This window comes from Miniopterus schreibersii, assembly GCF_964146895.1.
Source record: "Miniopterus schreibersii genome assembly, chromosome: 12".
NCBI classification, from domain to species: Eukaryota; Metazoa; Chordata; class Mammalia; order Chiroptera; family Miniopteridae; genus Miniopterus; species Miniopterus schreibersii.
In genome coordinates, this window is record NC_138112.1 from 69,515,316 (window position 1) to 69,635,520 (window position 120,205).

Below are 120,205 nucleotides of genomic sequence, written 5' to 3' on the forward strand. Positions count from 1 at the left end.
TGGCCTCATTCCATACACTGTGTAACTTTCTTTCCACAAGTAGAGACATTTGATTTGCTTCCCAGGCCTGACCCATGAAAAAACTGCCTCTTGTTTCCAGGGTCATCCCTGAAGACTGCAACACAGTACTCACTAAGCACTTACTGTGTACCAGCCCTTCAGGGTCTCGCACAACCAAAGTGCTCAATAAATATTTATTGAGTGAATGCACTAAATTCACCTCACTCCTAGACAGACTGTGTTAGTCAGTGTTGTTTCTCCAGGATTTATTCAAAAGCTAAGCACATAGTAGGTGCTCACTTAATGTCAGCTGAATGAAACAGCCTGGGGTAAGAGTGGAAGGTTGACAGGCAGGCATGGGCTGCCTGAAGGCAGAGCCCTGGGAAAGGAAAGGTAAGGGTGAGGTGAATATTACCCCCCTTGCAGAGCCCACATCTCCCTCACAGGAACCCTAGGAGGTAGGTGATAGCATTCTCAGGTGGCAGACAAAGAAACAGGATGGAAAGGAAAGCCCCTCGGCTAAACTTAGAGATTCAAGGAAGGAGTGAAGAGGAGGTTTGTTTGCTCCCCCCCCAGTCTCCCCACCAAACTCCACAGAAGTCCTGTGGGGGGATATAAGGGGCCCCTGGAGGCTGCCCCTTTCAAAACTATCCTCTTCAATTAGATGTCTGAAAGTCCATCACTTGTGACTTTTGAACTGCGTGCATTTATTTTTCAGACTCACTTCCTCCTAATTCGTTCCAGCAAGCACTTAATGTGTGAGCAAGGTGTGTGTGTGGAAGGGACTCTGAGGTGTTTATTTTGTATGGGGCAGGGAGAGCGCTGAAAAAACGAACGGATCCCATCCCTGCCCTGACCATGTCAGATGGTAGGAGAAGCTCAGCTGAGGCCAAACTGTCACAGTGACAAGCCTCATGAAGGCCACCAGCACTCCACGGGTTCTGAGGACTGGGCAGAGCAGAGGAATGGTTGGGGAAGGTCTCGGGCAGAAACTCAGCCAAGGGTGGGCTATGGGGGAAAGTCGACATGGGCCTCCTGTCCTGGCTGGGGCCAGGCTGGGCTTGACTTCGTAAGGAATCCGCGGCTCCCCGGCCTTGCAGCATCTGAAATCCGTCCATTTGGGACAAAGATGAGGGGTTTTGCGCATGTGTAAGCCCCAGTGACTAAGGTCATGGCGTCTTTCGGATTCTTGGTGGGCTCAGAGCGGTTTAAACGGCCCCTTCCTCCACAAAGCCTTCCACACTTTCCCCAGACTGTGCTCAATGTGTTCAGCACTCTCCGCTTTCTATTGCGGCCCCGAGTTGTAACCAAGCCGTCCATCCGGCCACCGGCCCGCGCGCTCCAGCGGCCCCGCGCGCCCTCCCGCACGGAGCCCGCTCCCAGCAAATACCTCGGGGCTGAACCGCGAATTGCTCAGCCGGGCCTTTGGGATCCTGATCTACCTGGGCCCAGGCCGGGTTCAACAAGTGTGGGCCGGGCCGCCCGGTCCCGCCCGACGGTTTCGCGCCTCCCCAGGCGCCCAGGGCGCGCCGGACCCAGTTGGGCAAGTTTCATTTCATCACCCGCAGAGCGTGCGAGCGCCGGTGCAAATAACGTTGCCTCCTCCCCTGCCCTGCTCCCTCCGAAACTCCCGTTGGCGAACGCGGCGCCCCGGCGGGGAGGTCTCGGCGGGCGGGCTGCAGCCGGGCAGGTTGGGCGGCCCCGCGCTGGGTGCCCTGCGCCCGCCCCCGCCCGGCCACCCCGCCCAGGCCTCGAGGCCACCTCACCAGCAGCGGAATGAAAACCGGTTCGACAGGTAACAAATAGGTGGGTTGTCACCGTTATTTCCCAACGCATGCGCTGTCGCTCCCCGGGCCACTCCAAGCTAATTAGCTCAGATCACCCCCGCTCCCCGCCCCAGCCACCAACACACACCGCCGCGAGCCAATAAAGCGTGAACCCGTCCGTCCGGCTCGCACTTTAGGACTTCCCGAGCGGCCGCGGGGGACGCCAGTCGAGGCCGGAGACGCTTACCTGCCGCTTCCCCTCGGCCGCTGCACCTGGCTGCAGGGGACCCCGTTCCGAGGGGCTGGAAGCGGCGCGCGGCGTCCCGGGCACGGTCTCTCGGCGGGACGCGAGGGCGCTTTGGCGACTCCTTCCCCGACCTGCCTCCTTCCCGACCCGGCAAAGGTGGGACGGCGCCGGCTCTGGTTACGGAAGCGGACGGTGCCGCGCGAGCAGGGTTCGAAAATGCCCCGCGCGTTCCTAGTGAAGAAGCCGTGCGTCTCCACGTGCAAGAGAAACTGGAGTGAGCTCCCGGACGAGGAGCGCGGCGAGATCTACGTGCCAGGTGAGGCGTCGGCCCGCGGGCCCCGCGTCCCCCCGGCCTGGGGCCCCGTCGAGGCGGCGGTCGCGCGGGGCGCAGCGGCGCGAGCCCGGCGGCCGGCGTAGTTGGGGCGCTCGACTTAATGTTTAAGCGGCCGAAGCCCCGTTAGCCCGCGGCGGGGGGGGAGGGGAGCGCTGGAGCGGCGGAAGGAGATGCCGCGCGGGGGCGGGGGCGGGGGCGGGGGCCGCCGGGTGGGGGCGACCGCGGTTCCCAGGCCCCTCGGCCCGGCCGCGAGCGCGCACGTCGGAGGCGCTCGGGTACGAGCGGTGCCTCCCTCCCTCCACCCGCCCGAGCCGCGGCGCGGGGGAGGCAGCGGGGTGTGTCACCGCTCAGGCGACCCTCCACTCTGGAGTCGTAAATCCAGAAAGTCGGGACTTTTATGAAGCGGGAAGAGGGCACTGGAGCGATGCCACCTTGGGGGGCAGGGAGTTTCGGCTGAGATTTGTGCAAAGTGTAAGATCGGCCCCAGAGTGTAAGCCGCCTTCATTGATCTCGCCCTCTCCCCAGCAACACTGGTGGCCAGAGGGATGCCGCGGTGAGGGTGAGGGTGAGGGTGAGGCTGAGGCTGAGGCTGCCCGGTGCTCGGAGGCCGTGGGGAAGGCGCTGGGCTGCGCCCCACTTTCCTGGAGACAAAGGTGGGATCAAGTCTCAACCTCTGCTAGAAACGCGCCTCCTCCAACCTTGCAGAGAACACAACTGAGCTGAAAGTGGTGTTAAGGCGGCCACCCCACGGCGAGGGGACCAGGCCGCGGGGAAGCTGATGCACCCAGTTTATTTTTGGAAGACGCCTTGACCGCGGCGTCGGAGTCCACTTTGAATGAGTAACCTGAGTTGTTCCTTCCTCCGGCGGCATCTCCTCTGCTGGCCCTGAGAGCGCACCCCCACCCCACCCCCACCCCCACCCCCACCCCCACCTCACCCCCACCCCCACCCCCACCCCCACCAGAACCTCGCGTCTGGAAAAAGCCGGCTTCCTTCGGAACGCCCCCTCCCCAGGCCCCGGGGGTGGAGCGGGGCTGTGCCGAGCGCCGGGTCCAGCGCCTCCAAGGGGGGAGAGGTTGTAGTTAACCAACCGACTTTGACCCTTGATCCTCTGGCTCCCTGGCACCGCCCCAGGCCTTGCAGGAAAGTGGAGAAATGAGGGCGGTGGGGGCCCTGTGAGGGCTCTTGCCTCAGTTTCTCTCCTGAGTACATTTTTGGAATTGGTGTAACGGTGAGATCTCTGTGGCCTGATCGGCCAGGACCCAGAGGCCGGAGGCGCTGGCCGGGTGTTGCATAGCTCAGCCTGTCTGGGGCCTGAGACCCCTTTTCCATGGCCTCCTTAAAACAAGGGACTGCGCCACAAGTCTCTGATGACTCCGGTGGGGAAACCAGGACAAAAAGGAAAGGGAGCTGCCTCCTCTCTTGAGGTGGACTGGAGCATGGGCCCAGGCTTGTTTATAGTGTCGCTTGCCCAAGTTCCCTGGCAAGCTGGCTGCTGCTCCAGGTCCAGAAGGGCTGGTGACGGCCGAGAACCGCTTCCTCCCTCCTGCCTCCTCCCTCACCTGTGTTTGACTTGCTGCTTAGCTGCTCCTGGGGATCAGATAAACTGAACTTGGACTGTGGTAAAGGTGAGCGGAGAGCCTTGCGGGAGACTCGGTGTGCTGTTATTTTTAGTTTTATTTCACATCCCAATCAGGAACAGATCATGTGTTGACTTTTACAAAGGACAAACAAATTCCGTTCGTTGAAATCGTTGACTTCCTTTCGCCTGGTGATTTTCCCCACCACAGTTCTGGTGGCTGGAGGGGGAGTAGGTGAGGAGACCTGCATCCCAGGGGTTGTCCCACCGGGTGCAGAGGAGGGCTTCTGGGTGTGTGTGTCACCTGCTGCTGCTATCCAGGCGAAGGAGACCTGCGGGCTCCTCATGCTGCAGGATGGTCCCAGGACGCTGGGTGAGGGTCTAACGGGAGGGTGCTCGTGAGAATCTGTCCTCATTGCTCTGGCGAGGGAGGATCCTGTGGGGTCAGGTAAAGGGTAGAAGTTAAAGAACTTAATTTTGCCTCAAAAGCCGTGTGGCCCACAGGAGAGTTTTCCCACAGTTTTTGGAAATGAGAAATGGAATGTTCCCGGGCCACGCTCGGGTGCCTCAGGTGGCTGGAGAGAGTGTACGGGGCAGGGGGTGGGGGGGCCCTGTCCCCTGGCTGGGCCATCTATCACCAGTCGACTGTGACCCCAGGAGCCAGCTGGGCACGTTTCCTTCACCCCACCCCACAGACTGGGCACGTTGTGACCAGCTGAGCACTGACCCCCATCCACTTCCCTGGGAGAGGCGCTGCAAGCGTGAGGAGCAGAGTGTTTGAGGTCCGGCCTTCCCGCCAGGGCCTCCGAGACCCTTAAAGCCCCCTCAGAGAGCACCTGGAAGTTGTTTTTACTGACTGAAGGCCCAGGCCCCAGCCTGGCTGCTTGAACTCCAGGGCCCCGTCTGACCACTCCAGCCTCTTTCCCTGAGGCACAGTTCAAGAGGTCCCCGACCATCACCCCCCCAGGGCAGAACCTTTCCCCTGGGCTTCACTTTTCTCCCAAAGGAGGGAAAAGCCCAGGAGTGGCTGGAGGGCCACAGGGGGTAGGAGATGGCCCCGCTGCGTGAGCAGTGAAAGGGTTTGCAGTTAAGGTTAAGATGGTACCTGCTAGTGCCGTCGCTCCTCTCTCCCCATGGTCTGCCCTGGCGTTTCTCCTTTGTTATGTCAGTATTGACTGTGGAGTGCTGGGAGTAATGCTGGTTTCTTGGGGATGAACCAAGAAACTGGTACTCGGCGGCTGAATTCCGTTTCATAGACTGAAGGGGAAGCTTCAAGCAGCTCCTCCAAGCCCGCTGAGTGCAATCTCACAAGGCCAGAAAGGCTCTTGAAAGTAGACGGAGCCTGGAAGCTGGAATAACATGAGCATCCCAGGGCCTCTTCCAGGCCCCCAGCCCCCTCCTCTGCCTCGAGCCTCTGTCTGCTCTGCCAGTTCAGCAGCACATGCCCACCCCAGGGAGGCAGCCAGGTTACCTTGTAGGAGACTGGTGTTTCTTCAGCCTGGCCCTGACTGGGCAGTGTGGGAACCTTAGAAAGGCTGAGAAAGTCAGCTTTGGGTCCCAGAATGCATGTGTGGGGGTGGGGAGAGATCAGGCTTCTGGTGGTGGTGATGATGATGATGATTTTTTTAATGTATTGATTTTAGAGAGAGAGAAGGAGGGAGAGAGAGAGAAAAAACCACATCAATTTGTTATTCCACTTATTTATGCATTCATTGGTTGTTTCTTGTATGTGCCCTGACCTGGGACTGAACCCGAAACCTTGGCGTATCGGGACGACACTCAACCAACTGAGCCACCCAGCCAGGGCTGGTGAGGATTATTCTTGTAATTCCTGGGAAGTGTTGGCCGTGAAGGACATGTTGGCCATGCTCTCCAGGGAGCAAGGCTAGGAGAGTGGACAGCCAGACTGGCTGGGGACAGAAAAGCAACTTGGGCCTGGTCAGTGGGTTAGATGGGACACCTACGTGTCCCATGGGGTGCCGTCACCCAAGCTGCCAAGCTGTTTGTCCCTAGCTTGGGTGACCCAGGGCAGAATCCTGCCAGACCATTTGTCCCAGAAAGAGAGCTGGTGGAGGCAGGCCCTCCCAGGAGCAAAGTGTGGGCTTTGTTGATATCGGGGTTCTTTTTAATGCTGATCACTTCCAACAAGTCTGGTGTGGAGTCCCACAGGATGCCCAGCCCTGCGCTGGACTGGAGGGTGGGAAGCGCTACGAGGCTAGTGTGAGGCTGAGTGCACAGTTTCAACTTCACTATGGACACGGTATGAAAAGTGGTTGGGGAACAGGGAAAAGATACTGCCTGAGAGAAAGACTTGGCGTCCACAGAATGGAAACACCAGGCCAAGAGACAGACCCATTGTTTCCAGGGCTTTGGCCTCTGCCAGTTGGCTGGCACCGGCTTCCTTTCAGGCATTGCTAGCTGACCTGGAGGTTGGGGCTGGAGGAGACGGGCACAGGACCCCCTGCCCTTGCTGATAAGGGTGTCATGCTGCCTAACATCAACCTGGGCTGTATTGACACACCGGGCTCCCCCCACCCCATTCAGAGCCGAGTGAGCCCCTGGCCTGAGGCCTTAGAGCAGGACCTGGCACTCTGTCCAATAATTGGCCCTGTAGCTTTAAAAACAAATTTTTTTATCCCCACTTGAGGATATGCCTGTTGATTTTATTATTTTTTTAATTTTTATTGATTTCAGAGAGAGGAAGGGAGAGGGAGAGAGAGAGAGAAACATCAATGATGAGAGAGTCATTGATTGGCTGCCTCCTGCACACCCTCACTGGGGATCGAGCCCGCAACCCTGGCATGTGCTGACCGGGAATTGAATCATGATCTGGTTCAGTTTGATGCTCAACCACTGAGCCACGCCCGGCCGGGCTGCTTATTGATTTTAGAGAGAGGGCATGGGGTACCGAGAGAGAGAAAAAGAAAGAGAAACATTAACGTGAGAGAGAACATCCATTGGTTGCCTTTCACATGTTCCCCAACTGGGGATCAAACCCGCGACCTAGTAGTTTTTAATGCAAGAGAGACAGGAGTTGCTAAAGGTGAGGGAGGGGAAGGCCCTTGGGTGGGAGGCTGTTCTAGGCCTGTGCCCTCAATGTCATGCAGGTGGAGACAAGTTGGGCCAACAGAAGGGGAACCCGCAAACCCCCTGCGGGAGTGAGGAGAGGGCCAGGCTGGTTTGGCCTTGCCACACTCCACAGCTGTGGGCGGGCAATGAATAGCCACAGTGGCCACCGCCTTGCCGGAAACATCTAATTAGGGGACAGAGGTGCACAAGCAGGGCCCAACCAGTTCTGCTTCCTGTCTCCTGCCACTCAGTGACACCCAGTGACAGGAGCGGCACACCGATCAGCACTCCCTGTGCGTGCGGCAGCATCAGGGACACGCTTGTGGGGGTGGTGGGAAGACAGGTTTGGTGGGGTGGTTGGCATGAGGCAAACATCCCCACCCTGGCAGCCAGGAGGCTGCCCCTCACTGGGGGTAGAGGAGGCACAAGGGCCAGGCCAGGGAGGCTCCCACTGTCCCCAGTTCCTTAGCACCATCATTTCAAGGTTTCTGGAACGGGAGAGGCAGGCACAGGGTCTCCGCCCAAACTGACCTGGATCCTTAGAACCGTAACCATAAACCCCTCACCTGCTGGAGCAGGGCAACCAGGAGTCACGGCCAGTTAACCCTCACCTGCTGTCCCTCCTCCCTCTGCCGCTCCACGCGCAGGTGTGGCCTGGCTGGCTCCCACTCGGGAGCCTCATCACGCTCTCATACCGAAAGACAGGAGAGGGTAGAGGTTCCTGTTTGTCTCTACCTGGATTGAGAAATGGAAATTGTCATTCAGCTTTGAGTTCTTGGCCAAGTTCTCCAATAGCTGCTAAGCTGCCAACACCCGGGCACGCCCGTGCTCCCCCCATTCCACGCACACAGACAACTGCCACTGCAGCAAGACAGGGACCCCAAGAGCTCCGGCCTGCTGTCCGGCCTGCCAGGGCTTGGGGAGGCGCCACGCCATCTCAGAGGCCAGGTCAGGGCCAGGCGCTGGTGAATCAACTCGCAGAATGAGGTGGCTTATTAAAGTCCCCCGGACAGACGGACGCCAGTGCCAGCAGAACGGGTTTTGGGCGGCGGGCCGGCGCATTCTTCCCCTGTCAGACCTTTGTTGTGTTTTGAGGGGGCGAGAGCTGGGGCCTCTCCCGAAACTTCGGTGCTATCATATTCGCCCTCCATTAGTGCGTTCTTCTGCCTTCCCCCATGTCCATCTGTCCCCCGGGCCTCTTCGCACTGTCCTGGCAGAGGAGGTGCGGGCGGCTGCCCTCCCGCCCCGGGGCCTGGTCCACTGTGTCTCACCAGCTGTGGGCCACAGGGCACAGAGGGCCTTGCCGTGGGTCTGACACCCCAACTCAGCCCTCTCCCTGAAGCTCACTCTTCCTTTCATTCTTGGCCCCTTTTGATTTTCCTTCTGAGGCTCGGAAAATGTTCCTGGCTTATGGGCTTTAAATACAGAGCTTTGCCTTTTTGGAAGAAGATTCTTGACTAAGCTGAAACATTAGGTGGTTTGCCCCCGTCAGCTCTGAGGCTTGTTCCCTCCGGGCCACACTCCGGGCTCTTCCTCCTTGGCCAAGCCTCCCTGGCCCCGTTTAGTGTGAGGTGTCTGCCGTGGGGAGCGGTCACGTCGAGGCTGCCAGGTATCGGTGCCGAGGAGGGCGGGGGCCCAGCCCTCACTGTGCCCCAGCGAGCGGTCCCTGCTGTGGGGGAGGGTTGCGTAACAGCTGGGCAGGCGGCCCAGGAGACTGTTACGCAGCATCCACCTGCTGCCTGCTGACCTCCTCCCTGCCCCACCCCACCTGCCTGTTTGCCTGCCAAGCGGGGCCAGCGGGAGTGGGGAGCCTGGAGCCCAATGGGCTGCGACAGCAGGGACTGGCCAGTCTGGAGGAGGAAGGGGCTAGGAGCGCCCAGTCCCCCAAGGCCAGCAGCTAAATCCGCCTGGAGGAGAGGCCCCGAGTGGCCCGGGCCACCAGGTACCCTTCTCGCGCAGGGATGAGTCCTTCGGCGCAGGGCCTCCAGTGGTGCCCTTTGTCCCTGCGGGAGCATGGATGAGGCCTGGAATCCAGAGGGACTGGCCCAGGTGGGGCAGGCAGACAACTCTGGAGGGATAATTGGCAAGGCAGGTTTGGCCCTCCCAGTTCCGCTAAGACACAGATTACTCAGCGGGCAGGCCTGTGGGTCGAGGCGCTTGGCTGGCGTCACCTGTAATTACCTTAATGGGGCAGGAGGGAGGTGCAGTGTGTAGTGGGCTGGGGTAGCCCTGCTCTGCCACATGCCTGCAAGGGGCGGGCTGGAGGCTCCAGGTTCCAACCAGCTCATTGCCAGGGAACCTTCCTGAAATCCCACTGAATCCTCTTTTCCCCACCAAGCCCCTCACCTGGCCGTTCTTCTCTCTGCAGTGAGCCTGGGCTTCTGTCCACCACAGCCCTGCCTGGAGCCGGAGCCATCAGTGGCTGAACCCCCTTCTTGCCCCCTGGCTTTGGACATGAGCCTTCGGGACTCCAGCTACAGTGTGGCCTCTGGACCTTGTGTGGTGGCCCAGCTGCCCTCTGAAGACATGGGCCATTTGGCAGACCCCCAGAGCAGAGACCATGGCTTCTTGCGCACCAAGATGAAGGTACTGACCCTCACACTGCCTCCGAGGAACAGCCCAATGTGGCACCAATGAGACCTAAGTAGAGACTGGCCTGGGATCTGGGTCCAGGTTTCTGCAGAGGTGAACCTCACTGGGGCATAGACAGGGCTGGAAAAGAAGAAAAGTGGGTCTAAAGTGAGAATGTCATGCATTGGGAAGCAGTGGGGTGCAAAAGACATTTAACTCTGGAGTCCATTCTGGGGGTTTAGTTTCATTTCTGGCCTTAGGGGGAGCCACCTCTTTACACTAAAGTCCTAGGAAAATCAGGGAGACATGAGGCTCGCTCAGCACCTTCTCCTAGGCCCCCCGTCTGGGCAAGTGAGATCTGGAGCCTGCTCGGTGGTTGACTGTCCGCTGAGGCATGTGCCCAAGTGTGCCACTTCTGGCAGCACTCAGAGCCTTGCACCTAGGGCAGGCCTGGTGGGCGTCTCGCTGTGCTCAGCAGTGGAAGCAGTAAGTTGTGCACCAGGCAACGGAAATGCCCCTGCTTTCGAGGAGCATGCCACCAGCAGGGCTGTCCCTGGTTGGGCCTGCCTTCCTAAAGGCTCCAGGACTGGGAGGCACCTGCCAGCGCTGATCTAGTGGAAGGGTTCTAGAAGCGCTATCCTATGTGCCAAGAGACTGGAGAAAACTGGCAGTGGAATACTGTTCCTTCCTCTGTTTCCTGCAGAGGCCAAGTGTGTGTTGTAATGAAAGGGGAACCACCAAGACGTGTGCTGGGCTGGCCAGAGAGCCGGCACAGTCAGTGCCCCTGGTCCCCCGCACACCTGTCCTCCCTGCCTTGGGCCCTGTGGGTAGGGAGCACGTGCAGAGAGAGCAGAGGGCACAGGAGGGCGGGTGTGCTGGACTGAGTCCTGGTCTTGACTAGCTAGCAACGGGGCATTTACCCGGTGCCAGAGCGGTGCAGGAGGAGGAGGTGCCTGGGGAGCTCAGGAGTTGCCAGTGACGACCACCCACAAAGTACAAGCAACCTCAGAGCACTGAGACCACTTCAGAATATATTTGAGAGTTTTCATAATTTAAGAAAACCACAGAACCACGAAAAATATTTATAAGCAAGAGAGTCATCAGGGTAGCAAGGGATTCAAACCATATCATGTCAGGCCTGGCTCAAGTAAAACCAGGGGGTGGGCTGGCCTGGAGGGGACCCCAGGCTCACAGTGGTGGCTTCAGCCTGGAGAGGCTGCTCGGAAGACAATGTCGTGGACATTTTCCCCATTCTAAGGCAGAGAATGAGAACAAGAGCAGAAACAAGGAAAGATTTGGGCTCAATGAAGGGGAGACCTTTCTAGCAGGTAGAGTTGCTGAGGATGAATTGGGCTGTTTATCTGGGAGTTGGCTGCTATCTCCAGAAAAGAAGGGGCTGGGTGGCAACCTTTACAGGGCACTTGGGACGCCCACAGAAGGCTGACAGTTGACCCAAAGGTTCCTTCCAGCCAGTTACCGCTGACCTCTGTGAACCGATAGCACAGAGGTGTGGCCTCTGGGGTGGGCAGCGCTTTCCTCAGGGGGTCTGGGGACTGGCATTTGTGTCCTGCCAGTCTGCTAACCTGCAGTCTCAACTCCTGGGTATCTGTCACATAGTCTGTCCTTGCCCACAGGTGACCCTTGGGGACAGTCCCAGTGGAGACCTCTTCACCTGCCACATCTGCCAGAAGGCCTTCACCTACCAGCGCATGCTGAACCGCCACATGAAGTGCCACAACGACGTCAAGAGGCACCTCTGCACCTACTGTGGGAAGGGTTTCAATGACACCTTCGACCTCAAGAGACACGTCCGCACCCACACTGGTGAGAGGAGCCCTGTGGCTGGGCGCCTGCCTGAGGCCGCGTGGGACGCCGAGGCGAGGCCTGCTGCCTGGGGGCGGGGGGCTGGGAGGGGCGTCACGTCACTCAGGGCAGCAGTCGTCCTCAGCTCATCAGTTAGGTCACTCAGGGAGTTGGAAACGGACAGGCTTCACCCCTTCCTCTTCCCCAGAGTCAGGTGGCCTGGCCTTTCTGTGTCTGGGAAGCTGCCGTCAGGTCCCTGACACCCAGCCCTGTCCTCCTCGCAGGCGTGAGGCCCTACAAATGCAGCCTGTGTGACAAGGCCTTCACGCAGCGCTGCTCTCTGGAGTCTCATCTCAAGAAGATCCATGGCGTGCAGCAGAAGTACGCGTACAAGGAGCGGCGCGCCAAGCTGTACGTGTGCGAGGAGTGTGGCTGCACGTCCGAGAGCCAGGAGGGCCACGTCCTGCACCTGAAGGAGCACCACCCCGACAGCCCACTGCTGCGCAAGACCTCCAAGAAGGTGGCCGTGGCCCTGCAGAACACCGTCACCTCCCTGCTGCAGAACAACCACCACCTCTGAGCTGCCCGGCCCGCGCCCCCTCCTGCAGCCTCTTGCTGGAACACTGATCGGGACCGGAGCCCCAGACCCCTGTGCCCACTCGGGCCCGCACTGCCCTCTGCCCATGTTTGCGTTTCTGTATTATGGGCGGGGGCCAATCCAAGCCCGCATTATGGGCAGACGCGTGCAGGTCTGGGGCAGGGGCAGCCAGGACTGCCTTCGATTGGAAGCAACCCGCTGCAGAGACAGGACTTCCTTCCCAGAGGAGGTGTGTGAGGATGACCCTGTGGCCGCCTCTCTGCCCCTGGAGCGCAGGGGCGGGGGCTGCTGGTCCCCCGTGGATGGCAGAGTCAGGAGCACTGGCAAAAAGCATGCTGGGAACAATGGAGGCAGCAGAGCTGCTAATGCTCAGGGCTGCCGGGGGCTCTGCCCTCCGACGGGGTGGGTGAGTGTGCACAACAGTTGATGTGTATGCCTGCATATCACCTCATTTTTTAAAATCAATGACAAGGTACCAAGGAGGTTTTATTTCCTTTTTTTTTAAAAGATGACAAATGTATAGATATTAATATATTTTTGGTGCTGATGGCGACTATTTTTAAGAGAGGACCGAGCTAGAGCTTATGTCCCTCCCCATGCAGTTCTATTTATCCTGGACATTTCACGCATCCTCTGTGCCATGGCTCTGGGGTGGCTGCCCCGACCCACCCGTGCTTCCTGCTGCCTGAGATATTTAACCTGAGTGCTTCCTCGCGCCTGCCTGGAGGATGCACTGCCCTTTCTGTTCAGCCTCTGCTACCAGGACAGCACATCACATCTGCTCTTCCCTCCCGAGGCTCTGCGTCCCTCCCACATCCTTTCTAGGCAAGCCTGGGGTGACCGAGGGCCTTCTTATCTCCTGATACCAGACCTTGCAACAGCTCACGTTGTGGAGGTGAGGCTTGTCACGCTGGGGCTTTAGGGGCACGCCTGGTGGGGTGAATCTTTGAGAGGCCCAGAGCCTGTGGCCTGAAGCACTGAGAAGAGTCCAGGGCCAGGCTGCAAGATCTGCTCTTTTCCTGGTTGAGTCAAAAACCCTAGGACAGCAGCAAAAAATTGGGACAGAATAATAACCAGACATATCAGAAACCTGTAGAGGGAGGACAGTATTAGATGGTTAATAAGTTATATTTGTAGCTTTTTTTTCTGACTGTTTTTCAAATAGTACAGCTGGGTCTTGAGCCCCTGAGGAGAGAGCCGCCACCTCTTAGGGACTCCCTTAGCTTGGCAGGTTTCCTGCTGATAACAGGGAAGGGGTGTGGGGCAAGGGGAGAGCTGGGCCGGGGCTGGGGCCAGCCTGCGGAAGACTGAGAAGGCACTTGAACGAGGTCCCCAGGACACCGCTGGCTGGGCCTCCCGTTAAGCCGAACCCCAACCAGAGCGTGCTCAGGAAGAGCAGCGTTGGGCGGCCCAGCCCCTGGCTGAGGCAAGGAGCCTCGCTGGGTCCCTCCAAATGAAGACTCTTGTTTTCTTTAGAGTGTGTGGGAGCTGCTGTATTCTGGAAGTTCTATAGGACAAAATAACACTATCTGGAAGCTCTGTTTGTTTACATTTCTGTATCCCTGTGTTCGTTGCCATTCTGAGGGAGTCACAGGCTCTGTGTTGTCGATTTTATTTTATAACTTTCTCCCCAACTATTAAAATCAAAGAAACACTTTTTTGTTTCTACTTTTTTGTCTTATAGGCCTCTTTTCCCACTTGCACAAAAATTAATCAAAACAATTGACACATTCTATTCAAAGCTTTACCCTTTTACCGCGACCAGTGGGCTTAGACAAATTCAGTGGCCAGGCTGCGGTCTCCGCAGTCAATCCTGTAGATCCCGGGCCGTGGCGGGGCCTCCCCTGGGGCTCTCTTCGCCTGCCTGATGCTCCCATCCTGACACACGGCTCTCCACTGGGCGGGTGCAGTCACTTGGGTCCAGTCTGGCTTCTCCTCCCAGCAACCTGCCAGGACCACAGGAGGAAGAGCTGCACTCCCAAATAACAGGGCACAAAGTTCATGTCACTTCGGGTCAGACACCTCCCTGTAGGGAGGGCCACATTTGCTCTGTGCCAGGTACACAGGTGTTTTCTGCACATTAGCTCACTCGCTCTCCCAGCCACCCTCTGAGGTAGGGGTTATCACTACCCGGCAGGGGAAGCTAGGTGGCTGGTCCAAAGTCTCCCGACTAGCAGTGGAGCTGGACACACACCAGACGGGCTCAGGGTCTATGCTTGGAAGCACTGCACGCACTGCGATGTAGAGACCAGGAGACCTCGGGGCACCTCGAGGAAATTCAACATAGAAGGAGATATGGGGATGACTGGGTCTTTCCCATCACCTACCCAGGATCGCTCATGGAGGCCTACTGTCCTGGGGACCCTGGCCCCCCAGTTCCAGCTCAGTATTTCTTCCTCACGCTCTGCCAGATGGACGAGGGCGGGGGGGTAGGGAGGCTGCCAGGCCTGGGCCTTGGCGGGATGCTCCAGGAGGCGTGAGAAGGGTCTGTTCTGGTGCTGTGAGGAGAAAGGAAACTGATCTAACCTCGAAGGCTGCCTGTGAGAAGCCCAGGATTGGAAAGGACCGTGGACCCTCCCTGTGTCTCTCTAAATAGCTAGACACAAAGGATTTCTCTTTATCTCTACAGCTCCAATATGAAAGACCAACCAGATCTCTTTTCTACGTGTCCCAAGAGGAGCAGAGCTCATTGCTGGGAGCCCAGATGATTAGCTGCTATGTAAACTTTAGGAGGAGGGTGGCCAGGCTTCCAGGAAGCTGGGCTTGGGGTTGGGGGTGGAGCCCTGGGCTCCCTCTGAGCTCTTTCCCCCACTCCTCAGAGAAGCCCAAGGGCCGGACAGCACTCTGGTGAGCCCTTCCCTGGCAGACTCGGGCCAGTCATACTTTAAGGGCTAATCATGAGCTCCAGGCTGTAGGATGGGTGCCATGAGGGAAACAAGAACAGTATGGGGATGGGGATCTCCACTGACTGGGAACTGGGCCCTGGCCAGGAGAGAGAGATTAGTGCAAGTCAATATATAACTGAGGACAAATGGTATGGCCAGGCTACAGGCGCCATGGGGCCCAAAAAAGAGTCTTTTGTATCTGAAAGAATAAAGACTTCTTGGGCCCGGCCAGGCGTGGCTCAGCAGTTGAGCATTGACCTAGGATCCAGGAGATCGAGGTGCAGTTCCCTGTCAGGGCACAAGCCTGGGTTTTGGGCTGGATCCCCAGCAAGGGGTGTGCAGGAGGCAGTGGATCAATGACTCTTTCTCATCATTGATGTTTCTATCTCTCTCTCCCTCTCCCTTCCTCTCTGAAATCAATAAAGATATATTTTTTAAAAAATGACTTCTTGGAAGAGGTGGGATCCAGCTGGGCTGGAGAAATGGGATCTGAACAGAGCGAAAGAAAAGGGAAGGGGTTTCTCAGGGAGGACAAGAGGGGATTGGTGGGCAGTGGGTAGGCAGAGGCTCTCACCATAGACGTGCCTCAGAGAAATGGTGGGCTCGGCGCCAGACCACCTCAATAAATATCACAATAAAGTAAGTCGTAATCTTTTTGCTGGTGGAGGGCCTTGCTTTCAATTTGTAAAAAACAAAAAACACAACATCTATGAAGTGCAATAGAGCAGGGTGCAATGAAACGAGGTATGCCTGTATTTCCATCAATAATCTGGAGCCCTGGCCATTTGGTCAGCCACACCGCAGGTAACTGTTGAGCCCTGCCCAGGTGCCAGGAAGAGGAACTGGTAACAAAACAAGATTCGGAGACAGAAGAGCCGGCTGGGACGGAGCAAGGGGGTCTTATTCAGGATAAGGGTAAGGGTGCAGCCCTATTTTTATACCGAAAAGCAAGGGAACCAAGTGCAGGGTGGGAAAACTTTACAACAGGAAGTGCTGTAAAGGTTTGCACTTTATATTGTTACGTATTTTCTAATTTTTTTTACAATGAGTATATATTATTTTTACAATCAGAAGGAAATAAAGTTATAAAACAATTTAGGGGTTTTAGTTGACCTGAAATTCAATGCGTCAACAGGGAGATGGGGCTGCCCCCGAGAAAAGCTAATGTGATCTTGGACAGTAACAGAAGTGTAGCAACCAAGACCACCTCCCTCGGCCTTGGGCTAGTTACCAGTCAGTGGGTGGCAGAGGAAGATCAGAGACGGGCTGAGGCCCAGCCCTGCCTCATGCTGTCTGTGTGGCCTTGGGCGAGTGACCTAACCTCTCAGTTTCCTCATCTATAAAATAAGGTGGGTTCCTAAGTTCAAAAGTCCGTTTCTGTTATAAAGACTTTATGTCTCCAGGCCCCCACCTCCATAAAACCCTTGAAGAAACTGACACACTGCAGCGGAGGTGCGGAGGCTCTGAAGCCTGAGAAGCTGCTCTGAGTGGAAAGCACAGGGCTGAGGAGTCTCTACAGGGACTCCTTCACAGGGCTGACGGCTGGACAAGTAATCTTCCAGGCTCTTTCCACCCACAAAATCCTAAAAGGTCCAGCCCTGGCCGGCATGGTTCAGTGGTTAGAGCACCGGCCCCACACTCTCACATTGATGTCTCTCCCCCCCTCGCCCCCCCCCCCCGCTTCCTCCCTTTCTTCCCTCCCTCTCTCTGAAAAGCAATGGAAAAATCCTTGGGTGAGAATTTTTTTAAAAATCCGAAAGGCCGGGCCATAGTGCAGTGGTCATGACCGCCAGGCCTAATCACCATTCCCAAGATCACAGCCGGTATGAAAATGCTGGTGAGCAGAGTGAAATGGAAAGGGAGGCACCAGAAAGAGCCGCACTGGGGTGATGAAGGGGCGGACTCGCGGTGGCCAGGGGCTCCCCTCTCCCTGCCGCTGGCTCTGGCTCGTCCTCTGGGGCCACTCAACACCAGTCCACACTCTCAGGCGATGGCAGCCACCTGACCCAGGATGTCCCAGACTGACCCTCCTCCTTTCCTCATGCCAGCCCCCCCCCCAAGTTTCTAGAGTCTGTTTTGAAACTCCAGCCCCAACCCCCAAGCCAGCGTCTCCCAGCTCTTCTAGTTCCTTCCTGTAACCAATCAGCCCACTCCTCTCAATCCCCTGGGATCGCCCTCCCTGCCTGGCAGCTCTCCCGGGCAGCAGGCCTGCTGACACCTGGGGGCTCAGGTCCCTCGCCACTGCGGGGCCTGTCCTGGGCAGGGGTGGTGCACTGAATCAGGTCCGCCAGGCCTGTTTCCTGAATGTAAGAGCTGGGTACGGCGTGAATGATTTCCTCTCTTCCTCACCCGTTCTCTCTACATAAAATGGGTAGGAGAACTATTTCTCCCCTGACCAACCTTTCAAAGCAGAATGAAACACAAATCAGGCATCTAAAAATGTGCTCAGAGATGCACGGGGTGGGGAGCCAGGGCCACATCCTGCCCAAGTTTCAAACAGGAACGCCCACCTGTCTTCAGACCCCACCACTGCCTTCAGACCTGAGGGGCAGCTAACGCCCCCACCACCACCACCAAGAGGAAACCTGGGCGGAGCTGCCCGAGGCTGAGAGCCAGAGGGTGCCACAGGCTCAGCTGCTCTGTGTCCAAGTTCCTGGGCCACCCTCCCCATGAGCGCCACAGCGGCACATCTCAATCCCCAGAGCAGAGGGACTACAGCACGGCGGGGAGGAGGCCACATCAAGAGAGGCTCCTGGGTCGCTGAGAGATGCCAGGGACATGCGCTGCTAACCCCAGAGTTCTTGAGTCAAGCATTTGGCTTTAGACATGTTGATAAACAGTCCTGTAACAGCAGCTAATCACCCCTTCCATTTATTAAGCTCCTACTATGCGCTGCATGCTGGGCTTCTCTCTGACATCATCGCTAATTTCCACAACAACCCTGGGAGGTAGTTATTACTGTTCCTATTTTTAGACAAAGAAGTTGAGGCTGGGGAGATTCAATGTCTTGCTCAAGGTCACGGGGATAGTAGGCGATGACACCAGGCTCTAGCCTGAGGGCTATTGGACTTGAGCTGGGGCTCTTGACTTTATTATTATTTTTTTTTGTTAATCCTCACCTGAGGATATTTTTTCCATTGATTTTTTTAGAGAGACTGGGAGAGACAGGGAAACATCGATGTGAGAGAGACACAATGATTAGTTGCCTCCTGCATGTGCCCCAGCTGGGGCCGGGGATCGAGCCTGCAACCTAGGTACATGCCCTTGGCTGGAATTGAACCCGCGACCCTTCGGTCTGCGGGCCGAGACTCTAACCACTGAGCAAAACCAGCTAAGGTTTAACTTTCTTTAAAAATATACTTTCATTGATTTTTTTTTAGAGATAAAAAGGAAGAGAGAGGGAGAGGGAGGAACATTGATGAGAGACAATCACCAATCGGCTGCCTCCTGCATGCCCTCTACTGGGGATCTCGCCTGCAACCGGGCCATGTGCTCTCACCGGGACTCTAACCATGACCTCTTGGTGCACGGGACAGAGCTCAACCACTGAGCCACACCAAGCAGGGCTGGACTTTCAAATTAGCAATGACTGTGGAATGGGCGACCCTTTCCTTTCAGTTCTTCACTTACTGACACTGAGCACCTACTGTGTGCCAGGTGCTGTGCTGAGGATCCAGATACAAAGATGAATGAGGCACGAGCCCTGAGCTCCGGAGCTCACCTTCCAGTGGGAAACGGGCCCGCTGGGTGGAAGGGACAGGAGCAGCAGAGGGTGAGAACTGAGGACAGCAGGAACGGGGCCAGGCTGTCCCTGGCTCTGCCCTTGAGCAGAGATCTCTGAAGCCCCCAAATGCCACCCATGTTAACACAGTTGAGGGAGGGGAAAGAAGGGAGAAACCCTGACAGTTGAGTCCTGCGCCCCATCTGCTGGCCTGAGTGCACAGCCCCTATTACTTCTCTCTGGACAGGAAAGTGAAGCCTAAAGAGATCAACAACCCGCCAAAGTCGCCAAGGCCGCCGGGCAGCTGGGACTGGCTCTCTCCAGGGCATCACACTGTCTTCACAAAAAACACAAGAAAAGAGAGTTCTGGAAACACCTAAGCCCAACTGCAGCAAAAAAGCTGAAGTCCTCGGAGGGAAAGTAAAGGGCCCAGGGGCGTCGGGGGTCTAGCTCCTGCCACAGAAATGCCAGGTGTCCTTGTTCCTGTTAAAGCCGCAGCCACCAGGTCTTAAATATTCCTGTTAAACCTGGAGAAAGGGCCAGAGGGGACCAGGAGTGGGTTAGGATGTCCCAAACCCACAGCTCTGACATGAACTCCCAATATCCGCCCCCATGTGTACCCTGACCTCCTCCCTAGTCCCAGTTTTCCAAGGTAGTGATCTTGCTAAGAAACTCATCCTGTCCTCGCCACCTAGGCTCATCCAGTCCAGCCAGCTCCTGCCCAGACCCCTCCCCGCCTCCCCCGCCTCCCCCGCCTCTGGGGGGGACTCCAGGTAACAGGCCCAGGCGCCTCCCTCTCCCCACACGCAGCGGGTGAGTTGCTGAAGGAACCCAGGAGAACTGGTAGAACTTGTGTCCCTTTTGCCAGAGGCACAAACGAACCTGCCAGCGGTAATAACAGGGCAAAGGAGCGGACCCACCTGGGAAGAGGAGGGCAGGCTGGCCGCCAACAGCCATGCCAGAGGCCCTGCCACTAGGGCCTTGCTTAGAAGCAAGAGGGGTCCTTGGAGAGTGGGGTTTTCTACATTGCTGCCGTACAGTCCTGACTGGCCTCTCCCCCCCCAACAAGACAATCCCCTCTAACACTAACACCCCCATACCATCTCTTCCACCATCTCCCAGGAGTCCTGAGACATTCATGTCCACAGCATTAAGCCGGAAACTCTAGGGGTCCACCACGCCCCCCAGGCAACAGCTGGTGTGAGGGGAGGAGATGAGGCTCTGGGCGCCAGGGCAGAAGGGAAGGGAGTCGTCCTTACAGGCTTGGTGCCCAGGTGGGGGGCCGTGGGGGACCCTGGCTTCCCTAAGGAGGCCGCGAGCTCTGCAGGTGAGCGCTGGGGAAGAGCCCTCTACAGAGTCTGCTTTGTTTGGGGGGAATTTGTTAAAGAGAAAGCAGAGGGAAAAGAGCAAAACATCTGTGGTCTGGGTGGGAGAGTCAGGGAAAATCAAAATGCATCCAAATTCAACATGGTGCATTAAAATGTGATGTCAAAGTGAGCTTTTGGCAGGTAAAATTTTAGCCTTAATATAAAGAGTTCTTACATCTCAACAAGAAAAAGTGTACCATTAAAAACTGGCAAATAGTGTGGAGAAGCTATTCATGAAAGAGCTTCAAATGATCAAAATCATATGAAAAAATCAACTTCATTCTTAATCAAAGAAATGAAAATGAAAATTGGATATAGAAGTTATCATAAAACATTCTAATAATGGAAAATAGGAACAATTTAAGTGTCTAACTCTAGAAAACCATTAAAATGATAAGGAAATATGTATTCATTAAATATGTTGTTATAAAAATATTTACTAACAGGAAGATGTTTACAATACATCAAGTTTAAAAGCAGGTCCCAAGCAGTGCTATGGGTAGGCACATTTTCCATGTTTGTAAACACAAGTGAGTCCATGTGTACATCATAAAAGTCAAAGGAGACTGAATACCACATGTTCACAATACTGAGTTATTACTCAGTGGCGGAATCATGATTTTTAATTTCATCAGTTTGTCTATATTTCTATATTTTGTACTTTTTCTACACTAATTCCATATTGCTTTTGTACTGAAAAGAAACCCTGGTGACTTTGAAAGAGTCCTTGGCTGAGTCAGTGGGAGAATCGCTTGCGTGATGGGCACACTCCTCACCAAGAAGGGGCGAGTCTTGTCTCTTAATCATAGAAGTGGGGGTGGGGGTGGGGGTGGGGGGGAGGAAGGTTGAGGTCCTAGGTCACCTGGGGCGCAGAGATGAGGTAAGGAAAGAGATCCAGGAACCCCAACTCTGAAGATACTCCAAAATCTACAGCGGCCCATGACCTTGCATAGAAGGCGCAGAGGACGGAGTCAGAGGACCTGAGTAAATCCTAGGTCTACCAGTTGACACTGAGGAAGGAAGATGCTTTATTTTTCTAAAACTCAGTGTCCATAAAGGGAAGTAACAGTAACGCAGAATTATTGTGAGGATTTTATACGACATTTATTTGCTTTGCACGGTATTAAGCCCCAAACAAATGTTAGATGTTGTAGTTAATAACAGTCATCTCTGATTCAACCTTAGCAAGAAAGGCGGCCAGTGGCTGCGGCCAAGTTTGCGCTGGCCCATGAGAAAGCTGGATATGCTGGAGGGAGGGACAATTTTCCCATGTGGTTCAGGCAAAGTCTTGGATTTCCTGGTTCATAGTAATAGAATATAAAAATAAAAATAAAGTACACTTACTCTGAGCTCAGAGGAAGGTGCTTGGGGACCTGACTACTCTTTGAGGAAACAATATATAGCTCGTGACGAGAAATCCCTGGTGAGTCGCATGCTGGGCTCTGGGAAGGAGAAAATGAAAAAAAGCGCAGAAGTCTCTGATCCCCTTCGCTTATACTTGTTTACTGATGTTCTGGAAAAATGTTTGGAGGCTGAGCTGGGTGGACCAAGGATGCCAGAGCTTGTCATCTAAGGAGACGGGGAGAGGCTGGCTGGTGGTTCCGGTCGGATGGGTCCCCACCCGCACGCGACGGGGGGAGGCATGGCTTCTGGGCGGAGGCGGCACTCGCATGAATCACGAGCCCCTCTTGCTCATAACTGGTTAGCTGCTCTTCCAGTGCCACTCAGCTTTCACGCAGGTGGCCCCAACTGTCCTCCAAGACTACTGCGTGCTGTCTTCAGCCCACCAGATGGGGGGCATTCATTGACAGGTGACACGTTGTCTACGTATTGACCATGGTGGAGACTCATCTCATTCTAGGCTTCCCCTCCACCTTTCCTTCCCTTTCCCGCCTCTTCCTCCATCGTTTTAATCGCTCTTCCTCTCCTTCTCGCGCCCCTCTCTGGTTCTAGACCCAGCCAGACCTTCCTCGGTGCTCTTCACGCCACCACACGGAGCCAGCCGACGCCAGGGTGCCCTGAGCTGTGTGACGAGGGGCGCGGAGGGGGCGCCGCCCCTTCCCGGCTGGCCGCCGGGGCTTCGGCTTCCCGCGCTTTAGGCCTCGTTTCCTCACGAGTCCCTTCCTCAGTTATCCAGCAAGTCTTTTAAAACCTTTCCGTAACTGATACCCCTGCCAACCCCACTCCCCGGCCCCCAGGCCGCTCCCTCCCGGCAGAGCCCTCTGATTCGGCTACATCTTGCTGGTGCTGACATGCCCCAGACCGAGCCCGCTCCGCTCCGGGTGTGGTTTCGCCTGGTGACAGAGACACAGCAGCCGCCTTGTCCCCTGTGACAGTGGGGAGAGGAGCTTGTGCTCACTCCGGGCTTCCCTCCCATTCTCGGCTCCCCCAGGCTCTTCGTTTATCCCCGCTATCCAGCCAAGTGCCAGGATGGGAGCTTTTTCTGTCTCCTTCATTCGTCAGAACCTCACCCCAGTATGTTTTTTCTAATCTGAATCTCATTTCGAAATCTCCTGCCCGAGGGGTTTCCCAACGCCTCTCAGCTTCGAATCAACCTGCTGTTTACAGCACACCCAGATCAGGGATACAGACGTCAGGGGGGACCAGTTCTGACACTCCGCCCTGAAGACACCCCTGACACCTGGGCAAACATTCCTTCCTTATCTCCCTGAAGGGAGAAACCAAGCAGGTTCCAAGCTGAGAACAGGAGCTGGCCGGAAGGCAGACGCCGGCTTGGCCATATCCTTCCCCTGGGGAGACGGTCGGGGGCTTGCCGTACATGGAGGTCCAGCCTGCACCAGGGGCGATCCTCTCCAAGCAGCCCACGGAATTCAACTGCCCCCCAAAGTGCCAATCCCCCTCAGGGGGCCATTCCCCAGAAATGTGAATTTAAGTTCCCTGCCCACGGCTTAACGGGGTGGATTTCTGGCCAGAGGGACCTTGGGCCAGGAGCAGCCTCTAGAACAAACATAGAGAAGTGGGTCAGTGTGTTTTTGAACAAAGGAAAACAGGTTGTTCTCTACATACAAAGGTGACCCACTCACTACCTGCCTCAGCAACAGGAAAGCTCTCCAGCAAGGAGGGTCGGGGCGGTCCCAGCGTGGGGACGGCCCCTCACCCAGAGGAAGCTGCAGGACCAGTGTGGGGAGAAGCGGCAACCTGGGTCTCTCCAGCATGCTCTAGCCAAGACGACAATTCACCTTGAGTTTTATTTTATACATCTACTGAAAGCCCAGTTCTGCATCTAAGTTCCTGAGAGCCAATCCCTTTGTGCAAATGAGCAGAGTGGAACCTGGATGTCAAGTGGCCTCTGAGGCTCTGGTCTCTCATCAAGGTGAATGCTGTGGGCGGTGGGCTGTGGGCTGGAACAAAGCCTTTCTCGCTGCTCCTCTAATCTGAGGCGAGAAAACACCCGATGCCCCAGCAAACTCCTGCTCTTGGCACTTGGTGTCACTCTTGCTTCACCTTGACTCAGCTCAAAGCCTTCAGACCAGTGACCATCATCACAGAGGAGACAACTCTCTCCTCCCTCCTAGCCCCACTGCATGTGCAAGAAACACACACACACACACACACACACACACACACACACACGTGTGCTCGTGCCAGGGCGGGGAGCCCAGCTCTCCTGGAGGAAGGGGAAGTGTCCGGGTAGAGGGTGACAGGAGTGTCACACAGTGAATGAATGGCAGGAGGAAGGGCGTCATCCTCCGGAAGCGAGGCCTGGGTGGAAGCTGGGCTCCTGAATGGTTGGCTGTTGACTTCGCCACCATTTTCTTAAAACTAAGAATTGCCCCCAAGGCAGTCTCAAAGCACAAACACACACGCACAGTCACCTGACATCAAATTGGCAAATTTTGGTGGTGGAAACACAGAAACTCTCCATTTATAGCTGCAAGGTTTGCTGTCTCCCTCCTTTTCAACATGTTGGTTACCAGCCGTTGTCAATCCCCAGTGCAGGAGGTCGCAAATTCTTCCTGTTGAGAACACCTTTGGCAACCAAATGAATGTTACATTCCCTTGTAGCTAGTCTAATAATGAGCATAGTTAAGCTTCTCCTGTCATGCTCCTTGGCCATTGCTCCATCCTCACAATCCCTCCCGGCCTCTGCTGTTTCCCTTTCCTCCCTCAAACAACCACCAGGCTCCTCTCAACAAGATTTAATGAGCTCCCACCAGACTCTGGGCTCACCCCAGAGTTTCCTTCTTCAGCACCCCGCACGCACACACATTGTCTCTAGAAGGTGCCTCTGTCCTAGAGGCTCTCCTGTGGGCAAATAATCCTCACGGGCACAGAAACCTAATATCCTTCCCATAAAAAATCCAGCTCCTTTACCACCCACAGGGACAGGGTGGGGAAGCTTGATGGGCCCCAAGCAGCACAGGCTTAGTGAGGAGCCATCACCCAGAAAGGGCTGGTGTGGAAAGGGCCGCCTGCCCAAGCTGCCTTCAAGCAGCTGCTGCCTGGGGCAGATCACACCATCACCAGCCTACACAGCACAGCAATATCTAGCTTACAGGGCTCCTGGATGTCCCCTGCTCCCTGGCTGTGTAACTGGCTGTCCTGAGCAAGAGGTCTCAGGGAAGCTGGAGCTTGCCTCTGCCCTCAGGTCAGAATTCTGACGCTTCCACCGACGCACAAGGGAGCAGGGTTCACCGCTTCCCTGCCAACTCATCTTTGAAAACATCTTGTAAACATCCATCAGAGGAAGAAATCTTTTCCTTCTACCTCTTATTAGTTCCTGGACCACGCTGGAACTATGCAGCCCGACAAGTCACGCTGGAGATGACAGAGGGCTCGCATGAGGAGGAGACACAGAGGCCGAACCACCGCTTATCCCACTTCTGAGATGAGAGCGTGGATACCAAGGTTGGGGGGGGAGCAGCTCCCGCCAACAGTGCCATGAGGTGCTGCCCAGAGCATCTCCTTCCCTTAGGCAGCCTCCCCAGGGTAGCGGATGGAAGCGCTGGCCTGGGGCTTTGTGAGCTGCCCCAATGGAATGGCTAGTCAGGTTGCCCTCTTCTCGAAGGCACTCAAAGTATTGCAGGACCATGATCTGGATCTTCCCAACATCCAAGGAAGGAAAGAAAGGAAAAGAAAAGGGCAGAAGCCTGCAGACTTAACAAAACGAGAACCGGGAGGAGGGGCCTGTAGGTGAACTAGCCACTCTTCACCAGAAAGTCAACAAAGGAGCCCAAACGCAAAAACCCTGACCCTGGCTCGGTGGCCACAGCAAGTCAGACAGAGAGCTGATTGTGTGAGTGCGAGTGTGAGAGAGTGTGTGTGTGAGCACACGCGCGTGTGTTCAGACTGAGTTCAAAAGCTAGGCTGACTCTGACCCCTCAAATCCCTCAAATCCCCCTGCCCTGCCTTACCCAAACTTTGTAAATAACAGAGACGCTCATTAGAGTAATTAGAAGAAAAAACAGTGAGCCAAGTGGTTTGAGAAGGCGTAGCTAGAAGCATTCTGTGTTTTCCCTAAAGCCAGATGTGTAGACAGTCCAAAATATGAGTTTAATGGGCTTATAAATTTGGAGTGACTATTCACATCTTACAGTGAGGTCTGGGGTTCAACTATTCCACCTTTGAAATCAAAGAGGCTGCTACTGGGCATTCGTCCCTGAACCCTTCCTCCAGAGGCTGCCCCGTGCATTTCCTCCTCACCAGTTACCCTTCTGCCCGGCCGCTGACCCAAGCGATGCAGCCCCCAGAGTTTCGCAGAGGGAGAGGATGACTTCTGGTACTCAGGGATGTCTTCTGACATTTTACCCCTTTCCTTTCCTCCTCGGTCTGCTCCCTGAAATCCCCCTTACACAGTGCGGACACCCTTTAGGAACCTACATGCTTCTTCTAAGAGATGGGTACCTGTCCCGGTTAATTCCTACAAATTCACAAGGTTCTCTCACGCTCAAGTTCAAAGCACTCTAATCTCAGTAATCATTGTTTGCTGTAGTGCTGTTCTAGCCCTTTCTATTACAGTATTTCTAAACATTAATTCCATTGAACTTAAAAGATATTGCACATTTAGCGCAATTTGGCAAACAAATGATGTAAACAGTGTCTTGCTGACAGGGTAGGTACAATACAGGAAGCCATGCTGTCAGCAGTATTGTCCCGCATGTGACTACAAATCCAAAACAGCCGCAGGGGCTCCTACGAGGCACACGTGGGTGACATCATTCATCTGGGGCTGGGCCACCCTGGCTGGATCTAAAGGCGCTCTCCCCTTCCACTCTGTTTGTCTTTTAGAACTAATATTTGGGATGCCACTTCAATATTTCACTCTCTTTCTGATCCAGGCCAGCATGCATCTGAACACTTTGTCACCACTTTTCCAGGGCCCCAGGCTAGCCTTGCTTACATTCAGGGCTATGCGTGACCTTGCTGTCCCACACCATGGAACTATCTATTAATTAAACAGACAGACAGACAACCTTCTAACTAGGGCACCTACATATACTCCAACTTAAGCCCTTGGCTCCATTCCTTTCTCTCCAAGAGGAGAGTATTTAGAGGGAATTTCTTACTGACAATAACACAGCAGTGTTCTCCTCACATCCCAAGGTGGGCTCCTTCATCCGCAGCCACCCCCAGATATCCCAATAGCCTGAGCCTCCTATTGGGCTTGAGCCTTCTATGTGAGTTTGATTTTCAGATCTGTCATTTTCATGGGGTTTTCTGTGCTTCTGATGATACAACCAGGACAAAAGAGAAATCCTAATCCTGTGTATGCTGGTTGATGGGTAAAAACTGTAAGATAAGGAAATCTTGGGAAAGCCATTATAACATCCAAAGAATTTGTGATGCAAAAGTTCCCAGTGCCACTCCCCCACTCCCAAACCAGCTGCAGACACAGACCCGCCCTCCCCAGGCCGACGGAGCTGGAGCAGATAGGCATCAACAACCTGCGCTCCCTCCCTCCCGGCTGGATCAGCGCCCACCGGTCACCTCCCAGGGCTCCTCAGAGACACCGCCAAGCAGAAGTCCTTCCTAGGGGGTGACAGTGCCCTTCAGGAAGCCCAGCATCACCCAGAGAGTGCCTCCCCAATCTCTCCGCCTTTGGCAGGAAACAGGGGTGTCCCGGGATGTAGCAGCCCAGGTCTGGGTGAGGAACAGTGCCCGGTGGCAGGAGAAGGCCTGAGAAAGGAAGGAGCCGCCTGCCTCGCTGCGGCACAGGCCTGAGCTGGAAGGCTGAGCAAGAAACTAAGTGATGAAACAGAAACATTCTTAGTGGCGATCAAACTCCCAGATTAGGTTGGCTTGCTTTCTTTTTAAAAAAACTCATCTCTGCAGCATCTGTTTTCCTCTGGGCATGTGAAACTTTTGATTTCTCTGCCTTTGCGGTCCTGTTCCAGAGGCAAGAGAAGGGAGAGAAGAAGCGGGTTCTGATGCGATGCCAGGTTAGGTGGCGAGTGGACGCACTGCTCTCCTTACGCACATCAAACCTAAGGGATAAACACGGGGGTCTGCCATTCAGTGAGCGTGCGGGACAGGCAGCCACGGCAGTGAGGAGCCATGAAAGGCACCGTCTCTGCCTTTAGGGGCTGTTGTGGGGACTGATCAGGCAGCGCGACTACACCTGCCCTTCTGCACCTGCCCTTGGAAGAGTCTGCACACGGTCAGATTTCCCTACACGGCAGCCTCAGCCCTTACTGACTCACCGGGTAATCAGACCCTTTATTTTCATTTAAGACTCATCTCACCCTGCTACCAGCTTTTGATAGCTTCCGGTTTTTCTGTCCTTCCTGCTATGTAACTGCTCCAGAGAGCTGCATATTTAAATAAGCCCAAGGATGAATCTCCAGCAAAGCAAAGACTATTTCTGTAAAACGAGGAAATCTTCCCAAATTTGTCTGCCTCAGCTAGAGCCTGCCTACATCTTTTTTTCCTAGAATTGGTTTCCATTGCCACCTAAACTGAAAAAAGGTAAAAACCCATTTCTATCTGGCTGCATCAAAAATTCTTTAAGGTAAAAAAAAAAAAAATCTCTAAGGACCTACAAATACAAGTAATTATTACAGAAGTGCTTGCATTATAAGAAGAGGAAATGGGAAATGTTGACCAGCACAGGGAGCTTCGGGGATCCCCACGCTGCTTCCCTGTCTGGTAAGGACAGTCCTAAGGAGATGGTGCCTGTCATTGCTGACAGGCCTCTCAGGTGACCACATCTTCAGAACTGAGAACTGGTGCCAGATGTGGCCTAGTGAAGGCCAGCGTGTCTTCCGTCTCAGGAATTGAGATTGTCCCAGAAACTAATGCCACACGGCTGCCTCAGGGGACTCAGTCATTTCGTCCATCAATTCTCTCCCCAGCCCACTCTCCTCAGATGCCTGGGGTGTATTACAGTAACTAAAGCAGATCTACAAACAGTCCTCCAAATGGACTGACCCACAATTTTCATTTTCAGTTTTCCCACTAAATAGATCTCCCCTTTTAAAAAGAATATTTCAGCGGTAAATGGACATAACTTCGCTTACTGATTCAGGCAGGAGGTGTTATTGCTCTGATCAAACTGGCTCTTTGCAGATTAAAAAGGAATTATTCCAAAAGAATTTCTGGTTAAAATTAAACCACAGTCCAAAGCTATTAGAACCTGGACTTCGGACAAATGCCAAAGAGGCCAGTTGTGGGCATCTTCCCGAGAGGAAAGGAAAGAGACCTAGAAGGAAGAAATTTTCAACAACCGATCACATAAAAAAAAAAAAAAATGAAGTAAAATGCTGGAACCTGTTCAACCACCCTACTTCTGTTAGAAGGCACTTTTTAACAACATTAGGAAAGCGAAACTAGCTGTGGGTGGGGTGGAAATGCTGCCAGGTCATCCTGCCGAGAGAGAAACCCGACAGTCGCCTACATGACCTACGTGCCGCAGTCACAGCCGCACCGAGTGGCCGCGAGGGGCACGCCAGCAGCTTTCGCGGCTCCCGCCCGGGGCTGCACCGCCTTTGGGTCAGCAGCTCGTCCCCTGGGCCCACTTGGGTACCGGCCCTGAGGAGTTTGTTGTTCCGCAGCGCGGTTAAGAAACAAGCGCCCAGCGAAGCAGAGATGCGCATCAGTGTGCAGGAAGGCCCGAGGGCGGAGGCCCGCTGGGAGGGAGGGAGGAGGCAGGGGCAGGCCCGCAGGTCCCACCAGGTGACTGAGTGCCCTCTCCTGGAAAGCTGGGCGCTCGCTCGCCGCGTGGGCTGGGTGGCTGCAGACCAACCCCACAGGTGCCCGTGCACGGCTCCTTCCAACCAGGTGCGCCACTGCCCCCTATCGGACACAGTGCTTAACCGGCTGAAGTGAAATGCTAGACCTACGTCCCGCCAGGTGGCCTCCAGCAAGGCGCGACCTTCTAAGTCTCAGTTTCCACATCCATAACATGGGAGCGATGGTAACATCTGTCCTTGCACACTTCAAAGGGCTGTTATCAGGAGGAAATGAGTGAAGGACCGTTTTAACCTTTGCCTGCCTTCCTGTCTTCTGCCCTAACACAATCCAGGTCACTTTCCTGAGGCGACCTTTCTCTCTACTGTCTCTGAACTAAGAACAAATTATAAAAAATATATAATCATGTTATGCTGAGCTTTAAAAGCTAGTGGCTTCTTACTTCTAGTAGCTTTAATAACTTCACAAATGTTTTAAACACAATTTCCAAAGTCTTTTTTCTTATAAGCATTTATCACCATTTAAATCAATTTTCCGGTAATGATATGTTCAGTTTCTAAATCCCTCACTAGGTTATGTGGGGACCTGTGTGTCCTCTGTCAGCATTTCATCCTAGTACCTACCTAGCCTGGTGCCTACTGCACAGTAAACGCTTGATAATTATCTGTTGAATAAACATGTGGATGAATCACAGGAACTGAGGAAGGCCAGCCAGAAACAGAAAGAGCAAAGTCAGAAATGGGGGGGGGGGATCCTTTTTCAAGAGCAGTGACACAAACTAATATTAAAAATAAAGGGAGGATGATGAAAAGATTGGTAACGAGAGAGGCAGTGGTTGCCCAACAGTGTGGATGCACCAAATGCCACTGGATTGTACACTTTACAGGGTTAATTATATGTTTTGTGAATTTCACCTCGATCATAAAAAAAATGAAAGGACAGGATTGTAATAAAATCATTATGATCGGTGATGATTTAGACACTCTCCAAACACCTGATGGAGTAAACAGAAAGAGGATAACTTTTTACCATGCTTGATGGTTCACATAAATATTTCCACGTAAGTGATTCATTAGCTCCTCCCAACACGGACGTGCAGACGACGAGAGTGAGGAGCGCAGACATTCAGCCGGTGGGCCGGGCACGCTCACGCTCACGCTCACCACCCAGAGGCCCTGTCCCTGCTGCCCCCTTGCCTGGAAAGGACTTCCTCCAAACAGCTGCTGCTCTCACTTCCCTGTGCGCCCTGCTTTGAGAGCCACCTCATCAAAAAGGCCTTCCCAACCTCCCCTACCTTAAAGGGCAGGCACACACCTGTCATACTCTCTTCCTCACCCTGCTTGGCTTTCCTTTAAAATTCTTAGCTCAGGCCCAGAATTTGGAGACTGTCTCCTCTGGGACCGCGTTAATAGAGGTATCCTTTCGCCTCCAAAAAAATAAATAAATAAATTCTTAGCTCACATTACATATCTACATCACTTTTCTGTCTCCTTCCACAATAGCATAAACTCCAAGAAATCAGGGAAATTTCTGTTTGTTCTCTGTTATAATCCCAGCCTCTGAAACAGTGCCTGGCAAATAACAGGTGCTTACCAAATAGTTGTTAAATGAATAAGTAGACTTTTACCACGAACTTGGCTGAATCTTCTGAGGGAAACTAGGCTATTTAGGCCACACCACAAAAATGAAATTATAATGTGACTGAGATAAAATACCAGTTGTTGATATACTGTAACAAAGTGCTGCCTTGTTCACAAATCAGTCCCTGCCTGCTCCTCTAGTCCCCAGCACAGGGCACCTGCCTGTTGTATCCCTGGCTCTCAGCATGGTGCTAACCACGTAGTATTAGGCATTTGTCTATATGTCAGTAAGAAAGAGTGGATTCTGAGCAATACAGACACAAACAGAACCGGCCACAACACACATCCAGGTTCCACCCTAGGCATGTACATCGGGGGTGGGGAGTCTAAGGAGGAGAGGAAGGAGGAAGGAGAATGTGCTGGGCAAGGGTCAGAGTCCAAGGAGCAGCAGAGTGTGGCCTCGCAAGCCCTGTATTCTATGTAGAAATGGCTCCAGGACCAAACCGATCTGCAATGCAAACCTCATACAATTATTTCTAACTCCCAGGGGAAAGCTGGCAGGGCTGGCCTCTTGAGAGTTGGGTCAGCGTGATCAGACAGGATGAACACCCTTGCAAGATGAACAACGAACCTCTGAGACCCAGTGGCCATTCCGTAACAGTGCCCAGTGGCCTGTAAGACATTTGTGCCCAGCAGCAGCAGCCACCTTCCTCTAGTTCCTAATTCAGGGGGGCAGGCATGAGGGAAAACTGGTGTCACACAAGAACCCAGGTCTGGAGTCAGCTCTGTTTCTTACACTTGTTTGAATCTGTGTCTCTAAGTGTGATTTACAAATTGCAGACAAAGTCACACAAGCATAATTTCCATCATTTGTCCAGCTTGACACTGCCACTCATGAGGGACTGCTACATGCTAAATATAGCAAAATATTTAATATGGACAAATACCTGTTTGCCATTCTGTGCCTCACATTTTAACTTAATGGCACAGAAACAGGTTTTCAACACTTAATAAATCATAAAACTTTTAAAAATGTTCTGAAAACTGAATTTCTGCAGAAAATTTCAAGCTATATAAGCTATGGTACACACAAACACACACACATACATATTTTCCCCAAAAGCTTCCTTATAATTTGCCCAAAGTATACAGCTCAAAATTCAAGCAAATTGCTTATTACAAAACAAATTAAACAGAAAAAAAATCACAGCATGGTTTGCATAGCTGACACTACTTTTGCCATTTTCCGTGGAAGGATTGATAATTCATATTAATGGGTTGGTGCTGGTTTCAGGAACTATGACCATTCACCTTTGTCCTGCACTACAGTACACATAAGCCTCCTCCCTGTGAGCACTCAAGCATGGGTAGGTATTTAGTTTTTCTCAATTCCCACAGCATTTAGAAACAAACAAACAAAACAAAACTTGTTTTTATCTTATACTGCATTCCCTAAAGTTCACAAAGAGAGTATTTAGCTGTCAGTGGAGACCTGGGCTTGACACAAGATTAAATGCACAAGCACAGCCTGGCATCAAACTGGACCAGCTTGTCATTAAGAGATGCAAACTCAGGCCCCTGTGGAGGTGGGCAGGGACCCCTGGGCAGGCTGTCAGGCTCTGGCCAACTGGGAGCACAGGTCTCTGCTGAAGGGAATGCAGACAGGCAGCAAGGGTTGCATATGGGCCTGGTTTGGCCAGATCTTCTCACTTTTCTAGAAAGCCAGAAACCCAGGTTTTCATGTGAATATATTTTTTTAAAAAAACTTTTTTAATTTTATCTTTATTGTTGAAAGTATTACAGATATCCCCCCCTTTCCCCATTGATCCCCTCCACCCTGTATCCATCCCCTCACTCCAGGCCTTCAGCACACTATTGTCTGTGTCCAGGGGTTATGCTATATGCATATAAGTTCTCTGATTAACCTCTCCCTATCCTTCCCCCACCCCCGCCTTCCCTCTGAGATCCCTCAGTCTGTTCCATGCTTCTGTTTCTCTGGATCTATTTTGTTCCTCAGTCTATTTTGTTTATTAGATTCCACATATGAGTGAGATCATGTAAAACTGAATCAGGAAGAATCAGAAAACCTGAATAGGCTAATAACAACTGATGAAATCGAAGCAGCAATAAAAAAAACTCCCAGCAAACAAAAGCCCTGGTCTGGACAGCTTCACAGAGGAGCTTTCTAATTCTTTAAGTTCTAGGGTTAGATAGTTAACTAAAAATTTTTCTTGCTTTTTGAGGTAGGCCTGCAGTGCTATGAACTTCCCTCTTAGGACTGCTTTCACTGTGTCCCATAGATTTGGGGTTGTTGTGTGTTCATTTTCATTTGTTTCCAGGAAGTTTTTTATTTATTTCTTGATCTTATTGGTAACCCATTCATTGTTTAATAACATGCTATTTAGCCTCCATGTGTTTGAATGTTTTTGAGTGTTTTTACTGTAGTTGATTTCTAATTTCATGCTCTTGTGATCTGAGATGCTTGATATGATTTCAATCTTCTTGAACTTGTAGAGATTTGTTTTGTGTCCTAATACGCGGTCTGTCTTTGAGCATAACCCATGTGCCCTTGAGAGGAATGTATATTTTGCAGCTTTGGGGTGAAATGTTCTGTAAATATCAATTAAATCTATCTGATCTAGTGTGCCATTTAGAGTCACTGTTTCTGTGTTGACTTTTTGTCTGGAAGATCTATCCAGTGAAGTCAGTGGGGTGTTAAAGTCCATGACTATGACTGTATTGCTGTTGATCTCTCCTTTAAAGTCCTTAAGGTTGTTATTGATAGGTCCTTATTTATTGCCATTTTAATTCTTTATGCCTATGTTTCTCTATTTCTTCTTATTATTACAGCAGTCCCTTTAATATTTCTTTGCAATGCTCGTTTGGTGGTGATAAACTCCTTTAGCCTTTTTTTTTTTTTTGTCTGGGAAGCTCTTTATTTCACCATTTTGAATGATAGCCTTGCTGGATAGAGTAGTCTTGGTTTCAGATCCTTGTTTGGCATTACCCTGAATACTTCATGCCATTCCCTTCTGGCCTATAGAGTTTCTGATGCAAAGTCAGGTGACAGCCTTATGGGAGCTCCTTTGTAGGTAACAGATTGTTTTTCTCTTGCTGCCTTTAATATTCTCTCTTTGTCTTGAATTTTTGGCATTTTAATTATGATGTGTCTGGGCATGTGCCTCTTTGGATTCTTCTTGCTTGGGATTCTCTGTGCCTCCTGAACTTGTGTGACTTTTTCCTTGACCAGGTTAGGGAAGTTTCCTGCCATTATTTCTTCAAACAAGTTTTCTAACCCTTACTTACTTTTGACCTCTTCTGGCATTCCTATGATGTAAATATTGTTATATTTCATGTTGTCCTACAGCTTCCTTAGACTGTCCTGTTTTTTTAATTGTTTTTTCTTTTTGGATCTCTGATTGATTTTTTTCTACCCTGTCTTCTAATTCGCTGATCTGATCCTCAGCTTTCTCTAATCTGCTGTTGATTCTTTCCAATGTATTTTTATTTCTGCTATATCATTCTTCATTTCTGACCGGTCATTTTTCATAATTTCCATATCTTTTTTCATGCTGTTGAGCATCCTTACAATCAGTATTCTGAACTCTATATCTAATAGATTGCTTATCTACATTTCATTTAGCTCTTTTTCTGGAGACTTCTCTTGTTCTTTCATTTGGAGTGTGTTCTTTTGTTTCCCCATTTTGGCTGCCTGTTTGGGTTTGTTTCTATGTATTAGGCAGGCCTGCTAAGACTCTCAGTCTTTTTGGACAGTCTCTGGTGCAGGCCAATGTTAGACACTGATTGTGACTGCCCTTGAGTACCCTGTTTGGAGCTATCAACAACCCACGGCTTGTGGTCCTCTCTGTTGGGGCTGGATATGTTTGGACAGGACCAAGATGCACACCAAAGTCTGTTTTTCCAAGGCCCAGATCCAGAAGCAGATCAGGCAAAGACTCAAAGCACTCTGAGGTCTGCTTCTGCCTGCAGGCTAATTAATCTGATTCTCTTAATGAGCCTCAGGCTATGGAAACTCCATGGGGTAGGACAAGAGGTTTTCCGGCAGGGTCAGGCAATTGCTTCCCCCTCAGGCAAAAGCAGCTTGGAAGGTAAATGTCTGCCTGTGAAAGATGTCCTCTGCAGTTTGGGGGAATGACTCAGCACAGCAATCCAGAGGGGTGACCTCTGAGCTCTGAGCTCTATCTCCAGAGCCCACAAACCTAGATTCTTCTCACACAGTTACAGTCCATTCTGCCCTCCCTCTGCTGGAGCCCAAGGTGAGTGACTGCACATAAAACTTTGCGAGTTGGCTCTTTAAGAGGGTGCCTGCATTTCCAGCCATTTCTCCCTGGCAGATAGAAACTGTCTGCTTTTCACAGCCAGATGCTATGTGGGCACCTTTCTCAGTTCTAATGCTCTTGGCTGGGAAGCCCAGCCTGGGGTTTAGGTCCCAAAGTCCTCAGCAGGAGCCCCCCACAGCTGAGATATCCCTCTGGACCTTTAGTTGCTGCCTGTGGGAGCTCAGCCAGCCCTCTCGAGCCTCCGTACTTCCTACCCATCTCTATGTGGTCTCCACTTTTCCTCCTTGGTTATGAGGGTGCTCTCCAGCTCATCTTCAGTAGCAGTTGATTATTCAGGATGGTTTTTCTATATTTTAGTTGTAATTCCAGTTTGGTCCCAGAAGAGTGTCAGTGTAGCTCCCACTTAGTCCTCCGCCATCTTTAATCTTCCTCTAGATTTTTTAATGTTAGCAATTAGTTCTAAAAACTGTTTAAAATATTCTATGGGCCATGTACACCTAAAACTAATATAAAATAAAATTAAATGTCAACTTTGATTTAAAAAGGAAAAAAAGCCCTAGCTGGTGTGGCTCAGTTAGTTGAGTGTCATCGCAGGCACCAAAAGGTTACTGGATGTGTCCCAGTCAGGACACATGCGCAGGTTGTGGGCTCGATCCCCAATAAGGGGGTGTGTAGGAGGCAGCCGATCGATGTTTCTCTCTTACATCGATGTTTCTGTGGCACCTGGGCAGCCTGTGTATGAGCTCTGGAAAGCAGTAGGTGCTTCCAGTGGGTTCCAGGCCTGAATTTACCATTCATTAACTGCTTCTTAGGGTGGTCACTTCACCTCCCAGTCACCTGGCACTGAAATCCAGGCAGCTGTTGAAGCTAAGTAGTAGCTAAGGGTGCTGAATCCCTTGTATTCATATCCGGACTAGTACCACAATATACCTGCCTTATCACTTTGATTGACTACTCTGGGCTCCAACTTACTCACCTATAAAATTCAGATAATAATACAACCCCTCTCACAGGGCTATTATGGAATTAAATGAGATATAGCATACAAAGCACCTAAATACAGAGTAAGGTTGATGATACAGATTAACTACTGTTATCTGTAAGCTTGGTGCCTCCCTTCTCACCATCTAGTCACAATCAGGAGATCCTGCTAAACAGGATATCTAAAACCCTCTCCAATCTATCCTCTTATTTTCATCCCCATTTCATAACCTTAGTATTTCTTAGCCTCATCTTCTCTACCCTGAACTATTCATTATGATATAATAATTGTACCTCCTGCTTTACTGAGCACCTACTCTGTGCTGGAAAGAGCACCACTCAGTGCCCCACTCTGACCCACTCCCACGCTGCGCCCAGTTGATTCAGATGTCTCAGCAAATTATATAAAGCAAAGATCTGATGGGCTCATTCTCCCTGTCACCTACAGAACAAAGGCTAACTTCCTCAATCCTGTATTCAAGGCTGTCCCTATACTCTGCCCAAGTTTACATCCTACCAGTCTCTATAATAGTCTCTTTGCTCCAGCCACACCAAACTTAGTTCTTGCCTTTTCCTGAATGAGCCATACAGTTCCTGGTCACTGCACCTTGACAGAACTATTCTTTCTCCTTAGAATGTTTATTTATCTTCTTCTCACCCAATGTTGACACCTTCTCACCCTTTTAAGTCAGTCCCAAAATGGTCATCTCCACCATGAAGCCTTCCCTGATCACCTCCCTAACCAGCCCCCCTGTCGTCTGGCCCTCCCTTCCCTGTGGATCCCATCACACTTAGCTCCCTGCTAATCCATCTCATAATGCATGGTCATCTTCTGGTTGAGACGTCTGTCTCAACATGAGAAAGGAGGCCTAGGGCAAGGATCTGGCCCTACACCTTGGTTGCATCCCAACCGGCACATAGTATGCACATTCAGTGTTTGCTGAATGAATGAATGAATGAATGAATGAATGGGACAGACTAAGAGGGTATTTGAACAAAAGCCGAACAATAATGCCCCTTCAAACACATCCTATTGCAAGAAATAGGAATTTTAGGGAATATGCAAAGAAAAAAGAGCATAACAAAAATACATAAAATCGCTCAGGAGCCCCTCAATTCCCTGAAATGTGTGCATTTTGGTTAATTTTAGTAAAAAAGAGATTATGAGGTTCTAGCTACCTAGGTGGTTGAAAATATCTGTACTTACACAGTGGCTGCCTCTTTTCACAGCATCTTGATCTTCACTTTTCTTTCTGTGGCTTCAGTGGAATGCGTCTGATATCCCAAGAGAAAATGTAATCCAGCCAAAGAAAAAGTCTGATTACTTGGTTCCTAATTTTTATACTGTGCAGTGCAATCTGAGAGACCCACACAACCGAAAACTGTCCGTCTTGACCTCATGTCTGTGCAGGCCTCTTCTGAGAGAGGCAACAACTTCTCAGTGCTCAGAGGACCACCAGAGGAGGCTCAGAGTAGATGATCTCAGGAAGGCGGAGATCTGGGAAAGAAAATAAACATCACTGTTTTTTTGGCATTTATAGTCTTAACTTGCCGCTGAAGCACTCATTCAATAAGCATTCACTGGGTGAATGGAAGGGTTGTTGCACAGCTGCATTCCCCGCCCCCCGGACAGGACCAGAGCCCTGGCTTTGGCAGGCTAGAAAACTGAGGCAGCCATCTCGCATAGTGCTTTCCACGTGGCTCTAGTCAGGCTGCTTGGGCTCAGGGCTTGGCCCTTGCAGTTTCTAGTTGGTAGAGTTGATAGACTAACAGTTCCTACTTCAGAGTTGTTGGAAAGCTTAAATGATAGAGAACATGTAAAGTGCTTAGCATGGTGCCTATGAAATTATTCTGGTTATTATAAGAATTCAATAAATGTTAGTTATCATTTGTCAAAAATATCCTACTACAGTACTAGACTTGAGGTTTCTGTAGCTTATCTTTCCATCTCTGCCCACACCCAATATCTCTATTTTATTGTCCAAGTAGGAGATCAGAGTTCCTTGAGAATGGAAGAAAGAACAAGTTATAAACTTCTAATAAATAAGAAGAAATATGGAGACAAGTAGGAGAAAACAGGCCACATACACAGGACGCCTGGTCATGTGCAATGGCTCAAGCATACAAATAGATCTGGACTCTCAATGGCCATGCTTGAAGGGACAAAACAAAGGCACGCCTTCAAACTGCTGAGGGAAATTTCCATACCTAGACAAATCCCAAGTATGGAATAAAGACTCTGTAGGCATTTGAGGCTTCAAAAAATGTGAGCTATTCTAAAGAACAGGGTAAATTATTACAGCAATTCCTCAACAGATGTTTAATAGTATTGAGCTAGGTAAAGTCACTGAATGTGATTGACTGTTTCAGACCACAAATACATGCTGAGTGCCTACTATGTGTTGGTTTGACAGCGACTAGACCAGGTAATCCAACAGACAAACATTGATTCCTTCATGGAACTTACATTCTAGAGGAGGAGAGATAGATAATAAACAGCTACAGGAGGAAAACTCTGAGTCAGAGGGTGATGAGTGCTACAGGGAAAGAGAAAGCAGGGCACATGTCCCAACTTCCAGGACACAGGAACTACAACAGATAAATGATGTCCAAATGACATCGTCTGGACACAATCAGATAAACCCAGAATGTTGGACACACGTAAGAACACAGGTGTGAAATTTTTAAAAAGTCAAAGTTGTTAAAACAAAATAAGAGGGCGACTAATGTAGACTAAAAGAGTTAACACTCATACTCAAGAAATGAGCCCTGAGTGGATCTTGGGCCAAGGAAAAAAGTTATAAAAGATGCTTTGAGAGCGAGGAACATTTGAATATAGACTGAGTATTAGATTATATAAGGGAATTATTCATAATTATAATTTATTAAATTAAAATTTAAGAAACATAAAATTTTAAAAATTTAAATTTACTTAGGTATTAGGGATATGTAAGAGAATATCTATATTAGGAGATATGTGCTTAAGTAAACAGATAAAGCAAAGAGAGCAAACTATCATCAACTGTTGAATCTAGGTAGAGAATATTTAGTTGCTCATTGCTCTAATCTTCCAACTTTTCTGTATATATTAAAACGTCCAGTGTTGCCTGGCCCACGTGGCTCAGCGGTTGAGCATCGACCTAAGATTCAGGAGATCTCGGTGAAGGCACATGTGGGGGTTTCAGGCTCTATCCCCAGCAGGGGGCATGCAGGAGGCAGCCAATCAGTGACCCTCTCTCATCATTGATGTTTCCCTCTCCCTTCCTCTCTCCGAAAGCAATAAAAACATAAAAAATAAAATAGTCAATGTAAAAGTTAGATAAAAAGGAATAGAGAATAATACTTAGAAAAAGTAAGCATGACAACTATTTGGAGGAATTCTGCTCTAAAGGGAGGATCTTAGTTTCCTAGAGCTGCTTAACAAGTTACCACCAACTGGGTGGCTTAAAAGAACAGAAGTGTATTTTCTCACAGTTCTGGTGGCCAGAAATCCAAAATTAAGGTATTGGCAGAGGTCACACTCTCACAGAGGCTCTGTGGAAGGACCCATTCTTTACCCTTCCAACTTCTGGTGGCTATCAACATTCCTAGACTTGTGGCTATATCACCCCTATTTCTGCTTCTGGGATCACAATGCCTCCTCTTCTGTGTGTGTCTCTGCCTCTGGGGTCACAGTGCCTCCTACTCTTTTGTGTATGTCTGATCTCCTTCTGTCTCCCTCATATAAGAACACTTGTGGTGACATTTAGGACTCTAAAAATTGCCAGTGGGAAAACAGAATTGATACATTATCTGTTAGATTTGACTATATGAACAAAAATATTGGACAGTGTTTACAGATCTTTTGGAGACTTTCGGGGAAATTAGTAAAGGGTACGTAGAAAACTTAACAATTAAAAAAACATGAGGCTGTTATAAATTTGTGTTATGATATTTGTGCTATGTTATGATATGAAGTATCTACTCCTTAGATATTTTATGGACTTTTAAAAGTACATGGAGGGGAAAGGGTAAAGTATTCCTTTCATCCTAACTATCCATGACTGCTTTTTTGTCATCTCTTACATCCCTATCAAGAGACAACAGGATATAAGAGCCTAAATCTTGACATTGATGTCTTGACAGTGGGCACTCGGGGATTCTTTTCTCTTCCCTGGAATAAGAGTAGACAGTGGGTCGCATGTAGAAGACATTTTTTAAAAATCCCAAAGGACACAGACACAGGGGAAAAGTACATGTGATTATGTGAATAATTAAAAATCAAAGATGAGCCCGGCTGGGCATGGCTCAGCAGTTGAGCGTCGACCTAGGATCCAGGTGATCGGGGTTCGATTCCCAGTCAGGGCACATGCCCGGCTTGCGGGCTAGGCAGCCGATCAATAACTCTCTCATCATTGATGTTTCTATCTCTCTCTCCCTCTCCTTTCCTCTCTCTGAAATCAATAAAGATATATTAGAAAAAAAAAAAAAATCAAAGATGAAAACAACAATAATACAAATAACTGAGACAATTTCAAATCAAGTGAATTCAAATTTGATGTGGAGGTGAGGGAAACCTGTGGAAATGGTGGTCATGGTGACGTGATTAAAATAGTGGAGCCCAGCAATTATTCTGGAAGTAATTATAGGTGAGATCAATGAGGATGGACTTGGTCTACACATACAGGCCCTGTGAGCAGCCTGTCCCTTTATAAAATTGGCCACATGGGAGAGGAAGGCCACAGTGGAGGAAATGACTTTAAAAAACCTAACACACATAATCACTATTATGTGATTTGGCTTCTTACGTTTTTTCTTCACTTCTTCATTTTCTTATCTCTTCTCTTGCTCTTGTCACTTTAGAGCCCCTCGTTCATCTTTAGGATCCTCTTTCAGAAATTTTCTTTGCTTTTCCTGGCCTGCATCTTCTTCCACAACCTTCCTTATTCACCCTTTATCATGCTGTGATTTTCCATTTCTCTCACTATGCATTCTTACTATGCCAACCAGATCCTTCTAGCCCGTCCTAAATCCATTTCTCAAACATTTCCCTACAAGCTCCTTGATTACAGCTCTTCTCCAAGAAACTAATATCCAATTTTCCTTTATCTATCGACACATCAAATCTTTTCTTTTTCCTCAAAATGTTTCCATCTCTCTCCTTATCACTCCGCTTTGCTTCCTTTGGCCTTGGTCTCTGCCTTCACTCCCAGTAGCTCTTCATTCCCACTGTCTTCTCTTAGGCTTAGCTGCTCTCCTTCCTCTCTCATATTTACCCTTTCAGGGTTAACAGTGTTCTACTTGGCTCTAGTTTCTCTTTATTGACTTGAACACTTCCTCTGCTTCTCCTTCCTCCCTTAGCTTCAATCTTTCGTCTGCCTCATTCACCAGGGCCTTCATCTATAACCTCGTGCTTTTCCACAGAAACAGATTCATCAGGATCACTCACTCCACCCAACATCTCAACTTCCACGCCTTCCTCAGTGTCCTCTACTTCTTGATCATTCCTTTCCAGCCTTTCAAAAGGACTTTCCATCCCAGCGTAAGTAACTTCTATTACTCTCTCATCACTAGCAGCTTTTACCACTCTTTCAATTTTCTCTTCATTTATGCTCCCTGTTCTTGAACCCTTCAGCTTCTCTCCACTAGTTCCCAGCTCCTCCCTACTGAGTCCCAGCTTCTCTGCACTTGACTGCAGCTTATCTCCAGTGGATCTCAAATCCTCTCTAGTCCCCAGCTTCTCTCCACTCCCCAACCTCCCCTCACTCAACCTCAGCTTCTCTCCACTTGACCTCAGCGTCTCTCCACTTGACCTTAGCTTCTCTCCACTTGACCTCAGCATCTCTCTGCTTGACCTTAGCTTCTCTCCACTCAGCTTCTCTCCACTTGACCTCAGTGTCTCTCTGCTTGACCTCAGCGTCTCTCCGCTTGACCTCAGCCTCTCTTCGCTTGGCCTTAGCTTCTCTCCACTTGACCTCAGCCTCTCTCCGCTTGATCTCAGCTTCTTTCCGCTTGACCTCAGCTTCTCTCCTCTGAACATCAGCTTCTCTCCACTCCTCAGCCTCCCTTCATTCAACCTCAACCTCTCTCCACTTGACCTCAGCCTCTCTCCACTTGACCTCAGCTTCTCTCCACTTGACCTCAGCTTCTCTCCACTTGACCTCAGCTTCTCTCCACTTGACCTCAGCTTCTCTCCGCTTGACCTCAGCCTCTCTCCGCTTGACCTCAGCTTCTCTCCACTAGTCCCCAGCTTCTCTCTTATCAGCTTCTCTCCACTCCTCAGCTTCTCTCCACTTGACCTTAGCCTCTGTCCGTTTGACCTCAGCTTCTCTCCACTAGTCCCCAGCTTCTCTCTTATCAGCTTCTCTCCGCTGGACCTCAGCCTCTCTCCACTAGTCCCCAGCTTCTCTCTTCTGATCAGCCTCTCTCTGCTCCCCCTCAGCTTCTCTCCACTTGACCTCAGCCTCTCTCCACTTGACTTTAGCTTTTCTCCACTCAGCTTCTCTTCACCTTCTCTCCAATTGACTTGTTTTTCTCCACTTGCGCTCAGCTCCTGCTCATTCTGCCCTAGTTCATTTCCTCTGGATCTCATGTCTTCTCCACTGGTCTCCACCTCAGTAAACCCCAACTTTTCTTTAAACCCAGACTCCCTCCTAGGCCCTCTCCTAGACCCTGCTGTAGTCCCCGTACTCCCAGATTCAAGCCCTGTTCCGCCGCTGACTTCTGGCTTTCCCCACCCTTCCTCCGGGCTCGCCCGCCCCAGGCCGGCGGAAGCCCGCGATGCACCAGCTGCACCGGGCGGTGGTAACCGCACACTCCTCCGTTCCGGACTCAGGCCCGACTCCCCTTTCGAGACCGTCTTCTCCACATCTTCCAGAGTCCAGTACTCAGGCTCAGGCTTCGGATTCCACAGCCTAGGCTTCTGCGTGTTTCTCCTCAGGAGCTCCTTTCTCTTCCCAATCACGATGAGCCCGTTCCAGGGCACCCACACTTTCTGCCGCAGCATCTGTGACACTCTGCTTTCGGGCTCCAGTTGGAGCCACCCGCGGACCCCGGCCCGGTAGCGGACGCCCGGGCCGCAGGCGTTGCCGGGCGCCCTCGTCCCCCTGTGCGCCTCTCTCCTCCGCTCCCTCGGGTCCCAGAGAGGAAACCCAAACGGAAACCCTTTTTCCGCAGACATTAGAGTCCTGAGCGAGTCCGTCACTCCCTCCCCAGCACCCCATTACCACCCCCCACCCCCCACCCCCTCGCCCACTCAGCCCCACTGGCCCGCCGGCCCACCCACCGCCTGGCGGGGCGGGGGCGGGGGCGAGACTGGGCTAGTGCGCACGCGCGGGCCGCGCGGGCCTGTGGGAGGGCGCAGGTCCGGCGGCGCGCGGGGCGGCGGCCTGGGGCGGGGCTGCCGCGGCGGGGACCGGGGCGGCCCAGAGCCCCGACCCCCGCGCCCAGGCGGGGGCTAGTTCCCCGCCCTCTCAGTTCGGCGAGTCCCCTGAAGAGCCGGGGCCAGGACGCAGGAAACGACGGGCGTTGCAGCCAATGGCGTCGCCCACAATAAACCTGGTACCCAATCCGAAGACAAGGCTGCGAGCAGGGGGTGGGAACCACGCCCGACTGCAGGTGACGCCCAGGCGGCGAGGGAATAGTGTCCCGTCCCCGTCAGCTGGCGGGATCCCCGCTTAGCCCGTTCCTCGTGGCGAGTAACCGGGGACCAAGCCGCGGTGGCCGGCCGCGGAACCCTGGTGTGCAGCAGCCGAGGAGCGTGGTGGACCATGCAGAGGCTGGGGCGGAGAACAAGGTAAAGAGAGGTTGCCACCCCCTCCCAACCTCCGCCTCATCGGGGCCGCTCAGTGACGCCAGATGGGGGGGGGGGAGAGGAGAGAGAGAGGGTGGGGCGCCTCTGTGGCACCTGCGAGGGGACTGGGGAGGATGCCTAAGGAAGTAGAGTTTACCTTTGTCCTTATGGATGGAAAGGGACCCGTCACTGTCACTGTCACTGTCACTCCTCTCCTCCCCGGGACAGACTCACGTTGGCTCGATGGAGAGGAGGAGGGAGGTGTGTTAGGGACTGAGGGAGGCTGGAGTAGCGCTCTTCTTTCTCAAGGTGGGAGAGTCCTGTTAGGCACTGATAGCTTCACTTGGGTATCTGTGTTCATATAATCATAAGACCACTCGATCTTTATTCTTTCCTCCCGACTTCATTGAACAGATAGTTATTGAGCATCTTTCTGCCAAGGAGGCACACTGGGGGCTTGGGGGCCTGTGCTAGCGAGCTGTGGCCGCGGGGGGAGGATGGAGCCGCTGGGGTCCATCCTTGACGTTCCATCTTCCTCAGGCAGCTACCAAGCCATGCGGGTCAAAGCAGAGAGATTAAGGCAGCAGGAAGGAGACAGGAGGCAGGGGACTCGGGGGCCTACTGCACCAATGGGCCAGACCGTGTGTGCTGGGGGTAGGGTAATTAGACAGAGGAAGAGCCTTCCCTTGGGATGTCAGAGAAGCCAAGTGAGGAGTTTGGACAAGCGAGAGGGGCTGAGAGACATAAAGCATGGAACAGGAAGTATCTGTTTCAGTGTTTATCTATGGTCATACTTGCGGTTAAATTAGTTAATATATATAAAATGCTTAGAGTAGTGCCTGGTATATAGAAAGAGCAAATATAAGTGTTAGCTATTATATTATTGTTGTTTCTATTTATTATTACTGTTATCAGATGAGATGCTATATGCTCAGAACATGTGCTGGGCTATCATACTGATAGGTGTACCCCCAACCTTTCTAGGTGCCAGACTCTGAAAGTCCACTATTAGATCTTACCTTCTAGAGTAAGCATTGGCTTCTCTAAGATTCTCCTTTAAATGCAGAGAAATGAAAATAATAAATATAAGAAAAAAATGAAATAATATAAAATACTAATCTAACAGAAGGTAAGAAAGAAAGAATAAAGGAACATAAAACAGATGAGACAGCCCTGGCCAGTGTGGTTCAGTTGGTTGAGCATCACCTCGTACACTGAAAGGTCACCAGTTCAAATCCCTGTCAGGTATGGGAAGCAACCCATCAATGTATCTCTCTCTCTCTCTCTCTCTCTCTCTTCCCCCCCTTCCTCTCTCTAAAATCAATGTTGTTGTTTTTTTAAAAAGAAAATTATTTGCAAATGGATCATAGCCCTAGCCAGTTTTGCTCAGTGATTAGAGTGTCGGCCTGCGGACTGAAGGGTCTCGGGTTAGATTCCAGTCAAGGGCACATACCTTGGTTGCAGGCTCAATCCCCAGCCCTGGTCAGGGCATGTTCGAGAGGCAACCAATGGATGTGTCTCTCTCACATGGATGTTTCTCTCTCTCTGTCTCTCCCCCTCCCTTCCTCTCTCCCTTAAAAAAACCAATGGAAAAATATCCTTGGGTGAGGATTAAAAAACAAACAAACAAAAAACAAAAAAACTATTAATTTCTAGAAGAAAAAATACAATATCTTCATGACCTTGGGGTAGGCTAGTTTCTTCAAGAGTACACAAAAATCCTTAATCATAAAATAAAAAACTGATATATTGTGCCTGTAAAATTATAAGCCATTAAAAGGGTGAAAAGGCACCCCACAGAGTAGAAAATATTGGCAACACATATAACTGACAGAGAGCTTGTCTCCAGTGTATATAAAGAGTTCCTACAAATCAGTAAGAATAACATTTTATTTTTTATTTAAAAAATATTTTTATTGACTTCAGAGAGGGGAAGAGAGGGAGAGAGAGACAGAAACATCAGTGATAAGAGATTCATTGATCAGCTGCCTCCTGCACGCCCCCCTGCTGGGGATCGAGCCCACAACCCGGGGCACTTCCTGGCTGGAATCAAACCTCAGTCTCCTGGGTTATAGGTCGATGCTCAACCACCGAGCCATGCCAGCTGGGCAAGAATAATATTTTTAAAAGGAGGGTAGGGAAGGAACAAAAGATTTGAATAGGCACTTTACAAAAGAAGATATCCAAGTGGCCAATGGATACATAAAATGGAGTTCAATGTCATTCCTACCCAGAGAATACAAGTTAAAGCCACGTTGTGCTATTACCATACCAGCACCAGTATGGCTAAAATAAAAGACTAACAGTTCTAAGTACTGGCAAGGATGTGATGCAACTGGAACTTTCCTACAATGCTGGCAGGAGTACTAATTAGTACAGTCGCGTTGGAAAACTCTTTGGCATTATCTATGAAAGCATTTTTTTTTAAATCCTCACCCAAGGATATTTTAAGAGAGTGGACTGGAGAGAGAGAGAGAAACATCAATGTGAGAGAGAAACATCAACTGGTTGCCTCCTGCATGCACCCTCACCGGGGCCTGGGGATCAAGCCTGCAACCAAGGTATGTGCCCTCGACCAGAATCAAACCCGGGATCCTTCGGTCCCCAGGCCGACGCTCTAACCACTGAGCAAAACCTGCTAGGGCTTTGAAAGCATTTTAAACACATGCTTACCTTATGGCCAAGCAATTCTGATACCCAACAGAAATGAGTATTTGGGTCCCTCAAAACACATACAAGAATGTTCATGGAAGCTTTATTCATAATAGCCCCAAACTGAGCAAATGTAGAATGGATGCATAAACTATGAAATATTCATATAATGGAATACTACACCGGAATGAAAAATAACTGCTGCACTCAACAACATAGATGGATCCCACTAAAGAACACGGACACAAAAATATACACGGTACAATTGCATGTTTATGAAGTTCAAGACCTACAGTGATAGAAGTCAGAATAGCGGTCCCCAGTGTGCCAAAGCCTGTGAGGAAAGAGTGAGGCCTCTGGGTGTGAGAGGTGGGCAGTTGTTGGTTTATGTACTGATGAGCAGTGCTTGAAGGTGGAGGCTTCTAAGCCTCTTCCCTTCTCCTTAGTAGCACTTGGCACAATGATATGGACTAGTAGGTGTTCAATAAATGCTTGTTGAACAGCTCACTGGAAGAATGAACTGGTGGCTTGGTGCTTCATGAATCTTTTCACTTGCAAAAATACAATTGCTTTGCCTACAAGCCAATGCCTCTCGACACTAAAAGTGAATGGAATGGTCCCAGGAACACCTCAAAAGAGACAGGAACTTCTCATCCAACTACACCTGTGAAAGGGTCCCCGAGGTTACCAGCTCGAGTGCGGGAGTGCAAGTAGCTGAGAAAGTGCATAGGGCTTGGATTCGAGAAACCCTGCCACAGCTGTGTGATCTCAGACAAGTTATTTCACCTCTCTCGGGGTCTCAGCTTCCACATCTATGAAATGGAAAGAATTCTGCCTATTCCAGAGGGGAAGGTGGGAAAGTGTTGTGGTCATTGTAAAGTCATGAGCAGTGACTTCAGGATCCCTCTGGGGGCAGCTTGTGACCCTGGGGCACTATGGAAGTAATGCTGCTGAGGTGGGTTCAGCAGGAGGACCAGAAGCCTGCATGGAGGATGGGACCTCCCCTCCCCCACAGCCCTCGTCCTTATTAGTGGACCCGCAGGGAGACATCTCCTTACAGGTGGAGATCTCTGATGCAGTAGCAAGTGAGACAAGGTGAAATTCATTCAAACCAAGGTGAGGCTGCATAAGGAGGGGACAGTTCAGACGGCTGTCACAGGAAGCTTCAGGAGCCTGAAGAACCTGCTTCCCTCAGCCTCTGCTCCCCGTGGGGGAGGGCAGGGGGAGGTGGGCAGATGCCATCACAGCCTTTGGGCCATTCCTCAACCTGGCTCCTGCCCCAAGCCCCTCTGAGAAATAGGTGTGTTTTTTTGCGAGTATCTTGCCTAGTCTGATCACCTTTGCCTAAGGCCCCAAGTCCTAACTGTCCTCTGTCTGCTAGCCTCAAATAATGGATACCTGAGCACCAACTGGGCCTCACCTGGGATGTGGGATTGGGGAGCCCCAAAAGTGGGTGCACAGGAAGCTTGATGCAGGGTTTGGGGAGGGGAGGAGAGACACTTCAGACAGGCTCTGGGCCTCCAAAGCTGCCTTCCTCACTTTGCCCAGACCGAGTTCTCAGTGGCACCACAGCACGAGTAGTTCATCTGGCTACACGACACCCATGTGGGAAACAGGGAGTAAGCCAGCCTCATCGTGAGGAGGGGCAGGGTGAGCTGGGCTGCCAGGGGCAGGTCTGGGTGTCGGGGTGAGGATGGACGGCTGGGTCAGGCTTCTGGGTGTGGGTGATGGTCTTCTCATCAATTGAGAGGTCTCCCAGCTCTATCCCTCCTTTGAGCAGATTTCCCCCAGCTCCACCAAAGCTAGATTTTGAGGCTTCAAGGGAAAAGCTGCAGAAGTTGGGTGAGGACGACAACTCAGGAAGTTTGTCAAAATGAAGCAGGAGCTAGAAGCATGAGTGCCACTTTTCCTTGTTGATGACAAAGCCCAGCCCTCTCCTGGGAGCCCTGACTATCCCCTATGGATGTTAAGGGACCCTGACTCTGACCTCAGCGCTGCTGAGGGGGCAAGGGGCAGGATGATCAGAACTAAGCAGGGCCCTTGAGCTGCCTGCTGTTCTCTGCAGGGAGTAGTACTTGGCTAGCTTTAAGACAGTTGCGATGCATGAAGTCTTTCTGCAACGCCTGGCAGCCCACCCCACCCTGCAGCAAGGCCACAACTTTGTCTTTTTGGAATATAGCCAGGATGTCAGCTGGGCCAGAGGGCAGGGGTCACCCCTGGGGGTGGGAGACAGGGCTCTAGGTGGGCTCAAGCCTCTCGTCAGAGTGGCATGTGTCTGGGGTGGGAGGTGCAAATACCCACTCCAATATACCCTTCCCACGTGTGCCTCAGCTGAATGTCAGAGGAAAGAACAAGAAAGAGGTCCTTGGGGTTTTTCCGAGGACTATTGTGAAGTCTGCAGATAAAGCTGAGGCCGCTTTCTGGATTCAAACCAGGGCATCAAATCCACAGCAAAGATTGAGGCTCAGGGTGGCTGTGGGAGGGAAGCCACTGGTGGGGCCTGACCTAGAGGAAGATTATATACCACCCCTGGTTGTCCATGGTGCCATGCTCCTGGCAACTTGGTGTAAGCGGGTCTTATCTTACTCCCTTAGGAGGTAGATGACTTCTTTGAGCATGAGAGGACCTTCCTGCTGGAGCACCACCCCTGCATCTGGGATGCCTGCCCATGGGCAGACCTAGTCATGCACTCCCGCAAGTGTACACAGGGCCCAAGGGGCCCTGGATTCCCTGCCTCCTCTTCCTGGTGGTTCCCCAGGAGAGCAGGAAATGCCCTGTGTCTGTCCCTGGCCACAAACACCAGGGGTGGGGCCTGACATGCAGACCAATGGGCTCGGATGGAGAGCTGTACCCAACAGGCCTGGCAGACAATTATATCCCTATCTCAGTTGCGCTGAGCAGTCTGGGAACACAGGAAGTTACCCTTCCTGCCCTTTCCCTATGCCTGTTACACTGTGTGTGCCCACGAGGGGTCACTGTGGAAGCCAATATATCTGCTCTAGGTGGGAGTTGCAGAGGTGCCTCCTGGGATTTGGGATACAGGAGGGAGATTCCCCCAAGGGCAGGGTAAGGACAGGGGAGGCTTTAAGCACCCACCAAAGGCCCCTGCCCTAACTCCTCCCCACTGCCTCCTAGGAGCTTCCTCAAATTGGCAGAGCTCTTTGAAGAATAAGGGTGAGTACTGCCTTCTGTGTTGAGGCCACACAAGGATCCTCTGCAGGAAAGAATCCTGGGAAAGATCCAAGCCCAGGATAATTTTGGAACATTCATGTTCATGATTCCCTGGACTTACCCTCCAGACTAGTTTAATAAAGAGGTGGAGTAGAGACAGGGATCCAGCCACATGTGTGATGGGGGAGGAGGGTGGGAACTGGGCTTGGCGAGGTATTTACAAGGATGTGCCACGCACCTCTGGCAGGCTGCACTGTGCTGCCAACATCCTACCCCAGACCCACTCTTTCTGAACTCTTTTCCAAGAAAGTCACTGGAGTGTGCCAATCTTCCTAAAATGTGTTGGACTACATCTCTTCCCTACTCAAGACCCTTCAGTGACTCTGCCCCCTCCAGAAACTGCCCATGACACAAAGCACAAACTGGCCACTGTGGTCCAAGTACCCCCACTGAACTCCTGGTTCCGAGCAATACCAAGCTTGCACACCTGCAAAGCCTTTGGCTATTGTCTAATTCTGACTCAACCCCAAGATCCAGATCAGATCCACCTCCTCCGTAAAACCTTCCCTAGCCCTGAGCATCAGGGTTTGACCTGGAGTTGCTATCAAGTTATGCTGCATATTTAGGTGAGTAGCAACCCCCCAACCCTTAGCTGCTCAACAAGCTCCCACCCCAGCCCCCACCTTTGGGATTCAGTGGCCTCAGAGGAGGACCTGAAGCTGTCAGACACACTACATGGATACTACATGGGAGACTCACAAGCAGCCAAGGTGAGAGGTGGCCCCAGAGCAGACCTGAGCTAGAGGCCAGTGGGACTGCAGCAACCAAGGAGGGAAAGTAGGTGACCGGGGTGAGGGGAAACTGATCCTGTATCCCTGCTGGCCCCAGGACCTGCTGTACCTGTGGCAAGGCACGCACCAGGAACCAGGAGGTTTGGACTACTGAAAGCCACCAGCAACTGTGCTGCCAGCGCTTTGAACACCTCTCCCTGACTCAGGCAAGCAGGGTGAGACCATGGCCTTGGAGCCTCTGCCACTGGGCTGCCTACCCTGCTAGGGTTCCCATTCTTCTCCAGAACTCATGGGCTTCAAGTCCTCTTTAAGAACCTCATTGAGTTGGCAGTGCTGGAGTTCAAACATGCCAAGGTGATCCCTACAGCCTCACTGAGCCTTCTTTCTACTTCCTCACCTCCCACCCCACTAGGTTCTTTCCAAGTGTCTGAGAGCAGCTTTGAGCAGTCCCAGCTGAGGCTTAGGGCCACGTTTCCCCGCTTTGGGCCAGACCCTGCCCCTATCAACAGTAACTCAGCCCTCAATAAATGGCAGCTGTTACTGCTGAGGACAAAGATGAGGGGAGGGTGGGGACAGTTATTCGAGATACATGAAGAGCAGTACTGTCTCAGGGAGCATGGTGGCACAGGCCAGGGGCATCTAGGACCTTTCTCCTCTGCAGAGTATCACAATGCTTCTCTGGAACACCCTTGCCACCCTCAAAGGGGAGCCTTAAGAGCAGCCAAAGCCTGCTGTGGGACACATAATGACAAGCTTTCCAGACCTCCCACCCCAGCTAGATGCCTCCTCCTGCACCCACAGCAGCCACTAGCCATGCCCAAGTCCCCCAGGTGCCAGGCCCTGCAAGAGGATAGGGTAGCATGGGCACCCTACTTGTCCACAGGTAAACAGAGCCCGAACCTGGGGGGGCCCAGGGTCCCTGACCTCTCCCACAGGGGGCTGAAGGACAGCCTCCACCCACCTACTGGCCTGAGTTCCGCTGTCCCCAGTCTGTCCACAAATAAAGAGCCTGGTTTTGTAACAAAGACGCCTGCTTTATCCTCACTTCCACTTCAGGGCCCACCAGGCACACCCTCTACCAGGACACTATGGAGACCAGATCCTGGGGGAACACCTTACCGCATCCTTGGCCATTTTCCAGAACACCAACTTACTCTCCATGGGAAGGTGCAAGACCCAGTACTTGGAACCCAGGAGCAATCTTCAAGGCATGGATCACATACATAAGACAAATCACAAATCCTCTATACCCATTTCCTAAACAGTAAAATGGAATTACTGCTTCCTGCCTCCCAGATACTGGCAAGCTCCAATGAACCAGCTCCAACTCTTAAGCGCTTTTATATTGGGGTGGGGGGAATAAATCCCACATTATCACCCCTAGTGCCAGACTTCTAGGGTATCTTTACCTGTTGGACAGGTTAAAGCCCAAAGTACAGGCTGGAGAGGCTGCAACTATGCTGGCAAAAGGCCTGAATCTCTAGCCAACACCCCCTTGATTAAACAGGGAGGTGGAGCCCAAGACACCTGGGTCTGAAGTCCTGCGCTCCACCTGGTTAGCCCCACCCTGGACTCCAGCCACATCTACAGCAGGCCAAAGGCTCAACTTGGATTGACTCACAGCAGCCACTGGACCCAGCCCTCATAAATGAGTCAGCCATCCAGGGAAGGTAGAGAAAAGAGCAAAAATAGCTCAAGGTGGATAAAGTAGCTCAAGAGGTAATCTGTGACTCACAATCTCACAGCCCACACCTAGGAAGGACTGAGCAGGGACTCAGAAAACGGGCCCACCAGGGGCAAGGCTACAGAATGAGTAAGTTCAGGCATAAAGCCCCTTCTGCTGGAGGGCCCCCTGCAGACATGCCCTGGCCCAGGTACCTCCTAAATAGCCAGTCTTATGCCAGCTGTGGCACCACCTGTATAATGAGTGGCAACTGTCAGAAGGGAGACTTGGACAGTCCCTGAGACCAGATAAGGGTGTGGTGCTGGGTGGAGGTAGGGCACAGAGAGAAGCTGCTCATTCTCCTCACCTACTACCCCCACAGGGTCCCCTGGGCCCCAATCCTGAAGCAAACGTCCTATTAAGTGAGCATTTTTATTGTTGTTTTTTTCTTTTTCTTTTTTTTTTAACTGAAGGTCCCTTACTGGTCTTGTTTCCATGAGTGGCCATGACCAGGTGGGAAAGGGGAGGGGAATCAGGCGGTGTGAGGAGGGGTCATCTCCACAACATTCCATTTATACATAGAACTAAACAGACGAGCACAGAGTCACTATTGCGGTTAGAAGTTGGCAGCATGGGAAAGGAGAGGAATAGGTGGGAAGTTGGGGTATCGTTAAAAAAAATACAGGCCCTCCCCCAACTGGGGTGCCTGGGGTGAGGGGACTTGGTCTGTTTCAACCCAAGAGGAATCAAAAGATCAAAAGCGGTTTGGGAAGGCCAGAACCGTCAGGGGTAGAGGGAGGAGGAAGGTCCAGGGGGTGGGGGGCTGTTTGGCAACTGGGTGAAGGGACTGCCCTCCCCCTGCTGGGATCCCCCCAGCCCCTCCGGTCTGGCAGGAAGGGGGCAGCCTGCAACCCCCACAGGCAGGTCTGGGGCTGCCAGATGCTCCAGGCAGGGGGTTGGAGGGGGCTCACAAAGGCTTGCCCTCCAGGGAGATGACAGCACTGCCCCCCAGCTTTTCTGCCAGAGTGCAGCGGTCCTTGACTTCCTCGTAGCAGTTTGCTTGTAATTCATGCTTGATCCCTGTGGGGAAGAATAGGGGTATCTGTGAACAGGAAGCACTTGGGTGGTGATTTGGGGCAGGGGTGGGGTGTTACAGATGAAGGGACAAGGTTACCTTCCAAACAGGCAGGGAAGAGGGGACAGAACCTCCTCTGTCATGCCAGTTACCCCACCCTGCAGCCAAGGCCTGAGCAACACATGTGGCACCACCAATGCTGGCACTTACCTGTCAGCTTCTTCTTGATGGCATCCTTGGAGCTGGCATAAATCATTTTGCTCTTAAGGGGTGCAGACTCAGGGGCCCTGGGGGGAAATACAGAACTTGTAGCAAAGCCCCCTCCAAGTCTAGGAAGTGTCCTCAAGGTATAAATGACTTCCAGAAATAGTTGGGCTGGTTCTGGCATTCAAGTTTTTATCAAGTTCCTCACTGACAAGTTTTCTCCCTCCTCCCCAAAACACACAGCTCTGGTTAACCAGGAGCCACAGAGTTCCCATCCTGAGAAAGGGGGTTGGGGCAGAGCTAGGACAGGTGACAGGAAGAAGTGCCTGCATGAGGAGCTCACCAGAAGATAAACACCAGGTCCTCCTTCTTGCTCTCCTTGGTCTCATAGGTTGCGTCATACAGGGCGTAGCGGCAGTCTTTGTCCGGCAGCATCTTGACGAAGGTGGCATAGGGGTCGTCTACTGTCTGGCCCACATCACCTACCAGGATCTCCTTGCCCTCCTCCAGAATGATGTTCTTCTTGTCTTCACTCAGGCAGAAGAGCACCGCCTTCTTGCGCTTCTTCACCTCCTCTGGTGTAGAGGACTTGCGCACCTTCATGTCATTGAACACTTTGATGACTCCATCAGAGACAGCCACACCAGAGGCCTGGGAGAGAAGCCACACATATCTCCTAAGGAAAAGGTTTCGGGGACCCCCCTCCAAAGTCCCTGATTTGCTCTCTTAGGATATCTGTCTGGATGCCAAAATAGCATAGTCTTCAGCCTCAAAGTCATTAATCCCCTTCCCAAAGCAAGTGACCCTACTGTCCCACCCAAGCCACTGTTAAAGGAACTAGATGGGACACAACCCAAGAATGGCAGCCATGGATGAGACCTCAGATCACCTAACTCAGCATCATTCCTCCCCACCCTGACATGTTACAGGCTGTGGAAGACCCCCATGCAAGACCTGTGAGAAGCAGAGCCATGGCTGAAGTGTCAGCACAGAATTAAGACTCCACAGGCTACCGAATCGTTTCCTACTCACAGTACTCAATCTCGGCTTTTGGATAAAAGTGCTGACTCAGAACTTCAAATAGGTGAAGGGGACACAGACACCCCACAATGCTAGATGGGACACCAAAGTGCTCAACAGTTCTAGCAAGTTCATGGAACTGCTCAATACAGTTATTACACACATTATCCTTTTCTCTGCTGGGGTCTTCCTACACTAAAGCAAGAATTACAACCCCTAATTACGGCCCTACCCGACAACTCTCTGTCCTCTGGAAAAAATACAGGCCATACTCAAATGCCCACGGTCCCTCAGAGCTCTTTAGACTTCTATTATGGGTCGTGTTGGGGGACACCCGGAAAAGCAACGACTGTCCACGGTGAAATCTGAAGCGCCCCCCCCGGAACTGCAGAGGAAGTGGGCCACGTGACTCAGCCGCTTCCGGAGTAGGCGGGGAAAAGGAGATCGACTAGGCTCGTACTCCTTCGTGAGAGAAACCCCTACCCAGGGGCAGCACCTACAGGGCCTCAACCCCAGAGACTCGCCTTTACCGGCCGGCATATCAGCCCCCTCGGCTGCGGGCCGGAAACTGGGCAAGTTACACGGCCTTCGGTTCTCGCAGCCCTCGAGCCGAACACAGGGGGCGGGGTGGTTTCCGGGCGGTGCCCGCCTGGGTCACTTCCCTAAACTCGGCTCCACCCTCAGGTCCCATCCGGGAAGGCCGACAGCCCCGTTCCTCCAGGGTTTTGGGCCGAGCTGCCAGGCCTGAGCGTGTGCGCACGCGCGGACGACAGCGCCGTTCCAGCCTTTGCCGGGGGTACAGGGCGGAGAACCCAGCTTGCTCTCCGAGCTGGCTCGCTCCAAAGCAGGGCCGTGGCCTCTGCGGTGTACGCTCAGTGCAGCGCGGTGCAAGCCTCTAACCCCAGGGGCCTGCGCCCGGACCCGCCGCCCCCGCCCCTCCTGAGCCCAGGCATCTCTACCACCTGCTCTCGGGACAGACCCGCCTGCCGAGGGAGGGTAACACGCAGACAGGAACAGCCCTTGGGTGGGGCGCGCGCGCCAGACCGCTCGCGCGCTTTTCCTTCACCGCCCCCGGGTCGTTTGAGTACCGCGTGCTCCCGTCGAACGCGCGTTCCCGTGAGTCGACTCACTTTGGCCCCATTGCAGCGCGCGACACAGGCTGCTCCGCGAGGGGCGGGCACGCGCGCGCCCCGGACCCCTCCCCCACGGCCGGTGTCCGCGCGGGCGCACCAGCGGGGTGGGGGAGGGGAAAGGAGCCCAGGGGGCGCGCGAGCGACGTCGGAGCCGGCCCTCCCCAGCGCCCGCGGGCGCGCACGCGCATCCCAGCGCCGACCGCCCCTCAGCAAGAGACCCTCATCCAGCCCTGAGAGCTGGGGGAGGGGGTGCCGACGTCGCTCCTCAGTTATCTCCCGCGCGCGCAGACGACCCATTCGCAGCTGCCTCCCCTCAGGCACCGTAGCCTGGCGCTCACCATGTTTCCGGAAGCGAAAAGGAGATAGCGAGAAGAGCCTAAAAAGATGAGAGCGCTGCAGCTGCTGCCAGGATCGGACTGAACGCGGCCTCTCCCGGCCCCTTCCGTTTAGTATGAGCCGCACAATGAGGGGCGGGGCGGGCTTCCGGCGCTCCCTCTACGGGCCGACGGGTAATGAAGTTCGAGGGTCTTGCTCGGTCCTATGGCTCGCTGGGTAACTGTCTTTTTCGTCAGCCGGCCACCTTGCATATTGGGAAATGTAGTCCAAGGGAGGCGGGGCTATGGCACGGAGCGCGCTCCCATTGGCCGAATTTCCCAGGAAACGCTCTGAACTGAGAAAGGCTTCTGCGCTCCGTAACAGACCCGAAAATGAGCCCAGACTTTGCGGCTCTTCACCCCGTTGCGAAACGGTTTTTCCTAAAACCGTCTTGGCACTTTTTGGGCCCCTTGGTCTGAAAAATTTGAGTTAGTATTTTCTTTTTTTAATTGAAGCAACTATTCATTTCCTGGAATCCAGTCCTTGAGCAAGGAGAATCGCAGGTATAAGGCGCCTACAATCTAATAAACATTCATTGAACACTTCCCATGTGCGAAGCCAGTCTTGTCTCCTGAGAAGAGACCATGTACAACTTCAATAAAATAAGAGAAAGAAGTAAGGTAAAGGCTACAAGGAGAAATTTTGAAAATAGTTTTACTCTTGTTTTAAATGTTTGGCAAATTCACGAGGCAATGAAGGGAGAAGGGTAGGGGGTTGTGCATTCAAGGATTATGTGCCTTTTACTAGACAGCGAAAAGAGGAAATAGATGATAAATAAGACTTGAATCTCGTTCTCGAATTGATAACCAGGAATATGGTTAATTTAATACCTACAAAAATTGAGACAAGCTCTGTGGGAGTATAAACTTCACAAAAAGACACTGAGGTGGAGGATTCTGGAAGATTTTGTTGGCTTTAAACAATGAACATCGCCTCACATTGTGCAGGCAGAGAAAACAGGGTCGCAAACAGGGGAACTAGGACTGTTGATCCCATAAGTGGAAGCCTGGTTTTCATGATCTGGGGAGCAATGCCCGGGAGTGGGGTACCTCGCAGAGCATGCCGGGGGCTGTAGTCAGGGACTTTGCGCCGCGCCACCCACCAACCGAGCTACCGGGAGCCCCAGGTGAAGGCCACAGTTCGACCCCAGCCTCTCATAGCGACCCTGCCAGAAGCGGCTGGCTCCACCTTTTTTAAGCCTTGGAGTTTCCAAGAGCAACGGGGCGGGGGAAGGGGATACCGCTGTTACCCTGGAGACTCTCGCCCGCCCCTAGCCGCGGGATGCCCTAGATGTCCTTATTAGGACAAGAGACTAGAGGGGGCGGGACCAACCCTAACGCTAGCTGGAGGCTCCTTATAAGGCAGCGTCGGGAGGGAGGCGGGAATTCTGAGTAGACTGGGGGCGTGGGGCGGCAGCTGGGCGGAGTTTGAAGGAGCTGCCGAATTAGACCAGCGCCTCGCTAGTTCTGGTATAATTGCTGGGGGCTGCTCCAACACACCCAGACAAGACCCTTGTGCTCAACATTTCGTGAATTTGCCAAACATTTAAAACAAGAATGTACTGTCCCTCAGCATGGGACCTCTTTGCATAGATTTCATCTTAAATCTAACCGAGGGTCCAATGAATCTCTAAAACGTTAAAGTTCCCTTCCACCCATGTCCGGGCTTCTTAACCCCAGCCTTCTCCTCCAAATCTAACCACCTGCGGATCTCAGCCACCCCTCGCCCCACCTGGCAGGTTGCCCAGCACTGCTTATTTGTTCCTTTTTTACTGCCCCCCCTCCCCCCGTCCTTTGGCTTTCCCTGCACGTCCTCGACTTCTGCACCCCTCCCCCACTGCCGTGTCGTTTTCTCCACCCCAGCTCCGGATCACCATTTCCTCCGAAGGTCCTTTAGCTCTTTCTGTGTTACCTTTGTGTCCTTATGCTCTGTATACCTTTCTAGATATCTCTACTGAGAATATACCTGCACCTGTTCGTCCGCCACCCCCCACCTCTCCTGCTCTTCGCAAGCCCACTCTCTCTCCCCAGCCTCCTCCACTAGGGTGAGGCTGAAACTGACAGCCTCGGGTTACTTGGTTGAGCGCCGCCTCAGCCAGCCCTCCGGGCCACAGGGGGCGCTGTCCTCCCTTCTCTCGCCTACACTAGAATCTGCGGTGGGAGGAAGGGGCTGGTCAAGTCTCCAGAGCTGGGGTGGGGCGTGTCCAAAAGGCTGGAAGGCGCGCGGGGGGCGGAGGGGGGGGTTGCTGGAAGACCGCAGGGAGAGTATTGTCTCAAAGTCGGGACGCAGAGGGCAGCTGGAGGCTCTCTAGTTAGCGACCCTCGTCGGACCCCGTGTTTGGAGAGGCCCCGCCCTCACTGGTCTGAGCCAGGTGTTCGAATCCTCCGTTTGTCCAGAACTGGAGTTCCAGTCCCACCTGCGTGAGGCGCCAAAGGACCATTCCTGGGGCTCATGGCGGCGCCGGTCCGCCTGGGCCGGAAACGCCCACTGCCAATTTGCCCCAACCCGCTCTTTGTAAGCTGGCTGACCGAATGGCGGGACGAGGCAGCCAGCAGGGGTCGCCGCACACAATTCGTATTTCAAAAGGTGGGTCCGGGCCCCGCCTGATGGGGTAGGTGCTGGCAGAGCCCGACGACCAGGCCCGCCCTGACCCGGTACCCCCTCCAGGCGCTGCGCTCACTCCGGCGTTACCCACTTCCCCTGCGCAGCGGCAAAGAAGCTAGGATCCTACGGCATTTCGGAGACGGGCTCTGCCGGATGCTGGACCAGCGGCTGCAGCAGCACCTATCATCGGGCGGTGAGCGCTGGGGGCAGGGGTCGGTGGTCCCCTGTGACTCCCCAGGTGCAGCTTTCGTAACCACCTGGGATACCTTAACTCCCCACTGCTGCCCAAGTTGCTGCATGACCCTGGGCTAGTGGCCGGCTGTCTCAGAGCCTCACTGCTCTCAGCTACCACATGAACTGGCAGCGTCCCAGACCCTCCCACCTGCTGGATTCCGTGGGGTCTAGGGTTGACTCTCTTCTGCCCCCGCAGGTGATCATGCCCCAGGTTCATCTGGAGCAGAGAATCCAACCCGGGAAGGGCCACCTGCGGAAGTCCCGGACTCTTCCATGCCAGTGAGGAGGGGACAAGGGAAAGTGGGAGCAGTAGGAGTAAGATGTGTGGATCTCCCCACCAGTGATGCCTAGCCTTGGGCAAATGAGTTATTATTTCTGATACTTAGTTTCCTCACCTATAGATGAGTATGTTGATTGATAACAGAGTCAGTTGGAAGAGTTTCATGATCAAGCTATTAGCAAGCCAAGCCTAGTAAATTGTGAGTTGCTGTTACTGAGTTTTCTTGCGTTACCACCTCTGTCCTGCAGTGGGTGGTAGAACTGAGGCTGGACCAGGTCCATTACACCACCTTCCTGCAACTCTCCATCTCATCCCAGCTTTGCAGGGGATCATCCCATCATCTGGCCTGTTTTACAGGTGTGGAACCCAAGAGACAGCTGAGTGACTTATCCAGGGCCATTCCGCCTGCTGAGATAGAACCTGAACCTCTGCCCCACCAGGAATTTAGTTTACAATGCGTGGCTCGCGCTTTTGTGTTCAAAGTCTCTCTGTACCTTTCAGGTTCCATCCCAGCCCAACGTGGGAAGCTCTAGCAGCTACTGGCCAGCTCAACACTCAGGAGCACGAGCAGTATTGCTGCTGCTCTACAGAGAGCACCTGGTGAGTGCCTAGCTACACCCAGAGTCAGGAGAACCAATGTAGTGGGGCATGAGGCTCCTGGAGGAGACTGGCCCAGGCACTGAACCTCCCTTGGTTATATTTCTGCCTTGGTTACAGAATCATAGTGGCCAGAGCTTCCTAACCAAGGAGGAGCTGCTGCAGAGGTGTGCCCTGGAGGTTCCTGGGGTGAGCACTGAGGTGGGGAAGGATGGGGCAAAGTGGCTCTGGATCTGACTCTGAACCCACCAGAGGCTGCCCTTGGGAGCAAGCAGTGGCATGGGGCACAGAGAATTGGACATATGACAGCACCAGGGGCTCTCTAAAAGTCTCCTCTTTTGTGGACAGGTGGCCCCTGGGAGTGCTCGACCCTGGCCAGCCCTCCGTTCCCTCCTCCATAGGAACCTGGTCTTCAGGACACACCAGCCAGCCAGGTGAGGCCAACTACAGGGGGTGCAGGAGGCAGGGAGGGGGAACCATGCATGATGTTCTACTGAGTAGGGCCTGTAGTCACCCAGCAATTCCTTGGCCTCAAAATGTTGAACTTGGGGGAGGCTTTGCCCTGAGGAGCCCACACTGTGGGAGGAGTACCAGGAGGATCTGAGAGACCCAGTGGGGAGGGGGAGGTGCCACAGATTATTGGAGGAGCATAAAGGCTTTGCTGAGGACATGGCATTTGACATGTCTTAGAATTCAGAGGGTAGAGATGCAGGAAAGCATTCCAGGGAGGGAACAGTATAAACAGAGTTGGGAGAAAGGAAAGTTTGTCTGGGACATACTTACTGCAGATTTGAGAAATGGCCCTCATGAGGTCCAGAGGAAGCTGATCTGAGGGGCAAGAACACAGCCTGGGGTGTGGGGGGTGGAAGCCGCTGGACTTGTTTGTGAAGTGTCCCCAAGGGCGTGGTGAGGCCAGCCTAGCTGGGAGCAGGCAGAAGAGCCTGCCAGGTATGAGTGAAGAAGGGGGGTCTGTTTGTCTCCTCTGCCTACCAGGTACTCACTGACCCGGGAGGGTCTGGAGCTGGCCCAGAAGTTGGCTGAGTCAGAGGGCCTGAGCTCACTGAATGTGCCCATTTCACCAGAGGTGCCCTCTGGGGAGGAGCCCAAAGTGCCAGGATCAGCCTCAGCTGAGCTGTGAGGAAGGGGGCGGGGTGGGGGAGGTGGGAAGAAAAGGGAAGCAGGAGGAGTCCCAGAAATGAGGCCAACACCCCACCCCTGTCTCCATCGCCTACAGCTAAGCTGTGTCTGCACCACTTCCACTGGGTTTGGAGGGAAACTGCCTTGGCACTGAGGTTCTGCCCTCACACACCAACCCCCCCTCCCATAGTGGCGCCAGTGAAGGCAGTGTCCAGCAGTCACCACTGGAGCTGAGGTCTGGAGAATACAGGGTACTGTTGTGTGTGGATGTTGGCGAGGCCAAGGGGTGAGTGAGGTAGGGGGGGAAGTGAGGGAGAGGATGCTAGGGGGTGTCACTGGCCTGCCCTGACCTAAGCCTCCCACCTTGCAATTCCAGGGCAGGGCACAGGCTAGAGCTGCTCCGCCAGCTGCAGCGGCTGCACGTGACCCACATGGTGCGCAAACTGCATGTTGGGGACTTCGTGTGGGTGGCACAGGAGACCAGGCCCAGAGACCCAGGTAAGGGGTATGGACAGTCAGGTAGGTGTCAGAGGCAGGGCCTGGTGGGTCAGGGGACGTGAGCCAACAGGACCCTTCTTGGCCTCTCGGCAGCAAAACCTGGGGAACTAGTTCTGGACCACATCGTGGAGCGCAAGCGGCTGGATGACCTGTGTAGCAGCATCATTGATGGCCGCTTCCGGGAACAGAAGGTTCCTTTACCAGCCTCACCCAACCCACTATTTCCTGTCTGTTCTGGGGTCTCCTCCTCAGCCAGGAGGAATCCAGGGGGCACTTCTGAGTAGCCTCAAGGCAGAGTTCCCACAACTCCAGCCATACCCCATTAGAGCTGTTCCATAGCAGCCCCAAGATCAGACCCCCTTGGGCCCGTCCAGGGTATCTGGCTTGGTTGAGGAATGTATTAAAGACGCCTGGAGTGTCCAGCCCCTGTCGTCTGGCATAACAAGGCCCAAAGTTCCAGAAGTGGGACCACTGTTTCTCAGTACTGGCTCCTGGGCCGATCCCATAATTAGACTACCTATAGGCTGAGGGAGGCTTGAAGAATGGGCATCATTAAAGATGGTGGACAGGCTTTCCATGCAAAAGTAACAGCATGAACATAGGTGTGGAGGCCACTCAGACAAGTAGAAAGACTAGGGAAGACAAGAAAGTGAATTGGTAGAACCAGGGACCCATGAGGATGTTGAGTGTGACATGATGGATGGCCCAGCAGAGGGGCATCCAGGGCTGACCGACACCCCCCCACCCTCCCCCACCCCCGCCTCTCTGCCTCCCTAGTTCCGGCTGAAGCGCTGCGGCCTAGGGCGCCTAGTATACCTGGTAGAGGAGCATGGCTCAGTGCACAACCTCAGCCTTCCTGAGAGCACACTGCTGCAGGCTGTCACCAACACCCAGGTGAGCTGGGAGATCAGGGCCAGGCTGGTAGGGACGCCATGGTCTGTGGCTCAGGCCAGGAGCCACCTCCCTCTGTTGGCTCCTCTTCCCCAGGTCATTGATGGCTTCTTTGTGAAGCGCACAGCAGACATTAAGGAGTCAGCTGCCTACCTGGCCCTCTTGACACGGGGCCTGGAGAGACTCTACCAGGTGAGCAGGTGCACATGTCTGGTACTGGTCCCTTTCCCGGGCCCTGTGCTCCCTCGAGGAAGGCAAAGTGAGTGAGATCCCTGTTTCTCTGGTTGGCCCACTGGGGTCTAGGATCCAGCAAGGACTGGCTAGGGAGTTTTCTCTAGAGCTCTGGCCTAGCCTCAGTCCCCTTTCCCCTCAGGGCCATACCCTGCGCAGTCGCCCTTGGGGAACCCCAGGCGACACTGAGTCAGGGGCTGAATCCTCCCCAAATCCTCTCTGCTCACTCCTCACCTTCAACGACTTCAACGCAGGAGCCATCAAAAACAAGGTACTGCCTCTGCCCAGATCCTCCTTAATGTGGTCCAGCCTCAGATGACCCCTAATACAATCCTCCCATGACCCCAGGCGCAGTCTGTGAAGGAGGTTTTCGCCCGGCAGCTGATGCAGGTGCGAGGAGTGAGTGGGGAGAAGGCAGCAGCCCTGGTGGATCGGTACAGCACCCCCGCCAGGTAGGCCTCACAGAGCCCCTTGGGGTCCAGTGCCCCTGCCCTCCCTTCATGGACTTCAGCTTCACCAGTGCTCTGTGGAGGGTCTGGCTCTGTGAGGGCTGCACAGACTCCAAGATGGACAGACTAAGCTGAACCTTGGGGAGTTCATGGAGGTTGGGTGGTGAGGAAGACAGTGCCAGCAAGGACCAGACAGTATCTCAGGTGTTGGGGGAGCCCGCAGAGGGAGGGAAACACTCCACCTGGTGCTACAGAGAAGGCATCCTGGAGGAGGGGTTGGGCCATAAAGACTGGGCCAAGAACTTAGAGAACATTTGCAAGAGCAGGAAGGGAGGGCAATTGGGATGGAGCAGGGCCTTGAATACCAGGTTCAGGAAGTGCGGTAGTGGTTCTGACTCTAACCAGTGCTGACCCTTTCCTGGCCTGTCTTCCATGACCTTGGCCCAGCACGGGCCAGATGGACTAGCAGCCAGCCATTGTCAAGCCTTAGAAATTCAAATGCCCCACCCTATCCCCAGCCTACTGGCCGCCTATGATGCCTGTGCCACCCCCAAGGAACAGGAGATGCTGCTGAGCACTGTCAAGTGTGGACGACTACAGAGGTGAGGCAAGGGACAGAATCTGAAGGGAATGGCTGGGACCGAAGTTGCTGTGGTCCAGGACCTGACCCTCATTAACCTCTCTCTTCATGCAGGAATCTGGGGCCTGCTCTGAGTAGAACCTTGTCTCAGCTCTACTGCAGCTCTGGCCCCCTGACCTGAGCTGTACCACAAGACGGACCCCCAGCCCCCATCTTTCCAGGCTAGCCAGCTTTTTGACCAGAATCTTTTGGGCTACAATAAAAATCTAAGTGCTTACAGCTTTATGTGTTATGGAGGAGATGCCAGGCCCCAGGCCTTGTAAAATATCCAGGTGGTTTTTAAACTGAGCTCCTTGGGACCTTCCAGTTTTCTCATGGAGCACTGAGACTGGCAGGGATATGGAGTCAGTGAGGTGCTGGAATTTTGAATATAGTTTGTATCATCAAGAGGATCCCTGATCAAATACAGTTTCCTTTGATAAAAGGGTCTGTAGCTTGGAAACGGAAAGTTTAAAAAGCACTAACAGTTCAATTGCCTCATTTTACGGATTGGAAAACTGAGGCCCAGGGAGCTACTAGGGTTTGTCCAAATTGGTGGTTTGAGGCAAAGGCAGGACTGAAACCAGAGCATCCTGGCACTGTCTAGGGCAGGATTTCTCAGGCTCCCTGCAAACCAGCCAGGCCCAAAACTCTGCTGGGGCCTGGAATCTGCAGCCTCATTACCTCCTCCCTTCTCAGGGTGATTCTGATGCCCATGGTATGTAGACCAATCCCGCCTTGGGGACACAGTTCCCAACTTCCGTCAATGGGGTCCCCTCAGCCTGAGCTGACACACGCTAAAGCGAACTTGGCCCTCCTCCCACGAGCCTGCCCCCTTCCCCAGTCTAGGGTTCACTACAGTGTCACCCACCCACCTCAGCCACCAGAACTCCTTCTTTCTCCCTTTATTGCCTTTCTCTCTATCCTTCACAATAGTATCTTCCCTTTTAGCAGAACACGGTCTTCCCTGAGCCCCAGGCTCCTTGGCTACAGGGACCTCCCCCTCCGAGAGCTCTCCCCACTCCTCAGAAGGTGTAGGCCCCCACGAAGACGGTGAGTCTCAGTACAGAGCTGGCCCGGTAGCTCATGAGGGAGTTCATGGTTACCATCTCGAGGTCCAACACATATTCTCGTGGGCCCGTCACGGGCCTGGCGAGGACCAGCATGGCGCTGACATTGTTGATTTGCTGCAGGGCACAGTGGGTGGGGGGGACATGTAAATTGCATCAACCTTCATGCCACGAACCCTCCGCCAGCATCATCTCCCTGCCCCATGTTTTGTGCCCTCACCAGTTGGCTATGAAGTGAAGAAAGAGCCTTGGCCAGACTGTGGCCCCAGGCTGTCATCCAATTCTGTGACACTCTTAACATCTCATCTCCTGCACCAAGGCTCCTGCCCGCAACTTTTCCATTGGTGCTCTTCCCACCCTTCCCAGCTAGTTCTTTTGTCTAACCAGGGTCAACTGATGATTCCGGACCAGGTGTGAGACTTTGGGGAATGGTGGGGTCTTTGGTGACCTGGAGCAGGCTGACTCCCCTTCAAAGCTTTCAATTTCAGAGAGAAAACAAACTTCTCACTGAGTCACACCTGGACCTTTCCCTCCTAACAGCTCCACCAGCAGAGCTGATTCTCTGACCCCAAGCCACTGCGTCACTCTAAGGCCCAGTTCCACTTGCTTGCCCTTCATGGACTCTGGGGGTAACCTCAGGATGCCTCTCATATCAGTCACATTCTAAGGGTGGAGAAATTAGAGCCAGATACCGAAACCAGTAGGGGGACTCAAACCCCAGTGTCTGAGTGTCTCATTAGAAGCATATTTAGCAATCTGTAGTTTGTTCCAAGGGAATATAGAACTCCCTGACCTTTCTACAGAAATTCTGCCTCCCTGGGGTGGGGTTTTGAGGATAGGCGGGGCATGGTGGCATAACTGAATCTCCTATTTAAGGTTTCTGGAATTCAGTTTTGGATTATGCATGTCTTTGAGGGGTAGGGTTAGGGGCAAGCCTTACCCTAATGTAGAAGTCCCCCTGCGAGTTTCCGGCACGGATCTGAAAGGCATTGTAGGCACCGGGGTAAACAGAGGTTGCTTGGATCTGGAACACATCAGCGGGCACACTTCGCTCCGAGGTGATACTCATGTAGCGGTGCACAATGGACGAGGGCTGCTCCCGGCACAGGGGGTTGGAGGCTGGGCAGAGGCAGCGACTAGGGGCCCCGAGAAGGGGACACGAATGAGGTCCTAGCCCATTCCCCAAGTTTGGCCCACCCCCAAAATTAGGGATCCCAAAAGGATCCTCCCACTCCTATAACAGTGTGCATGTTTGTCATGAAGGACTACAACTCCCATCAAGCCTCGGGGTACTTGCCAGCCCTAATAGACACCAGCCAGCTGCAGAGCCTAATGGGAGTTGTAGTGTGTGTGTGGGGGGGGTTGGCGTCGAGTTGACTCACTTGTCAGACACCTGGACATAGGGCTCCACGCAGCGGTTGGTGTCCACACAGCGGTAGCCCCCATAGAAGTTGATACAGGTTTGGGCCTCAGAGCACTGGTGTGTGCCGGACTCACACTCGTCAATGTCTGTGCCAGGGGAGAGGGGCTGGAACCTGGACATCAGGCCACTAACCCCTGAAACCACCCTGCCCACTCCACCTGGGCAGCCTGTACCTTGGCAGAGGCGCGTAGCCAGCAGCTGGTAGCCCTGTGGGCAGTGGCAGGAGAAGCGGCCGGGCTCGTTGACACAGCGGTACTGGCAGAGGTAACTGGAGTAGCTGCACTCATCAATATCTGCGGAGATAGGGATGAGGGCCCTGGGTCAAGGGCAATCCGCTCCACTCCGTCCCATAAACGTTTACAGAGAGAGCCCAGCCCCATGTAAGGCTGAGCATGGGAAGATGGGGATGAAACAGCCACGCAAAGCACAGTAGGGGTACAGAGAATTCAAAGAAAGTTCTGCCCAGACTGCCCAGCTCACGGACAGAAAGACAAAACTAATGAAAACAGCAGAGGCCTGGTTTTAAATCCTACTGACTGAGTTTGGGAAACCTCAATTTCCCTGTCAATAAAATTAGTAAGTTAGACTAGCTGAGCCTTGAGGGCCCAGTCTGCTCTGATTTTCAATAACTTGCTCAATTACCGCAACCCACAATCAGCCCAAGCACACAGTCACCTCCTGCCAACTGTGATCTGCACACACAGGAGCCAGGTTTTCTACTTGGGTTTCCCTCATGCTGCTTAGCCCTGAGCTAGGTACCATGGGGCCTTACTAGGCAGCAAGCATAACATAAACAGGGCAGGTGGCCAGTTGACATGGCATGAGAAGTCAGGATGGACACCTGGCCCCATCTCACCCTAGTTGTGTGACCTTGGGCAAGTCACTTAACCTCTCTTTGTTGAAAGACTTTATGCTTACTAGTTTATTGTAAGCCTCTCAACAAACCTTGAAGGACAGTTTAACTTCCTTATTTTGCAGAGAAAGGCAGAAATTATACTTACTTCATAGGATTACTGGCAGGATTAAATAAGGCCAAATATGTAAGGGAAGTGCCCTGCACAGGGAAGGTTCTGGATAAATGGTATTCACTTGAAAGTGTTGCTGCTTGAGACTTGACAAAACTTGTCTGTTGTCATTTTCCCACTTAGTTCTCAAGTCAACCCATTTTACAGATGAATAAATGAGTTTAGAGAGAAGAGTGACTTGTCATAATCCAGGATTCAAATGCAAGTCAGCCTGACTGCCAAGGGAGGGGGCCACCCACATCCTTGCTCAGTCTCAGTGGGGACCTGACTGCTCCCCTCTGTGCCATCCCCACTGGGCTGGGAATTGTGGTGGGCAGGTCTGCAGGTGCCCTGCAACCAGCTGGGGTGGAGTAGGTACATGGGTGCAGAATGAATGGGACATGAAGGCATCAAATGGAAAACTGTGTGGCAGGAGACACAGCATGATGCAGGGGGACCAACAGAGGAACATCTGACAGGGTGGAGCTCTCACCACTGCAGGAGAAGCCATCCCGGTGCAGCTCATAGCCCTGATTGCAGCGACACAGGAAGGTCCCATAGGAGTTGAAGCAACGCTGCTCACATGGAGCCCCCATGTCACATTCATTCACATCTGGGGGTGCCAGAAAAAAACGAGAGGAGTGAAAGCCAAGGAGCAGCCCAGAGCCCCCATTTCGGCTGTTCACCTGGGCTGGTCAGGAAGGGAGCTCCCCACACCACACCACCCTGCCCAGAACCCAGAAGCCTGGCCCAGCCCAGCCTCACCCACACAGGAGCGGTTGTTGGGCCCCAGCTGGAAGCCTGGCTCGCACTGGCAACGGAAAGAGCCGGGCAAGTTCACGCAGCGGTGCTGGCAGTAGCGGTAGCGACACTCGTCTATATCTAGGATGCAGGTAGGGAAGGAGGGCAGAGGGCAGAAGTCACGTGGTCAGCCAGGACTCGCACACACCCATACAGTGCTGCGTCTGATGACAGAGGTGGCAGGGGCCTGGGGTAACGCCTGAAGATGGGTTAGAATGGGGATCAGGTGCTAGGGTGAGAGGCAGGCCAGGGGCACAGGATAGGAACTAGTGAGGCTGCCCCAGGACTCACCCACACATTCAGGCCCAATCTTGCGGTAGCCATCAGGGCAGGTGCACTGGTAGGAACCAGGCAGATTGTGGCACTGCTGGCTGGGACGGCAGTCGTGCAGGGCCTGGGCACACTCATCCACATCTGCAGGAGACACCACTCAGCCCCTGCCCGGGAGCCCATGCACCACCCCACATGACAGACACCACAATGTTGTAGGACACACAGGTCAGGAACCACTCACATGGGTATGTGGGTGATGTACCCCGCAAAAGAGGAACATATGGATTAGAACCTCCCAACAGCACAAATAACAGTCAAGCAGCCTGGGAGATAACAGGAAAGGCACCTCTAACCTGTGAGAGCTGATCCCAGGGCCCTCCTCCAAGGCCCACAGTGCCCAGGGGTGAGGCCAGACCAGGAAGGGGGTAAGGGAGCAGAGGCTAAGAGGCAGAGCTCTTGCAGTGTGTGTGCAGCAATGGAGGGGAGGGTCCCAAAGGCTGGCTAGGGTAGTGGAACAGGAGCTGGGGCCATGTGGTAGGCCCCACACAAAGTGAGGGTCTGGGCAAGGGTCCAGATGTTACCACAATGACTCTGAGGGGGCTTTTGAGCGAGGGAGGAACGAGAAGTCAGAGTTTTTAAAATGCAGTAATAGACACTTGGTAGGACTGGAAGCCTCTGTGCCAGGGGGACCCTTACCCACACAGCTCTCTTGCTCATCAGGCTCATAGCCTGGTGGGCAGGGGTTGGAGTGTTGAGCAGGGGGCACTGGTGGTGGTGGTCCCTCGCCATGCAGGTCGTTGATGATGGCAGCTGAGCGGGGCAGGCACAAGTAGCCCCCGTAGTGGTTGATGCACTTCATTTCCCCCTTGCAGGCCTCGGGGATGGTCAGGCACTCGTTGACATCTGCAGAGAGGGGTCTGCTGGGCACAGCCAGTTTCCTGGGCTGGCTGTGAAGGCGCTGGGAGGTGACAGCCCAGCTTGGCCTTCTCTAAGCTGTGTGACCCCAGCAGGGCCTTCCCTTTCTGCTCAACAAGCTAAGGCTGGCTGCCCAGGACCCCTCCCCAGGACCTGCCAGGGCTGATGGTGGGATGGCTGTTCCCACAGTCACCCCCATTCTCTCGTCCCTAAGAGAGTTTCTATCCCTCCCCAAAGCTCAGCCCAAGAGTGATGAGCAGGCCTCCTTACCCACCCCAGCAGACACTGCCCTCCTGGGATGTGATGGGCCACAGCTGGGTAGGAGAGTGCTTAGAGAAGGTGCTCCTCAGGGCAGCGCCCTGTTGCTCTCTTGCTTATTGAGAAATGGGGGCCGGGTGTCCTGGGTTTCTCTGAGAAGGAGGGGCCTGGACAGCTTCTCCACCCCTAGCTGAGCTGGCCCCCAGAGAAGCAGAGCTGGCCTTGGCAAAACAGAACTGGGCAGAGGACAGGCCATTGGCCTCCTGCTGCAGGTCCTGGAGCTGGGGTTGCAATCCCTTTCCCGGTTCCTGGGGGTGGGTCTGTCCCCCAAGTACACTCACCCCGGCAGTGCTGGCTGTCAGGGTCCCACTCATAGCCATCTGTGCATTCCTACAAGGGGACCAGCGGTGGCCAGTGTTCATCTGCTGTCCCCTCAAACTGACCAGGCCAAGACCAGGGCCCTGAACCTACCCACCCTCCAGGGACTGCTACAAACAATGGCCCCAGCTGCTCCACCAACCAGGGGAGGGGAGAATCTTCCCCAGCAGCAGCTACCCCAGGATCCTGGTCTCTGTGTCCCTGCCCAGCCCAGCCCAGCCCAGGCCAGTGGCCCCACGGTCCCCACGTCCCCACCGTGTAGCTGTCGGGCTCCTCTGAATCCTGGGGAGACGCTGCCCCCAAGAGCAACAGCAGCAGCGCCCAGAGCAGTAGAGACCCGGGGAGGCAGGAGGCGAACGGGAGCATCCTGGGGCTGGGAGGTGGTGGGCAGGGGTCAGAGTGCCTCTGCCACGGCACCCCCACTCCCTGCACCGGGACTCAGAGCCCTGGCCCCAGCCGACTCCCGCTCGGGACCCCGTATTTAGGACCAAGAAGTCTCCCAGGGCGGAAGGCGGACTCCTCACGCAGGCCGGGGTTCGCGGCCCACCCGCCCAGGGCCGCCCCGCCCCCGCCCGGTCCCCCAGCGGCGCGGGCAGAGGACCGGGCCTCTGGCTCCTCGCTGACGCCGACTGGGCCGAGACTCGGCGTGCGCCCTCCCCCCCCGAGCGCCACTCACTTGGGCCCGCGACGCCCCCGGGCCGCGGCTCCGGCGGCTCGGCTGGCTCCGGCAGTGCCTGCGGGCGGGCGCACGGGCGGACGGCGCAGCTCCCTGGACGCGCGGCCCCAGGAAGCGCCCCCCGCCCGCCGGCCGCGGCGCGGCCCACCCCGGCGCCTCCGCCCGCCCCTCAGCGGATTCCTGAGCCCGCGCCAAGGGGAGGGACCCCGACCCCCCGCTTCTCCGCCCCTGGCGGGCCGCAGGCCCCCACCCGGTCCCCCGCGGCGCCGCCCGGAGCCGCCTCCCGGCTCTGGGCCAGGGTCCTCTAGAGCTCCATCCTGGGGTCACTGCCCTGATGCCAGGCGCCCAGACTCACCGGGAGTCCTCAGGCCCTCACTCTGTGCACCCCAGGATGTCACACTGCGCACCGAGACCCTACCTAATCTGCGCCCCCGAATTCCATCCTGTGCACCCCACCCACATCTTAATGTAGGGGCCCCCGGACTCTTCCTGCGCCTCCCAGAATGTCATCCTGGGCACCCAGACCTAACCTCATGCTGGGGCTACCAGCTCCTCAATCTAGACCCTCCAAAATGTTACTCTGTGCGCCCGGACAGTCACTGGAAATACCAAAACTTCCTTCGGGGTCCCCAGACCCTCGCCCAAGGGCGAGACGCCCCCAGGCCCAGAGCTGTTCATCTCTGTCCCCTCTCCTCTCCACCCCCAGGGCTATCTTCGGCCAGGTGGTCCCTTCACTCCAACACTGTCGAGCCCTCCGTCCTCGAGGCTAAACAGTTTGGGGGCGGGGGCTGCAGTTCCCTTTTGGCCCAGAATGAATGGAAGCCCCTGAAAAGGCGGGCAGGGCCAACCTTGGGCGTTCAAGACGCCGGGGGCCTGTGCCAGCGCCTTCCCGGCCCTCCTCCCACCAGCGTACCCCCGGGGTTTCCGCCTCCTCCCCGAGGGGAGGGAGCGCCGTCGGGGAGGAGTTGGGGCTGAGCTGCGCCCAGGAAGGGGCGGGCACCGCCCTGCCCACGTCTCGGGGCGGAGCCAGACGGGAAGGGCTGCGTGTCCAGGGATCCCCCGCCTCCGGGCAGGCGGAACCGCCGAGCCGCTTCCCACTCCCTTCCCAACCTATTCTCACCACGGACCTAACGAAGCCCTGTCCTGGAGGGTGTGCCTGGGAGGGGACGTGCCTAGGAAGGGACCTTTAAGTGGGTCGCAAGGTGAGCCCTGGGTTCAGGGTGAACTGGAGAATGTCTCCCCCACCCCCAAATCCTCCCCAGCTGCTTGGGCGAGGAAGCTAAAGATAATAGCTGTTTAAATCCAAAAAGACAGATATTAACAAGTGTTGGCGAGCACATGGAGAAATTGGAGCCCTCATACAATGTGGGTGGGAAGGTAAGATGCTGGACCCGCTTTGGGAAAATTATGGCAGGTCCTCAAAATGTTACATGACCCAGCAATTTCACTCCTAGGCATATACCCAGGGGAACTGAAAACATGTTCACACACAAAAATCTGTACACCCTCTTCATAGCAACACCATTCATAAGAACCAAAATGTAGAAACAATTTAATTTCCATCGACTCACAAATGGATTAAAAAATGATGGGCCCGGCAGGGCGTAGCTCACCAGCTAAGCATGGACCTAGGATCCAGGCAATAGGGGTTCGATTCCGATTCCCGGTCAGGGCACATGCCTGGGTTGAGGGCTCCATCCCCAGTCAGGGGCATGCAGGAGGCAGCCCATCAATGACTCTCTCATCATTGATGTTTCCACCTCTCTCTCTCCCTCTCCTTTCCTCTCTCTGAAATCAATAAAGATATATTTAAAAAATAAATAATAAAATAATAAAAATATTAGCGCTTGGTATTCAAGATCTAACCATTGCCAGCATCCTCGTGTACCCTCATGCAATCCTCCTGCCCAGCCAGGGAAGGGGTGCCATTTTCACAGATGAGAGGCTGAGATTTGTCCAGGCACAGCCAGAGTGGTAAGGACAGGATTTGAACTCAAGTCCCTCTGACTCTAAGACTCTATGGGCTCTAATAAAACATAAAAACAGTAACAAACCAAAAAAGAAAAAAACATTCAAGACTCTGGGCTCTAATAAAAATAACAGCAAACCAAAAAAGAACATAACAAGACTCTACAAGGCTCCTTGCCGCACAGTAGAGCACTAAGGACCCACCATTCGAACACCTACTTTGTGCCAGCCAGGTTCCAAGGTGCTCCACAGTGTCACTCCGGTCAAAGCAATTGTCACTGCCACTTAGAGATGAGGAATGGAGGCCCAGAGGGGAATGGCTGGGTGCACAGTTGGTGTCTCAAACTTGGACCCAAACCTCCATCTTTGCACTATTAGACCTGAGTGCACCTGCCACTCAGAGCTGTCTCCTCAGAACACCTCTCATGACCTCTGTGACCCTAACAACTTTCCCTGCCTTCATCCCTGCCACACTAGGTCACAAAGCCTCATCTCGGCTGATGTCTCTCTCCTACCAAGTCATGAGTTCCTCCCAGGCAGTTGGCCCCTGAGCCCATGGCGCAGCCCTCACCGGGTGCCAGCCACAAGCTGAAGGATTAGCACAGGTGAGTGAACGAATGAGTGAGGAAGTGGGGAAATTCATTCATTCATTCAACAAATGTTCACTGAGTGGCCACCACTGACCAGGCTCTGTGCTAGGCACCAAGGACACAGCACTGATCAAAAAAGACTAAAATCTCCTGGCCTCGCAGGGATCACATTCAAAGAGTTCTGGAAGGAATGGATCATTGAGAAAGGCCACCTAGCTCCACACCCCCAGTCTCTCCTCCCCCAAGTTTCCACAACCCCCACCACCACAGAGACAGATTTTATGACCCCCCCTTTGGTGCTCACACTGGGACCTCCAGCTCTGAGGCTGACACACGGGGCCTTAGTCATAGGTCACACACAGTCCAAGACTAGCGTGGGGCATATGACTGGGATCTAGAAGCAGGGAGCCAGGTGCCCCTCTATGGATAGTCTGTCTACAGAGTTTTAATAAAGACAGCACAGCTCTTTTTCCAAATAGAAGAGTCTGTTGGCTTACTGTCGAGGGGGGAGTGAGGGTGGTGCAGCAAAATGGGGCAAATTCCTAATAAATGAAGAAATGAAGTAGTGAGCACACTAATAAAGGAATCCCAGGATCAGAACCCTCCCCCCCCGCGCCCCCCCCCCCCCCCCCCCGCTCCCATCACTATGGCTCCCCTAGAAAGCCATTTTCTCCCCCATCTCTGGTCTTGGGCATGGGTTCCCAGCCTGGAGGCTCATAAGGGGGAGCCCCAGTCTAAGGACCCCTTCGAACCAAGGCAGCAGTAACAGGGATTAACACCCCTGCCCAGCCCTTGACCTCACAGGCTTTGGCCTTGCCCTAAAATGCCAATCCTATCTTTCTGCCCCTTCATCCCAACCCAGATTGCGACAGAAGTGAAGAACGAAAGGAGGCAGGAGCTGCCACTTGCTGTTTCCCGGACTTGCCCCACCATTTGCACTTTCCTGTTTAAAAACCAGGGGGGAGGGGGCGGACCATGACAACCAATTGTTCAGTCAGTACCACCCACCAAGCCTGCTCCGTGGCCAGCCACATCCTGGGCGCTGAGGACACAGGCACTGCAGACACCTCTGCTGTGGCTGGAGGGCAGATGCAAGGGGGTGCAGGCACTGCAGGGGCTCAAGGGCAGCAAGTTACATCAGAGGATGAGATCAGGGAAGGCTTCTTGGAGGTGACACTTGAATTAAGCTTTGTTGGAGGAGCAAGTTTCCCCAGCCCAGCCGGCATGGCTCAGCAGTTGAGCATCAACCTACGATCCAGGAGATCGAAGTTTGATTCTCTGTCAGGTGCACATGTCCGGGTTGTGGGCTTGATCCCCAACAGGGGGTGCGAAGGAGGCAGCTGATCAATGACTCATTGATGTTTCTGTCTCCATCTCCCTTCCTCTCTCTGAAATCAATAAAAAAATATATATTTTTAAAAAGTGTTTCCCCAGGAGGCACTGACCACCCTCTCTCCACACCAGTTGTCAGGGGCCTGTGGCTCCCATAGCCCCCTGGGCTTGACCGTCACAGTACTTATAGATTTATGACACTGCCCTCTTATGACCTGTCTCCTTAAGGACAGATCTCTGAACGCAGCACCCTAGACCGCTCGGCCATCCTGACAAGAACAGATCTCTGTATCCCAAGAATTGCCCAGAACAGGGTGGGTTGAGAACCTCTGTTGAATAAAGAAAAAGGGGTAGTGGGGGGAGTAGGCAGGCAGAGGGCCCTGTAGAGGCAAAAGCCTGAATGCCTCTTATTTGAGGGGTCCACCTCCCCCTCCCAGCCTGGTTTCCACCTTTGTGGTTTCTCCAGCTCCGCCCTCTCAGCCCCTCCAGCTTAGTATTACAGTTTCCTGTCCCCAGCACTCTGGTCTGTAGCAACATGGCAGTAATTGTCCACCTCTCCTGCCTCCTGGCCCTGTTGGTGCCAGGTCTGGCCCAAGGCATCAAGAACTCCCTAAGGGTTCAGGTAAGTGCCCAAAGCCTGCTCCCCATACCCTTCCCTCTGCAAGCCCCATGCCTGGGGCTCACCCCTTCAGAAGCAATTGCCTTGTTCCCATTTCTCAGAGGGAGCAACTGAACCTGGATGTGATTGATACGCCGAGGCTCATACTGGGAGACAGAACAGGCTAACTGGCTGATCCCCTAGCTCAGTCTGGCCTGGAAGCCCAGGTGTGGTCCCAGCAATGACTCCTCACCTAATCCCTCCCACTCCCCCTCTGTTTCTTCCAGGACCCAGGTCGTCGGCCGCTGGAACTGAAAGAGGTCTTTACTTTGTTCCAGATCCAGTATAATCGAAGTTACTTGAACCCAGCAGGTATCACGGGACCCATACATCTCGCATCCAACCCCACTCCTCCCATTTAACCGATGAGGAAATCAAAGCGCAGGCTAGGAAATGCGCTTGGCTAAAGTCACTCAGCAGGACAGCAGCGGGGCTGGACGTGTATTCCGTTTCCTGACCGCACAAGTGGGACAGGGTCATTCTTTGCTATGAATCTGGAGGGAGGTGGCAGCTATTGGGGGTCTGCCCAGTCCAAGAGGACCCTTGAGCTCCATAGCCACTTTCCTGCAACTCCTGGCAGCGGGCAGACCACCATCTAGTCACTTTTTCAGCAAACACCCAAGGATACCCATTTTGTCCCCAGGATTCCCTCTCCCCAGAGTTGCCAGCCCTGTTCCTGCCCTCTCTCTGGGCCTCCTCCCCTTTAGGGGATAATCTGTGGGTGTCTTTCAGCCCACATCATGGACCTGTACCCCATCCTCCCCCACCCATTATGCTCTAGCCCGTGTGGTCAGAGGTGTGAAGGTCAGCTCAAGGCTGAGGCAGGAAGCCTGTCTCCAACCACCCACCTTTCCCGTTTGAGTCACTCTGCCTTCAGACCCTTTACTTGGCTTCCCCCAGGTGGGCAGAGATGCCCCCTTCCTGTCTCCTGGGAAAACCCAACCCTAGGTGGGCTGGGAGCCACTCCCTTGGCCCAGGTATCTGCAGAGCGGCTGCAGGAGCCACAGGAGTCAGTGCTCATCTGGGTGTGGGTGGGAGGACACCCAGCAGGTGGCCACTTCCTACTCCCATGATTTGGGAGCCAGCCTAGGAAAACCTTCTTCTGGTTCAGAGCATGCTCGCCGCCTGGATATCTTTGCCCGAAACCTGGCCCGGGCTCAGCAGCTGCAGGAGGAGGACTTGGGCACAGCCGAGTTTGGGGTGACTCCATTCAGTGACCTCACAGGTACTGGGACACCTTTGGGCCCCTAGGTGGTAGGTGAGGAAGCAGATACTGGCAGATGGACAGGGCTGACCTTTGGTATTCATTTCCAAGAAGGGCCCTGAGGACCAGGGGCCTGGGTGCTTGTCCCAAATCAACGGGAGCAGGGGCAGGTCCTCGCGGAGGCCTGCGTCCCAGCTCAGCTCAAGGCTGAGGTAGCAGGGGCAGGGGAATGCGCTTCAGCAAGGAGCTGGGTCTCTCCCTATGCCTCAGCATTCTTGCCGTTGTCTCCCAGGGCATTATGGGGACTCAAATCGCCAAGGATGTGGATAGCTGGAGTGGGAGAAGCGGAGTATAGGGAGAAGGGATCAATATTGTGATCTTGGTGGCCCCATCTGTCCCTCAGAGGAGGAGTTTGACCAGCTGTATGGGAATCAGAGGACAGCTGGAAAAGCCCCCAATGTGGACAGAAAGGTAGGATCTGATGAGTGGGTGGAGTCAGTGCCCCAAACCTGTGACTGGAGGAAGAAGCCCGGTGCCATCTCGTCTGTCAAGTACCAGGTATCTGCTCCACCCAGCCTGGCGCAGTCCAGCCCCAGTGGTGGGAGGGGAAGGACAGGGAGCAAGACTCAGACCCTTCACCCAGCCCCTACCCTTTCTCCACTAGAAAGACTGCATGTGTTGCTGGGCCATGGCAGCAGCCGGCAACATCGAAGCCCACTGGAACATTAAATACAAACAGTCTGTGGAAGTCTCTGTGCAGGGTATGGCTGGGAGAGGGGGCATGTGTGCCCATGGGGGGATGGGGCCTGGGCCTTGGTCACCCACATTGTCCCTTCTTACACCAGAGCTAATTGACTGTGACCGCTGTGGGGATGGCTGCAGAGGCGGCTTCGTCTGGGACGCATTCATTACTGTTCTCAACAACAGTGAGTGCCGGCCTCGCTGGAGGACTGTGGGTGGGGGGATGTTCCAGAGCTAAGTCTCCTCTCGGCCTTCTTACTTCTAGGTGGCCTGGCTAGCGAAAAGGACTACCCATTCCAGGGGGAAGCTAGAAAGCACAAGTGCCAGGCCAAGAAGCACAAAAAGGTGGCCTGGATCCAGGATTTCATCATGCTGTCGGACAACGAGCAGAGTGAGGGCAGGGTGGAGACCAGGCGGGGGGGGGGGGGGGTGTGTGACAGGGATAAACAAACCAGGACAGAGGCAGACAGACAGGGCTACAGACAGAGATGGAGGAATGGGGGTGGGAGGGAGAGAGACGGAGACAACCATGAGCTGAGAGCAGGGGAAACTGGGCAGGCATGGCCTGATGGCACCTCTACCCCCAGGTATTGCCCGGTACCTGGCCACTGAGGGCCCCATCACTGTGACCATCAACAAGATTCTACTGCAGGTGCGACAGGGTAGGGAATGGGCGGAGGAACATATAGGGGATGTGGCCCCAGACTTAGCCCCTCTGCCTCTGCCCTTGCAGCAATACCAGCAGGGTGTGATCAGGGCCACACGAACCACCTGTGACCCTCAACATGTGGACCATGCTGTCCTGCTGGTGGGTTTTGGTAAGACTAAGTCGGTGGAGGGGAGGCAGGCAAAGACAGTCTCATCCCAGTCTCATCGTCGTCACTCCACCCCATACTGGATCCTAAAGAACTCCTGGGGGGCCGACTGGGGTGAGAAGGTAAGTGTGACCTATTGCGGGGACAGAACAGGACAGGCCTCTCCCCACCTTCTGGCCCTGATGTCTTCTGACTTCTTAGGGTTATTTCCGGCTGCACCGAGGGAGCAATGCCTGTGGTATCACCAAGTACCCGCTTACTGCCCGAGTGAATCAACCAGTTAAGAAGCAGCATCAAGTCACCTGCCCTCCCTGAGCCTACCCCTCAGCTCTCTCCTGCTAAGCAAGCTGCCTCCTTGCAGGCCACACCCCAAAGTCTTCTCCAGTCCTCCAAATTGTCTTGCTATGGGTTGAATAAACAAAGATAAGGTTCTGTATTCCAAGTGGACTCAGCTGGGTGGGGAAATGGAGAGGGAGAGCATAGACACCATTCCTAGGCATGTCCTAGTCCCTGCAGGGCCAGATACACACACATGCACACCTCCCACACACGAACCCCTATGTGTACCCAGGCACAGGCTCCTCCAAAGTCATGGCAACTTTATTGTCAGTGTGAGTAGAGTGGGGGGAGGGGGCCTTAGTCATGATAGAGGCGCAGGAGGCAGCCACGGAGGGTGCCCATGTAGCGGTCCCAGAGGGCCTGGTGCCTGCAAGGATAATGGGAACAGTAACAGCTGAGGCTCGCCGTGACCACGTCAGGCCACTGCTAAGTATTCTCCCTACCTTCACCCTTTAATCCTCACCACATTCTCCCACTCCTTACCATTATCACCCCCAGTTTAGATATGAGGAAACTGAAGCATGGAGAGATTAAGGAACCTGCCCAAGGCTAAGTCAGAGCTTCTCGGAGGTGGAGCCAGGAATCTGGTCCACAGACTTTCACCCTCAGGGTGGCACAACAGGGAACCTCGAGTCTGCAGGAAGGCCAGGCCCTGGCAGGAGGCTGGCTGGGGCAAGGCCACGCTGAACAGGCGGCCTGGGTCACTTACCGGAAGCCATCCAGGGAGTGGACCGAAGCCGAATACTGATTCAGGAAGAGACGCACGTCACTCAAGGGCCAGTGGTCAGAGCGGCAGGGCTCCACGAACTGTGGGCCCAAGGGAACATCCAGACCTGGTACAGCTCAGAGAGGCCAGGTGGGGATGAGTGGGCAGTGCTCAGAGGACAGCTCACCTTCTCCACCAGGTCCACAAACAGGTCTCTGACGTCCTTATTGTGGGTCAGCTTGGCAGCCACATTCACCAGCCCTCGGGACAGGTTCTGTGGGGCAGGGAGCCTGGGAGTTCTGTCTTCTGCCCCAGAGGCAGGCCCCTCCCCAAATCTATCCGCCTCCCTCAATTAAGTAACTCCCCAGTGTTTAGGAGCTGGTTCCCCCATCACAGGTGGGCAGAGGGAGCAGCAGTGCCACCTGCCGGTCAATCTAGGGCATGAATAGAGTTGTCAGAGGGGACAGTGAACTAGAGGCTGAAGATGCCCAGGGGCCATAGGCTGGCTCCGGCCACAGACCTTGAAGTTGGCTTCCATCTCAGAGAAGACACCCAGCTTTCCCCGGAGGGCAGTGCACACCAGGCTGCAGGGAGACAGGGTTAAGCCTAGAGCTTCCTGGGCCCCCACTTCAGGCTCCACCTGATGGACACCCCCCTGAGTCACCTCTTATGCAGATCCAGAAGGTCCTTGTCAGCCACTAGCACCTTGAGCTCCTTCAAGTCCTGGAGAAACTCTTTGTCTAAGTCCACATCCATGTCATCCACCTGGGAGTCTAAGGCCCATGAAAGGAGTTGAAGCGGGTACAAAATCCCCTCCTGTGTTAGCCCAAGCCTTCCTTACCCACCACACTGCACCCCCATAAGACAGAAATCAGAGTGTCAGGGAGGTGGAATGCTTTGCCCCAGGCCATAGAGAAGTAGTGGGCCCTGTGTCCACAGACAAGGTCTGTGCGGGGACACTGGACTATGAGCAGAGGTGGCTGGGGAGGGGCCCTGAAGAAGAAAGAATGCTGGAAACTAGGGGCCTGGTGGGATAGCAGGCCCTGAGAGGGTGGGGAGGTGTCAGGCACCTGGGTCAGTGGGGGCCTCACCGACGGCTCCAAGGGTCCAGTTCTGGATCATAAGCTCAGCACAGAAGGCAAAGTCACCAAAGCTCAGATACTGCAGTTTTTTCTTCCCTGTCTCAAAGCGGTTGTTGGCAAAAAAGACAATGGCTGCATAATCCCTGCAGGGAGGGGAAAGTGGATATGTGAGAGCTGGAAATTCCTTCTTAGCAAGCAGCTCCCATTTGCAACATCTGCTGGGCATGACTTCTGGCCTCTCTCTGCCCTAACTCACTGTATGACAAGTTCAAGTCACCATTCTCTGGGCCTCCCCATCTGTGAAAAGAGGTTTCAACCCAGGTCTCCTAAGACATACAGCAGGAGACCACAAAGGTAACAGTTACCACTTATTAAGCACATCCCAAGCCCTGGGGGCTGTGCCATGCACTTTACATATGGCACCTCACAGCAGCCCAGTTGGTAAATGGCTGGGCTGGGATTTGAACCCAGGCCAGTCTGATCCAATTTACAGATCATGAGTGAGATAACCATTCCCCCAACACAGCCAGGAAGTCAAGTGGGTTGGGGAGAGGAAGGTGGGCCAGCCTCAGGGCCCAGGGAAGGAGTGTGCAGAATGGGGGAGATAAATGGCTTCTCGCCTGGTCCCTTACCTGGCCAACCGATCAGAGAGAAGGAAGTGTTGCTGGATGTTATCAACCAGGGAGCCCCGCATTTCCTCCACCACCTTGAAAACTCGTTTAAAGTTGTCAAACTGCAGGGCAGTTAGGGGAGGGAGGACTGGTCAGAGATTGCTCACCCAACAAACTGTTTATTGAACACTGTCCCTCACCTACCTATCCAGTCAACAGGTGTCGATCTGTTATTCCTTCGGTAAGTTATCAATTCAACAAATGTCTACCAGCTTTTGCCACCCTGGCTTGGATAAGCGTCTACTCACTCCTACCTCTGAATTCACTCCTACTTTTTAGCATCACACTCTCCAGTTCACAAGCTTGTGCTGGAACTGACCCTCCTGGCTAAGACCCAGGAAGAGCAAATGTTAAGCTGTATGCAGGGAGCACACAGGAGACAGAGAAAAGACACTAAAGGTCCAGAGAAAGGGTTACTTCTCCTTGGCACCACCAGAAAGGCTTGTGGAGAAGGTGGCATCTGACTCTGCCATGCATTTCAAGAAGTAGATATGGCCAAGAACAGTACCCTCCAGGTAGGAGCAGCATGAGCAAAAGAAAGCTGGACACTGGGGAGATGTAAGCCTAGAGAGGCTGGCAGGGACCAGATCACAGGAAAGTATGAAGGGCAAGGCCAAACAGTGTGGCTACTATCCAGAAGGGAGTGGGAGACAACTGAAGTTTATGTGCAGAAGAAAGCTATGGTCAGCTCTGGGATTCTGAAAGGTCACTCTAGCCAAAGAGTAGGGCATGGCTTGGAAGGGACAAAAACAGGGGAGGAGACTGGGTATGAAGTTGCTGCCACAATCAGAGGTAGGGCAAGAGATTGGAGCTGGGGCAGTGGCCAAATGGATGGAGTGAAGGGGTGGACTAGAGATGGAATGTTGTGTTGGTGAGGAGGGCGCTGCAGTGCCCACCTGTCTTCGGCAGCTCTTAAGGGTAATGCCGGTTTTGGTGCTGATGTCATCCAGATCTTTCTTGGTGCCCTTGGACAGCTTCTTGCCCAGGACCTCTCGCACAAAGGCTTCATCAAAGGCATAGTACCTGCATGGAGGTTAGAGGACACTACTGACTTTCCATAAAGGAGGGGAAAGGGGGCCTGGCAGAGCCTGGGTTTGGCCCCTTGTGCTCTCAACTTTCTCACGGGCCCTGATAAGTCCCATCCCTTCCAGGGCCTCAGTTTCAGCCTTTAAAATGGGTATATGGTCAAGAGTGGTTGGCATCCCCACCTCTCGATGAGCAGCGCCTGTCGGGAGGGCGGGATCTGGAAGATGAGCTGGTGCAGCAGCTTGGGCGGTGCGTGTAGCAGGCGCTCGAGCATGTGGAAAGTTCGATAGTGGTCCATGGTGTCACTCTGCAGCACCGCTGCCGTGGCACCCGTCTGTTCCAGGATTCCCGAGCGCACCCTCAGGGCCACCGCGTCGTTCACTGGGGAGTAGGCGCTAGCATCAGGTCACACCCCGCCGACCTCAAAGCCCCTCCAGGGATTCCAGCCCCGACCTCCATACAGCTGTTTCTCCTCTGCCCGCTTCCCTATAAGACGTCCAAGTCCAGGCTCCGCCCCTTCACCCATTCAAAACAACCGCTCGGCCCGCCTGGCTCCCCGAGACGGTCCCCCACAGACCCGAGTAACCATCCAGCCAGAGGCGGTACACGTCCTCGTCGATGAGGGTCGTGTTCCCTACGAAGATGTCCAGCTCGCTAGTCATGGCGACACCCGGACACGGGAGCAGCCGCAGCGCCCCAGCAGGAGCGAGAGCGGCCCGGGCCGGGCGCGCAGCCGCTGGGCCACTTCCGGGAGCGCGGAGATTCAGCTCCCCGCACCCGGAGCCACCGAGGGACCACTTCCGGGACGGAGAGGGTGGGGCGGGAGCGGCGAGGAAGAGGCGGAAGCGGTAGAGTAGCTCCACCTCTCCGCCGGGAGGGGGGTCCCAGGCCTCTCAGTCCCCACCGCCCCTCCACCCCGGCCCGGCCAGTCTCCCCTACCTTGGAATCCTTCCCCGTCACTTCCTCCTGCTTTCCCCCCCATTTTCTCTGCTCTTTTCCAGGCCTCCCTACTTTGACCTGTATCCTAAATTTAGGAGTTTCACAGGGCTCAATTCTAAATATTTTCTGCTCAATAAAGGTGTGTAGCCGACTTCCAAAGATCCTTGCTGGGAGCCCCTCAGTCCTTTCCGGGGCTGAGCATCTCTCCTGCGGTGCGCACTCGCTCCCATGTTTGTTTGTTTAATTTATTGATTTTGAGAGAGAGAGAGAGAAGCATCGATTTGTTGTTCCACTTATTTATGCATTCATTGGTTGCTTCCTGTATGTGAGAGATCCAAATGCAACCTTGGTGTATTAGGATGATGCTCTAAGTAACTGAGCTACCCGGCCAGGGCTCTCCATGGTTTTAGCACCCTCCACCCACCCCACTCACCCCCACCCCGCCACTAACAACTTATTCTGCAACTCAGAGCTCTGCCTCTAAGTCCACATCAGGAGGGCCTCCTATCTATGACTCTTTCCACGCTGTATCCCCACAGCACGCCCCCAAGCTGGATAGATCTGTCAGTCTCCCCTGGGTTCCTATCAGCTTCTCTCCTGGGTTCCTATCTCAGTGACAGCCCCAACATCCACCCAGTTCTCATATCAGAAACCTGACCTTTCCCTCAGACTCCTCTCTCTCCGCATTCAGTGTGCTGATTTGCCTCCTGACTATTTCTAGTATCTCTTCTGTCCTCTCCACCTCCACTGGCACTGTCCCAGCCCAGTCCTTTTGCATAGCTCTCCTTGCCTATTGACACAGTGTTCTTACTAATCACCCTGCCTACATCCCCTCCCCAGCAACCATCCCACACAGAGCAGCCTGAACAATCGTTTTTTGTTTTTTAAAAATATATCTTTATTGAGTTCAGAGAGAGGAAGGGAGAGGGAGAGAGGAAGGAACATCCATGATGAGAGGGTCATTGATCGTCCGCCTCCTGCACACCCCTCACAGGAGATTGAGCCCACAACCTGGGCATGTGCCCTGATGGGGAACTGAACTGTGATCTCCTGGATATTAGGTTGATGCTCAACCACTGAGCCACATTGGCTGGGCTGAATAATCTTTTTTAAAATACATATTTCAAAATGTTAAACCCCTGATTAAAGTTCTTACTGGCCTGTGAAAATGTGCCAGCCTAGTACTGAAGCCCTAAAGAATCTGGTTTCCCACCACCTTTGTTTCCTCCATGCCTCCCTCTCTTACCACTTGCTCCATGCACCTGCCTTTCAAAAATAAATGAAGGTACTCCCATTGTTCCTAAGGCAGCTAGGCCCTTTCAGGCCCCAGCATCTTTCACCATGTTATTTTCTTTCCCTGAACTAGCTCTCTCATTACTTAACAAAACCCTATGCATTTTTCTGGGACCTTCAGGTATCATCTCTTTTGGGGATGAGTTCCCAGAGGGAGCGTCCACTCAGACCGTGTCCCTCTTCCATTTGCTTCTTGTTTAACACAGCTTGTCTCCTCTGCCAGATTAAGACTTCTTTGAAGACAGGATAAGACTCTTGATCACGTTTATTTCTGCATGGGCCTTACACACAATAAAGGTTTATTGAACAAACGAGTCCCCTGTATGTCCCCCCACCCCTACCGCTGCTCCCCACTCCTGGGCAGGAAACGCCCCCTGAGAGAGGGTAGGCTGATGGTGAGCAAGGACGTTTGGAGGAGCTGGGAGCGATGCTCAGTGAGCCGAGACTCTTTCTCCAGTTCAACTAGAAAGATGGACAGGGGATAGGTCCGAGTTCTGTCCGGGGGTGGGGGGATGGAGTGGGGGGGCGGGAGAGATCGGGGCAGTCTTGGTTCTCAGAAGGAGCCGAGAGGCCTAGGCTCGAACCTAAGGAGGTTTGGAACTGCGGGGTACAAAGCGCCTAGTTTCGGGTTGACAGGCGCGGGTGCGGGAACCCAGTGTCGTCGATGGTCAGGGACTCCGCGGTCGGGAATGGGCAGGGAAAGGGCGCACTGGGCCCGCAGGCCCCGCCCCTCCCGGGGAGGCTTCCCGGGATTGGCTGTCCTTCGTTAACGCGATGCGGCACCGCCCCGGCGCGCGCCCAGCCGCGTGCCCACCCCCGCGCGGCGGCTGCAGCCTACTCCAGGCGGCCACAGCCTGCAGCCCGCGAAGCCGGATACCGAGCCCGAGGCGCGGCGCTCGACGTGGGGCACCTGGGCCGCGGCGGCGGGCAGGCGATGCTCCAGAGACCTGAGCAGCCATGGAGGCCGAGGCGGGCGGCCTGGAGGAGCTGACGGACGAGGAGATGGCGGCGCTGGGCAAGGAGGAGCTGGTGCGGCGCCTGCGGCGGGAGGAGGCGGCGCGCCTGGCGGCTCTGGTGCAGCGCGGCCGCCTCATGCAGGAGGTGAACCGACAGCTGCAGGGTCACCTAGGCGAGATCCGCGAGCTCAAGCAGCTCAACCGGCGCCTACAGGCTGAGAACCGCGAGCTGCGCGACCTCTGCTGCTTTCTGGACTCCGAGCGCCAGCGCGGGCGGCGCGCCGCGCGCCAGTGGCAGCTCTTCGGGACCCAAGCATCCCGGGCTGTGCGCGAGGATCTGGGCGGTTGTTGGCAGAAGCTGGCCGAGCTGGAGGGCCGCCAGGAAGAGCTGCTGCGGGAGAACCTAGCGCTTAAGGAGCTCTGCCTGGCGCTGGGCGAGGAGTGGGGCCCCCGCGGCGGCCCTGGTGGCGCGGGGGGCTCAGGCGCCGGGCCGACACCAGAGCTCGCCTTGCCCCCCTGTGGACCCCGCGACCTGGGCGATGGAAGCTCCAGCACCGGCAGTGTGGGCAGTCCTGATCAGTTGCCCCTGGCTTGCTCTCCAGATGACTGAGGGCGCAGCTTCCTTCGCGCCGACGCCCGCCCGGATGGCTACCCAAGCGCCCGGATTGCGATGGACCTCGGGACCAGGAAGCCGCCCCGGCTACTCACGAGGGGCCGCTGGCATGGACTTAGACATTCTGGCACTGAGGAGGGCCCCTCGCTCTCGCTGGCTGGGCGACAGGGGGACTGGAGGCTGGAGCGGAGGGACTTGCAGGGGGCTGGGTGGGGGCTAATAAACTGGGACGGAAGCAGAGCTCATGGGCAGCGTCTGTTTGGGACTCGCTGGGGTTAGGACAAGGGCGGGGACGTTGAGACAGGGTATCATTCCCATCCGGAGGGGCTGCAGAACTAAGGTGTCTGACACCTCCTCATTACCTCAAGCCAGGGGCGGTGTGGGACCGTGGTAAGCCTCTGGCTACAACCCCCCACCCCCTCCACCCCCTCGGGCAGGCACCGGGACCGGCCGTGATCCTGCCCCTGAAGTGGCTCCAGCTCCCTTCCCGGCTCCTTCCTGTCCAAGACAATAGGGCAGGAAGCAGGTGTTGGGGGCCCAGAACCCACTGAGGCTGGAAGGGGCATAACAGCGCCCTCCTGTGGTACACGCAGGAGCAAGGTGGGCCCCCACCAGGAGGAGTTGGAGAATCCTCTTGGCTTGCATCCCACAGCACTCTTCCTCTCAGTCCTGGAGATGAAGTAGAGCAGATGTAGCTTCATTTGTCAGATAAGACAATGGAGGTCCAGAAATAACTAATTTGTCCAAGGTCATGCAGTGAGTCTGTGGAGCTGAGACCTGTGCCTAGTAGTTCTGGGTCAAAATGTTCTTCCTTTTAGCCTCTGAATCCAGTGAAACCAGGCCAGAGCCTCAAGCCTTTTATTCCATTTTGACAGGTTTATATAAAAATACTCTCTTTAGGAAAATAAATAGCAGCTGCCCTTGCAGTGGAGGCTTAGATTCCCCGGAGCTAAAGTCTTCTCAGAGCTGGGGGCTGCAGTTCAGCTCATCACAGAAGTCTCTGGCACCCTCTTGAGCTGTGTCTTTCTGGAGGGGCCGGCAGAATGCCCTGGTTCAATCACCTGGTGCTGCTGGCAGTGGGGCCGGATGAGTTAGTGTTCTAGGCTGGTATCATATCACCTTCTGTCAAGGGGTAGGGTTGGATGGGTCACAGGGAGAGGGTAAGGAAGACTAAGGGGAGGTCTGGAGGAGGTTAGGGTTCCAGAAAACCTCTAGGGATCTATAAAGTCCTTTGGGGCTGCCAGTTCTCTTGCACAAATGGGAAACATTTTGTCTCTGATTTAATGCAAATTGTGCTAGAGAGGCCAGCTCTAGAGAAACAGTGGGCAGCTTTGGTGGCCCCAAGCTGGTTCTGCCAGGGAGCAAAATAGGCTCAGTCTCATCTGGAGGGATGGAGAACCTGCTGGGGTTGAGCATGGAATACAGCCCAGGCCAGCTGGACCAATGGATAAAGAGATACTGGCTTGGGTGGCACCTGCAGGGAGGGGGGCAGAGTGCCTCATAAGGCCAGGAGGGTGGGGGAGCCGAGGGGGTCAGAGGATGGGTCCCCACTGCTGCTGCTGCTCCTGCGATGGGCTGAGGAACAGGGCTCAGGGGTACTAGGGTAGGTAAAGACCAGACTGGGTGTGAAAGGAGTCAGAGAGGGTGTGGTCATGAGCGTGGGGGTGTGCAAGGCTTCGGGTTCAAGCACAGGCCCCGGGGAAAGGGAGATACAAGGCACAGGGCGGGAGGGGGCTGGTGGGCTGCTGGCACCCCCTGCGCCTCCAGTGTCGCTCTCCTTGGCTCCTTCCGGTATTTTGCAGATGGGGCGGTGGGCTTCGAGCACCAGCTCCAGCCGCTCCTTCTGCTTCTGCAACTCCTCAATCTCTCGCTGCAGCCCTGATTTCTCGTCCTCCAGCTTGTCTGTCTCCTGTAGGGAGAAGGTCAGGAGAGGAGTCAGGAAGATGAGGGCCGAACACCGCGTCGCCTTCCGTGGTGGTGGTGACCGGGGGGTTGGGGGTGGGCTGAGCGGGGAAGCCGCCAGCAAGTCTGGACTACAATTCCCATGAGCCCTTGGGAGAAAACGCGCAGGACTCCAATCCGGCCCCGGGGCGTTTTAGGAGACTGTCGGCGAAGCTTCAGCTCTGCAGCGCCGCGCTCCGAGTACTTTTCCCTCGTCCTGTCACGCGGAGGCCTGCCTCTCCAGCGCCTCCCGGGGCCCCCGGGCTCGCGGGAGCCGAGGCTCCTCGCAGGCTTGGTGGCCGGGGCCTGGGCGCCCCGCGACCCGGCCGGTGCTCACCGCCTGCAGGAAGTCGGTCAGTTCCTTTCTCCGGTTCCTGCACTTGGCCGCGGCGAGCTTGTTCCGCTCGCGCCTCACCCGACGGCGCTCCTCCTCCTCCGGGCTGATCTGCGGGACGGAGGGAGCAGTGAGGGGGGTCCTGGGCTGCACTTTAAGGACCACCGCGCCCCGCCGGGGTGCTCGAACCCCGCTTCAGAAAACCACGAGTCACTTTTTCCCCCCTCGCACCCAGCTTTTGCCTCCTACGATTCCCCTCTCGGAACGCCCTCCCCCAGCCCTGCACAAATCTTCACGCTCTGCTTCTCCCAGAATTCAACGAAGATGCCTCCGTCTCCAAGAAGCCTTCCGTCATTCCCCGCCCAGAAGTGGCCTTTCCTCCTTGGAGCTCCTGGGAGCCGGCCACTCCATTTCGAAGGACCCCTATTTCCATCTCATGATACCCAAGTCTGCTTTTCTCCAAGGGCTCTCAGCACTAGGAGGGGCTAATGAGTGCTGCTAAGCAGTTTTTTAGGGGGAACCTACTGTGTGCCAGCAAAATGCTCCTCTTAGATTCTTTTTTTTAATATATCTTTATTGATTTCAGAGAGGGAGAGAGACAGAAACATCAATGATGAGAGAGTCATTGATCGGCTGCCTCCTGCGAGCTCCAGACTGGGGATAGAGCCCGCAACCCGGGCATATGCCCTGACTGGGAATTGAACCCCGATCGCTGGGATCCTAGGTTGATGCTCAACGGCTGAGCCACGCCCAGCTGGGCAAGATTCTTAACACAACTTTCCATGTAAGGAACTGAAGCCCAGGGAAGATGAATAACTTGTTTATGGTCCTAGAGCAGAAATTAAAATGCACTCATTCTATTCAATGTGGAATGAGAGGTCAGCTGATGGAGAGCATCTCCCCAAAAGGTACCCACTAAGAGCTCACAGCCCCAGTCTAAGAGGACTCAGGACCAAAGCACCCTCAGGACAGGGCTGAAGGAAGAAAGTCCACAAGCCTGCCTCTGGGGCCCACACCACAGTGCTCTTCCATGTGGTCACAAAGGCCAGCCATTCTGTTTCCGGGAAAGCCTCCCCTGGCCGATAGCACATCTTTCCCAGGATCCCAACCTCCTTCCCCATCCTCTCCCTGCTGTCAGAGCAATCTGTTTAATGTGCAAACCTCACCCACTACAGTCTCATGTACTAAAATGCTCCAGGGAAAGGAAAGGGGCACCACTCCCTTAAAGACTCCCTCTCTTTATTCTGGTAAGGATTTTATTAGCAGTGTGCAGCTAGGAACCCTAGTTGGGCAGGCAAATGTTCACAGCTCACTCTTCTTCAGGCCTTCTCTTAGCTCTGGGTGGGACAGTGTGGCCTGATGGTCAGGATCTAACTTTAGAATTGGACAGCCTGGCCCTCCTGGCTCAGTGATTGAACATCAACCTATGATCAACCTAGGAACTGGGAGGGCACTGTTCGATTTCTGGTCAGGGCACATGCCAGGGTTGCAGGTTCTCTCCCCAGTAGGGGGCGTGCAGGAGGCAGCTGACTCATCATTGATGTTTCTATCTCTCTCTCCCTCTCCTATCCTTTCTCTGAAATTAATAAAAACATTTAAAAAAAAAAAAAGAATCGGACAGATATGTCTCATTACTCACTACTTGTGTGATCTTGGGCAAGTGACTTTACCTCTCTGTGCCTTCATTTCCTTGGCTGTGATATGGGGAAAACCAGAGTACATTCCCCAGAGGGTTTTGTGAGGTTTTAAATGAGACAGGGAAACTGAGACGCAGAGAGTAGGTAAGGGGAACCATCTCCTTTATGTTCTTTCCCCAGCTACACAGACATAGACAGCGTACGCCCACCCTCTGCATCCATGTCAGCAGGTGGGTACCCTCCACTGTCCACGCACCTTTCCACATTTACCTTACAAGGTCTTGCCTCCACCTCCATTCTTGCTTTTGCCATTCCCTCTGCCTGGAATGTCCTTTCCTTCAACTCTATCTATGCAAATCCTACCCATCTTTCTAGGTTAATATGCTTCCACCTTCAGGAAGCACTCCCTGATCCAAAAGTGACTTCCTTGCCTTCTGGGTCTCCCTAGAGGCTTCTCTCACTTTCCATATTAGTCAGTCACTAGTGGTGCTACCTTCTCCCCGCTCCCAAGCCTGTGTTCTCCTTTTGGGCAAGAGCTAGCCTCTGCACCTTGGCCTATGGGCATCAGAATCAGTGCAAAGCCTCTGTTCCTTACCTGTTCACAGGGCCGACGACGCACCCCTGGAGGTGGCCCCAGGGCCCGGATGACTCCTGGCCGGGGCTGTGGGTAGCTGTACTGCGGATAGGCCAGAGGCCTGGGGTAGCTGCTGGGTCCCAGGAAGTGAGGCTGAACCATCCACTGCAGCTCCTGGCTGCCACTCACAGCATTAATGCTTGGCACGAGGTGGAACTTCTGAGGGATAAGAAATGGAAGGCCAGGGGTGAGGTCTGTGAATCGAGGGGCTTCCAGTGGGCAGAAGCCACTAAATGCTATCCACCCTCAAGATAGGTGCTGAGACACCAGAAAGAGCACAGCTTGGCAGTTAGAGAGACAGTAGCAAATCTCTGCTTCTGAGCTGTGTGACTTTAGGCAGGTCACATAACCTCTCTGTACCTCCATTTCCCCATCAAAGCTAATACTTATAAAGTGTGAATTCCAGGCACTGTCCCAACCACTTTACAAATACTGACTCATATAATTTGCACAACAGTATCTTCTTTTTCAGACAGGAAAACAGTTGTCCTTAGACACACAGCCAGTAAGTAGGAAGCGGGATTTGGGCTCAGGCAGCTAGGCTCTCTCCCATTCCTGCACCCTGCCTGAGTTCCATTTGCACAAAGAGGATAATTACAGCTCCTAACCCGGAGGGTAGCTGTGAGAATCAAGTGTGAGAATGCGTGCGACAGAGCCTGGTAAAAGCTGTGGAGGCAAAGAGCCACTGCTCTGGGTTCAGGCTGTCCAGTTCTAATCTTAGCTTGGCCGCTTACTGGCTGTGACTCTGGACAAGGTGAGGATTATGGCATTTCATTGATGCTAAGAAGCACCCTTTAGTAGCTCTGAAATCGGTTTAATTGGCAACTTTAAAACAAAAAATAGTGGCACAAAATAAGAGTGGGTTTTAAAATCAATGGAGTCTTAGATTCTGTGAAATATGGTAAATGAGGTGAAAACCGCCCAGCACGATGCCTGGCTGTACTGTCTGCCCTCCAGGTATTACCTGCCACTATTCCCTTTCAGCCAGAAATACGAGGAATGGGTTGAGATGGGGGTTCAGTACTCAGGAGAACTGGGTTCAAGCCCTGGGGCTGGGCTCTGGGCGTGGGCGCCCAGTCCTCCGGGAAGAGCGGGCTCAAGCCCAGGCAAGTCCATACAATGGTGTCCCTGGCCCGGCTCTGGGGGCCCGGTGGCCCAGTGACCCCAGTTCCGGGATCGAGGCCCCGCCGGCGGCATCTCGCGCTCTCGAGGTTGCCGGGGCCCGGGCAGCTCTGGGCCAGGAAGGGAGGGGCGCCGCGGGTGAGTCAGCCGCCGTGACTCGGCCACCGTGACTCGGCGGGGCGCTCCTTCCCTCCCCTGGCGACACGTGCTCGCAGCCCCCCGACAGGAAATAGGCACCTGCGGCCTCCCGGGTCCCCCAGCCTCCAGCGGGCGCGGTTGGCGCGCAGAGTCTGGGGTGCGGGAGTTGCCCGCTGCATGACCCCGCGCACGTTCTGGCACCTCTCGGTCTCGACTGGACCCAACTTGTAAAGAGAAGGGGTCAAGAACCAGTTTCCAGGAGCCCAGCAGGCTCCACTGCGCCGAGGAGGGGGTAGGGACTGGCGACGGGGCAGAACGGGGCAGACCAGCGGAGAGACACACGGACGATCTCACACAGAGCCGAGGCTTCCCCGTCCGTCGGGATACGCCAGTGGATCCCTCCTGCCTCCTGTGTGGGGACGTCTCCGTCGCAGTCGGGACCCCGCAACCATCCCCCGAATGTAGTCCGAGATGAACCAGCCCCGTGTCTGGTCTGGGCCAGGACTCGCGCAGTTGCCCCGACCCCCTTCGAACGCAGATGGGACAAAGCAATGAGCGGCGGACAGGAGGAAATAAGGTAAGGACAGGAGGAAAGAAAGACGGAGGGACAGACGGACAGCGAGGGAAAAGGGGACGAGAGAGAGGGGGCGTTCTCAGATTTTTGTTACATCCCCCCCCCGCTCGCGTTTCCCTGCGTGGTGGGGGAGAGAGCCCCCGGACGGCGGAGAGTGGGCAGGACCCGCGGCCACGGCCCCCAGACGCGGTCCCCGCTCCCGCTCGCGGCCCCGGCTCCCGCGCGGCCGGCAGCGCCCCAGGCGCAGTGCCGCGGGCCCGGGCGTCCGCTCCTCTCACCTGCTGGCCCGTCCCCGGGGGCTGAGCCGGGCCGCCGTACGCGCCGCCCGCCCCGGAGCTCGGCCCGGGTTCCCCGAAGTCTCGGAACATGCCCTGGGCTGGCTGCTCTGTAGGGTCCGCGGCCGCAGCTTCGGTTCTGAGTCACCCGCTCCCCGCGGAGTCTTTTCTTTTTATGAATGAAAAGTTCTCGGGCTGAACCACTTCTACTAGGGGATGGGGGCGTTGCGCGGCGCCGCCGGTCACCCCGGGGCTCCGCCTCTCCCGACGCTCCCGCTTCTGCCTGACGGCCTGGAACCCCTCCTCCTGCCCGGTAGCCGCCTTTTCGCCGGGAAAGGAGGGGACTTGGCGGCCCCCGCGACCTCGGCGGGGCCGCCCCCTCTGACGTAGCTGCCCATACATGGTGCAATTTCCTCGCCGCGCCCAGGTGGAGCGGAGGATTCCCCAGGCTGGGAACCACCTCTGAGAGGCGGGTTCGCGCACCTGCGAGCCCCGCCCGCCCCGCCCGCTCGCCCCGCCCCCGGCCTGCGCGCTCCGCCCTCTCACCGCCCCGTCGGGCTTCGGCTTCTGCGTTTGTCAAGTGGGACGAAATGCTCACACAGCTACCCTGGTGTGCGTGGGAGTTGGGACAAAGAATATGAAAGGGTTTGGAAACTGTAAAGTGGGTTATAAATGTGATTATTATTATTATTTATTGTTATTATTGTTATTATTAACAATTTCATGTCAGGAACCGTACTGCTACCGTCCAAGGTTTCACGTCCTGGCGTGGAGCCCTTCGGCTCATTGTTTTAAGGTTCAAGTATAATAAAAAGTGACTAAATGACGCAGCAGCGTTACAAAACTGGTGGTTATTTTATTTTGTTGTTTTTGTTTTTATTGATTTCAGAGAGAGGAAGGGAGAGGGAGAGAGAGAGAGAGACATCAGTGATGAGAGTCATCGATCGGCTGCCTCCTGCTGGGGATCGAGCCCGCAACCCGGGCACGTGCCCTGACCGGGAATCCGACCGCGATTCCAACCGCGATCTCCTGGCTCCTAGGCCGAAACTCAACTGCTGAGCCACGCCTGCTGGGCCATGGTGGTTATTTTAAACGCTTACAGTGAACAAGTTAATGCTTTGAACTACCCACAAATCCAAGACAAAATAATTTCAGGAGCTATAACATATTTTAACTCAGAGCCCCTATAAGCAGTGAGAACCTGCAGTGGGACACAGGTGTCCTGTGGCCTGAAAAACACCGTCTTCTTTAAATACTGTCCGTTCTCTTCCAGGGCCGCGTGGTCATCAGTCTTGTTTGGAGATTATGTCAAAGGTCTGTGTGACTGCCCTGGCTGATGTGGCTTGATTGGTTGGAGCGTCACCCTGTACACCAAAAGGTGACAGGTTTGATTCCTGGTCAGGGCACATACCCAGGTTTCGGGTTCAATCCCCAGTTGGGGCACATGTGGAAGGCAACTGATCGATGTTTCTCTCTCTCTTACCCTTCCTCTTTTCTAAAATCAATTAGGGAGAGAGAGAGAGAGAAAGTATGTGTCTATCATTAAAAAATAAATTTTTTTTAAAAAAGTCTGTGTGACTGTGAGGCCAGGGTTAAATGTCAACCACCAAAGGCCAACAACCCTGGGAGCTAGGCACCAATATCATCCCCATTTTGCAGATAGGGAAACTGAGGCTGAGAGATGCTGAAATGAAGTACCTAAGATCGCTGAGTGAGTGGCTGAAGCAGGCTGCCAAAGCAGAGCTGTGGGAGCTCCAAGCCCAGGCTCAGGCAAGATTTTTCAAAGCTCTCATAGATATCTTTTCACACATGCATAATGTCAGGGCTGAGAGGACCACCCCAAAGCTTCTCTGCTTCTTCCCGGTCTACTAAGGAAACTAGGTCCAGAGCAGAGTAAGGAGCTGCCAATGTCACAGCTACAGAAAGAGAGCTGGGCTCTCCAGCTTTCCACTGGTACCTCCTCCATGTGATCAGCTCCAGTTCTGTCCTTAGGGGAGGAAGATTTCGGGCAGGTGAGATCCTAGGTGGTCTTCCTTGGGGACAAAGGGCAGGGTGGGGTCCGTGGATACAGGCAGGACTTAGAACCAGAAGGCCAGCTTGGTCCTGGTCCTTCCAGTCCCAGAGCTACCATTTTCTGTTTCTGTGACCCTGAATGTTGACCTTCCCTCTGAGTCCCAGTCCCTGTGGGAAGAATTGAGCCTCCTGCTGACCTCATGGGGCTGCCATGGGATCAAATGAGATCACAAATTTGAAAGTGCCTTGTAAGCTGTAAATTGCTGCGTACTCAGAAGGTGGTTACAAGCCTGGTGCCACTCCCTTGCCCTTGTTCTACCCAATGCTTATCTTTCTCTAAAAAGAAAAAATATCAACAGTAGTTTACAATGAATAATATAGGTGTGTGTGAGAGAGAGAGAGAGAGAGAGAGAGAGAGAGAGAGAGAGATTGATTTTTTGAGGCAGTGTGACCCATGGAAAAGAGCACACATGCTGGAATCAGACAATTCTGGGTTCTGAGTTTGCAGTCTGCCACTCACCAGCTGTATGACCTTGGTGAGGCACACAATCTCTCAGTGCCTCTGTTTGCTCATCTGTAAAATGGAGACATAGTGATAATTATATCTCAGGATTGCTGGAGAATAGAAATAACATAATGTCACATGATTAGTATAGCATATAGTAAGACCTTGATGAATAGCAAAAATAAATACACATTTATTTAAAAAGCCCTAGGGTTGAGAGCCCTTGGGGCTCTGATCACTCGATAAGGCACTCACTGAGCAGCGCGCGCGCGCACACACACACACACACACACACACACAAACTTATATCTGGACTCCCCGACTGTGTTCAAGCTGGACAGGTCAGGCTGACACAGGGGGCCAGGTGGTGGCACATGCAAGGCCTGAATCAGGTCAGCCTTGACTACATCATCTGTCTGCTCCAGAAACACTACCCTGCCTGCTACCCAAGCAGCCTGGGGCAGTGACTGAGCAGGGCTCAGGTCTCGGGGGTGTGTGTGTGTGTGTGTGTGTGTGTGTGTGTGTGTGTGTGTGTGTGATTACATGGCTCTGAAAGTCCCTTCCTGCTCTAACCGTCGGTGGAGCCACAAGGAGGTCCTTTCAGAGGCAGCACATTCCAAGCTCCTCAGTCACTAACTCCCGCCTCGTGGCTGCAGAAACGTTCCTGGCCCCTGACCTCACCGGCTCCCACCCAGGGAGGCCAGGCAAGACTCACAGGGGGCCACTGATTGGGGGAGTCTGGGTCCCAGGAGGTCTGAGAGACCAGACCTTGTCTCTTGGCAGCCCGGTGAGCTGAGCTCAGTCACTTTCCTGAGAACCCCCATCTCTTGGAGGTGCAGCAAGGACAAAGGGGGCAGTGGGGGAGTGTGCCCTGCTTCCAGCAGGTTCTGTTGGTGCCCCTGGGGCCCTGGAGGTGATGTTTATGTTTTTCAGTTTCCATTCACTTTTTAAACTGAAATTTATTTATTTTTAAACCTGAGGTGGAAGCCACATAGCATACAATTAACCATTTTGAAGTGTACACTTCAATGGACTTTTGTGCATTCACAATGTTGTGCAACCACCACTTCTATTTAGTTTCAAAACTTTTTTTATCATCCCAGAAAAACACCCCATACCCATTAACTAATCACTCCCAATTCCCCCGCCTCCCACCCCTGTAACCACTAATCTGCTCTGTCTCTCTGGCTTTGCCTATTCTGGACATTTCATATAAATGGAATCCTACAAGATGTGACCTTTTGCATCTGGTTTTCTTCACTTAGCATAATATTTTCCAGGTTCATCCATATTGTAGCTGCTATCAGTATCCTTTTTTGGGGTGAATAATATTCTATTGTATGGATATACCACAATTTGTTTATTTATTCATAAATTGATGGACATTGGGTTGTTTCTATTTTTTGGCTTTTATGCACAGTGCTTCACGGACATTTGTGTACAAGATTTTGTGTGGGGCTCGGCCAGGCGTGGCTCAGCAACTGAGCATCAACCTAGGATCCAGGAGATCGCAGTTTGATTCCCGGTCAGGGCGCATGCCCGGGCTGCGGGCTTGATCCCGTCGGGGGTGTGCAGCAGGCAGCCGACCAAGGACTCTCTCTCATCAATGTTTCAACTCTCTCTCTCCTTCTCCCTTCCTCTCTCTGAAATCAATAAAGATATATTAAAAAAAAAAAAAAGATTCTGTATGTGCATATGTTTCCATTGATCTTGGGTCATATGGAAACTCTCTGTTTAACCCTGTGAGGAACTGGCAGACTGTTTACAAAGTGCTTGCACCATTTTACATTCCTACCAGCGTGCACGAGGGTGCTAATTTCTCCATGTTCTTGCTAACACTTATTATTTTCTGTTTTTAATATAAAAGATATCCTAGAGGGTGTGAAGTGGTATCTCATTGGGTTTGATTTGCATTTCCTTAAACCAGGCATGTTCCTTAATGATCAATGAACATCTTTTCATGTGCTTGTTGGGAATTTATATATATATTTTTTGGATAAATGTCTATTCGAGCCCTTTGCCCATTTTTAATTGGATTGTTTGCTTTTGTTGTTGTTGAATTTTATGAGTTTTTAAATATATTCTAGCTACCAAACTTTTCTTTTTTTCTGGCTACCAAACCTTTATCAGATACATGAACATTTACCCCTATGTTTTCTTCTGATAGTTGCATAATTTTGGTTCTTATATTTAGGTTGCTGACTAAATTAAAGTTTAACATCCAGTAAAGTGCATTCATCCAACATGTTCAGCTCAATGACTTTTTACATGTATGTAAATCCATCTCCCCACTCCTTCCCTGGAGTTTCCTCCCCTCACCAGCCACCTCTCCAGCCCAGGGCAGCTGAGGGAGCATCAAAGACATAGTTCCAGCCCACCTGGTGTGGCTCAGTGGTTGAGCATCAACCCCATGCATCAAGAGGTTATGGGTTTGATTCCCAGTTAGGGCACATGCTGGGGTTGCAGGCTCAATGCCCAGTAGGGGGCGGGCTGGAGTCAGCCTTTAGATGTTGATTCTCTCCCATGGATGTTTCTCTCTCTCCCTCTCCCTTCCTCTCTCTCTCAAATCAATAAAAACATGAAAGAAAGAAAGAAAGAAAGAAAGAAAGAAAGAAAGAAAGAAAGAAAGAAAGAAAGAAAGAAAGAAAGAAAGAAAGAAAGAAAGAAAAGAAAGAAAGAAAGAAGGGAGGGAGGGAGGGAGGGAGGGAGGGAGGGAGGGAGGGAGGGAGGGAGGGAGGGAGGGAGGAAGGAAGGAAGGAAGGAAGGAAGGAAGGAAGGAAGGAAGGAAGGAAGGAAGGAAGGAAGGAAGGAAGGAAGGAAGACAGACATGGTCCCAGCCCTGGCCATCTCTGATTTGTTACTGGATCTCAGGTCAGTCTCTTTCCCTCTGGGAGCCTCAGTTTCCCTTTCTTGCAGATTAGTGGTTTACATACTGTGATAAAACCAGAGGTTTCAGTGGAGATCCACCAGGGGAGGGTAGGTGGGATCTTGGGCCGCTCATCCCTGCTCCAGCCAGCACAACTCAGGGACAGCATGAAGTCTGGAGTTAGACGGCCTGGCTTTTGAATCCCAGCTCAGCCACTTCCTGGCTGTGTGACCTGGGCCTTCCTTTAACTTCTCTGTGCCTCAGTTTCCTCATTTGTAAAAAGGATATGATAAGGATTGTGCCTGCTTTCAGGATTTCCGTGGGGTAAATGAGATAAGGTGTGGATGGCGCTCAGCACAGGACTGGTAGAGTAAGAAGTTAATAATGTTAGTGAATTGTCTTGTGGCTGTGTTCCGTGCATGGAGACCGTCTCCTCAGAGTGGAGCACATCAAGGGCTCTTCTGTCTGTGCCCAGGATGGCTCTGCCTGCTCGGCCTGGCCCTCAGGTTTCTTGGAGCAGCTCCTGTTCCCTGCAGACCCGGGCCTAGGGCAGTTGGGGCCTGTCACCTAGTTCTTGGGCTCTCCCTAACCTCCCAGGCCCGAGGCCTTCCCCCACCCCTGGGCTCCAGGTTGCCAGCTCCTGCTCTGGGCCAGGCGGGGATGAAATACTCATCCCGGGATGAAAGGCTGCGGGGCCTGGGCTGGGCCAGTAAAGCGCCCCACCCTCGCTGGGAGGGCCTCTGGGCGCTGGTGTAAACTGAGTCATGGGGGGCGAGGGGGTGAGTCACGCAGCCCGTGAATGGGAGCCAGATGGGGCAGAATTTGCCTGCGTGGGGCCCTTGGCGTGCCTCGCGGAGCCTCGGCCCCGACACCCGGCAGCCGCCGCAGGGCCTGCAGGCGGAGCTCAGCGGGCATGCGCGCCGGGTGTGCGTGCGGGTGCGTGTGGGTGCGGCGCCGCGAGGGGCGTGGCAGACTGGAATGGGAGGCTCCGCTCGCAGCGCAGGATTAGGTCTGGACGCGAGTCAAAGCCCTAGAGAGGAAAATTTTGGCGGGAAGGCTTCGCTGCCCTCTCCTGGCCTCTGCGGGTTCAGCTTTCTCCCTTTGGCCTGGGAGGAGCCGGGGCCCAGAGGGTGACACGTCTGTCTCCGAGGGTGCCCGGGGCCAGAGCTGCTCCGGGACGGGACCCGGGGGGCTCCCCACACGGGTGTGCGCAGGCCGCTGAGCCTGTCTCGCCGTGACCGCGGCTGGCTTACCTGCTCCTCAGTCACAGGGGCGCCGTGAGGACCACAATGAGCACAAACTGCTTAGAGTTGTGCCTGGTGCCAGGGGTGCCCCCTTGTCCAGCTGTTACTCTCATTGCGGTCTCTGGTGTTATCCCAGGGAAGCTGCCCCTATGCCCTGCCACCCTTCCCAACTCTGTCCCTCTGTCTAGCCTGGGGCACTTTCATGCCCTGTTGGGAGGCCAGTCCTCAAAGGAAGATGGGTTTGAGGGGTTCCTGGGCCGGGCGCCCTCAGGTTACCCCTCAGTGTCCAGGGGATGCTCGTCAGAGAAGTGGGGAGTTTCCCTTTTTGGATGAATCAGCTGTGTGACCCAAGCCTCTCTCCCTGCCAGGGCCCCTCCCAGCAGGCAGGAGTGGGGTGCAATAGCCCTGCTGGGAAAATCCCCAAAACCTTGCCAAAGCTCTGGCTGAAGCTTTCTCCCAATTCAGCACCCAGCCCCAGCTGGGATCCAGAGTCAGACAGAGATTCTCCCCAGTCCCTGGCCAGCCCCTCCTGAGCCTCCTCCCTGGGGCTTGGGGGTTCGCATGTGTGTGAGGGAGAGAAGGTGGAGTGTGGCGGTGTGTCCTCTCTGGCCTCAGTCATCCTTCCTGTGGTTTCATAAAAGGGAGCAGAGCCATGGACAGTGTGTTCAGTGGTTAGAGTATCAGCCCTCACACTGGAGGGTCGTGAGTTTGATTCCTGGTCAAAGGGTTGCAGGTTCAATCCCTGGCCCTGGTCAGGGCTCGTGCAGGAGGCAGCCAATCGATGTTTCTCTTTCCCCTCCTCCCCTCCCTTCCACTCTCTCTAAAAAGCAATGGAGCCCAGCCAGGCGTGGCTCAGCGGTTGAGCGTTGACCTGGAATCCAGGCAATTGGGGTTCGATGCCCGGTCAGGGCACATGCCCGGGTTGCGGGCTGCAGCAGATCAATGACTCTCGTCATTGATGTTTCTATCTCTCTTCCTCTCCTTTCCTCTCTCTGAAATCAATAGATATATTTAAAAAAAAAAAAAAGCAATGGAAAAAAATCCTTGGGTGAGGGTAAAAAAAAATAAAAATTAAAAGGGAGCAGAGCACAGGAGCTTGTCCAAATTTACCCAGCCTAGCCCACCCTGGACTGGGCTATTTCCTTACCCCCATGTGGGAAGGGGTCAGCCAAACAGGGCAGAATGCCCTGTCAGCTTGAGAGGCAGCCCTTGGCTTGGCAGGAGAGCAATCCCCACGGTAGGCCTGGGAGATCCTTCTTGCCCAGGTAGGCTTAGTCACTGTACTCTCTGGGCCTCAGTTTTATGACCAGTAAAGTGGGAATTTTAGTCTTTGCCCAGCTTCTCTCCCAGGTGGCCCTGAGGACCCAAACTGTGTGCTTTACAAATCAGAGCCTAAGTCCTTGCTGGTCTTGTTTATCTTTGTAGCCCCCGCCCCACCCTGACAGCACTTTCTTATAGAGGGGGCTCAGGAACAGTGCATCAGGTACTCTGAAGTTGGATAACCTGGATTCAAATCTTGGCTCTGACCCTTATGGCTTTATAACCTTGAACTAATTACTGAATCTCTCTGGGCCTCAGTTTTCCCTTCTGCAAAATGGTAATAACAATAGAGCTGGATGAGGCTTAGATGAGTTAATGCAAGTAAACACTTAGCACAGTGCCTGGTTCATGTTATGAATAGAATGAGAAAACAGGCCCGGAGATAGGAGCACCTTTCACTCAATCACTCATTTATTAATAATGTTGATTTGGCACTTGTGCTAGGCCAAGGGGCCATGCTGGACACCGAGGCCACCCTGAGGGATAAAGCACAGCCACTGTCCTTGAGGGGCCCCAGACACACAGATGAGAGCCACAGGTGGGTGGGTGTTATGGGAGTCTGGGGTGCAGATGGATGGGGGAGGAGTAACCTCTGAGAAAATGAGTTGGTGGGTGGTTGGTGGGTCTGAGAAATAGAGTCAGCCAGGAAAGCAGGCAAGGGTCAGGTACACCAAGCAGAAGTGACAGCTTATAAGCAAAGACAAAAAAGTGAGAAAGGCCAGAATGTGCAAGAAACCCACAGGCAGCTCATGGTTCTGGAACAGGAAGGGTGAAGGAGGGGGTGGAGAGATGGGGCTGGAGGGACTGGCAGGGGCCAGATTTGAGCCGTAACTCATTCAGTCAATAATTTACGGAGAGGTTGCTCTAGCCAAGCACTGTGCTAGGCTCTGGGGATAGGCCTGAGATTTAGACATTGTCCCTGCCTTCGCTGAGCCCACATTCTGGGCATGTGGCTTAGGGGCCAGTGGGAGGTAGACATCATTCAAGTGATTACATAAGTAACCTCTCCATCCTTGCTGGATGACAGGTGTTCAAGCAGAAGGAACAGCCTGAGGCCCGGGGCTGTGTGCCAGGGGCTGAGGGAAGTGCCAGTTAGCTCTAGTGGGGTATGGGCAGAAAGAGGCACCTGAGGGAAGCTGAGGCAGTTTGGGGGCCTAGGTCATGGCTGGCTCAGATTAGACACCTTATTACAGACTGGGGAGCCACAGAAGGACTTCGAGTAGGAGAGGGACACAGGTAGCTCTGCAGGAAAGCTGGCTGTGGGGGGACAGAGGGAGAAGTGGGAGGGGAGCAGAGCAGGGGAGGCAAGTTACTATTGTCTGGGAGTGAGAAATGGGCTACAGCAGGACCATGAGGATGGAGAAGGATGAGTGTGTGAAATGCTTAGTCATGGAAGAACCAGGTGGTGTTGATACCACTTGGGCATCTTTGTGGGACCCGAGGGCCTGGCCAGGATTCCCACAAGCCTTGGCCCATGTTGGTCAAGTGCAAAGCACTGATGGTCTGAGAGAGGCAGGCCACCAGGCTCAAATTTGGAGACCACCCAGCTCTGGGGACTTCCCAGGGATGGGCTGAGGGGAGACTCAGACCTGGGGAAGCTGGGGGTGGGGAGGAAGCTGGGGAGGGGGCCAAGCCTCCATCTCATGACTCATCCACTTCCACCCAGTCAGCCCAGTGGCATCTCCGCTCCCCTGCTCCAAATTCCAATTTGGTGAGGATGCTGGAAGCTGAGTCAGCTCCGGCACGAGAGCAGTGTCCCAAGGGGTTTCCTGCCAGACACCCTGGCTTCCAACTAAGGCCAAGGCCAGGCATGGCGTTCGGAGGGTGCAGAGCAAGGCTCTGAGGCTACAACAGCCTCAGTGGAGCGTGGTGGCCCAGTGGGATCATGTGAGTGTGCCTGATGGGTTGTGAAGAGCTCACTATGGGTGACGCCAGGGACCACGCTGAGGAAGCAAGGACCGGGGTCTAAGTCCTAGCTCCACCTGGCTTACTGCATGACCTGAGGGAACTCCTTTCCCCTTTTGGTTTCAATTTCCTTGACCACAGAATAGTGCTACCATCTCCTTCTAAAGTTACGAGAATGAAATAATGCATGTCAAAGTACTTTGCAAATGGTCCAGTGTCCCTGTGCGGTCAGCGTGGTGGAGGTGAGGATAAATGGGAGGGCTTCCAGGGCCACTTATGGCTGTGCAGGTTGTCCACTGCACTAGGACGCCCAGTCCATCCTCTGCTCACCAGACCATGTGTTCTGACCCAGAACTGCCAAGACCAATAGGGCACCTTTCTCTAACAGGGATAAATACACTCTGGGGGCTAGAGTGGCCCCTTGGACTTTACTGAGCCAAGCCCCTGAATTTGTGGGAAGTCACTGAGAAGCTGATTGATTCTTGGGATGGAGGGGAAGCAGGGCTGGCTTGGCAGAGGCTCTCAGACAGGTTCCCAATCTTGGCAGTGAGGTGTATCTTATTACTGGGAGCAGATAGGAGGGCCTAGTCAGGGCAGAGAGGCAGTCTTTCCTGGCTCTGCCTCTCTCCAGCAACCAAAGCAGGTAACCACTAAAACAGCACTTTAAAAAACACTCAAGACACAGACCCAAGCTGGGTTTTATTGAAATGCCAAGAGCAGGCACATGACAAGGTAGTGAAGGAAGAGGGGAAGGTGGCGCAGGCTGAGGTGACGAGGGGCAGACCCCATGTCCATGGCCCTGGCATCCCCTTTCTTTGCCAGGGGCTGAGTAGGTACAATCACCACCCCCTCCAAAACAATGGCATGCTCAGGCCTGCAGGGCCTCTGCACCCTAGACTATGAAGGCTCCAAGGAGAGGGACTGGAAGCACTGTTTTCTCTCTTGTGAGGGAGAAAGAGGAATGGGGAGGGATGCAGGAGGGGAAGGTAAATCCAAGGATGAGGATGGCCAAGGAAGGTTTTCCTCCTGGGTGTCTGCACCCAGACAGTGGTACTGGATGGCAGAAGGAGCAGCAGCAAAGAGAGGCTGAGGGTCCGGCCCTCAGAGAGTCGGAGCCTCCAGCCGATGGGGATTTGAGTCAGCCCGGAACAGAGGGCAGAAGTTCAAGGCGATTGAAGATGCAGGCAGTTCCAGCATGACCTAGTCCTCAGAGCTGGGGGACGTGACCTCCTTGGCACAGGAAGGAGGAAGAGGAGAGGATCCATCCCTAGCAAGGGGCACAGAGGGTGGTCCCCTACACATGGCCCCACTAGGTCAGTTCCACATTGTTGGCGCGGTCCAGCACACGGGAGCCACGGGCACTGCCCCCCAGCTGGAAACGGCTCTCATACAGAGTGGGGCAGAGGTGCCAACGGTTGGCCCGGTAGATGCCCAGATAGGTGTAGACATCAGGCTTATAGGTGAGCAGGCACTTAATGCCTGCTGCACGGATGGCTGCATCTGCCTCCAGCACACCCAAGCGGTCCGTGAAGTCGTCCGTGTAAACACAGATGACCTGGCGCCCACCCTCTTTGGCCCGTGGGCTCACCTTGGCCACCTGAAGCCGGCCCTCGACCACAGCCCGAGCAATGCCAGCCCAGGCGTGGTCCAGCTTGAAGCCAGGCGTCAGGTGCATCAGCCACTTGCCCGAGAGCACGTGATGGGTGATGGCCAGCTGGCGAAGGGTGCCCGGGGTGATGGGCCGCCCACTGGTCTGCAGAGCCTCCCAGGCTGCTTGCAGGCCCTGCACGTCACCAGAGTTGGGGATGTAGCCCTGCCCATATGCTGCAATCCAGCCCACAGGCTCAGAGTTGGGTGAGCTGGGGTCCCCGTAGCGGGTAACTTGGGATGGTGGGTACTTGGCCAACCAGGCATCCAGCTCAGAGGCAGGTGTGGTGCGGGCATCAAACACCAACCAGGGGTCCATGTCAGCTGCCATGGCCTCCGCAGCCAGGTGCTCAGCAGTGAAGCCATCCTCACGGCCGCCTGGAGAGTCCTCCTCCTCCAGCTCTTCACCTGGCTCTATCCTGCTATGAGGGAACCAAAATAGGGTTCATAACAGATCTACAGCTTGCTGGGCCCTTGTGGGTGCCAGGCACCGCACTAAACTGTGTGGCCTTGGGCAAGGCTTAATGCCCCTGTGCTTTAGTTGCCTCATCGTTACAATGGATAACAAGTGTTCCTGACCCATAGTGCTGTTGACAAATTAAATGCCTGAGGTGGAATTAGCGCTGCATAATTGTTGTTGCTAATGTTGTTATTTCTCTCCCTGACTTACATAGGGAAAAATGAAGCTCACAGAGAAGGCACTTACCCAAGGTCACACCTGTAGTGGGCGACTGGGCCGAAATGTGAATTCTGGTGTGGGAGCAACTGGCCCAGCTACACCTCCTGGCCCCGCCAGTGACTGGCAGTTTCCCGAACGCTGGCATTTAATGCAGGAGGCGAAGGAGCCCTCGTTCGCGCAGCACCGCGGCAGGCCCTACAGGGCCGGGCCTCCCGGAGGGCGTTCTCCGGTCCACTTAAAAATGAGGACACTGAGGCCCCGGGAGGGCAATGACGGAGCCGCGGCCAATGGGGCGATGCCCGGGCTCGAACTCCGGCTCCTTAGAGCCTGCGGGACGGCCAGCTTCCGGCCCCGCCGCGCCCCCCCGCCATTAGCGCCCACGGCCAGAGCTCGGCCCCCTCCCGGCCCGGCCCCCTCCCGCCGCCCCGCCGTCACCTTCGGCCTTCGCTGTGTTCGGCACCGGCCCAGCCCCGTGCCCGGCTCCGCTCCTGCCGGGGCTCCGCGCTGCCGCCGCGCCCCGCCCCCGCCACGGCCGCCGCCGCCGCCGCCGCCATCTTAGCGCCCCGCGGTCTCAACAACAACTTTATCGATAAGCGCAGCACGGGGCGGGGCCACCGGGCCGGAGCTGCGGCGCCGCGGGGCGGGGCCGGCCAGGGAAGAGGCGAGGCTGGTGCCGACCTCGGGGGCGGGGACGGAGGGGACCGGGGCGGGGCGGGCCTGCGGGGGCGTGGCTAACGTTCGCTCTTCTGGCCCGGGACGGGCGGGAGCGGCGGTGCGGCCCGGGACTGACGCGCACCTCCTGGGAGGCTCCGAGGGAGGGCACTCGGGCCTGAGAGCGGCGTCCCTACCGGCGGCGCTAGGACCCAGTGGGGAGCGGCGGGGACGGAGCGGGCGGCACCAGGACCTGGGGGAACCTCAGCGGGCGGGCGGCGAGCAGGCCCCGGGCCGGGAGGCTGCGGGCGGCGGCGCTGGGCCCGGCGCGGCGACAGAATCCCGGAGATGCCGAGCAAGAAGAAGAAGTACAACGCGCGGTTCCCGCCGGTGAGCACGTGGTCGGGTCCGTGAGGAGAGGGCCCGGCTCCCGGGAGGCTCGGGCCCAGGCCCCGCTGGGGGGCGGGCGCAGCGCGGGGTTCGGGGCCCCGGACGCCCCGCCCCCTTCGGTGCTCTCCCTCCGTTGGTGCCCCCCGCCCCCTTTCTCCCGGGATAGCCCCTCGCTCCCCCCAACACCCTTTTCTGGGATTGAGTCGAGGGGTGCGAGCTCTGAGCCTTCTCCCCAGGCGCGGATCAAGAAGATAATGCAGACGGACGAAGAGATTGGAAAGGTGGCAGCTGCCGTGCCTGTCATCATCTGTATCCTGCGGGCCGGCCGGGTTGAGGGGCGTGGGGGCGGGAGGCGGCCCGGGGTTGCCTTGCGTGGGCTGGGGTCCCACTCCCGCGTTCTCCTTGACGCCCCTGAGCCCGGGCGCTGGAGCTCTTCCTGGAATCGCTCTTGAAGAAGGCTTGCCAGGTGACCCAGTCCCGAAACGCCAAGACCATGACCACGTCCCACCTGTGAGTGGCCGGGGAGATGCAAGGGCCCTGTGGGGCTGTGCCCCGGGAGTTCACACGCTTGAGAGAGGCTGTGTCCTAGGAGGGCCTCCCGCGAATAGGCCCGCGGTGGGGAGGCTGCAGGTGGGAGGCTACTGGGAGACCAGCAAGGCCTTACAGGCTGGTAGGTTTGAACTTGGAGAGAGAGGGTTGGGCATTACAGCAAAGAGTCAGAGGGTGGAGATGGGTGGAGGTCTGCCAGCTCCATCCTGACATCCAGAGCTTCTTACTGCCCCTTGCTGAGAGCCCAGACATCTGAGTCCTGCCAGATGCCATCCCCTCCCCACCTCTTTCAGGAAGCAATGCATTGAGCTGGAGCAGCAGTTTGACTTCTTAAAGGATCTGGTGGCATCTGTGCCTGACATGCAGGGGGATGGGGAAGACAACCACATGGATGGGGACAAGAATGCCCGCAGGTGAGGACCCAGGGCCAAGTGTCCAGGTGTAGAAGGCCAAGGCCACAGGGGTTGGAGGTGGTTGGGGGTTTGTGAAGAAGCAGGGAGATGGACTGTACCTTCCCCAAGGGGCCGGAAGCCAGGTGGCGGCAGCCGGAAGAATGGTGGGATGGGAAGCAAAGGCAAGGACAAGAAGCTGTCAGAGACAGACTCAGAGCAGGAGGTAAGTAAGGCCCCCAGCCCTCTGTTCTGCCCTTCCAAGCTTGCTGGAGGCGCGAGCACATACTCACCTGTGACCTCTTTGTACCTCTGTTTCTTTGTAAATGGGGGCTATGGAGGTCAACCTCCTATCCCTGCCATCCCCAAGAGTCTAGGCTCTCCAGTGATGGGCCCATGCCTTTCTTGTCATCTCTGACCCCTGCCTTGCTCCCAGGATGAGTCTGAGGACACTGACACTGATGGGGAAGAGGAGACACCGCAGGCCCCGCCCCAGGCCAGCCACCCCCCTGCCCACTTTCAGAGGTAAGTGGCTCAATCACCCCAGGAGGGCGCCAGCAGACTTGTTCCTCCAGGCCTCCCTGGCTACTGGCCTATGTTGGTGGCAGATTTGGGGAATGGGAAGGGAGGAACTGAGGAGGGCTTAAAGACAGGAGACTGGCCTTCAGAAGGTCGCTTCCTCCCCTGCAGAGGGCAGTGAATGGGGCCTGGGTGGGGGCTGTGGAACCTGCTCTGGGCCCTTCCCTTTTCTGGGCTTGACCCCCCTTTGGTGCAGAGGGTGGTGGGCTCCATGCTACCTGTGGAGGGCTCAGTGGGCACTGGAGAGTAACCTGATTGTCCTCTCCTGCTTTCTGCCCTGCAGCCCCCCAACACCTTTCATGCCCTTCACCTCGACTCTGCCTCTGCCCCCAGCGCCCCCGGGCCCCTCAGGACCTGATGCAGAGGATGAAGAGGATTATGACTCCTAGCACCCTCTGCCCCCAGGCCACACCCCCTTTTAGTTGCTTTTAGTTGTTCTGGGGGGGGGGAGGAGAAAAGGTAGAGCTGTTCTTAAATTTATTAAAAAACAAAAATAAAAGGGAACATTAGTGTCTGTCCCAGCCTCTGTCAGGGCTTTGTGACCACCTTCCCATCCATCCACCTGACTTCCCCACATTGAGCAGTGGTGGGCCGGGCAGCGCCTGAGTGAAGGGAGGGGCTGGAGGCCATGGACCTGCCAGGGCAGGACCACGGATATTGATAGAAGGAAGGTGGGTGGAGTGGTATAGGGCCTGAGCCAGCAGGTGCTGGTCATGCGGGGGACAACCTGTCTTATGCTGTGTGACCCTGGGCAGGTTCCTACCCTTCTCTGAGCAGCCTTTTCTTATCTCGGATGGAGACCATTCTGCCCACTCTGGGCTACTGCAAAGGGATAGACGGGACAAGTAATAGGAACTGTAGAGCTATGCCTAGTCCCGTGAGGACAGGGGAAGGGGCGATAGGAACAGAGGTAGGTAGGTGAGATTGTGGAGGGCCTTGAAGGCAGCTTGTGAGCAGGGCAGTGACATAATTGCTCAGTCTACACCCATTTCTGAACAGACCCTGGAGCTACTGTGTCCAAGGGGCAGATGCTCCCAGGGAGCTGTGGCTCGGTGAGGCTGGGCAGGAGGCCCAGAGCAGTGGGCAGACTTGACATCCGTGTCGGCAAAGCACAGATGCTGACTGGACATGTGCTGAGAGGGAGGGAACCCTCGAGGACTCTCAGGTTTCTTTCTGCAGCAACTTGGGCAGGGCCTTTTTCTAGCTGGGGACACAGGAGGAAGAGCAAGGTTTGGCCTGAAGATCACAAGTTTGGCTCTGGTGCATTTGGGGTGCCTGTGAGGCTGCTGAGGAGAGGTGCGGCATGGTACTTGGATGTAGGTGACCTCGCTCCACCAAAGGAGATGGGGCCACTGGTGGTGCCACCCAGGGCTGCCTGGGAGGAGGGAGAGGCCAGTTGTCGAACGCTAGGACACCTTGGAGGCTTCAGGGAAGCCTTTGCTACAGAGCTGCCTCAGTGGCTGGTGAGTAGGCGGGAAGAGCCAGAGGTGAGAAACTGAGGTGAGCCCAAGCGACACTGCTCAGGGCTGTGAAGTAGAGATGAGAGCAGTAGCTCAGAGCGAGGAGGAGGGATGTTTTGTTTATGCTTTTTAAGGTGGTAGAAATACAGGCTTGCAGTGAGTGAGGGGTGAAGGGACAGGATGGGGGAGAATTAATGGAGTGAGGTGGGGGTGCCTGAGGGGACCCCAACCTGATGAGGGAGAGTGCAGTGAGTAGGTTCAGGTAGGAGGAGTGCAGTACTGAGTTTTTATCTGAGGTGTCTGACTTCTGTGATGTAGGAGGCTGCTGGTTGGCATGGCCAGGCCTGGCCAGGCCTCTGGAGCATGGGGGCGTGTGGGTCCCATCTGCCTCTCATCTGCTTGCCCTCTGGGTATAGTGCCCCTGCTTTCTTTTGGGGAATCACCTCTCTCTTGAACCTGTGGTGTGTGTAGCAGACCCCACTCCCTGTGGTTGAGGGACAGGAGCATTGCACCAGCCTGGCCAGTCACAGCACCACACAACGCTCTGGCCACAGTGAGGGGTACAGGCAGGTTGTGAGCACTGGGATTTTAGGTGGGACTTTTGGGAAAGGGTTGCTGGCTTCCCTGTGGCTCAGGGGACAGCAGGAAACCCTCTCAAGCATCCAGATGAGGGTGATGGTGGCCACACCACGGTAGCAAAGCTGGCAGAATGTAGGCCAGAAGCGGCTTCTGATGGGGGTTGGAGGGATCCCGACCGAGAACAGAGCCAGCACAGCAGCATCAGGAGGCTGAATCCCGATGTCTGAACACCTGCCTGGAGCCTGTACCTTAGGCTTCTTAGTCATTCGAGCCAATAAACATTCCCCCCCCCTTAAAGCCAGCTGGTTTACTGTCACTGGGAACTGAGAGAGCTCTGGCTGATGGGGACCGTGAATGGGAGGTGGTTCCCGTTGGGCCAGGAGTGGGAGTGGTTTCTCTAGCAGCATATTGGGCTCAGCCCAGGGGAAGGTGGGCACCTGGGCCCACAGCTGAGCGTACCCCAAGAGGCTGTGAGGAATGGGGGTGGGAGAGGAAGACCCTGTGAGCCTGTTGCTGGGGTCTGTCTATCTAAAGGTGAGATTCTGAACTGAAAGGGTTTGGAGTGACAGGGCTGGGTGACAATTGTGGGAGGCGAGGAGGCCAGGGTGTAGGGAGCACCTTAATCAGGCAGGAGTGTCGAGGAGGCGTGGGTGGGGGTGAGATGGTCAGGAACCCTCTTCTCGCCCATTGGTTCAGCCTCGGCAGAGTGCTTATGAGTGGAACCTCTAGAACCAGGCTCCGGGTTCAAAGCTTGCCTTCACTTAGTAACCTCAAACAAGTTCTGTAGCTTCTCTGTGTTGTTTTCTCGTCTGTAAAATGGGGCTAGTTACTATAATACTAATTATACCAATTGGGGTCAAGGGCTTATGTAACAAACTCAAAATATATAGGCTCAAATGAAATAGAATTTACTTCATGCTCTCGAAAGTTCATAATGGGATTTATGTGATCAGTGGGTGGTGCTCCTCCAACTTAAGGGTCCAGGCTCCTTCCATCTGTGGCCTCATCATCCTTCCCCCAGGACTTCCAAGGTCACTGCGGGAGTGGGAAGCTCAGAGTCCAGGGAGGTTTTCCTAGGCCAAGGCTGAAAGTGACCCCATCACCTTTGTTCACCTCCACTGGAACTGTCACAAGGTTCTATCCAGGGGAGGCTAGGAAAGGCAATCTAGCCAACCTGGGGGACTGACCAGCCGGTTACTGGTGCAGGACCCCACAGGCTGCTGGGAAGGGCTTGACTCAGCCTTCCCCAAGTGTTAGGAGTGCAGCCTCCTGAATCAGGGGCCAGGGGCCAGGGAGACTGTGCTCTAGGCTGGGCCTGGCCTCCGAGTGCCTCCTGGGAGTGGGGAAAGATGGCTCTGCCCTGTGGCACCACTGGGCACTGGATGAGGGCAGCCTGTGAATACCTCATCTGTAGAGCTCCACCTGGGAACCAGATGAGTTTCTTTATTCTGTCATTGAAGAGCCGTGAGCCTCAGGCGAAGCCCTGTCTGAATGCCTCAGCTGCACCCTAGGGTATACGTGTGACTAGTGTGAAGTGGGGCAGCTCCTGAGGCCAGTGTGGGAGTCAGGGACCTTGACCTTCATGTGAAGGGTATGGGCCCACCATCCCTGCCAAGTGGAGAGCCTCCCTCCACAGCCCATCTAAGGATTCATCCAGCAAATATTTATTGAGCACCCAACACCATCGCTCAGCAGAGAAATGAGATGCCACCATCACCCCCCAGAAGCCTGAAACTAAGAAGTTTGCTGTCACCAAGTGCTGGAGAGGAGGTGGCGGCTCTCGAACTCACACTGTTGGTGGGAATGTCAGTTGGTGCCCACCTTAGAAAGCCGCTTCTCATTGAGTCTGTTAACACACGCTTCCCTGTGATGCAGCTATCCCACCGCAAGGCCCACGTCCACCACAAGACACGTGCAAGAACATTCAGAGCCCCCAAATGGAAGCCAGTCAAACACCCATCAGCAAGAGCAGGGGTTGCCTGGCCAGGCGCGGCTCAGCAGTTGACCATCGACCTATGATCAAGATGATCATGGTTCCATTCTCAGGGCACATGCCCAGCTTTTGGGCTGGATCCCCAGCAGGGGGTGTGCAGGAGGCAGCCAATCAATGACTCTCATCATTGATGTTTCTTTTCCCTCTCTCTGAAATAAATATATATATATTCAATTTTTTTTTAATTTTTAAAAAATATATCTTTATTGATTTCAGAGAGAGGAAGGGAGAGGGAGAGAGAGAGATAGAAACATCAATGATGAGAGTCATTGATCGGCTGCAGCCCGCAACCCGGGCATGTGCCCTGACCGGGAATCAAACCCTGATCGCCTGGATCCTAGGTCGATGCTTAACCACTGAGCCACGCCCGGCCGGGCTTCAATTTTTAATATATATATTAAAAAAAAAGCAGGGGTGAATCGGTGGTAGAATGTTATACAACAAGAGCAATAAAGAACTAACCAGTCGTACACAACATCATGGGTGAGTCCTGCAGACGTTATATTGAGCAAAAGCAGTCAAATGAGTACACACGGTAATGTCGTTCGTGTGCATGAAGTTCAGGGACGGGAAACTAATTCATGGCGATGGAAGTCAGTATAATGGGAGGGGGCACGAGGGAGCCTTCTAGAAAAGTTCTGATATAAAAATATATTAAGCTGTACACTTAAGATGGGTGCACGTTTATGATACCCTCATAAAATTTTTATCTATGGAGACACTTCTAGGTAGTGGCGATTATATGAACAAAATGTTCTTGGGTTTATTTCTGATGGGGAGAGACAGATAATAAGGAAGTTAAATAGCATGTCAGAGGTGACACGTGCCCTGGGGAAAATCAAGCATAATAAGGGAGGGGTGGGAGTCCTGCAGGATGAGTGGCCCTGGCCACTCTATTCAGGGTTCCCGGAGACCGATAAGGTGGGGTTTAAGCAGAAAACCCCATTAAGGGAGGATTGGTGCGCCACCCGGGAGTGGGGGCTGGGCAGAAGGGGGAAGTCCATATTAAAGGGAGGTTTTGGGGGACCCTGGTGATGCATGGAGTGCCCCAAACCAAGGAGCGTGGACTGCTCAAGTCTGTGCACCCCATGTGTAAAGAAACAAAACAAAAATATTGCCAACTGTCCCCCAGGACGGGCTAAGCCAATTTACCCTCTTAGACTGTACCATAAGGACAGGTAAGTAGCGGCCCTGCGGCGCACAGGGTCGTAGGTGTTTTCTTGGTTCACTCCCTGAACAAATGTTTCCTGAGCATCTGCTCTGTGCCAGGCACTGTTCTGGACCCGGGGAAGAGCATCGAAGGAAGATGGAGCTGCTCCCCCAGGGCTCCAGTCTAGTTGGGGCGGGGTAATGCGCAGGTTACAAATGCACAGAGCCCCATGTCAGGGGCGTGAGTGCTAGGAAGGGGACGACACAGGGCTGGGGAGAGGGAAGGAATGTGCCCCGCTCGGGCCATCTGAGTCCCACCCCCTTTCTTGTTCCCCTGTGTGTGTGTGTGGGGGGGGGGGAGGCGGTGCTACCCTTGTTTCCAGCCACAGATTTTCTCCCACCACTCGCCTGGTGCCAGGGCCGGTTTCACTTTCCCCTTCCCCTAAGTTCTGACCTTTGTTTCTGCCTGTGGGTTTCCTGCGCGGCCCACCGCCTTTGTTTGTCGGCACCTCTGATATTGCAGGGAAGCCCATCAGCTTGGGGGTGGGGGGACTGAGGGTGGTGTAGGCGCCTGGGCCCTCCCGTCCTCCTCAGAAGGTTCCACTTCATCACTCATTTGGTCTGATCCCCTGGGGATCCACCTCGCTGCCACACTCAAGGGGGCAGAGCGAGTCTGGGCTCTGGGGTGACACCACTTGTATTTTAGTTCTGGCACCGTCCCTGTCAGCCTGGGACTTTCAGCAGATAACCCAACCTCTCTGTGCCTCCGTTTCCTTACTATACATATTTACAGAGATCTGTTGACCACTGATTCTGTGTCAGGCTCAGTTCTAGGCACTGGCATTTGGCTGTAAAGGACCCTAGTCCTGGGCCCCCTGTACTTGACCTTTGGCGAGGGCAGAGGTTCTCACCCTGGCCATGCACTGGAATCACTAGGGAGCCTTGAAGGTAACTGATGCCTGGGCTCATCTCCAGAGATTCCGAGCTAACCGGCTGGGAGGCCCGGCACTGGTACATTTTAAAGGCCTTCCAGGTGGTTCTAAAGTGCAGCGGGGGTTGAGAACCACTCTACTAATAAAAGCCATCATTTACCATCTGGCTTATTTCACTTAGCATAATGTCTTCAAGGTCCATCCATGTTGTAGCATGTGTCATAATTTTCTTTTTTTCTAAGGCTGAAAGATATTCCATTAATGTATATACCACATTAAAATACATATATATATATATTTATTGATTTCAGAGAGAAGAAGGGAGAAGGAGAGAGAGAGAAACATCAATGATGAGAGTCATTGATCGGCTGCCTCCTGCATGCTCCCTGCTGGGGATCGAGCCCACAACCTGGGCTTGTGCCCTGGCTGGGAATCGAACCTCGATCTCCTGGATCTTAGGTCGGTGCTCGACTGCTGAGTCACGCCGGCTGAGCTATATACCACATTTTTAAAGAGACGTTTTATTGATTTTTTTTTTAGAGAGAGGAAGGGTGAAACATGGATGTGCTGCCTCCTACACGCCCCCTACAGGACGATCCAGCTGGCAACTGCTACACCTTCTGTGCAACCCTGTTATGTGCCCTGACCCCTAATGTGGAATAAAACCTGTGACCTTTTAGTGCTCCCAAAGATGCCCAACTAACTGAGCCACACTGGCCAGGGGAGCAATTGTTCTGTTGACAGGCGCGCTTGTCCAGCCTTGTGGGGCCGCACCCTCGGCCTGCACAGATTATATTCTTCCCTAAGCTCAGAGGGACCCCTCTGCAGCATTTGGAGCTCTTTCTCTGTGTATGTTCCTCCTCTTAGATGTCCTACCCTACAAATTCTAGCTGCCCTTTGCCTCTCCAAACTCTGATCTCTGTCTTCTTGACTCAGTAAAGCTGATGGGCCCCGTCTGGGTTCCCCTCCCTGCTCTGCGGTAAGGCCATTGTATTACCTCTAGGCAGGTGGCAGACGGAGATGGCCTGGACAGGGGCAGGGCTCACCTCATTTGCTTTCCTTTTCTCAGGGATCACGGTCCTGTGCCACCAGTTTTCTAACTCCCGAAAGTACTTGTCTCTTATACTTTGCCCAGTTTCTCAGTTGTCTGTGGCGAAGGAGCATTTCAGTCCACGTTACTTCCTCATGGCCGGAATCAGAAATCCCTCACGCCTTGGAACTCCCCAAGCCCTCTGTCCCTTTGCAAGGTTCTTCCCTAGCTCTGATGTGGATTGCAACCCTGAGTGCACCTCCCCCACTGGACCGTGACCGTCTCAAGGGCAGGGGCTTGTCTTATCCACGCCTGCATCTCCAGGGGTCTCAGGGCCTGGCACATGGTGGGATGTGGCCAGCATGTTTTGTCTGCCCTGCCCCTTTTTCTTCAGGCCACCTCAAATGACATCCCCGTCTTTAGAGAACTGTTTCCCCTACTCCAACCAGGTGGGACCTCCAGGACTGCTATGGAGCCACTTTGACTGCTGTCAAAGTCCCCTCCTTGCCAGGTCCCTGTGATTGGTCCAGAGATGGCCATCAGACTCAAAGCAGGACATGTCAGGGTCCTTACCTGGGGTTTTTCTACCCCATGTGGGAAGAGTCCTTTCTCCACTCTGGTGGCAAAGGTCCGAGGACAGCAGCCTGGCGCTGCCTGCAGCCAACATTCCCATCAGACAGAATGACACGAACGGAGAGAAATGGAGATAAAATGAGGACGAGTGAGACACACACACACACACACACACACACAGAGGCAAATGACTCAAGTTCCTCCATCCAGGCAAAAGTGAGGTCAGCAGCATCCCTGACCTTTTTATGATTTAGTGAAGTAAGCCAGTAATTTATTTGATCATTTTTGGCTCAGTTTAGTTCTGTCAATTGCAAACCAAAGGAACCTGACTAATACAAGATATTTTCATACATTTGCTGACTGAGTGGGATTAATGTGCATATCTGCCTCATTCCCAATGCAGCTAAGGTTGCTTCCAATGCAAACAAGGAAGATAAAATAAAAATAGAAATGGAGACTCAATAATATGAAAATATAATTTTAAAGACAAACTGAAAATCAGGAGCAAGAACATAAATGTATAAATCTGCAGCCCATAAAGGCCTACAAGGTGCTCTATTAATTGGATATCAAATTTCGCTCTGAGCTTCCTGGCAGCCAAAGCAAAAAAGGGAAACATAGTAACTTAGCTCTCCCTCCTCACTCCCAGAGAAAACAGAACCTACACGTTCCCCAGGGGAAAGAAAAATTTCCCTAGACTTTAGCTAATTTTTTCCTAAACTTTTCCTTTTAGCTACAAAGGGGAAGTTTCAGATGGGGCTCATTGAGAAGGTGCTGAGCAATGTTGCCACAGTGCAACAGCCAGAGTCTGTAATGAGCCTCCTATGTTTGATCCTTAGACTATGGGCCCAGGGAACAAGTAAGGTTGCCAAATTTAGTCATTAACTGTCGACCTTGCCTTGACCTCTCAGTAGCTCTTGTCCCTGTCGTCACTCCCCTTCTTTGAAACACTGTCTTCACTTGGCTGGCAGCCCTCACTCTCTTGGCTCACTTCTTCCCTGCTGGCCTCTGTCTGGCCTCCATGGCTGTGTCTCCTTGACCTCTCCTGATCTCTAAGTGTTGGCAGACCCAGGCTCAGTCTCCAGACCTCTCCTTTTTCCTCTCTCTGCCTCACCTGTCCCACATTCCGCAGACCCTCTCCTGGACGACAGTCCCTCTTTCCACTCTGGCCCTCCAGTTTAATCTCTACACAGCAGCCAGAGGGATCTTTTGAAAACATAAATCAGCTCACATCACTCCTCCTCTCAAAATCCTCTAGATTGATTTCTACTTTCACCAAACAAGATTCACAGGCTTAATAAAAGGTGACTTCATTTTTGTCTCCCAGTGTCCCTGTAAAATTCGTAAGGGAACTTCTTTCTCTGCCTCTAAATGACATCATGACTTTCTTTGCCATGTTTCCTCACAGTGCCATGATCACCCGAATTCATCGAATAGATTCTGTTAGGGTGCCCAGTCCTGTGTGGCAGCTAAATCTCTAAGCTCCATGCAACAGTCTCCACTTCCCAGCCTTTGGGCCCCTCCTGTCCTCCCCCAGCGTGAGCGCCCCCTGCTGCCAGAGTGCAGGGGTGGACGCGTGGAAAGTGGGTGCAAAGTCCTTCCTTGATCCTGGGTAAGACGGCATCTTGCTTTCTAGGTGGCAGCTGTTTAAGGTGGGCTCTTGCCCTGTGGGAGCTTTTATGGCTCCTTATGGGCCACCCCCTTGACTACAAGTCCAGGGAAGCGAGCGGGACTCCCTTGGCCTCCCTCCCCTGCCCTCCCCTTTTCTTTCTCTTTTCTTTTTTAATCTTCACCTGAGGATATTTTTTCCATTGCTTTTCAGAGAGAGTGGAAGGGGGGGAGAGAGGGGAGGGGGCAGATAGAAACATCAATGTGAGAGAGACACATCCATTGGTTGCCTCCCACTCACGCTCCGACTGGGGTGGGAATCAAGCCTGCAACTGAGGTAGGTGCCCTTGGCTAGAATCGAACCCGGGACCCTTCAGTCCATGGTCCGACACTCTACCCACTGAGCCAAACCGGCTAGGGCTCTGGCTTTCTTTTAACCGGCACACACGGACCCACACTGCTGGGTGCCCCCTGCCAGGTAACGGAAGCCTTCTGGGCAAGGCCACCTGCTACCTTACCACGGGCCTGTTCTGAGTCTCGGGCACCGCTCACTCGCTGGCTGCCAGGCTTCCAGAAGCCCACCCGAGCTCTCCAGGATGCCCCCTCGAAGCACTTCTCCCAGATTTGGGATAAGAAGGCAGCCCTCAGCCCATCCCTGAGGAAAGTGCTGGAACTCAGTGTGACATCAGCTCTTTCTAAATCAGTCGCATCACAAAATTCGCCTTTCAGAATTCACCCTCCATCCTTCATACTCTTGAGGTGGGCCAGGGGTTTCAACAGTGGCCAATGGTTTCTTTCTATTTTTAAAAAATTTGGATCTCGGCCAGCAGCAGCTGAGTTTGGAGCTTCATGTCTGTCCTGTCCTGGAGCCCAGTGGCAACTCCCAGCATCCGGTCGCCCTTTGTGTCGTGCTTCATGGCAAATCCAGAGTCCCGTCCACGTCCTGCAGGCCCCACATGGCCCGAGTCTGAGCCCCCACAAAAGTTTACAATATCAAAATATCAAAGAGTTTTTGATAATTATATGTTAATAAATATAAAAACTTTATCTAAGTGAATGCCTTCCCAGAAAAATGCGAAGCGCCAAAATTGGCACAGAAATATAACAACTTCAGCAGATCAACAACCAGCAGATAAAACAATGCTCTAAGCTGCCTGCGCGAAGGAGCCCCCCCCGAGCGCCTGCGGGAGGTCCCCCCAGGCCTCGGGGAGCGGGTGGCCCTTATCTGTGCCAGCTGTTCCTGCAGGCGCGGCGTGAGAAAGCGGCTCAGGCCCCCCAGGCCCTCAGACCAGGTGAGGACAGTGACAGGAAAGGGAAGCACGAAGCGTTTCACTCCGAAAGCAGCTGTAAAAGCAGAGTCCGGTGGAGTGATTACGGGAGAGTGCCCACCGAGGGGTGGGGGAGGGACTTCCGACGTCCAAACCGCAAATCCTGCTCGCAGCATCTCAGAGCTCCCGCAGTATGCGGGATTTCTCCTCCACTGAGACCTCAGAGCCCATGCTGCCCGGCGGGTGGTTGCGACCTAGTGACTAAAGACCCCTGCTCTGGCCGGCTGGCCCGGCTGGCCCAGTGCCCCCCACGCACCAAAAGGTGGCAGGTGTGCTCCCGGTCGGGCACATACAAGAATCAACCAAGAAATGCATAAATAAGGGGAGCAACAAATCTCTCTTTCTCTCTCAAATCAATAAAGAAAAAATTTAAAAACCTACAATGTTCAAAGAAAAGAGTAAGGAACGAAAATGAGATCGATAGCATAATATTGTTTATATAAACTGAAACCATAAGTGCACAAATGTGATTTTAGATTTTTTTTTTTTTGGTGCCCTGCCCTGGAATAGAACTGGCAACCTTTCGGTGCACAGGATTATGCCCAACCAACTGACCCACACTGGCCAGGGCGCGATATTAGATATTTGATAGGATCCCTTCATATTTAAGTGGGATGGGGATGGGAAACCAAATTGAGAGAGTGGCCTTGCATCCATTGATGATCCTTGCACACCATGATATGAGGAACACAATAAACTTAACTCTCTGCTCCCTAGGACCAAAAGAGGGGTGTGCAAAGCATACAAAGAGGCAATTCACAGAAGCAGCACGAGTGGCCCAGAAAGATATGAAAATACACTAATCTCACAGATAATGAAGGGAATGCAAGTTTTAGTAACAATGAGATCATGTTTTTTCACCTATCAGATTAATAGCAGTTTTAAAACATTATAATATACTGCGCTGGCGAGGGTGTAAACACTGTGGATGGGAATCTATATTGGTTGAGCATCTGGGGGAAGTGACTGGGTATTATCAGAAGGTATATTGCTGCCCCGGCCTCAGCTGGAGCATCGTCCTGTACATCAACAGGGTTGCGGGTTCGATCCCTGACCAGCAATGTTTCTCTCACATCTCTCTCTTTCTCTCTCTCAAATCCATAAACATATCCTCAGGTGAGGATTTTAAAAATATATATATCTTTACTGACTTCAGAGAGAGGAAGAAAGAGGGAGAGAGAGAGAGAAACGTCAATGATGAGAGAGCCATTGATCGGCTGCCTCTTGCGTGCCCCCGACTGGGGATCTAGCCCGCAACCCGGGCCTGTGCCCTGACCGGGAATCGAACCGCAATCTCCTGGATCCTAGGTCAACGCTCAACTGCTGAGCCACGTGGATTTTTTTAAAATGTTATATTGGAAATCTGCTTATAGGAACTTATGTTTTAGAAATACCCAATGTGCAATGGCTCATTTACAAGGCTGTCACTGCCACAGCGTCTGAGGAAGGGAAGCTGGCCAAGGTCATGTGCGTATTTGACGGGAGGGGACGGGCTTAGTGCACTATGTTGGCCAGACACTCGATGCAGGTGGCTCTGCATGTACTGACACGGAAAGCTGAGCAGAACATACTCTTAAACAGAAAAAGTATGATCTCATTTTTGTTGAGAAATTATACACAGTCATGCGCCACTTAATGACGGGGACATGTTCTAAGAAATGCTTCATCAGGAGATTTCGTGGTCATCGGAACATCACAGAGTGCACGCGCACAAACCTAGGTGGTCTGGCCTACTGGGTGTGCCAGGTCACGTGCTAGGTCCTAGTGCTCCTAGGCTACTGAACTGTGCAGCACGTTACTGTACAAAACAACAGGAGCTGAAATCAAGCATAAGAGAAAGTGTTGCAGTCAAGAAGCACGTTACACATAAGACGCACGAGGCTGTGGCCACTGCACATGAGTCTGGGCTTTGTGGGAAAGGGCTGAGATATGAAAGCTTGTGGGCAGTTGGGAGGCAGTGGACGGTTTTTAAGGCTCTCAGACTGGATGAGCTCCCTTGAGGAGTGACTGTGGCTGGAGAAGGGTTCTGTGCTCCTTATGACAATGTTCACTTGAGAAGTCAAGACCTGTTCTCTGCCAAGGAGGGAAATCAGCTGGGTAGGGGTCTGCAGGGGGCTTGTTCTCTGAAAATGAAACACCTGTGCCTTCCACCTGGGGTCCCGTGGGTGGCATTCAGTAGAGGTGGTGGATGGGGGGATAGGGAGACAGCCCACCAGAAAGGACAGAGTTTACCTGTTTTTAGTGAATAGATCTTCACCTGCAGCGTTATTTAGACTGTGAAGTTGGTTGTGCTCTTGGCAGAGGTGTTACTGGGGTGGAGCTGAGAGCAGACGAGGGGCCACAGGAATGGAGGGCCCAGAAAAACACTGGGATTGACTTCCTTAACCTGTCTCACTGGGGCCATGCCGTTGCCTAATTAACAACTCGTACATAGCAGTTACAGAGCCATGGAAATGTTTTACGTGTATTTGTATATATTAACTGATTTAATCTTCACCATGGCCCTAGGAGGCGGAGACAGCCGTCACCAGTCCCACGATGCTCACGAGGAAACGGAGGCAGTGAGGAGGCTCTGCTGCAGGTGGAGGAGGCACCGAGGAGGCTCTACTGCAGGTGGAGGAGGCACCGAGGAGGCTCTGCCCAGGTGGAGGAGGCACCGAGGAGGCTCTGCCCAGGTGGAGGAGGCACCGAGGAGGCTCTGCCCAGGTGGAGGAGGCACCGAGGAGGCTATGCCCAGGTGGAGGAGGAACCGAGGAGGCTATGCCCAGGTGGAGGAGGAACTGAGGAGGCTATGCCCAGGTGGAGGACGCACTGAGGAGGCTATGCCCAGGTGGAGGAGCTGGGATTTCAGCCCAGTGCTTCCCTGTGCTCTTAAGTATTGTGCCCACTGCCTTCCAGTAATGGTTAGTTATTATTACAGAAGTGAAAACAGACATTTACCGAGTGCACTGCCTTTGTAGTTTCATTTAATCCTTGCAGCAAACCGATGGGATGGGCCAATTTTGCAGGAGGGGGAGAAGTGACTTGCCCAAGGTCACAGAGCTAGTGAGAGACCACTCCAGGGCCTCTGGCCTGCACAATGTCCC

The 120,205-nt window shown here is 53.8% G+C and overlaps 10 protein-coding genes and 1 long non-coding RNA gene across 24 annotated transcripts; 5 read left to right on the forward strand and 6 right to left on the reverse strand.

Moving 5' to 3' along the window:
* Positions 1-1,914: 1,914 nt before the first annotated feature.
* Positions 1,915-13,606, forward strand: OVOL1 (ovo like transcriptional repressor 1). Its single transcript, XM_081153028.1, has 4 exons — positions 1,915-2,329; positions 9,364-9,581; positions 11,201-11,390; positions 11,654-13,606. Exons 1-4 carry the CDS (start codon positions 2,230-2,232, stop codon positions 11,947-11,949), a joined length of 804 nt encoding a protein of 267 aa, XP_081009154.1. The 5' UTR covers positions 1,915-2,229; the 3' UTR covers positions 11,950-13,606.
* On the reverse strand, positions 4,006-42,426 carry LOC308564619. 6 transcript variants are annotated; one of them, XR_013999973.1, is made up of 9 exons: positions 40,737-42,426; positions 37,157-37,447; positions 13,716-13,913; positions 12,839-13,004; positions 9,590-9,707; positions 7,607-7,730; positions 5,398-5,521; positions 5,032-5,268; positions 4,030-4,362 (listed from the first exon to the last, which is right to left on the reverse strand). It is a non-coding gene; the product is annotated as an uncharacterized lncRNA (long non-coding RNA). The 6 variants fall into 6 exon arrangements; XR_013999974.1 differs by having other exon boundaries at positions 5,032-5,275; XR_013999975.1 differs by having other exon boundaries at positions 5,032-5,275; positions 9,342-9,707.
* A 9,989-nt stretch (positions 42,427-52,415) lies between these two features.
* Positions 52,416-55,968, reverse strand: CFL1 (cofilin 1). The gene is made up of 4 exons (XM_081154721.1): positions 55,768-55,968; positions 53,620-53,927; positions 53,283-53,359; positions 52,416-53,077 (listed from the first exon to the last, which is right to left on the reverse strand). The coding sequence occupies exons 1-4, from the start codon at positions 55,768-55,770 to the stop codon at positions 52,965-52,967; spliced, it is 501 nt and encodes a 166-aa protein (XP_081010847.1). The 5' UTR covers positions 55,771-55,968; the 3' UTR covers positions 52,416-52,964.
* Positions 55,969-57,987: 2,019 nt separating this feature from the next.
* On the forward strand, positions 57,988-63,584 carry MUS81 (MUS81 structure-specific endonuclease subunit). 4 transcript variants are annotated; one of them, XM_081154722.1, is made up of 16 exons: positions 57,988-58,390; positions 58,472-58,601; positions 58,839-58,921; positions 59,424-59,522; positions 59,640-59,708; positions 59,868-59,953; positions 60,513-60,653; positions 60,847-60,942; positions 61,033-61,154; positions 61,248-61,345; positions 61,932-62,048; positions 62,142-62,237; positions 62,419-62,547; positions 62,625-62,728; positions 63,244-63,327; positions 63,420-63,584. In XM_081154722.1, exons 1-16 carry the CDS (start codon positions 58,256-58,258, stop codon positions 63,484-63,486), a joined length of 1,656 nt encoding a protein of 551 aa, XP_081010848.1. In that variant the 5' UTR covers positions 57,988-58,255; the 3' UTR covers positions 63,487-63,584. The 4 variants fall into 4 exon arrangements, with proteins under 4 accessions (XP_081010848.1, XP_081010851.1, XP_081010849.1 ...); XM_081154725.1 differs by having other exon boundaries at positions 58,513-58,601; XM_081154723.1 differs by lacking the exon at positions 62,419-62,547.
* Positions 63,585-64,234: 650 nt separating this feature from the next.
* On the reverse strand, positions 64,235-70,275 carry EFEMP2 (EGF containing fibulin extracellular matrix protein 2). Its single transcript, XM_081154726.1, has 11 exons — positions 70,143-70,275; positions 69,722-69,839; positions 69,430-69,478; positions 68,612-68,818; positions 67,934-68,056; positions 67,607-67,723; positions 67,335-67,454; positions 66,011-66,130; positions 65,797-65,923; positions 65,355-65,550; positions 64,235-64,531 (listed from the first exon to the last, which is right to left on the reverse strand). Exons 2-11 carry the CDS (start codon positions 69,830-69,832, stop codon positions 64,370-64,372), a joined length of 1,332 nt encoding a protein of 443 aa, XP_081010852.1. The 5' UTR covers positions 69,833-69,839; positions 70,143-70,275; the 3' UTR covers positions 64,235-64,369.
* A 4,276-nt stretch (positions 70,276-74,551) lies between these two features.
* Positions 74,552-77,885, forward strand: CTSW (cathepsin W). 2 transcript variants are annotated; one of them, XM_081154728.1, is made up of 10 exons: positions 74,552-74,654; positions 74,918-75,002; positions 75,802-75,915; positions 76,298-76,452; positions 76,559-76,655; positions 76,740-76,820; positions 76,901-77,026; positions 77,223-77,287; positions 77,369-77,572; positions 77,652-77,885. In XM_081154728.1, the coding sequence occupies exons 1-10, from the start codon at positions 74,568-74,570 to the stop codon at positions 77,763-77,765; spliced, it is 1,128 nt and encodes a 375-aa protein (XP_081010854.1). In that variant the 5' UTR covers positions 74,552-74,567; the 3' UTR covers positions 77,766-77,885. The 2 variants fall into 2 exon arrangements, with proteins under 2 accessions (XP_081010854.1, XP_081010853.1); XM_081154727.1 differs by having other exon boundaries at positions 76,559-76,820.
* Positions 77,886-78,034: 149 nt separating this feature from the next.
* FIBP (FGF1 intracellular binding protein) lies at positions 78,035-82,075 on the reverse strand. Of its 2 annotated transcripts, none has more exons than XM_081154730.1 (10): positions 81,852-82,075; positions 81,457-81,655; positions 81,145-81,271; positions 80,210-80,310; positions 79,587-79,720; positions 79,160-79,268; positions 79,016-79,079; positions 78,683-78,769; positions 78,499-78,596; positions 78,035-78,156 (listed from the first exon to the last, which is right to left on the reverse strand). In XM_081154730.1, exons 1-10 carry the CDS (start codon positions 81,934-81,936, stop codon positions 78,087-78,089), a joined length of 1,074 nt encoding a protein of 357 aa, XP_081010856.1. In that variant the 5' UTR covers positions 81,937-82,075; the 3' UTR covers positions 78,035-78,086. The 2 variants fall into 2 exon arrangements, with proteins under 2 accessions (XP_081010856.1, XP_081010855.1); XM_081154729.1 differs by having other exon boundaries at positions 79,566-79,720; positions 81,852-82,066.
* Positions 82,076-83,443: 1,368 nt separating this feature from the next.
* CCDC85B (coiled-coil domain containing 85B) lies at positions 83,444-86,550 on the forward strand. The gene has a single exon (XM_081153883.1). The coding sequence runs from the start codon at positions 84,464-84,466 to the stop codon at positions 85,070-85,072; it is 609 nt and encodes a 202-aa protein (XP_081010009.1). The 5' UTR covers positions 83,444-84,463; the 3' UTR covers positions 85,073-86,550.
* A 23-nt stretch (positions 86,551-86,573) lies between these two features.
* FOSL1 (FOS like 1, AP-1 transcription factor subunit) lies at positions 86,574-91,823 on the reverse strand (the record flags this gene model as incomplete). 4 transcript variants are annotated; one of them, XM_081153884.1, is made up of 4 exons in its annotated part: positions 86,574-86,984; positions 87,354-87,461; positions 89,583-89,780; positions 91,734-91,823. In XM_081153884.1, the coding sequence occupies 4 exons, from the start codon at positions 91,821-91,823 to the stop codon at positions 86,574-86,576; spliced, it is 807 nt and encodes a 268-aa protein (XP_081010010.1). The 4 variants fall into 4 exon arrangements, with proteins under 4 accessions (XP_081010010.1, XP_081010012.1, XP_081010011.1 ...); XM_081153886.1 differs by lacking the exon at positions 89,583-89,780; XM_081153885.1 differs by lacking the exon at positions 87,354-87,461.
* A 10,422-nt stretch (positions 91,824-102,245) lies between these two features.
* LOC308565083 (UPF0696 protein C11orf68 homolog) lies at positions 102,246-104,470 on the reverse strand. Its single transcript, XM_081153880.1, has 2 exons — positions 104,345-104,470; positions 102,246-103,649 (listed from the first exon to the last, which is right to left on the reverse strand). The coding sequence occupies exons 1-2, from the start codon at positions 104,461-104,463 to the stop codon at positions 102,893-102,895; spliced, it is 876 nt and encodes a 291-aa protein (XP_081010006.1). The 5' UTR covers positions 104,464-104,470; the 3' UTR covers positions 102,246-102,892.
* A 71-nt stretch (positions 104,471-104,541) lies between these two features.
* Positions 104,542-106,983, forward strand: DRAP1 (DR1 associated protein 1). The gene is made up of 7 exons (XM_081152747.1): positions 104,542-104,950; positions 105,187-105,259; positions 105,367-105,460; positions 105,793-105,912; positions 106,021-106,114; positions 106,325-106,413; positions 106,751-106,983. The coding sequence occupies exons 1-7, from the start codon at positions 104,909-104,911 to the stop codon at positions 106,854-106,856; spliced, it is 618 nt and encodes a 205-aa protein (XP_081008873.1). The 5' UTR covers positions 104,542-104,908; the 3' UTR covers positions 106,857-106,983.
* The last annotated feature ends 13,222 nt before the right edge of the window (positions 106,984-120,205 follow it).

Coding starts and splice junctions, on each gene's coding strand:
- CCDC85B (XM_081153883.1), top strand. CDS start 84,464: ATGGAGGCCGAGGCGGGCGGCCTGGAGGAGCTGACGGACGAGGAGATG.
- CFL1 (XM_081154721.1), bottom strand. Junction 53,360..53,619: donor GACCTGGTGTTTATCTTCTG/GTGAGCTCCTCA, acceptor ATTTCCCCCCAG/GGCCCCTGAGTCTGCACCCC. Junction 53,078..53,282: donor CATCAAGAAGAAGCTGACAG/GTAAGTGCCAGC, acceptor TCTTCCCCACAG/GGATCAAGCATGAATTACAA.
- OVOL1 (XM_081153028.1), top strand. CDS start 2,230: ATGCCCCGCGCGTTCCTAGTGAAGAAGCCGTGCGTCTCCACGTGCAAG. Junction 2,330..9,363: donor CGGCGAGATCTACGTGCCAG/GTGAGGCGTCGG, acceptor TTCTCTCTGCAG/TGAGCCTGGGCTTCTGTCCA. Junction 9,582..11,200: donor TCTTGCGCACCAAGATGAAG/GTACTGACCCTC, acceptor CCTTGCCCACAG/GTGACCCTTGGGGACAGTCC.
- EFEMP2 (XM_081154726.1), bottom strand. CDS start 69,832: ATGCTCCCGTTCGCCTCCTGCCTCCCCGGGTCTCTACTGCTCTGGGCG. Junction 69,479..69,721: donor AGGAGCCCGACAGCTACACG/GTGGGGACGTGG, acceptor GTCCCCTTGTAG/GAATGCACAGATGGCTATGA. Junction 66,131..67,334: donor GGATGGCTTCTCCTGCAGTG/GTGAGAGCTCCA, acceptor CTATCTCCGCAG/ATATTGATGAGTGCAGCTAC.
- LOC308565083 (XM_081153880.1), bottom strand. CDS start 104,463: ATGGCGGCGGCGGCGGCGGCGGCCGTGGCGGGGGCGGGGCGCGGCGGC. Junction 103,650..104,344: donor GAACACAGCGAAGGCCGAAG/GTGACGGCGGGG, acceptor CCCTCATAGCAG/GATAGAGCCAGGTGAAGAGC.
- CTSW (XM_081154727.1), top strand. CDS start 74,568: ATGGCAGTAATTGTCCACCTCTCCTGCCTCCTGGCCCTGTTGGTGCCA. Junction 74,655..74,917: donor AGAACTCCCTAAGGGTTCAG/GTAAGTGCCCAA, acceptor TGTTTCTTCCAG/GACCCAGGTCGTCGGCCGCT. Junction 77,288..77,368: donor TCAACAAGATTCTACTGCAG/GTGCGACAGGGT, acceptor CTGCCCTTGCAG/CAATACCAGCAGGGTGTGAT.
- FIBP (XM_081154729.1), bottom strand. CDS start 81,936: ATGACTAGCGAGCTGGACATCTTCGTAGGGAACACGACCCTCATCGAC. Junction 81,656..81,851: donor CTGGCTGGATGGTTACTCGG/GTCTGTGGGGGA, acceptor CCTACTCCCCAG/TGAACGACGCGGTGGCCCTG. Junction 80,311..81,144: donor TTAAGAGCTGCCGAAGACAG/GTGGGCACTGCA, acceptor ACTGCCCTGCAG/TTTGACAACTTTAAACGAGT.
- DRAP1 (XM_081152747.1), top strand. CDS start 104,909: ATGCCGAGCAAGAAGAAGAAGTACAACGCGCGGTTCCCGCCG. Junction 105,260..105,366: donor TGCCGTGCCTGTCATCATCT/GTATCCTGCGGG, acceptor GACGCCCCTGAG/CCCGGGCGCTGGAGCTCTTC. Junction 106,414..106,750: donor CCCCCTGCCCACTTTCAGAG/GTAAGTGGCTCA, acceptor TCTGCCCTGCAG/CCCCCCAACACCTTTCATGC.
- MUS81 (XM_081154722.1), top strand. CDS start 58,256: ATGGCGGCGCCGGTCCGCCTGGGCCGGAAACGCCCACTGCCAATTTGC. Junction 58,391..58,471: donor CACAATTCGTATTTCAAAAG/GTGGGTCCGGGC, acceptor TACCCCCTCCAG/GCGCTGCGCTCACTCCGGCG. Junction 62,729..63,243: donor CGGTACAGCACCCCCGCCAG/GTAGGCCTCACA, acceptor CCCTATCCCCAG/CCTACTGGCCGCCTATGATG.